This window comes from Falco biarmicus, chromosome 8 (assembly GCF_023638135.1).
Source record: "Falco biarmicus isolate bFalBia1 chromosome 8, bFalBia1.pri, whole genome shotgun sequence".
NCBI lineage: Eukaryota > Metazoa > Chordata > Aves > Falconiformes > Falconidae > Falco > Falco biarmicus.
The window spans coordinates 47,435,627-47,555,869 of NC_079295.1; the positions used below are offsets into that span (position 1 = coordinate 47,435,627).

Below are 120,243 nucleotides of genomic sequence, written 5' to 3' on the forward strand. Positions count from 1 at the left end.
AGAAATACGAAGGCCAATAGCAGGGGCTGGGCTTAGCTGCCTGGAGGTGATGCTTGGATTGGTGTACTCGGGTATTAACCTGGTTATCCGAAGGTCCAGCAAAAGGCCAGCTAAGCCCTTAGTGCTGCCATGTCTGTAGCTAAAGGTGGGAAGAGAGCTGGAAGAGGTCAAATCATTTGTATGTGACTTCTAATCTATCTGATTTTCAATTTATTTTTTTAATTAAATGGTTTTATGACACTAAAACGTTTATAAACTTGCTTAAGATTTGCCAGCTGTTTTCTGTGCTGCAGAGATGGAAAAAGCTCTGACGTTCTGAGCACTCTGCCTGCACAGTTTTGAAGCACAGTTTTCCCATTTTTATTTAACTTAGCTGCATTAATTGAAATACATGTATAAAATGTCTTCCAGGTTTGAGAATACTTTTGTTGTCAGTGTGATATGCTCTTTATGTTTTGTTTACTGGTATTTTAAAATATATTTGTTTAGTTTGGGCCAATTTAAGTAAAACTTATTTTGTAGATCTTATTCTCAGTAACACACAAAAAATCTCAGACATTTACAGTTGCGCCAGGTAATGCTTTGAGATATGGTTTATTTTGGAGGAGGGGAAGATAGCATAATACAGCTAGAGCCAAAATACATCTAATGCACATCTAGGATTCAGTTCAAGTTTTGATGGATAATTACTCTTCTCTAATCCTGCAGTAGTTTAGATGACTTTCAGTGTTACAGCGTGTGATGGAAGGAAAGACACTCCAGCATTGGTGTAATTCTTCATTTCTCCGAGCAGAGGCTGAAAAGCACGTTAATGCTGTAAATACAGCCAGGAGGTGGTTATCTGCATAAGCAGAGAGGTTATAGGTCTTGGGATTTCTGTGCCTAGGAGAGGTTTGTAGGGCAGGCCACGTGATGCTGAGGTACCCAGCCATGCCCGGTGCTCAGCTCCAACAGCATTCAAGTCAGGCTTATTACGCCTGACGTCTTCCCTCAGCACTAATCATTTTTCCATTTCAACAACGGCTGTTTACAGCAGCTGCTGCCTTATGTTTGGTTTGATCCTGGTCCAGATTTTGCAAGTGATTAAAATGCTGCTAATAAAGATATTTTAACTAGGATTTACATGTTGACTTGCCTTTTCCAGCTACAAAAGGTCTTCCCACCACTGCTTTTCCTCATCTGCCCTGGTGTGGCTGGCTGGCTTGCGATTTCAGGGGTGACCTGGTAGTCCTCCATCCCCACAAGTGGAGCTTCAGCCAGCCTTTGCTGTCCTTCCTCTGGGAGCACCAGGGAGGTGTGGGGAACGGCTGGATTTTGGAAGAAATCCCGGTGCCCTTGTATGTGCACGATAGGGAGATTATCTTACACACATTCCCTTGTATGTTCCCTTGGTTTACCACATACTCAACTGATTTCTATTGGAATATTATAATTGCATTCATATGGTCTAATAGCAATGGCAGTTACAAAAATTCCCAGATAAAGCCCATGCTGTCGCCGAGGGCTTTGATGCAGCCGGTCTCCTCAGTTACACCCAGGCACTAGAATTACAGAACAAGAAAAGTTTCCTGCCCCCTGCCCCCCCCTCCCCCCCTTTTTTTTTTCTTTAATCCTTTGGCTTAGAAACTAACAGGTTTGCAGCAGTAGTGATGGAGGTGCACGTGATTCTCGTCCTGTGCTCCCTTGCAACCCGTAAAACTGGACCACATGCTTGCAGACCCTGGTGCACAGGGTGGAAGCGAGCCTTGGCAGAGTCTGGGTGCTGGGGTACCAGGAGTATCCCTTGCATGTGTTTGGGTGGGATCTGAAAGATGCCAAGGGCGTGTTGGCAGGAGGGAGGAGAGCAGCAGAGGGTGCTCGCACTGCACCAGCCACAGTGGCCACAAGCCTGGGGAGAGGGTGTTGTGCAGGGTGAAGGAGGAGCGGGAGCTCCTCTGCATCACACCGAGCCACCTTCCCTTTCTCACTGCTTTCAACTCAACCCCTCCCTCTGCAAATGTAAACGCTCCCTTCTGGGCTGGGGGGCAGAATAGGGTTTGACCTGGTGCCAACATGCAGCAATGGTATCGTGGGTTGGCATCTGCCATGACACTCGAGCAAACTGTCTACCTTGCAGGAGGTTGTGTGTGTAGGAGTGCGGGAAGTGCACAATGTGACTCAGGCATTTTTAATTACTGATACAGAATAAAGCAAAGCTCATGGTGGGTTTTGTTCAGCTCTTCATTCATGCTTGTAACTGCAGGGTCATTCCATTGACTTGGCTTGAATGACCCTGAATATATAGCTACTGCTATAGAAATAAGAAGTGTGCTTCTGTTTGCTAAAGGCAAGGTAAAATTAATGAAAATGTAAGGAGAGAAAATTCTTTACAAGTAAAGGCTCAAAATACTGTTTAATTAACACATTGTTGATTTAACATTTATTGAAAATTCCTGCTGACATCTGCACACTTTGACAGACAAAGCACAGGATTAAGATTTGGTTTCTGTGGCAGCTTATCTGCTCTTTTTATATCACCTCACATCTCCTTCCTCTCTTTCTTTTTGTCTGTCACACCCGTTTAGATTGTAAACCCTTTAATTCTGTTCTGCATATATCTGCAGCTTGGCTTGGTGGAGACCTGACTTGAATTATGTCTTGAACTGCTTATATGGTACTAATTACATTAATAATAATTGACTTCACTGGGCTTTGGATCAACCTCTGAAGGAATACATTTGCATCTCATTACTTACCCTGATGGAGTTCTGCATGTGTTCTTTCTGCAGATGATGGGGATTCTGGTCGGGGGCTCATCCAGGGACCAGTGGAGGACCCCGTGCAGTGGCTGCGGTGGTGAGTGATGTGGTTCCAGCCTGTGGTAGAGCTGGAGCAATGAGATCCCATTTTCCAATGGATTTGTGCCGTGATGCTGATGGATGTTGCTGTCTGGAAGGTATGCTTCCAGCTGAAGGGTTTGTGGACAGTGTGAAACTTGTGAGGGATCTGTTCACCAAGGGATCTAGGCAGGTTAAATGGGTTATTTTCCCCTTTCTCACAGTAGGGGCTCCATCCCTTAAATTCTTTGAATCACAGCTAAACATACAGACTAGCTCAAACAGATGTTTTAGGTTTGCTAGAGCAGGATTTGGTAGGCTGCTGTCAGCCTGTGTTGTTGAAGAGGTTAGCTAATCCGCATGTCTCCTCTTCTTTAAAAAACAATGACTCTGTCAATCCAGGTAAGGGATTAGTTGATTCAGTGTGTATTTTGTAGACATTGAATTGTTGGTCAGGTACTTATGCCTGCATTTGTTCTGTCTCAGTGAAATACTTTGGTCTCTGTTTCACCTTGTGTGTTGCGTGAGCCCCCTCAGTTACCAGTGGAGAAAAAAAGAGAGACTTTTATTCTTAGGGGACATAGACTCTTTGGGAATCAAGGTGCTGTAAAGTACATACACAACAGATAGTTTTGCAGTCAGTAATATCATCCATTTGTGTCAAAAAAAAGGCTGAAGGTCTTTTGTGTTTGGCTTGTAGAGTACGTACAGGCTCTGCTCTTTGATATCCACATTGGTCCAGGGGGAAAACATGCTGGAAAAGAACCTTTGATTTCAACATTATGAAGGAAAATATGTATGTCTGTAGTTCCCAGGACAGAGTGAAAGCAGGGAAGTTGGGGGATATTAGGAAAAAGAGATAAACAGATATAAGAGAAGGAAGAAAGAAATGTGAAGACAGAAATATTCAAGTATTTGCAATTTTTCTTTCCCTCAATTATACCTAGAAACTACCCCAAAATCAAAGGGATGGCCTGAGACTACATAAGAGATATTTAACCCATAGCAGAAGAGAATGATGAGTGACAGTGTTTGTGGGAAACTCCTGGGTAATGTTAAGCTGCCCAGGTATGAGTGTGAAGAACAGATATGCAGATATGTAGGAAACAACAGTAAGAAACAGCCATTAGTAAGACAGAAAGTAAATGAGAGCTTAAACACACCAAATGAGACTTTTTCTTTTTTTTTTCTCATGACTAAGAGAGAATTAGTTCCTTTTTGCATTAAATATCTGAATTTTGACAAAGTTCCATTTTTTTCATTCAAATGAGGACACAGCATCAGTTAAGGTCTATTCTGGAAACAAATCAAACCCTCTGTTAAAGGCCCTCTCCTGTCCTTTCTGGGTGCTCTCTGAAGGAATAGTTTAATCAGCGCTTCATGGACCCCGGGCAGTGGAAAATTTGTGTGCTGTGTTGCCTATTGTATGCTCAATATAATGAGATACTTAACTATATTAAACCTTTGAATGTGTTTTTAGCTATTACTAATTACAGACAGGGTAACTAAGTCTATGAAAAGTGTCCCAGCACTGGTTGTGTTGGTGTCTGGAGCCGAGACGTTAAATGCACAGATTATCCCTCTTTGGTTAGTTAAAAAACATTGCTTTATCTGGCCATCAACTCTTGTATCTTGATTTTCAAATTAGAATTATTCTAATAAAGTACACTGTGGTCCTGCCTGTTCCATATCTAACAGAAGATATATTAAATCTGTATTTCATTACCTAACAATACCTTGACCTTATCATATGACAGTTGCTCGGTAATAATGTTTTGCCCCTCTTATCTCTAGTACATTCTCCAAAGGATCTTGATGTACTTTCAAATACAGTTAATTGAATCTAGCTGCCCTTTTGTGTGCTAAAATTGTATTAACAATCTTGTTACAAACATCAAAGAGCCGTAAATTAAGTAGTGTTCGCCTAACCCAAAAATTTGTTGCAAAGAATGTTACAAAATGCAGATTTTAATATCACTGTGGCAAAATTTTCTAGCATGGTGCAGAATTCCTGCTGAAGCACAGGTAATGATGTGGATTAGCAATTTTAAAGGTGATTTAGATGGCAGCAGTGGTGACCACTGCCAGGACCATAAACTGTCATGTGAAAAAATCTAATACAATGGAAAATCTGTAGCAGCGCAGGTTTAGTGTGCCAAGCTTGAGGTCTTTTGATGCAGGGAATGAACTAGACTGTATTTCTTGATTACTTCTGTCTTCCAATTTTGAGTGCTTCTTCCTCTGCCTTTTTTTTTTTTTTTTCTTCCGTGTTCATGTAGACCAAAAGTCTTGGTCAGTGGCTCTCTCTTGTGTTATGTTTCTTTAGGACTCTTGTGTTGAAACTTCTCCTGTTTGTGCTAGGTAAGGAATTTGTTTCCTTTCCCATTAAAATTTTCAGGTTTTTCAGTAAGGATATTCACTGAAATCTAAATCCTTTGAAAGCTGTTCATCAAGCAAACACTGTTCAGATGAGTTAAAATAATTCATTGGCAATTATAAGCACATGCAACATGTTTACTGATAATATTAAGCAAAAATAATGTTAACAGGCTTTTATGCTTGAAATGGTTGAAAGAGGGCAAAGTGATTTAACCTTACAGAGGTTTATGAAGGTAAAAGGTTTTATCCCTGGCCAGTTTTAGTTTCAACATTCTAGGATTTCATAGAAAAAAACCCCAAACAAACAAACAAAAAACTACCAAAACCACAAAGAAACTCACCCACCCACCCCCAGCCAGCTGTAATTAATGTACCACCTACTACCTTGGACTACTCAGAGATTGTCCTGCAATGACTTGCATGGAAAAGCCCAAATTTTCAAGTTGGTATCGTTATAAACTGGATCTTCAGCAGATTATTGCCAGCGTGGGACCTGTAACACACACTGTCTGGATCTAAATCATAGTTTGTCCACATTAATTGAGTTTCAGCTCCCAGACAGCAATGCTGGTGCTAAGCATGACAAGATGTGAAAGCCACTGACTTAATGCTACTGTATTGCCTACCGATGATGGCCCAGCACATGCAGTCCTCCTCCTGTTGTGGAATATATTTGCAGTTTGCTCCTTATCCCAAACTGCTTGTGGGCCAGGGAGATGATGGTTATACTCTGGCTCCTGCTTTGGCTGTAGTTCATGACCTCTTGTTTTCAAATTTCATAAAGTATAGCAAAGTGACAGCAAAACACAAGACGTGTATCTTGCAAGCCAATCTCCTGGTCTCTCGTTGCAAGCCTGTTTCAGCCAAGCGTGCTGCCAGTAGAGTGCCTGTAATCTATGGTGTATGTCTGGGGTTTGATGAGAAAATGTAATTCTATAGCCTCTGTGTGCTGATACGAATTCTCCTGCCTGTGTGGTATGATGTGAGACCACAGCCAATATTTTATGATGCAGTCCTCCGACAGCAAGCTAGTAAGTGAGTCATTTCCTACCGTCCTTTACAATTATACTCTGTGCATTATGGGCAACTCCTTATATATGGTCGCTAAGATATAAGGACGTAGTTCAGTAGTAAGTGCAGAAAGATTTTAATCCTCTCTCCGAGTAGATTTGGAAGGTAATATTTTGACAATGTATTTTATCTCCCTTTTATGAATCAGGCTTTATCGCTGCATTCACCTCGTCTGTGGGCATGCCTTTGAGGCCAAATTTGTCAATTGTTTGCACTGTCCTGCTGCAGGAGTGCCCTAGAGAGCATCTCCGTAGCACTCCATCTGTTACATCCTCAGGGGGAATATGAGAGCATCCTGCCCTTAAAGTGACCTCTGGACACCTCTGCGTGTGATGTGCCAGACCTGCTCTTGGGGGCACTCCAGGCAAGGAGATGGCTACCTGGCCCAAGAGGCCAACCCGCAGCACCTGAGCCGGGGAGGGTGCCTCTGCAGCCGCACTCTCACGAAGGGGTGGCTTTTCAAACTATTCCCAGCAGATTTAGCATCTGCTGCAATATCTCTCTTGCATGCTTTTGAGAGCTGCCACAAGAGCTCTGAGGAAATTATACCTCTCTTCATCTGGAGGAGGTATGGATAGTTGTGATGAGATCATGGTGAGAAGGCAGCTGCAGAGAAGAGTGACCAGGGATAGATATGGGAATGGAAACAAAGCTGTATGGTGGGGAAGGAGGCTGAGGGGGAACATGTCTTGTAGGATAGAAACACTTCTATGTAGCACTGACAAGGAAGCTGCACCCAGACAGCCTGTTGTAATGCGGAAGCATGTCATTTTTGCAGACTAGGGTTGTGCATCTCATCGTCTGGTGGAAAACACAGAGATCTTCAGCCCTGAGAGCACCCTTGGTGTCAAAGCGCACACTAGGTAGAGTGGCAGGCTGCCTAGCTGGGACCACTGCTTAGCAGCAGGACACTTCCTTTGCAGGGCCTAACACCAAGTTCTTCTGGGCCCCAGTTCACCAGCTGTCCTCTAGCTAGCTGTGGAGCTCCAGCTAGCAGGGGTGAAACTAGACATTTTTCAGGTGAGCTGGTGATCTTCTACCTGGAGCAAGCCGCTATATGACTACTTGTGTTTGCTGCTCATCTGACATAGGACCATGAGTTGTAAATGGTCCTTGATTCCTTCAATAGAGTGTCCTGCTATCACTGGCAGACTTGGGAGAGAGCACCAGTGAGTCCATTTTGGGGTTGGTGAGCTTCAGGCTCTGTGGGGGCAGGTGGGGGTCTCACATACCAGGGAGCATGGAGTGGGACAGCTGTGGGGTAGGAGCATCCCTAAGAGCATCCCGGTTCACAGGGAGCTTGGTCAGTTGTGGTGCGCTGCCGCCGTTGGAGCAGATGGGGCTGCTCTGTTCCGGCTCTGTTACCACAATAGCCCTGAGCTGCAGATCGCTTCAGCAGACCCCCTAGGCAAAACACGGTTGATTATTCAGCATGATTTACCCCCACCAGCAATCTGTGTAATAGTTCATTGGTCATCATGGAAATGTGTGATTTTAAGGTACAGAACAATGCAAAATTTGTTCTTACAGTGTAAGTCGATTTCCATGTACAAAACCTTCGCTACTAGTGCGACAATATATAAGCCTGTAGCTAGTGGAAATCACATGCTGTTATGAGACTATGATAGATTTATGCCATTTGAACAATGGAAGTCTGTTGTTTCGATGATATGATATATGCTGAAAGTTTTCAGACTATATATTTAAATAGAAAATGTTTCAAAGCTCTGATATATGCAATAGAAGACTCATTATGCTGTATAGATTTGTACTCTCAATAGTCTGATATGATTGCACCTCTACATCATCTACTGCCGTCTGTCAGTGCCTGCTAGAGTGCAAGGAGCTTGTAACTAATACAGCACGTGAAGGATAACATCTAGGAGGGGAGTATGGGATTTTATGCTGATTGACTGGAATGCAGCATGAGGCTAAGTGTGCTACAGCGAGGGGACACAATTGTAAAAGGCTTTTAACTTTGCCTGTGAGTTGGGACAGATTTGTACACCCCAGCTTTCGTACATAGAAATGTTCATTCCTATTTGGGCTTGCAACATCTCAATTTTTTATTTTTTATAATTATCATACCACATCTAACCTTTTCTTTGTGTTCTACAAAATACTGCAATGGTTAACCTTAAATAACAAATTTGCTTAATGGAAAGCCTGAGCTCTTGCTTCTAAATCCCATTCAAACTGCTGTCCCACTAAGGTAGATCAGAGGTGAGGACCTTGCAAAAAAGCTGGATTTCACTTTTTAGTGTTACTGGAAAGTCAAGAAACTCAGTCCCTGCATGAATGGAGTGGGCTGTGGGTGAGCAAGCCCCAGAGCTGGAAACCAAGCAATGGAGAAGGATTTTGCATTTCTGCAATAGATGCGGGTACCTGGCATCTGGCAGCTGATCCCACATCTTTACATCTTTACAACCTTTAGGCTTGTAAAGCAAATGCTGTTTTCTGTCACGTCCAAAATAACTGTAATGGGGTGTCTCAAAGTGCAGATTTATGCATCCTGGTGCAGACGTGAGGAGGTTGTGCATCTACCCATTGCGTGCAGGCACAACTGCCCTTGTGTGCGCACACCGAACTCCTGCCTGGGGGCTGAGCAATTGCAAGGAGAAAGTGCAAAAGAGAAAGAGAGGAGAGAAAGAGAGGAGAAGCTGCATGAGAACTTGGAGGTTGTCTGTGCAGCAGGGGTGATTCTGATGTGGGCAAAAAGTTCTGCAGTTCTAGACCTCCTTTTTAATATTCTTACATATCAAAAGATTTCAAAATGTTGACAAGAGACTGTAATTTTCTAAATCACTCCCAAACACATTACAGTATTTTCTAACCCTACCCATGGTCTAAAGTGGTCTAAAATTTGCGGGTTTTAAACACTACCTTTTTTTTGGTGTATTTAATTTACTTTATGGTTTACCATCTGAATTTGAAAACTTCCAAGCTGCAATGAGTGAAATGGCATTTTCTCTGTTCTGGATCTGTAGCAGAGAAGCTTTTATAATTTACTTTCCCCTATGTGTTTGCTTCCCTTAATACTTGATTATATGAGTTTATTTATCTGGTTGCTTATACTGCTTATACGTTGGATAAATGGAAAAAGAAAACCCCACCACCCAGCATATTTATTTAAAAACTATATGTATACATAAAGGCAATTGCCTAAGTTGGTAATAGTTTCAAGAGTCACACTTCAGCCATTCTGTGTCTCAGTTTGCTTACCTGTAAAAGAAGTAGAGCAGCTATTTACTATCTCAGGAACTGCTGCTGAGATTTAGCATACTGATTGATGGGCATAAAGTATTTCAGGATCCTTGGAGAAAGATCACTCTATTATTTTTTTTCAATAGAACAATTCTAGAGAGACTTGACAGTCTCCCAGAACAAGAAGAAATTCTTGGCAGATACCTTGGGAGCTTGGTGCAGAACTTGTTTCTTTTTACTGGTCAGTCTTAATGAGAGTCTAGATCAGGGCTGCAGGTTGTTCGCAGGCTGATCTATGGCCATGATGTCATGCTTCAGCTGGGACATATTTTACAGAGGATTGTACCTGTCACTTCCATCACGTTTCTAGGGTTCCTGTAATTATGCATGAGGGCAGTAATAAGCACGTTTAAGCAGCAGTGAGCTAAGCCTGGCGCATCAGGGCAGCCGTTCTCGTGTACCTGATGGCACGCAGGGCTGTAGCTGTAGTGGTGTTTGCCCAAACAGGCTGTGTCTTGCAGCTTGTCTCCTTGACTTGGGAGGTAGTGCTAGCTGAAAATCTGGCCTGTGACTCCGTTTTAGTGATGCAAACAATTTTCATATTCACAAGTGGCTAGACAGGCTCTGCCACCATAGCTACACATCTGGGGAAATGCAAGATATTGTGAGAATATGTAGATGAGAGACTGTTGAGCATTGCTTGGGCACTCTAAAAAGGAGTGTTATTAATAGGTTTCATCGGAAAGTACTCATCATGTTTTAAACATAATTTAAAAAAACCCCAAACATATTCCAGATTCAGTGTAATTTTTAATTGTATGTTTTCTCATTTCATTAGGAAAAAAACTCCAAAATCTAAAAATGACTTATTTCACTGTGAACACAACTCAAATATTTGTAGTGACAAAAATTACTGACCTGAAAGGTCCTGAACTCCAAAATGGTAAGCAAACCTCCCCAAAATTCATGTAAGAAAAAAGCTAGAAGGTAAGCTGACCAGTATGTATGTGTGTCTGTTTTGCTAGGGCAGTGGTAGGGACTAATGCCAGACCCCCACATCCCAGGTGAGGAGCCATCGTACTCAGGCTTTGTTTCCTCCATTTGCTGGGGTGGTGCTCGGCCGTGCAGTAGGGGTGGCTGCAGACCAGTGAGCAAAGCCACTGCTTGTGAGGGGGAGACAGACCCAGCCCTCTGTCCAACAAGAACTGACTCAAAGCAGCTAAACTATGAGCACACAAATTGGAATTTTTTAATGTTCCTGCTCTGAGCAGGGTAGAAAAGTGTCCCGAGTTTCCACATTTCATGTTGTGCATGGGCACCCTTTCACTGTCCCACAGGCAGAGGGCTGGATGGCTCCTGCACCTCTTGTGATCTTTCCCAAGGCAGTTCCCTGACACTCTTGATTTCAAGGACTGATGCTTCTTGTCCTTAAACTCAAACTAGCGAGTTTGAAACAGTCTCGGTCTTTTAGCACTGTCCTTACTTGCTCTAATGTAGGTGAGGAGGGAATCAAACCCGAAAAGAACACTTGGATTTGGGTCAGAAGTGTGGAGCTCAGGTGATGGCTCAGGTCCCTGTCTAGGTCTCGCCAAGTAAAGACAGCAGACAGGTATATATGCAATGAGTTGCATATTCATCAGTGAAATAATATGTACGGTATCTAGTGAGCTTGGGTACAATCTGACCGGGAGAGCTGCCAGCACGGATTGCCTATTTCATTGCATGACACTGTCTAATTTCATTTTATTTATTACCCCGTGTAGCACCTATAACAACAACGTCTGGGCGATGACAGAACAATCATTCTAACAAAACACACCATACAGTTTTTATATCCTTTGAGACTTGTACTGGCAACTTTGCGAGACACAACGTTGAATGAGGGAGCCCAGTGCTCTGACCCAGTCTGGCGGTCTTGGTGATGGACAAGCTGTGTGGCTGGGGCAGGGGCTCTGCTCTGCTCACCTTCATCCCATCTGCCAGAGCATTGCTTCACGTCTGCTTGGGCACTAGGTCATCCCTCTGATGCAGAGGACCAGGACGCAAAGCAGCTCAAAGAGCTGACCAGGTTTCCCTCCTCTACAAGCGATAGCAGAATTCCCAGGGGACGCACAGGAACTGTGTGATTTCCCTGAGTGTTCACCTACAGCAAGAGTATATTACACCCTAAAAAAATGCCAGCTGTCGCACAGACCTGCAGCCCTGGAGAAGCACCCAACCTTTGCTGCACTATTTCTTTTGAATGTTATAGCTGTGCTATTTCTTCTTTTGCTACACATCTGGTAGCTGCACCGATAGGCTTACCCTTCAGACCATTCATTTTTGTCAAAATCCACCTGCACTCCCTTCTTAATTTTGGTTTCGGTTCATTGCACATGAAAAGCTTCAAAAATAAAGGCTATAAAGTTTTTCAGAACCAAGGATATAATTCTTAGTTAATACCCATTTTCAGTACTTTTTTTTTCTTTCTCAAAAGTCTGCGGGGAACTAACAGTTTTAGGATCACACAGAGGAATTTTAGACTAGAAACATTCAGTCTGAATGCATCTGACTGTGACTGCCCATGCTATTCAAGACTGGGAATAGATCCGAGGACCTTTAGATCCCACTCTTTTTGCAATAATCGGAAACAGTTTTACCATAGAGTTGCTAAAAATGACCTCCTGGATTGCTCCTAGCCTGTCACTTGAAGGTCCATTACAGCTTTTCTCCTTCAATACTTTAAAATATTTTGAATTAAATTACTTAGTCATAAGCCAACATGTGAAAAAGATAGAAAAGACAATGCCTTAGTGAAACAAGGAGTATAAAAGGTGACTTGGGGGAATAGGATGTGTAGTGAGACTGGCTGACCTTGTTCTCATCTTTTAAGCGCCATTTAAACGTCTGAGATCTTTACAATTATTGCTTTCCCAAGCCTGTGTGAATCAGCAGTGTGTTGCAACCCTTCGTTTACAGAAATGAAAGCTAGATTTTTCAAGCAGCTCGTCTTTCACTTGGGAACATGAGAAAGGGGCGAGATTCCCAAAAATGCTCGGCAGCCTTCTCAGAGCCATGTGTGACGGCGAGCCTTGGACCCATCGTACTGACTTCATGCGCATGGATCCTGCTGAAGCAGGGGAAATTTGAGCTGAGCTGTGTTGAAAATCTGTCCAACTCAAGCATTTTAAAGATATTTAGGCCTTGTTCCACTCAGTATTGTGAGACTTAAGTGAGGCGGGCTGCAGGTTTAAATTCCCTTGAAACTGGTGGCAGGGAGACATTGAGGCATGTCCTAAAATATCCCTGCTCTGCATCTTTGTTATGTATCTTTAAAATCAGACTGGAGATTATTTGCCTACAATTCCACAGACTCAAGTTAGTAGTTTTAATTGCAAGACTATTTCATTTCCCCACAGCTAGCCACAAAATAAAATAATGAGATGAGAAGAAAGAAAGATTATTCTCTTTACAAATTCCTTAAAATATATGAATATGGCAATGCATTTCTGTAAGGCTGGGCTGTGACCTATTCTGCTGTGCTTCTATGAGATAAGCTGTTCTAATAACTTGTCTTAGATTTTGGTTTCTGACTGAAAGCCTAGCCTTTTTGGTTGGAAAAGATAATATCCTAAACATATGTCTGATGATTGATTCCTCTGCATGTGCGTTCAGTGTGTGCAATGCTCTCTTAAGGGAACAAACACTGCTGTGGTTGAGTCAGCAGGATGGGAACACTCATTTAATCAGTGTTTTTTAGTCAATATTTACTAGTAAGACAAAACAACTTTTTGCTCTGTGGGAAATACAACATTGTATTTTCTAATATGACAGCTTACGGAGAAAATGTTTAGTTTAACCCATTAGAGGTTCTTCTAATGCATCACTAATACAGACAAAACTTGGTTTCTTTCAATTATCATTTAAATTTGATCTACTATTAATATTTCTCTAGAATTTTTCCAGTGAGTTGTTTCTAATCATCATCAGTGAGTTTTGCTTCATCTTAATGATCTGGCTGCTTCATTAACACATGATAGTGTTTCGTTCATGTGGCCAGACAAATTCTAGTTAGAGCATGGACTGCTTGTAGAGCCGTAGGGTGTGTTTTCCAAAACATTTAATCTTGCAGAGATCATTTGAACACCTATCCTCTGTTCCTGAACGGGCAGGCAACCTCTATTGCCTTTTAGACTTATTTCTTAATTTCATCTACTGTTTTTGCAAAAAAAAAGCAATGATAGGAGAATATTCAAAATACGGTTTTTAAGCCCAAGAGCTATGCTGGTAGCTCATGGACATACACTGCCCTTGCCTGAGAATATCAGAGGCATTGGTTATCCACAACTCCCTTTTGTTTTCACAAGACTTGCAAATTTTAAGGGTCTTGGAATGTGTCAGACTGCACCGTGGTTCAGCTATAGCGTGGGGGCTGGGGAAAGGTGGAGAAAGAGTGACACAGGCCAGTTTGTGTTCAGTTCAGTCGTGTGTCTCTCCTTCGGGCATACATATGTGTGCCCTGCGCATGCTGCATCATTGTGAGGGGGATCTTTCCCCTTCCCTGGCCTTCCTTCTGATGTGAAAGCCATCCTGGTGGAGCCCTCAGGCTGTCTCTGTAGGGAAACAGAGCAGCTTAGCCCTTCTGTAGAAAAATAATAAATCTTGAAATCAAGGTTAGGCCTGGGAATTAATATTAAATGTGAAAACACACTGGGCGAGCCAACAGTTTTTTTGATTCTTCAGTCTAATCTTGGGATTTTTACAGCCGGTTACATTCTGTAAAGCATCCCCGCGATGCGTAGTGTGCAACTGCAAAGCAAGAAAAGAGGTGTTTTCAGACTAGTGGTAAGGGTACTGAAATGAACTGGGGTGCGAAAACATGAGTCCCCTGTAAGCAGTGGTGTTTGTATCTGTGAGCGTGTGTGTGTCACCCAGGGTTGCTATTGTCTTCTGGATCTGGGGAAACCTCACCCGAGTGCTGCAGAGGAGTGGGTAATTGGGCAAAACAATGGCAAGGCCACAGAAACAAGCAATTCGTGCTCTTGGGGAGCACAAGTCAAGTCATTCTTGTCATCAGACATCCCAGTCACCTGCTGGGATACCTGGGGGAAAAATTAGGGTAGCAAAACACATATTGTTTCTTTTGTTAGAAGTGCCAAGTTCGGTGGAGATGAATTGGCCATCTGTTCCACTCCCAGTGACGTTCTGGCAAGCTGTAAAGCTCATTTTTATACATTGCCACTTTCCATCAATGCTAACAAAAGTCAGAGGGAATTGTTTGGTTTTTTCCTTAGAACATTCTTTCTTTTGACAATGTGCAACCAAGAGCCTTTTCCACAAAGTTTTGTTCTCCCTCTGGCCTCTCCATGTTTGCACAAGACATTCAGGTACCTTATCTCCAAGTAAGAGAGTAATCAGACACCTATTTAAGCTTGAAACTCAAACCTCTCAATGGACTGCCCAACAAAGAGCTCTTGTCCAAGCAAACACTGTTCATCCTGGTGTCAGTTCTTTAGCTGATACAGTCCCTGGCTCTGTGCACGCTTCGTCTTGTAGGACAGTCCACATCTCTCCATTATGGTTAGGGTCACGACCTTCTCCCACTGTTTTCCTTTCATGGCACAGATGACACACTGTGGTCATTAGTTACATCCTAATTGACTGCCGTGGGCCGCAGAGGTATCCTCTAACACGCTTCTGAAGCTGCAGTCTCCCCCTGCGTCTGGATGCTCGAGCTCTTCTTGCATCTGATAAAGTGCATCTGATTCCACGTGCTAATCACCGTCACCCAGGGTGGTTTTATCAATGTGGGAATGTGGAATTCAGCCGGTGTGCAGCATATCTTATATAACATTATATATCATGTGAAGATGTGTAAATCTTACGCTGCTGAGCTCGTGCTTATGGTTTTCAAGAGAGTCAGTAACACTTGGCTCTGGCACACACAACTGTCTCACTGAGGTCCCACCTTTCCACTGGCTGCTCGAGGGTAGGGTGAGGTTGTTGGGAAGACAGAGGGGAGAGAAGTGACTCTACAGTCTCTGAAAAGATGAAGCTCCCTCCTGTCTGGAGAAATGGATTTGTATATATTCAGGTTTTCCAAATTGCTGTAAATAGTTTTAATAATAATTCTTTACAGTATTTTTCCTTTCCTGAATGACTGTTTCTGAACACAGGCCAGAATGAATTCTCCTGTGTTAGGTTTTCTGTACGTATGTACTTTGAAATTCCATTTTACTAAACAAAATTACACCTTTAAAAGATGTTTCTGAGCTGTGTAAACTTGTTAATGAAGTCTCACTTCATTCAGTTTGATATTCTTTTAATATTGCAGACAGAACGAAATCAAACACTGCTTTGGTTCCAAAGTGACTTCTTGCTGTTATGAAAAATACAGATAAAATTGCATTTGAATTTTCCCACCAGATAGTTTTCTTAGATATATTTAGCTATAAGGCTGTAGGAATTATCTTCTTTTCAAAAAAACCTGTAACAGTAGCAGGTTTGTGTTTTGTTGAAGTCTTTCCAGAGTTTCTATTCCAGCTCCCTTTCCTCAGCATGGCTATCCCATGTCCTGGCTGCGGTCTTCTGGTGGTACAGGTGGCAAGTGATGGGGACAGTCAGGTGAGCTCTGGGGAGCCAGCTCTGCCCTGATGGGTGCTTTGTGGAGCCTAAAGCCCCCCAAAAGCCTACCGTGCTCTGTCACGTTAACTGTGACAGCAGCAGCAGAGCCTGGTTTGCTGTCAAAAGACTGTTAAGTGTAGTAAGCAGCACCAAACAAATGTCCTGTGACAACTGTCAGGCCATTAAATTATAGAATAAATAACCCCAGCCTATTTAGATACCTAATTAGCTTCTGTATGATTACTGGAGTATGAAATAATACTTGGGTGCTGGAAAGGAGCCAGGGAATGTTTATTTACCCCTCCCACCGCTGCGTGGATTGCTGCTGGCAGGTAACTAAATCCAATAATTACTAGCAGGGGAAAAAAAAAAAAGGCATGTCTGCTGTTCTCGCTCCCAATTGATGACAATTCAACAGAAGAAGGGAGGTGAAAGAAAGACTTGGAAACCAGAAGAATTTGAAACTCTCAGCTTTAGACACAGCCCCCTTCTTCCTGCAGCATGTCTCCTGGAGAGGTGTGGGGGGGGAGGTGCTCTGCAGGAAGAAGGGGACCCTGCCACCTGCGGCACAGGGTGCAACGCAGAGGAGTGGAGCTGGGCATGCTTTGGGGTAATTTTATCTAAAGATAGCCTATCTATTTTGAAATGAGTTGCAGACTCCTGTGGCTTAGTTTTTCCCTTCACATGCCTGTGGCTCCATGGCTTTGATGCTCTTCACGATTGATACCAGTGAAAGAAATGTAATTGAGCCCCTTAAGCTTAGTTTTGTGGTCTGGTTTTGTGTGTATGTGAGAAAATAAGGAGACAACCTGTGATACTTACTTTGTGTCTATCCATTAGAAAAAAACTAGCTCTGGGACGCTTGAAACTCGCCTGGCATTAATGAACATCAAGAAGTCATGCCAGAGCATGGCTGGTAACACACCAAAAGTACCCAGGTTTGTGTTTCACCCTGTAAGTTTCCTAGAGCTGATCATGAGGAGCTGAGCCCGGCCAGCAGCTGCAGTGCAGATCTCGGAGCTGAAACCCAACACTGACAGCAAAATGAAGCCCAATGGGTGGTAGAGAAAATCACCGCAGAGGAGAAGGACTCCTCCAGAAAGCCTGCTGGTGTGTAATACGGACCTGCCTGCTTGCATTATTTACACTGGGGGCTTTGGCTGAGACTCGTGTTAAAGGCAGGACCATGCAGAGCTGCTGATGCTGCGGTCACTCCTGATCTTGGTGTGTCCTGTGGGAGGAAATGTCCTTTTCTAAGCTGCTGTGTAGCCAGGAGAGAAGCTGTGCTTGCCTCTCTTGCCCAAGGTAGGCTGGGGCGGTGTGACATGCCATGCTCCCTGCCCTGCTCCAGCTGAACGCGTAGTGCCCGAGGTGGTCCATCTTCCGGTGCTACTGCTGTGTAGTTTCAGAACCTGGTTTTGTCAAAATGATTTGTGTGACAGCACCTAAGGCTGCATAAGGAGGCTGGGGAAAGGGCTCCGGAGGGTGATACTGGGCTCAGGTCTGGTGCCATTGCTGTCTGCTAGTGGCTAAGGGCAGGAACGGCGGAGCTCAGAGCCTCCGCAGGATGGCACATCCCTTCAGGAGCTGTTGCCTCCCTGCCCCTTCCCACCCTGAGCAATTAGCTGTCTCTCGAGGCTTCACCCCTTGTATTTTTCTCACAACCTCCTGATAAGCAAATGCGGTGCTGGGAGTGACAAGGTGGAGACAGCTTTTAACTGTGGCGGGGGAGGGGAATTGAGGAGTGCAAAAAATTTACTGTCCTGTTCATCACTTTTTAGTGTGGTTACAGGCATACACACATGTCCGTATTTTGTAAGGAAACAAGCCCCACGTGTTAATTCTCTCCCCCAAATCTATGGAAGGCAAACTCCAACTGCGGTAGTAAATTACGTGCAGACACATGACACAGGTATATTGTTGGGCTAGGATTTTTCCACTCTGTGCATTTAATTTGACTCAACAGTGTCGCCCCAGTTTCTGCAGATTCCACACTCTCAATCATTTCTATTACTCCCATAAGGAGAGAATTTTGCTTTATTTCTTTCTTGTGTGCTTGCACCTGCTGTGTTTTATTGTCCTCTTTAACCCTTTCACAGCACAGGTATATTCTCTCAAAGTAACATGCAGTTGATGGCTGTCTTGCCGTGCTGCGGTAGGAAAGGGCCATTTGGTGGCTTAATGGGAGGATGCAGCAGGGAGGGGAGGCTCAGGAGGAAGAAGAGGGGAGGCAGAGCAATCCGTGGTGTTGTGTACATTGGTGCCCTTCTGGTGATCCAACCCTGTGGTCTAGAAACGTGGTTTCAGCTTTTGCTTTGAAATATGTCATGAGAAGTACTGCCAATACATACCGTATTCCTCTTTTGTCAAGCACTTGAGTCATTCTCCCATAGTCTAAGAGCTGTAAGAATTACATCTTTGAACAAGGGTATTTGACAGTTAGTTTGCAAATCGGATTCATATTTCAAAAACAAGAAGGAAGTAGGCTGGGGGTTGGTCGCCACACCAGTGTTTTCATATTCTTTTAGGGTTTTTGTCTGCTTTGCCATCCAGTTGGAAAATAATTTCAATAGCCCAGGTTTGACATTATTTTTTCTAACGAACCTATAAAGTTGTGCAAACAACTTTCTGAGATTTCCTTTGGGTGCTCACTGATGGCTCCAGCAAGAAGACTTTTATGTGTCTTGACTTCTTTTTAGAAGTTTTGAGATGTGTGATCTTGGCTGGGTTTGATAGTGCTGCTCTGCTGAAAGCATCCACTCTGCATGGGCTTTGAATCCTTGTAGACCACTGACTCCAGAGGTCCTTGTTTGAAATTTAGAATTATCATATCTTGTGCATTTCCTCAGAAGACTTCAACACATTTTGCAAATTTAATTAATGCTCATCCATCTCAACATAACAAATTGAGGCATGGAAAGTTAAGCTTAGCTGCTTTTGTTCAAGATGATAGAAGCTGTAACCTAGAGCAGAGCTCAGCACTTAATATGCTAAACACATTTCTTGCATTTTACTAGCAAATCACACTTATTCCCACGTTTTATCAACATCTTTGGTTGGTCCTTCCCCTTCCGTTTACATTTCTTTTCAGTGAAATGTAAGGTTTTCCAAAAGTAAAGCAAATTCCTAAGCTTTTCAGCTCACGGTGAATGCTTAATGTTTTTGAAAACAGGAAGAAATTGTAAAATGGAAATGATTTTCAGGAATTGTCATGCACCTTCAGTCACCCTTCCCAACTTTCAGTGGGTTTTGTGTTCTCTTTAAGACTTTCTAAAAAATGGTCCACACAAGTCCAGATATACCGACATACAGCGGAGTAGTTTCAATATCTGTTGGGGGTGCGTGCCACTCTCTTCTGGTTCCCTAGGACTGACAGGCATGAGGGACCTAGGGCAACCTGCCCTGGACAAGCAGAGTTTTGTAGGCTGAAGCTCTGAGGCTTTTGTGAGATGGAATGCGTGTTCAGGAGGATGAATAAAGGCAAAGGATGGGGAATGCCCATTTCTCAGTTGTGCAGAAAGGAAGGGAATTAGTGATGAACAGAAGAAATATGTAATGGGTCAGGCTGGGGAGAAGGGGAGGTCACAGTCTAGATCCAAGATCTACAGGCAGAGCCAGCAGCACCCACGAGACACTGCTCTGGTGGTGTGGAAATTCAAAATATGGCTGTGTGTGCTCCCTGTGCTTCTGGAACATTGCTTAGATCTTCCTGGGGTCCAGAATTGAATAACCTGAGAGTTTCCATCGGCTCAGCTTCCCATATCTCTATGCCCCATTAGGACTCATGACTTGTCCCTCTTCTTGCCACCTGTTCTTGGTGGCAAGTGGTTTAATTAACACCATGAATGTCCATCTTGTTACTGTAGGTCTCCAGCCTTGGCTTATGTTGTTACGGCTGCTGCAGATCAGACAGCAGAGCTTCTGTTTTCTGTAGATCTATCATGGCATCACTTAAGTCAGTCTGTGGTTTTCTTGAAAATAACTCAGCTACTCTTGTAGCTAGAAAAAAATGAGATTGTGGAAAGACAGCATGAAAGCAGGAGCCAAACCCTGCATCAGAAGATAAAACCTGTGTGATAGTGGCTGTAGAGATGTGTAAATAGTCATCTCTTTGCAGGTACAGCTTCCCTCTGCATGGTCACAGTGATGTAAACAGAAGGAAATGCAGGTTTTCTGGGCGTGCATGTAATCTCCCACTAAATCCACCTGCTTAACTTCACAGCATCTTGCCTCCAGCTTCTCCTGGGTATATATTTTGATGAAAATCCCTCAGTCCCAGTCTCATGCAACCTTTACTGCTGCTGCTGACTTCAGTGTTGTTCCTGTAGCTCATCCCAAACCTAGTCAAATATTTCCAGAGAAGGGTTTAATTATAGAGCATTCTTCCCATGTTTTATGACATTAGCTAAGAGTGAGTTCCCATCCAAGAACTGAAGAGCCCACATTTGTTTGATTATCCACTGTAATGTTTGTTTTTCTTCCCATCAAACAGAAATGGACTTGTCACAACACATGTCACTCTAGGGGCAGGGAGGTGTGGGTGAGAGGAGCGTGTTAGCACATCACTCCTTGAATGAGTTGAAGCAGTGTTAATAAACCCATGCACAATCCTGAAGACCTTCCTGGAACCTCTGTCCAAGACCCAGTTTCCTTCTGGGTATCCAATATTCCATCAGTGGTGAAGGAAAATGATGTCTGCAAAGGTGCTAATTGCTCATGTTTATCAAAAGTCCAAGAGTCTGCAAAAAGGTGGGGGAGCATTTACAGCTAGGAAACTTCTCTTTGCCCAGCCGCTCCTGAGAACTCGGCCAAGGTGATTTATGGCCCCATTCACCACTGAATGCTTCACGCGGGGCTGGATTTTTCTTTCAAGCAGTTGAATGTTTAGTATAGAAATGATTAGAAGTGACTAGACTAGTGTATGACTCAGAGGCTGTAATAACGAACAAAACACGCAAATAGCTGTTTATAAATAACAAAAGCTGCAACAAATTAATGCTCCACAGCTTGGCTCTAGAAAAGTTAGAAAGCAAAGAGCAGACCACTTAGGTAAAGGAGGTTAGCAGGGAGTGCTAATCTAGATAAAGTTTGTGTCTCGGTACTTGCAGCGTTGCAAGACGTGAGAGAAGTTTTATCCATAGTTGGGCTCTACTGAGAGAAGTCAGCGGCAGGAGGCTGATGGTTGTGACACTTCACTGTCCAAGTCTGGCATAATCAAAGTCCTCTTCCTGCCACACCACTGTTGGACTGATTCCATTTAAAGGTGATAACAGCTTTGAATTTAGTTACAAAAGGATAAGGAATACAAAAAAGTGAAATACACAAAATTTTAATCGCCAGGTTCTAAGACATTTGGCTGAAGGAACTCCTGTAGGACTAACCTCTTGGTTGAGGATACAGTCCTGGACGCAACCACTAAACTCTCCTTTGGCTACTGCTGGCTTAAAAGCGTTCCCTATGCAAATACACAGCAGGAGGAAGTCAGTGACTTCTTGCTGCAGGAAAGGTCAGGAAAACTTTCAGTTTTATGAAAATGCTTGGCCATCAAATGTTGCTGCCAAAGGCACAAAGCAGAAATACATTTGCAAGTGACTCAGACAAGAAATGTATTAATAGGTCTTTTTAATACATGGAAGTTTATTCACGTCCTATCTTATTGTCATAAAAATAACATAGCAGCTGAAATGCTGAAGGTCTTTTTGTTAGTTAGGATGTTTGGCTCCAAGGAAGGTGTTCTCGCCTGGTACTCTGGAACCAGCCTGCAGGCTGATAGACCGATGAATAGGGTGTTCAGGTTTGGGTAGTGGGGGTTCGTGTTAGAGGAGGCTGCCCCGTGCCGGACTCTCATGGTTCTGGCTTGTTCCAGCTGGCTCTGCTGGGCACAGCTGAGCCCAGCAGCAATGCTGGTGGCACCTCTGGAAAAGCATATTTAAGAAAGGGCAAAACCACCGGACGGACAGAGGAGGAGGGGAAAAGAGTGTGCCTATTTTAGCAGGCAGTAAATTAAATTAATTTTCCTCAAGTTGAGTTGGTCTTGCCTGTGACGGTAATTGGCTAGGGATCTCCCTGTCTTTACTTCAACCCCCAGGTCAGGTGATGGTAGCCAGATAGCCACTGAAGGTAATGTTTGGTGTGCAGTGGTGCAAGGTCCCCTCTACTTTGTTTTCTGCATGGCCAACATGTTATAAAAAGATCAAGTGTCCAATGGGTCATTCTAGGACTTACTCTAAATATGGAAGAAAAAAGATCATCATGCTTGATTGTGGTGCTGGAGAGCACAGGCTAACTCAGAGCTTTATGGCTTTCCTGGGTATCTTGGGAAAACCACCCCTCTCATCCTGTGCCACGTAGTTCCTTGTTAGTGCTCTGGAAAATGACATTAGTAGAAGAAAGGGCCCCAAAGGATTATTCAGAAGTTTTCCAGTGTTTCCTAGTAGCCTCCAAGCAGGAATTTGCATTAGTCAGCAAATTACTGGGTTAGTTGAATTTGAATTCCACAGTCGTGTTCTGGCTCTATTGCCCTCTTTCCCTCTGATGACAATAAAATTGTAACTGTGAGCTCCTTTAGTTGCAGAAGCAAGTGCAAACCTTTCCTAGTCATTGAGATGGGAGAGAAGATACTTCTTTTTGAAGAAAGATAGTTCTGAGCTGTTGGTAAACTTAGTTTTGAAGCATAAAAGACAACCCTGTTTTATGTTAATCTACAAATTGAGGCTTAAAAGATTCCACCGATCCTTTCAGAGCATAGCAGACAACAATGTCAAATACTCACTTGAGGAAAAAAAAACGTTAAAAGAGACAGCAAAAATAACACATAGTGAGAAAGGGTGGAATGGTATTTTGATTGTTCTTCTCCAAGGCTTTTTCCCTTCCAATTTAAGCCACGCAGCTGTTACAGATCTGCTAATAAGTTAGAATTAATTGACTTTATTTGATTTTATAAAATCATTTGGAATAAGAAATATATTTTAATGAAATGTGTAGTTGCACAGCAAAAGCTGCTATGAAATTCTTTGTACAGCCCTGTACCAAAGCCAGAATGGGCTAGAATCATTGTCTTAAACTTGGGTAACAAATTTGGGATTTTACAGATTTCTATGTATTTGATTAGTCTTCTGTATATAGAAAGTGTATTGAAACGTCAGAATATAGAATTAATGGGAACTGGGGAGAGTCGACTGGAACAGCTTGTAGTTACCTGCCAAGAAACCGTGAACTTTAGTAAAAGGTAATTCTGGCAGGGGGAGATCGCGACCACCAACTCATATACCACCTACCCAAATCGTACCCCAGACCCATTTCTGGACCTTTCTAACCTTTACTGCGCAGAATCGGATATGGGAGGAGAGTATGTTAATGATTTTGGGGAAATACTATGATTATGCATGAATACTTCATGAATATGTATGAATAAGTTCTATATATGGTGTATGATTTTGAAACTTGGTGTGCGTTGATCGTGAGGAGACTCACTCACGCACCCGGCCGTCAATAAAGAAGTGTCTGCTTATCTACATCACATTGGTGTCGATTAAGTTCTTCATTCCGAGATTTCGGTGACAGTTTTTGGCGACCCAGATGGGACCTCGCTGAAGGAGACCGGAGGAGTCAGGGATCTGATCGGTTCCAGCCGGCACCGAGGATTTCTTGGGGATACCCATCGATCCCCAATCCGTAAGGCTCTTCACGACATTCCCTGGATTTTGGTAAGACACTTATTTTTTTTGTAATTGTAGTAAGTGGGTTAGAGTCCCACTAAAGTAAGCGCACTGTAGGAAGTGGGTTAGAGTCCCACTGTATTTGTCTGCATGTCAGACGCGGCGAAAGCTGCGCAGGGTTGGACTAAAAGAATCCTAGGGGGAGTGGAAGTTTAAGCGTCTGCCCGTAAGAGATAAGCGAAAGCTATTGCGGGGTTGGACTAAAAGGATCCTTTTGGAAGTGGAAGCCTAGGCATCGGCCCACAAGACATAAGTGAAAGCTATTGCAGGGTTGGACAACAGTGGAGATAAAAGAACCTATATGCTATAGTGTTCTCTAAGGTAGCACCTTTAACAAGAAGATAGAAGTTTTCTTTGTGTGATACGGAATTGTTTACTTTGGTTGTGTATTGAGGAGAAAATTAAGAATGTATAATATGGTGTTATATACCTTTGTTTAAGGTAACAATTGTGGAAAAGTGTGAGTGTGGCTGTAAGGGTGAGACGTGCAATTGAGCACAAAAGCGAATGTGGAGTTTGGATCTGCGGATCGGAGTGACAGATTTGAGTGATTGTGTATTGTACTGTAAAGTGATTTTACCATGGCACCTAAGTTAACTCAGTTGTTTAAAAGTAAAAGTATGGGTAATCTGGCTGCAAATGACAAAATCCTGAAAAATTATCCGGGGGAGATTTACACGATGATTTATGAAAGAGCCAGATGATTGAGTATTGTAATAATTGGTGGCCTCTGTATACATTGGATGATCAGGAAAAGTGGCCCACAAATAGGACACTGAATTATAACACTGTTTTGCAGTTAATGCTGTACTGTAAAAGAGAAGGGAAATGGAGTGAAATGCCATATGTGGATTTGTTCTTTTACTTAAGACAAAGAAAGGATTAGCAGGATGAATGTAAGCTAACTATTAGAGATAATTTGGTAATGGCTATAATTTCTGATAACAAGAAAGTGAAAAAAAATGTTGCTCAACCTGTGAGATTGGGAAGGACTGTTTGAAGAAGAGAATTGCCTCTGAAGTTGATGAAGGACCAGAATCAGATATATCCCCTTCTAGGAGAGAAAGGAATCAGGGTTGAGAATTTAGGGAACAGGAGCAGGTGGAGGAACCTGGAGATTATTGGCAAGTAGATTTTTCAGAGTTACCTAGACAAAATGGGTACCGGTACATCCTGGTGGGCGTTGATACTTTTACAGGATGGCCAGAAGCCCTTCTCTGTCGCACCACACAAGCAAAAGAAGTAGTGAAGTGGTTACTACAAGAAATAATTCCAAGATTTGGAGTTCCTATTGGAATTTCTTCTGACAGAGGTCCACACTTTGTTGCAGAAGTAGTTCAAAGTATTAGCAAAGTATTGGGTATTATTTGGGATTTACATGTGTCCTGGAGGCCACAATCTAGGGAAGGTAGCAAGGATGAATCAGACTTAAAAAAGACAAATAAGTAAAATTTGTCAATAAACTAATCTAAAGTGGCCTCAGGCGCTTCCATTGACATTACTATGAATCAGGGTACAGCCAAAGAGTGGAACCTCAGTCAGTCCTTATGACACAGCCAGAAGTATTAGATCGTGTGACAGTATATGCAAGTAACGGCACAGACAGTCAGACAAGCCTGCTTATCTTTTCTGGCATAATTATACCTGGCATCACCTTCTTGCAAGCTTCTTACTTGGATTAAATAGCAAAATCTAGGAAAGAAAAATAGTCAAGTTATATTGCAGCACAGCAGCTGGAGCTCTTATATGAGCCAAATCATGCAACTTACTGAGTGCCCCTGGCTTCTTTGGGTGGCAAGAAGATGCATAATGCTCAGAACCTTTTTACATGTCAAGAGCAGCTGATTCAGCAGAATCATGCAAGGGAGAGTTGTCTTCTCCAGCCACTGAGGCTGTTGAGTCAAGACTGGAAACTGCCTGGAAGGTCTGTGGTAGCCTGTGTTCAGGGTTAGCTGAGTGATGCACAGTCAGCTGGGTGGCCAGCTGGGGCTGGCTGCGCAGTGGGACTTGAGTGCCCGAGTCCAAACTCCCTGGGCAGCCCAGGTATCTGCATCTTCTCAGCCTCTGCCCTGGGGCTGGGGCTTGCGCTGGGGCTGGGATATGCAGAGTGAGGGACTGCAGTACTGAGGTGTGGAACTCATCACTTCATCTTGCCTGAAATCCCAACGGATCCAAAACTACTTTCTGTGCAAGTGCATCCTGCCGTGTACAGTGTTCTCCCTTATACTGGGGTGGGTCTTAGACTCTGCTGGACACTGGTGGTGACTGATAACAAAGCCAAACACTTGCAGGGTGGTGTTTCCCGTTGTCCAGTGACACACTGCATTTATTATAGTCACACATAATCGTAGTGATGATGTAAGGGAGTGCAGTGCAGCACAGTCCTACCACGTGGAACATGCTGCTTGTGAGAGCTGTGGTACCCCGAGAGGCTGCATGCTCCTGCACTCTTCCAGGAAACCTGGCACAGGTGGTATTTAATGTTGAAAACCCAGTCCTGGGTTTTGTAGCTCATGTCTAAAAGGTAAAGAAGTGGGAGACGCAGCGTGGTATTAGCAACTTCTAACACAGCTCCTCTTGGATGCCTTGAGGTCATCCCTGTGGAACTACATCATGTCTGGTTCTTTCAGTCCTGGCCATGAGCTGTGCCTCACCTGTGCTTTTGCTGAGGACTGTGTGTTTTAACGCGGTCTTCATCTCTTTTGTATACAAAGCTCTAGAGAGCTCTTCCATGGATTTACTTGAGTAATTCCTCCGTTTAACCATGTGCAGAATCCTTCTTATCCCCCTGATTCCCTGGCTGTAGTGTGGTTTCTATCAAGCAGTACAAGCTAACTGAACTGGGGTAGGTCAGAGCACCAGGCAGGCTTGTGAGATTTGGTGGACACCATGCAAAGGGCAAAGTGTGGTTTGTCTGAGGCCAGCTGGGGCCAGGTTTGGGTCCCTGCACCCTCCTCCTGTATGCTTTATTCCTTGTGTGCTCCCTGCAGTTGCTGTTGGGAAGAAGCTCCTCCCCCGAGGATGGGTATGTCAGTCTGGCCAAGGGAAAGTAGTGGCCATCTATTTAGAGATTTCATCAAAACCTGAGAAACATTAATATTAGTCATGCTCAGAATTGGTTTCCAAAATTCTTGCATTGAGAAAGATTTCACTGGGGGCCAGTTGTGCTAAGCATCCGTCTGACACTTCAACAGGGGAGCAAAGGGTAATGCAAAATTTTCTTTTCTTTGATGCAAAGCTGCTGTAAATGGAGAAGAGTCACAGAATTAAGAGATGGAAGGTACCTGTTAGGTCATCTTGTCCACCCCCCTGCCAGTGAAGGACTTCTGAAGTATCTTCCTAAGAATATTAATGAGTCTAGTTATAAAACAAGTCAAGTAATAGGGCTATGCTGCTTTCCTGGGGGAGGCTATTCCCAAGTCTAATGAGTTTTGCTCTTCGGTAACTTTCCTTGTGTCATAGCTTTTTCTGTCACTTTTATTAATGAGGTTTTGCTTTAGTGCTGTGATACTTTTCTGATTTTTGCTGATTCACCGATCTGAGGGCCAGGAAGGACTACTCGGCTTGAAGCTTGACCCTTTCCTAACATTGTTGAATCAATTTCTGCACACTTAGATTTTGCATGAGAAAAAACTTTCTTTGCAGCTAAGGCAAAACATCTCTTCAATTCCCTGAATAACGATTGGGAAGAGACTTTGGCACATGACTTCAGAGCAGCTCTGACTTATCCTGGTACCCAGCTTTTAGCTCATGTGGGGACTGGCAGGTCCTGCCGGCAAGGCATTCCTGTTCAGGTGGGCATTCTGCATCACACTGCCTGGAAATCTCTCTTTCAGCCACACTTTTCTTTTTTCTCTGGCATATGAGCACAGGGCTTACATTGGTATCTGATCTCCAGCAAAACAGTCAACGCCCTCGTGCTACCTTGTGTCTGCGATGCTTGAGGAACGCAGCTTGCAGGGCATTTGGGACTTCCTCTGTTCCCACTAAAATGCCTGACTAAGCTGTGTGGAAGTAAGGTCAGGGTCAGGGTAGGTCCAGACCAATGTGCTCAAGCACCCGCTTCCCAGCCAGCCATGCATGTGAACATTAGAAATGACGTGAGGCACTGAGTGGAACCCAAATGCAGGAGTAAGGTCCAACTACAAAGTCCGAAGTGCCGTGCCAACAGACCATAGAGGCTCTGGCTGTAAGTACATATTGCTGGCAGGAGAACAGCAGTGAGAAAAACAATCCCCAAGCAGTAAATATGGGCAAAGCTCTCAACATAATGGAAAAATACAGATGCATCTGTGTTAGAGTCTAAGACCTCTCTACAAGAGTGATTTCTAACCCCCACGTTTCCTGCTAGCGTCGCTTTCCTAGAAATGGATACTGTGTCCTCTCTAAAGGACTCAACTGGGGCCTCTGGCTCTACTGCCTTCCCTCACCTGCTTGGATGCCCGCTTGTTCCTGGAACTACAGCATACGGAAAATAGCACTTTACAGAGCTCTTGCTAAATTCTGTGGTTGAAAAGGCCTGCAAAATGAGCTATGGAAGTGAGTGTACGAAGATACTGCTTTCAGTGTACATTTAATAACGGGGTCATTTGGGCTCGAGCCTTGTAGAATGATCTTCTACGTGTTGTTTGTCTGCTGTCTAGCTTTTTATGTGACATGATTTCTTAGTGTAGAGCAGAGCTGGTGGCTGTACATCTAACACAGCTCTTCTGAAAAATGCTGGTCTTTAAATACTTCTAAAATTTCATTTTGGTAAATTTTCCTATTCTAGCAAATATTTGGGATTTTTTTTATTGTTAATAGGATTAAAGTACTTCAAATCTTATGAGATTTTTTTTGAACATTTTTTCTTTCTTTCAACTGGATTTTTTTGTAAATGAAAATTACAGATTTTCAAGAGCACTCTGTTTTTAGAAATTATCAATGATTTTTAAGTATCTCCAGCCATTTTGCCCTACTTTCACTAATCTTTGAACCATCTGGCTGATTCCAGCCACGCTGGAGAGAAGAGTAGAAGTCATGCAGGTAACTTTCAGGTTCATCAAAACAGGCTCCAGCTGGAGATTAGACACCGGAGAGCCTGGAAGGAGCAGAGGGAGCAAGAGAATGAGCATGGCTGTGACTGCTGCTGGTAGCCTGGCACAGTGATGGGCTTTAGAGAAAAGTGTCTTTACCTGGGTTGCATCCCTTCCCCACTGCATTTCCCTTCTTGGCTTCCTTCTCAGGGCATGTTGAAAGAGAGGGCAAGTTTTTCTGGACAGAGACATCTTTTTCAGTGCACCATTACAGCACACAGTTTCACACGCTTCCAGTTTCGGATGACTACTACAATAAATAACAGTCATCAAGCCACTCACCTGATCCATTCTCCTATGGCAGGGATTTTCTTGGTTTGTCTTCTGGTTTTCTTTTTACCTCTGGTGATTCAAAAAGATGCTTCCCCAGAATTGCTGTAATCACTGAAAATGATGGATCTGTCCTTGTCAGTATTCCTTTCCCAGCTCCTTTCTGAACACTTCTCTCTGTTCTGCTGGTAACACTCATCTGTATGCAACTTTCCTTACATTTTGGCAGACATTGGGAATTTCAGCAGCAATAAATTTAGATGGATAGAATTAAGAAAGAAGACAGCTTTTTGGAACAGAAAGCAAGACTTTTTTTGGTGGGTTTTTTTTTTGTTTTGTTTTTTCTAGATATATCATCTATGAACTGTCACCTGGGACTGCTTTTATATAGAAAAAAAATATCATGTGCCTAAATGCCTGTCAACTGCACCTGGAATTGAAAGTAGATTTCTGCTCTAGTCATACTTCTCAGTTGTCCAAAAGGAGCTCTCAAGATCAAACTTTGACTTGTCATATTTTTATTTCCCTGGGCTTTTGTTTGCAATTAACACAATATTTAGCAATTTGTTTACAGAAAACACTTGCAATATGCATGAAATAGCCGTTTCTCACTTTTGACTGACAACCAGAAAGACATTGTTTGTGGGTACCGCTAGCACAGATCCACTTTCTTGGGGTTACACTGGTTTGTGCCGGCTGAACTTGTGACCTGAGCAATCCCTCCCATGCCCCAGGCCAGGGTGTGTGCAGCACGCTGCCTTTTGTTTCCCGACCTTCCTTCAGATGATCCTTCTTAGCAGGGAAACTGTACACGTCCCTGTGCACCAGGCAAGAAAAATGCTGTGGGCAGCTTTCTAATCCCCCAGCAAAGCTGGAGACAGCACCTACTATATCAAATAGCTCCTGCTCCTGCCATGGCTCCCTCGGGCTCTGGCCTCGTCCAGTTTACAATGACGCCAACCATGGGTCGCCTCTTGCTCCCTGGGGAGCCCCTTCCCTGCTCCAGCAGATCTTACCAGTAGGAATATTTTCCAGATGTGCAGCCTGAGCTGGCCCCCACTTTGCTCCTAGCTGTCCCCAGTTGCTTTGCGTATGGTTTTTATGTAAGATTCATTTAAGCAGAAGTGTTGCAGCCTGGTAGGACCAAAAGAATACTTTCACCAGTTCTGAAAAGAATTAATAGCTGAGGGAGACACAAAACACCCAAAACCCTTGGTAGGAATTGCTGTCCGTAAGGACTTGGAAGCACTTGGAGGCTGCCTCTTCTTCCCTTATGAAAACTCCACTCACCTGGCTCCTAAATCCAACAAGAAAGCAGAAACCTCCTGTCTGCGCTGCAGCAGTTCAGCGCATCTCCTGGGTTTTGTCCTGCCTTTTCATTCTGTGTACAACTGGATCTTCACAGTGTGAACCAGTATAAACACACTGTTGTCATCTGAGCTCTGCCAGTTTATACTGGGGTCCTTTCTTCTGTATGAAGAGTCTGTTAGGGGTCCTTCTCTGCGTATGCTAGTGAATGTTGCCTGGAAAGATCCAGGCAGTCTTTTGAGATAACAGATCAACTGCACTTTTGAATCTGATGTGGTGTTCCTATTTCGTGTCATGGTAGGACTGAAGTGTGGTCCCGAGGTGCAACACGATTGGTGTCATCTGTGTGTGAAGTTTTCTTGATGGCTGATTTTTCCTGGACAGTAGTATCCTACTGCCTGGTGGGTGGGGTGGGATGCTTTGGTGGTTAAGGCGATGGACTAGGCTGAGATCATAGGTCACTGCCCAAGAGCCTGTCTCTTTGTCTACTGGCTCCCTTAACAAGGAAATAAGAACATCACCCACCGCATTAGCAGGTGCGTGTCAATCTTCAGCCTGGTGGGGCTGGCTATACCTGTTCCTTTGTGTTTAAGGGTCAAATGCAAAATGTGATGATGATGTGATTTTGACTGGGAAATCTTCTGACCATTTCACCCTTCCAGCAGAGGGCTGTAGTGTGTCAGTGGTGACACTGGAAGTCTGTGGGCAAAAGAGCTATGAGGATGAAGGTGACAACCCTATGTTGAGAACGGGATAGAAAATACAGGACCAGTTTTATGGGCTTGTCGCAGTTGCCATGAGTGCTGAAAGGGTGGGCTGAGGAGCACCTAACTTCTTGCCTCTCAGGGAAGCATTTTGCTTTGTTTGATCTTGTTTTCACCTTGAGTAATCTTTAATCACACTAGCATATTTAATTAAGCATTATCCTAAAAGTTGCATTTATCTATTTCTTCATCTGACGATATCGAATCTGTAACTTTATGAGAAGAAAATGGTTGTTTGTTTTTTGGTATTAATCCACGTAAAAATTACCCTCTGAAGAAGAGCAAAATGTGTGCTGGAATGCGAGGAAAGAGTGAGCGAGGCTGTGATGCAATACCCAGGAGCTCTGCTTTGGGTCTGCAGGCTGCATCTGCAAACAGCAGCAGCAAAAACAACAGACCAGCTCTTTTTGTGATATGTGAACTGCAATTATGAATTGAAATATGAAGCTGGTATCTTAATATCTTAACGATACTGAATTTATTTTCAAAGTTAAGCTGTACAGAATGAATCATTTATCAGTGGGCCATATGGAAAGGCACTTATCTAAACCCCCTCCTTAGTCCCAGGTGTGCTTCTCTGGCAAGAACAAATCACACACAGCATTTGGAAGAGAACTTAAATTCCAGATGCGCAATTTTAAAAGATGCATTTGCAAAAATAAAATAAGGCCAAATTCTGCAATATGTTATTTTTCTGCAGCTTCACTGAAGTTAATGAGGTTCCATGGGGGTAACTGACACAAAATACAACTCAAGGGATCCCCTCTTTTACTGTGTTACTCCAGTTTCATGCCAGCGTTGATTTCTGAGAAGCTAGTCTGTCATGGGGAAGAGAACTCAACCAAAAGTGTCTACTGTCTAAGTTCTTTCTTTATGTCCTATTTATAAACATATACCGCCAGACAGCAGTGAGAAGGAAGTGTTCATATTGATATTGTTGCAGATTGATGCAAGGGTGGAAGCAGTAGCCCACCTTTCACCTGACTTCAAGCGTGCAGCTTCTGGGCATCCCTGACATGAGAAAGATGTAGTTACTCTCAACTGGCTGTGATGCCCAGTGTGTGCAGCAAAGCAAGCCTTGCCAATGAGGATGTTAAGAGGTCAAGTCTGTCTTCAGCTCTTCATTGTCTTGTTACCCAGGAAATTAGAGATCAGAGATGATTTAAGTAAAGTCTCGTAAAAAAAAATGTTGAGAATAATTTTTAAAATGCCAAATATTTTTTACAAGTAATTTCTCTCACCAGGAACTGCACAGAAACTGTCCCTGTGCACAGATCCATTGCAATACTGTCTTCCACTGAACATTTTGTTTTATAGCAACAAATTGATGTGGTTTTCTCAGGAAACCTGGGTGAAGCTGTTGAGCGTTTCCAAAGTGCAGTCTCTGAGCAGCATTTGGAAGAGCCAGAGGAGAGCTGAGAGCTGCAGGGTGGACTCCATCTGTGGGGGGAATATTTACACGCAGATGCTGAACAGAGCTCCCATGCTGACTGCACTCTGAGTGACTGCTGTCAGTCAGAGCCAAGGTTAAATCTCAGATCTTGGCAGCAGAAGGAATCCAAGGCCAGTAAACCAGTAAAGGCAGAGGGGGCAGCGGCTCTGTGTGCAGGTGATTTGGTGCAACAGAAGCACATCACTGGGTAAAAATGGTTGGTGTTCAGGCCCCTAAACCTCCACTAGATGTATTTGGCAGTTAATGTTAGGATTAGTCTGGCTTCCTGCAAGCCAAGCATGTGACTTGAAGCTGCCTGCAGGCCCAGGTGTTGGTTTGGTCTCTTACAGCCTGGAGCACGTTTGGTGCAAACCTGCATCAGGGCTTCCAGCTTTGCAGCCTGTGGAAGCCCCGTGGCAGCACTCACAACTAAGCTCACATGCCGTAAGCAGGAACGAGTGAGAGATTTTCTTCAAAGCTGGACTGTCGCTCTGAACAGAAACACTGTGGTTGCTGTCAATACAGAAGGACCAGGCCGTGTGGCCTTGTAGAGGAATTTCTAGGGTGGAAGCAAGAGATGCAGGTTTTTCCTCTCATGTGGATGCTGAACTGCTGTGTGACTTCAGGGTGGTTAAAAAGCTCCAGGCCTTTTTACCTTCCCTCTCACAAAGTCTTTGCTCTCACTGTTGTGCTAGAGGAACAATGGTTACATGGAGACAGGTACAGGCTATTGAAACCCTTTTGATTTATTCAGTTCTGTTCTCAAGACCAGATAGAAAAAAACTCAATTCTTGCCCTTGTTGAATGAGTTTTGATTAAAAATAGCTGAAACAGCACACATTAACATAGATTAAGTTCAGAAGTGGTACTGTGAGAAGGTGTCTTTTATATAGCTGTCTGATTTGCAGAGTTTTTACTGCCCTTCTTGTGATGCTGGTGACTTTGTGGAGTGGCATAAACCAAAATGAGAGAACAGCAGCGGAGGAGGGTGGCATCACTAATTGCCAGAGAGCGGCTGCTGGCTGGTGACTGCAGCTGTAAATGGGATATATTCTTTGCTTCCGGCCCTGGGGACAAACCTGCCTTGGTCACCATCAGAAACCACACACACAGCCAGGCTGTGCTTACTCTGCTGTTTGATTCATCTTCATCCCTGTGTCAGTTTAAGCACTGCTGAACAGTGCAGGTGACTGCAGTTCGAAAGGCATGAGCAATTTCCTGCAGAAAGGCTGAGGGGAGTAACTTGTATCTTGAGATGCTCTGAAACATCTGCCAGTCGATTCAGATGATGGAATGATGTCCAGGAGCCAAATACTAAGCTAAGTGATTCAGAGAAGCCTGATGGGCTATGTATCCTAATAACACCAAAATATAATGGACATTGAATGTCTAACTGCCTTTAAGTCATTTGAAAACTCCAGTCTCATTATATTTATGAGACTGTCTGCACCATGCTTACAGAGGCACCAAGCAGGCTCTCCATGAGTTCTCTCCCACCCAGAGTTGTCTGGTGATACTCATACAGGATTATATGCAAAAGAGCAAGCTTTGCTGTTGGCAGAGCTTATTAGTTTTGGCACTATGCAAAAGTAATTTTGCTTTAGACTCCAGCTGTTTTATCAGTGTGAAGATGCAGGTGGGTGTCTGGTAGCTTGGAAGGCTCTGCTGCATGCTGCAAGAGGTGGACATGGCCAACGTGCAGCAGAGGTAATGCTGTCAGGACTGACGGTGATCTCCTTCACAGCAATGAGATGACATCAGTATGAGCAGAAGTATGGCTTAAAGAGGAGAGTTAGCTGGGTTATAGTTAGATAATCTCTACCAAAGCAGTAGAAGCCGAATGGAGATCCCCCCACGTTGCCCACAAGTCAAGGGCTACTCGCTTTCATGGACATGTCTCAGTACCCGGATGGTCCTGATTGCTGTTGGTCTTTCACTTGCATTTTTAGTTTCCTTTCCTCGATTCTGAAAAAAAAAAATCTTTCCTGAGTCAGCTTACAAATCCTCCACTTTTTCTCTTTGTTTGGTTTTTTTGTTTCTTACACATAGTGTAGCCTGGAGACCGTGAGTGACTGATTCCCAAAGAAAAATATCTCTGTTGCCCAGGCCCATAATTTATAGAATGGCTTTTCTGACCAGTTGTGTTTTCCATTTAATATATTTTCTGTTTTTCAAATCTCCCCCTTCAAAGCGGAAATGCAGCGTTCCTCAGAGCTGTGATGGGGGAACACTGCTGAGAGCTCAATTTAAAGGTCAGGGGCCTGGGGGACGGGGCGTTCCTTTGCTTTCTGCTCTGAAATAGGCTGAAGACAAAGATGAGGAAAGAAAAGAGAGGTAAATGCCCTAAGATCATAAACAGCACTGCGCATGCAATCACAGGTCTGCATCTCACACTGTACATCACCACGGTGGGCTCATTAATGTTTGCTCAAAACGTTTGCGAACCGCCATTTCCAAAAAATCATCTGTTCTCGTGTATAAAAACAAATGAAGTCAGCCTTGCCATTTCCCTGCAGTGCTTTCCCCTGGAAGAAGCCAGCAGTGGGGCAGGTGGCCAGCTGACATCCCATGGCAAGGGTTCTTCGGGTACACTCAGCCATATATTATATGAATCATGCAGGGCTGTGAATCGGGTGCTGTGCTGTGTCGCGCCGCTCAATGCCAGCCAGGGCTGATGTGGAAGGGACAGTGGTAGGAGGGTTGTGAAGCCGTGTGTGACAGCCTGTAACCTGTGCTCCCGCTCACGTCTCCTCTCCATGCCCAAGGCATGGTGCAGACAGCTGAAAAGCAAAATAAAACTGTTGCTCTTCTAAAACTTGCCATCTTGGGTGTCATTAATGCCCAAGTCAAGGTACTGGATATTTGATTTTCTAATAAATTGAGACTGACCTAAGAAACAAGGCAAAACTCAGGGAATTCTCTTTGTTTTGATGGCCTGTGTTTTATTTATACCCCTTTTGCGTGTATTTCTGTAACAAGGCATTGCATGACTTTATGCTAATTAAAACTAAGGCCATCTGGCCCTGTTAGGATGTCCACATAGTCTTTGATACATGTCGCAGGAGAGGCCACTTACCGCTAGACTTGACTTGTGCTCTGGGGCAATGTATGTTCCCCCTTGGAGAGCTTTATGTGTGCACGGAAACGCAAGAGTCACTGAGCCTGAAGGACAGCAGCTACTGGCGACCCAACTGCCGGACAAGGTGGGTGTTGAGATGAGGTTCTCCACGTTCTGGCTTTTGCTCCTGAGGCAGTTCCTGCTTCTTTATCTGGTGGTGGTGTAACAGCCAAGCCATCACTGCTTTTAGGAGATATAGCTAGGACTCCGCTTCATTTTAGCCTTCCCTAAAAGCCTAAGCAAGGCTCAGGTCTGAGAATGAGACATACGGGTTGGCTGGGAGATGGGAAGTTTTGCTGGGAAACCATCTTTCCAGTAAAGGCAGGGAGGTTTCCTGAAGCACCCCACCACTCTGCCAGAGTTCCTCGTTAATACAGGGGCTGTTAATCGGGGTCTGCACTGAATGCTTACAATTAATAAACCTCATACATAGTTGGTACATAGAACTGATAAGGATCTCCCCCTCCCCCTTGTATGAAAAATGTAGAAGAAAGATTTTTTTCAGTCATTAAGATTATGTTTTTTTATAAAGGAAAATGTTTCATTGGAATTCAATTAACATTTTCAGAAAAAAAAATTACATTTGAATATTTAAGATAGAGTTGTATGTGCCACCTGCAAGGTATTCTTCAATATGATGCTGTTTTTCTGTTAAAAGCAACTGCTGACTCTTGAATAGCCTAGCTAATGGCCTATTGCACTAGAACATGGTTTTCTATTTTCTTTATAATAAGTTTGTTTATAGATAAATAGTCTGCCCTGCTGAATTTCAATTGTGACCCAATTCGGTCCCACTGTATTCAGTTGCAACTGCAGATGTTCTGTTCTTATTTGTGACACCAGAAAGCAAAAATGTGTTATCACACAGCAATGCAGGCAAGTCTGGGGCATGAGCCCTAAACTAGATGTTTGAAGATGCAAGCTGTATTCATACAATTGTTTTACACAAAATATGCAGGCTGCATACTACAGAACTTATTTTCCTGTAATTACATACACATGAATTTATATTGTTGAAAAAAACCCAAGCCAGAAGGGAAAAAAAATCCCAACAAAGGTTAATAGACAAATATGCCTGTAGTAGCAAATCGAATAATTCTGCTGCTTCAAATATTCTTACCAAAGTGCTCTCAGACTGGAAGAGTTTATTCATATTATTTAATCCTTTATCAGTAGAAAAATGTCAAAAAGTAGTGGCTACAGATAGTCACAGAGGCTTTTCCCAACTTCAGAAATTTTTTAGATCATGTCACAGAATTAGAGACTGGTCAGAGTTGGAAGAGACCTCTGGAGATCGCCCAGTCCAGCCCCCTGTGAAGCAGGTTCTTCTTGAGCAGGTTGCACAGAGCCATGTCCAGGCAGCTTTGAATGGCTCCAGAGGAGGCTGCACACCCGCTTTGGGCAGCTTTGCCACCCTGAAGGTGACATGCTTCTTCCTCATATTCAGTTGGAACTTCTCGTGTGGCAGTTTGTGCCCATTGCTCCTTGTCCTGTCATTGGGCACCACTGAAAAGAGTCTCCTCCTTGTCAATTGCCCTGGAGGTATTTGTAGGTGCTGATAAGATCCCCTCTCGGTCTTCTCCAGGCTGAAAGGCCCAGCTCTCTCAGCCTTTCCCCACAAGGGAGATGCTCCACTCCCCTCATCATCTTCGTAGCCTCTGCTGGACCCTCTCCAGCATCTCCCTGTGTCTCTTGAACAGGGGAGCCCAGAACTGAACACAGCACTGCAGATGTGGCCTCACCAGGGCAGAGCAGGGGGGAGGATCACCTTCCTCTACCTCCTGGCCACATTCTTCCTCATGCACCTCAGGGTGCCACTGGCCTTCTTGGCCACCAGGGCACACTGCTGGCCCATGGCAACTTGCTGCCCACCAGCACTCCCAGGTCCTTCTCCGTAGAGCTGCCCACCAGCAGGTCAGCCCCAGCCCATACTGGTGCATGGGGTTGGTCCTCCCCAGGGGTAGGACCCTGCACTTGCCCTTACTGAACATTTTTAGGTTCCTCTCTGCCCAACTCCCCAGCCTGCCCAGGTCTCACTGAACGGCAGCACAACCTCTGGGGTATCACCCACTCCTCCCAGTTTGTATCATCGGCAAACTCGCTGAGGGTATGCTCAGTCCTTTCATCCAGGTCACTGATGAATAAATTGGACAGGACTGGTCCCAGTACTGACCCCTGGGGCCTCCAGCTACAGTCATTGACAACTCTCTGAGCTCTGCCATTGAGCCACTTTCTCAATCCACCTCACTGTCCACCCATCTAGTCCACACTTCCTGAGATTATGTATGAGGATGTTGTGGGAGACAGTGTCAAAAGCCTTGCTGAGGTCAAGGTAGACAACATCCACCATTTTTCTGTCATCTACCCAGCCAGTCATTCCATCATAGAAGGCTATCAGCTTTAGTCAGTCATGATTTCCCCTTAGTGAATCCATGCTGACTGTTCCTGATGACCTTCTTTTCCTCAACATGCTTTGAGGTGACCTCCAGGATGAGCTGTTCCCTCACCTTTCCAGGGATGGAGGTGAGCTTGACTGGCCTGTAGTTTCCTGGATCCTCCTTCTTGCCCTTTTTGAAGACTGGAGTGATGTTGGCTTTCCTCCAGTTCTCAGGCACCTATCCTGTTCTTCATGACCTTTCAAAGATGATGGAGAGTGACCTAGCAGTGAGATCTGCCAGCTCCCTCAGCACTTCAGGGTGCATCCCATTGGCCTCCATGGTTTTGTGGGTGTCTATAGATTTAAGTTTGCTTAGGTGTTCTTTAACAAGATATTCCTTGAACAAAGGAAAGGCTTCCTTTCTTCAGGCTTCTTCTCTTTCCCCCAGGGTCTGGGAAGCTGGGGGGTTGGTGGTGGCAGTGAAGACTGAAGCAAAGAAAGTATTCAGTAACTCCGCCTTCTCAGTGTCCTTTGTCACAGGGCACCCACCTCAGTCAGCAGCAGGCCCACGTTTTCCCTAGTCATCCTTTTCCTGCTGATGTACTTGAAGCAGCCCAGATGTCCATAGTATAGGAACAAATATAAAGATGAAAAAGTGTGTGTGTGGGGAAGGCTTTTGTGCAGAATATAAACTGGAGAGTTTGAGCTAAGTCTCTAAGGAATGAGGCATTCAGTTACCTCGAAGGTGGAACAGTTACACATTTGTAGTAATTTTACAGCAACACAATGTTTAAATGAGTCCTCCCAATGAACAATGGTATTTTGTTCTCATTGAAGCCTTGCACTGCATGTCTCCTATTACAGTGGAATGAGGAACAAGTCTTCTGGTTAGACTCCAGTGTCCTAATGAGTCTTCAGTTCCGACTCAGCCTTGCTGGTCCCAACTGTAGGCTGCTGGCAGCCACGCTACTGCTTGCTAACCTCTGTAAGGTCACCGTGGTGGAAATCACATGGGCTTGATATAAAACACAGACCCCAGGTCATGAAGCTGTAAGAAAACTGCTGTTAGCAATGTTAGGACCAAGTATCATTATGGTATGTCTCTGAATCGAGTAGATGATGCATACATCATGCTGTCTACTGATGGTCAGGGTCACCTTTCTCGGCTGAAAGAGAAAAAATGGCTTTGGTGAAGAGTAAGAAACTGTTGTCTGCCTAGTCCTGTGAGCTACCTATTTTTCCAAAGTATTTGTGTGATGAGGATTTCCTCCAGCACCTTGAGCCTCTTGACTGGCACTTGTTATCTCTTTCACAACAAGCATGGTTATCTTCTAGTCCCTCAAGTTAGTTCATGGCAGGAAGAGATCCTTACAAGCAAGCGGCACACATCAAATCATCAACTGGAAGACACTTTCTGCATGATGATGGAGAAGTTACTTATTTTTCTGTAGTACTTCTATTTTATTTGTTTGAAACATAATTTTCTCTTGACAAATACCATCTTTTCCTTTTCTTTGCCTGATTTATGCTGCAGTTCCTTTCCCTGTGTCCTGCAGGAGCATCACCACGTTCTGGCTTGCCCTCCCTAAAGTTACCTCTGGAAAGGCGCTTATACCCTGTTAATGTGCTCTCAGTATCCATCTATTCTTCACAATATTTCGGAAGCTGAACGGAATGTATGAGAGGGGGGTGTCCTACCCCCTCTTCCAGTTTTCTCTGTCTCCTTTCAATTTTTCTTAAAGAGAGGAAAAATAATTCTGGCATTGACTTAATTGAAAAAGGAAACTGAAGCCTATTTATTTAGTAGGAGTCAGGAGCCCAGATGAGACTAACTCCCTGCCCCTTCTTTTCTGCTGTGAAGTTGTCACTAATACTGGGCTATATTCTTTTAAATTTAATTTATGAAATACCATTGAAATTTGGAAGGGCTTGCAGTGACTGGAACTCAGCAAGAAGTAGAAGTTTATGGCCCCTAACGAGAACAAACAGAACCAGAAAATCCTTCATGTTCTCCCAGCTAACCATAGAAACAGCCATTTTTTTTCTTTTAAATAATCTCAAGGAAAAGTTAGTGAAACATAAATTAGAACGACTGCTGTTGATTTATTTTTCTGAATAAAAAGGACATTCAGTAGCAGGTCATTTGTTTTTGTTTTCTTTCAGAGAGTAAATGGAAACATATTCTTACCTCACTTTTCTCACAAGTACAGTAGATTTCCTAAGCTTGTGTCAAGGTTTTATTGCCAGGAAAAAGTGGTTGAATATTCAGCATTTGTAATGAGGGCATCATCAGACATGGAATACAGCTGTCAAGGCTGGTACATTCATTTTCTAGGCGTGGGGCTGATTTGGTTAATGATCATTGAGTGTCACTTTGCTGCACCATTAATTATGAACCATTTTGCACCTATAACCTTCCTTTGCAGGTGATTTTTGGAGAAGGTGTATTTCTGAATAAGAAAGCACCAAGACTTGATGAACACGCTAAGAAACCATGTCAGTTTTGGAAAGAATAGGGAGTTTTATTTGAAGACGAGCACTGAATGAGATCCACTGTACCAGATGGGACCGTGGGTCTGCTGAGCTTCCTTTCTGGTCTGTAGTAGTATCAGCTTTTTCAAAGGAAATGTGTGTCAGAAGGTTTTTCTGAGGACTAACAGAGGCACTGAGCAGTCATCCCTCTGACAAATTACAAAGTCGGTATGATCAAGTGGATTACAAATAGGACTGGAAACTCCTGAGTTCTCGTTCTGGCTCTGTCCTTGAATTTCTTCTGTGACCTTAAGCAAATCATTTGAACTTCTCCGAGACAGATTCATTGCTCCTGTAATTCCATTTGATATAGTAAATGAGGAAGTGTATGGTCCTATATATCTTAATTTTCCTATCTGTAAACATGGGTGAATGCTTTTGGTATGTAATTATTACCCACGGGTTCTGAGATGTTTCAAATCTTTAGAGTGCTTTGATGTTAGTAAGCCTTTTTGTTGATACATGGAGTATATATGCAGTAAGAAGTCTTAGAAAAGTTTCTAAGCTTTCATCCAAGAGTGGGTGGAAAAATACTGTATGTATATTATATATGTTTAATCTTGTTTTCAGCTTCTTTTAAGTGTAAGAATTTGCCTGTCATTTTTTGTCCAACACTTACCTGTGTTAGGCTGAAAGACCTAACAATTTCTAAAACTTTGTCTGCCTTGTTAAAAAAAAAACCAAAAGGCTGGCTTCGATATTGAAAAACCCTTAAGAAAGTCAGCCGGAGGGCAATACCCTGCTTATCTACACAGGTTGATTGACGGGTGGTGACAGTGACAAGGGTAATGTCCATGATGCACTCTGGATGCGCTGAGTGATTCATAGGCGTATTGCAAGCTCGTTATAATTATTCTCAGCTCTCTTTTCCAGTGAGGAGGTAGTTGGCATTGATTGGTAGCTAGAAACATCTTGTCATCATCTGCATGCTGTTTTGGAAGCACATGTTTACTGGGCATACCTGTACCAGTAGGTTACCTCTGTGTGACGGTTGGGTGGTGGGCGCTGTTGATGCTCCCATGGTGTTGGGAAACTGAAACTAGGGGTTGTCAAGAGTATGTGTTGACAGTTGTGCTGGTACCTGGAACCTGTCTTGTTGGGACTATGTATATCCTATGCAGTCCTTATGGGAGCATAAAACACACTGTTGAGTTATCATGACTTACATTCCTGTAGGTGGAAGAAAGAGCCATTGGAAAGCTGTTCAGAAATGTCCTGAAGCCCACCGTTCAGAAAAACACTTCGGAAAAGATGTTACTAAAAAAAGGACAGTATTTACAGTGCATGTACTTGGTGGCTCAGTGTAGATGTGACTACTTCAAGCTTGTGGCATCAAAACTTGTTTCTAGGGGTCTGGAGAGCGTGGCCTGGATGCTGTTCTGGTGGTAATGGCTGGTGCAGTGAGACGTGGCTTGGTGGGGTGATAAGGAGGTAGACATGGTCTCACGAGGCATTGGCTCTCTCTCAGGTTTCTCAAGTAATACGCTGCATGACAAGTCATTTTTTCTTTCTTTTATCTCCACCATTTCCCTGGGGCGGGAAGTAGCTCAGTATGCAGTTGCGTGGTGCTTACTACAATGAGGCTTTGATCTCAATGGAACACTCTAGACAAAGAAATAATAATAACCCACAATTATGCAGTTGGCTGTAGTACTGTGGCAGTAATGGAGACCTGATTGTAAAACAGGCTACAGGGGTCTTTTTTCAGTCTTGGAGCACATGGTCACATTGCTGTGGGCTGCAGAAACCATGGTACTGCATTTAATGCACTGAAAATCAGAAGTGGAAAAGAGACCTATTAGGTCATTCATTTTGTTGGCTCTTGACAGAATTATTTCTGGTGCCATGCTCTCACCAGAGCCTGGTCCTGTCTAGTTTTGAATAATTCAAGCCCTGGTGCTTCAGCTACCTTTTACTTGGAAAAACCATTTCAGTGTCTAATAGACCTCCTGGGTAGGAAACTCAGACTCAGTAACTGCTGTATATAATTTCTTGAACCATCTGAAACAGTTCCACCTCTATCTTGGGTGGCTGTGCAACTGAAATCACTCAAGCTTGCTAAAGCAAGCTCTTCAGTCACTGTTTTGGCCCAGCTCTTTTGTTGTTTAATCTTTTCTTGTGGCTCTGCTCCTCTAGACCCAGAGATTCCCCCATAGCTGTCAGGAGTGATCAGTCAAAAACTACACAGGCAGACTGGTCTTCATTTATGCTAAGCCCTTTTTTATACTTGAATGACTGTGTAAAGGGTCCTTAAAAGTGAGTGTATTGTGCAGTTTCTCTAGTATAAATTTATAAAAGGAGTATTTTCACAAAGTACAGTACCATTTCAGTAAAATTACAGCTTAAATCCCCACTTCCTGGATTCCTGTGTTTATCAACAAATATCTCTTTCTTTTTTACCCTAACACGCATATTCCCATTCTTCATTGCTCTAAAGGAAAGTTTAAGAGAGAAGAAAAATAATAAATACTAGGTCTTGAAAACTCAGAGACTATTAGAAGAAACCATAACAAAAATGTTGGGTTTTCCTGCTTTTCCTTTCCTGTGTTTCATCAGTCACAAGCTCTTTGCAGTCTGGCTCACAAGGTCTTGAAGCTGGCGGCAGTTACTGGTTTGCTGTGATGGGGCATCACCCCAATGCGCATGTGGTGCTGCAGCTCCGTCCTCTCTAGCTGATGCCACTGTGGGAGCTTCCTGTGGTCATCTGGAGATGAGACACAGCCAAGACATTTCTCAGATAGTCCTGTGATGTGTAGGGGACTACACGATGAAAATGTCGTGGAAGTCAAGGTATAACCCAAAGAATGAATAAGGAGCAAGTTACTGGTACATGGAGGATAATAAAACACGTGTACTTGTCTCTGGTCAAAAGTTCATCTCTGTGTAGGGCCTTGGGAAGAGCGTGAAACTCCCATCAAGGCATTTTAATCTAGGGATCTCCTGCTCCCATTCCTGCTTGATGTGTTCCTGTGTAGTTACCTCCGGACTTTGCATATGGAGCCATGGCACAGAAGACCCTTCAGAAGTTCTGCTGTGGAGCCATGATGGGCTGGACCTTGGCCTGCCCATGTGCGGGTTTTTTTCTCCCTGGTAAAGCCATATACACACTGAAGGGGATGCACGCACTGCAGGAAAATCTTCCCAGCTGCTCGTTCAGGACAGGGACTAAGTGCCTATTGGCAGTGCATCTTCCACAGAAGGGAGAGAAAAATGGTACCTGGTATTTCCTAAGTAATGTGAGAGTGTCCTAATAAGGGGCAGGTCTTTATAAAGCTTTTACAATACCATTTGTGATTTTAGGTATGATACTGCGAGGTGTAATTAGGCAGAAAGCAGGACATGGTTTTGAAATGCTGTGCTCGACCCGAGGTTGCAGAGGTTCAGTCCTTTGCCTTTCCACGGGCTGTCTGGCAACACTTGAACATGATTTTTCTTTCTCAGCCTGGATTTGTAGTGGATCTTTTGACTGATGTTCCAGTGTAGTGAAATTCTCACTGTATGTTGTCCTGTGCTGGTCCAGCACACCACCTGCTAGGGGCTCCAGGCATCCCTGTGACATTTGGTTAATGCTGTACAAAGTGTTTCCCCAGAACCACCACAAAATTTTGTGAAGAGCAATACTGTCTGCAAAAAATGTTGACTTTTAGGATGGCCACTTATAGCTAAATTGTGTGAGAGTCCCCCATCCCATCAGAGCCCCAAAGCAAAGCAGCAAGGCCTGTGCAAACAACTAAGTCCACCAGGGTCGCGTTATATTTCTGTCTTGAATATTTTGAATCACTTTCTCATGAATAATATCTGCAGTGAGCCTTAAAAGTATTCAATAAAGTGTTTCTGCTATCAAATATTTTTGAAGTGTAGCCTAATCGTAGATTGCCCAGTAGAATCTGAAGAAACCACCTCTGTGCAAAAGGGCTTTACAAAGACCTTTGCAGCAATTAATCCCCAATTAAAGTTTCTAGAGCCAAGTTCTGATTTCCAACAAGGGAAGGAAATCTGTGGCTGCGATCTCAGCAGGATGTGGATGTTGCCTGCACCAGGTCTCAAGTCAGCACTTTGCCTTCTGACCCGTAAAGAAAAAGTCACCTGCTAGTCTGCAGGAGTTAAAACCCAGGCGGGATGTGCAGGCTGGTGAGGACACTAAAACCTCAGTGCCCACAGGGCTCGTGGGAGCAAAGGGGAAGGCTCACCAGGGTGTGCTTTGAGAGTGCTGGTGGAGGTAGGCAGGCAGATCGCTGGACCCTGCACCCTAACATGCACATGAACACGTGGAAAATGACGACTTGGTGATTTTAGTTCAAAACTATGTGGACTTGGAAGCAATGTGATTTTCTTTCATGCATCTTTTATCTGAGAGTTGGCACGTTGTGCTGTGCATAGAAATTAAGAAGATGACTTGGGGCTCTCTTCTGTCGTCACTTACATGGTGTGTAACTCAATATTTTGTTTATTTATGGGAAAATGCTGTTCTGCAGCTCCACAAAGATGTGCGAGAGTAAAGGAAGCATGAGGAAGGAGAGGGCCAGCCCTCTCCACCCCAAAGTGAGAGCACTGAAAAAATAAAACCTGGCACCTAGGCTGCGGCTGACTGAAAGCATCTTTCATTTGTGCATTAAAGCCAACGAATCCCTGGCCTCATCTCTCCCAGCCTACCCTCAGCATCAGCCAGCTCGCCAGAAAAGTAAGGGCCATAGGAAAATAAACTATGTGTGTATGAATGACTCTGATCTATCAGAAGCCAATAGCAATTAAAATGTCTCACCCGTATCTGATGATTGCAACACGTCTCTCCTCTGTCCTCTGTTGGCTTTAAGCAGTCCCTTGTAAAAACAAGAGAAGTCTATGTGTTTGAGTGGGTACAGGAGATAAACCCCATCATTTTTGCACTCCATTTGTACACTGAAGTGCAGCTGAGAATAGTCCCGAGCCCTGTGACTGCAATATTTTAGTGATGTTTGGATTATCTTGCTCTAACGTGTCCTTTCCTTTCTGCAGCTGAGGGCGTCTCTCTCTAAGGTACATTCCTTTCAAGAGGATGAGTTCTGCACTGAATATTTTAGGGCAGAAAAGTGTAGTTGAGGATGCCAAATTATTCCAGGTGGTTAGATTATATTTCTAGGCACAAGGCTGGGCTGGTTAATGGTCTTTGAATGTCACTTTGCCAGACTAGTAATGACAGAGGCACTCTGCAATTCCTGCCTTCTTTCTGTCAATGCTTAGAATGTTTGAGGATTTGGATATAACCTTAGGGGGATAAAATGCTTTGGCTTGGTTAAAAAGGCTAAAATGGACAAGTCAAAAACTCTCAGGCTGAGAAAGGAGCATTGAGTCAACAAAGAAAGAAAAATATTTATTTAAGAAAGACGCTGCCTAGAATTTTCTTGTCTGAAAGAAGCTTAGGGAATTTGATGTGAGGGGCTCAAAACCATCAAAAAAAATCAGGACATGGCCAGAACAAGGACAAAGGAGTCCCTAACGTCAGTCCCAGTCTACCTGCCCATGCTGCTGCCTTCACTCATAGAGGACTATGGCAAGTCATCAGACATCAGCAAAACGTCGTCAGACCCATTTCAATGTTTTATGAGAAACAAGTTTTGATTTCTGACTAGCCCAATCCTATAAACCTTGAGGGGAGAGGTTCTTTTTTTTAATAAAATAACTAGATTAACCAGCTGACAGAAGTCCCCTGACAGCCTGAGTGTAAACATCAGCCGACGCTAATTGCAGGACACCTGAAACTACCAAATTACTGATACATTTACCCATAACTGTGTGTTGCTGGCTGTTCCCAGTGCAGTGGCCGTGTCTCCATTAGAACAGTACTTGGATCATCTCATGTGTTCAGATCATGAGTATGTGTTACTTCAGTGCTGGCAGTGTGTTAGTCATGAATAGGTACCAAAGTATCTAATTCCTTGAAAATATTTGGCTTTTATTCTGTTTACCAGTTATTTGTCCTGATGAGTCCTAATACTAGGTAGGCTCAAAACCCCTAAAAGACAAATCCTTCCGAATACTTTTGTGCCATCTCTAGTCTAAACAAAGTTCAGCCATTGTTTTCTTGAGTATATCCCCATCACCACCTCCAATTCAGGGATCAGCAACAAAAATCAAATGCAGCTATTAGCAGGACAGTACTGTGACAAAATAAATGAAGATAGATGACACCAGCCTGTATTTCCTTGGTTTCTTGCCCTAAGAGTCACCCACCCTCCTTATTGTTCTCATTATTCCTCCCCATATTTGACAGAGAAGAGTCAAACTCTGCAGGATGTTTGAAGAGTCAGTAGCATATCTGAAAGGACATTGAGGTCATGTCTGCTCATCAATGTCTGTGTTTTTCTTGATATTTAGTACATTAACATTCTGACTGACGTTTCCAGCAGCGAAGACAGAATGGCAAGTCCTGGATGTTGAGTTTATCCTTTTGGGGAAGCAGAAACTCTCAATACCCTCTCTCTGGATGAGCAGTGGAAACAATATTGATATTGGCTGAAGTGGACACAATGTTTTAATTAAAGAAAAAAATTCAACTTTATTACAATAAAGGATGCCTGATTTAGGGGGTTCTTACTCAACATCAAGCCAGGGATTCATGGTGCTGACTCTATGTCTCTTCAATTGCCACTGAGACACAGGAAACATTCACAGTGCTATTGCCTGACTTTTTCCACCTGTGCATTGAGATTACTGCTGCTTATCGAGCCCCCAATAACTATGAACCATCAACAAAAAACTTTGAACATGTAAGAAAAAGATAGAGGGAATCTAGGCAAGAATCTTAAGAAAAAAATTATTACCAAGCACAGGGCAAAAAAAAAAAAGGATTTCCAAGTTGTGATTTAAAAATCTAAAATATTTTTATACAATTTTATTGTAGTATTTCTGCTGAATGTACCTAGTTTAAAATGTTGCATGGGGTGCTCATCAGTGTAGCTGCTTGAAAGGATGGAGTGACTGTGGGGCAGCTGTTCATTGACTTGGAACATCCTGAAGCCCTCTTGTTTTATTTTCTATTTCTTCAACATTCTTGAAATATGAAAATATTTTTTTTAAATTGCAGTTGAAATGTAAACCTCTTTCTTCTTTCTTTTAAGCTTTAAAACTGTAAATCTTAGAAACTAGAATATTGGTTTCTGTGTACCCTCTTCAGGAAATGATGCATTATACAGTGATACCACATGGGTACCTGGCTGAAGCGCGGTGGTCCTTCAGGACACCACGCTGGTGTCCCCAGGCTGGCCTTGCTGTGTGCAAATGCTGTGAAAAGGCACAAGGTTTACAAGGAACTGAAAGTGCATCATCAGAGGCTCTGGCTGCATTGGTACTGAATGTGACACCTGAACTGAAGTTATAATCCTTGTTTACGACCAGGAGCAATGTCGGGAGAACAGATCTGTTGTGTGCTTCATCCAGGTTGACGCAAAGCATAGGTAAATGAGGGAAAAGATACTGTGGGATGGTCTGTGGACCATAGCATCCCTGTGCTGGTGCCAGCCAGGACCAGCACCCCTGTGGAGCAGCGCACTGTGCGGATGCAGTGGCTCAAATGTACAAATAGCCGCAGTAAAGTGCGAGTAAGCGCGAGTAGTTTTGGAGCAGGTTTTCTCTCTGTGGGCCATACTGTTGGCTCGCAACATCATGGAAGCTTCCAACTTTCATATCCCTATGACCCGTCTCTCATTGAGGCAAATGACAAAACCAGATTCTTGGTTTTACTGGGAGGTTATTTTGAGTTATTGCTGCACGGAGGTAGGGGAAGTGGTAATAATTTACATGATACAGATATCTCTATATTTCTTCACTACCATTCAAAGCATGAAAGGATTTATAAGGAAGATGTGCCATTTGTCAAAGGTGTTTTTAAAATACAGTTGATCTAAGCATGCAGATAGCTCCGACTGTGTGGTGTTGTCAGGGACTAAACACTAACCTATGGCCTATGTCATCTGCTAACTTATAAATAAGGTGCTTACATCTCTATGTTTCCAGTCTCGTTCTTCACTGTCTTCACTTGGGGTCTGTTTTATCCAGGCAGATAGTGCCTGGCTTGAACACAGGAACCCTCTTGAAGGGCTTGAACAAATGCCCCCTGCCAGAAAGTGTAAGCATATTATTTCTGAATCAGTATCTACATTGTCTATAGTCTTTACTCCACTTGTTGCAGAAATCCATCTAGAAATTGTGTTTCTCTCCACCTGTTTTGTTTTCCCACAGGTACAGCTTGTGCAGGGGAGGCAGAACAGCCCCTCTTCTCAGAGCCTTCATTCTCTTTTGATCCTGCAGCCCTTGGGTGCCTGATGGAGAGGTTGGACACTTGGGCATGGGGAGAAGTCCACTCAACAGCAGAAGCATTTCTGTCTCTAAGAGTGGAAGTAATTTTGCATTTTTATTTTTGCAAATTTATTTCCCTAAGGAAATAACTCAGCAGAAAATATGCTCCTCTGAGCCCCTGGGAAGCCTTGGTGCCAGGGCTGTAAAGCTCACAGCCCCGTTTCTTTAGAGAGTGTCTTCTTGGGACACTGTCCCAACAGCTGCCTGGTTTCTGGTACAGAAGGTGACATCCTGGCAGAACTGATGGCCATGGCAAAACACTGGTCTATCAGCTGGTATGTACACACAGGCAGGCATAGCGGGGAGGATGGGGCTCTATCCATGTCAGCCCCATTCCCGTTTGTGCTGTCTCATTTAATCTGGGCTGTTCAGGATTACGTGGGAGCTGGACTTAAGGCCGTGAGAGAGAAGAAAGCTTTGGCGTCCTGATTTGTAGAGCAGGCTTGAATGGGACATCAGATGGGAGAGTCTGGGAAACCTCTCTATACCCAGAGGGGTAGTGTCTTCTGAAGTTATTTCTGAGTGGTTACTGTAACCTGATTTGCATACAGGGGAAATAATGGTCATTACTTTTCGGGGCCAATATTTGTCAGTATTTTTAGATGTGTTCACTGGGTTAGGGAGTATCAGTCCTGGAATATCAGCAGAGCTATTTCATCCTGGTTATTGGATGCACAGCAGTGAATAAATTTGCAGTTGGGTCTCCTGTCTCTCAGGTGACAACTGCGACCACTGAGCAGCTGGTTATTCCAGAAATTGTCTTTATTTTCTCAATAATGAGAAATCCCACAGTGAATCTTAAAAAAACCCAAACATTAAAAGTTACATTAAAACTGGTGATCATATGATTTTGTTTCAATTAACCCATCTTTTCCAGTGAAAATGATTTAATGAAAACTGATCACAGCATCACTTTCACTAGCACAACAATACAAGTAAAATAGCCCTATAGGTTTCATTTACTTCAGTTTATGGCAGGTATTTTAAAAGCCCAGTCTTGCCCTTCACAGGGAAATAAAAATGAAGAGTTGCGATTTCCAAAGTTAATGATGCACCAGCCTGGTGTGTCAGGGCTTAACCATGTAAGCCCTGTAGGGCTGGAGCAGGGAGCTAACTGCCTGACTGCTCTGAGGAGGTAACTTTGCTTCCTGGAATGGTTTTATTTCACATGAATTCAAACGATAAGCAGTCCGTTGAGGAAGCTGTTGGGCCAAACTCTGCAAAACGTGCTTGTGCAATTAATTCTGCTGTCTCCAAATGATCGGGGAGCAGAGCCATACGCAGCAATCCTTTCTGTTGAAGTAGCATCTGCACATGTACACAGAGCCGTCATGTGCTGGGCAGGCAGCCAGCGTGTCCTGCCGGTGCTGAGGCTGTATGCCTGATGGCGTCAGGACTTGGATCTAGATTCGTATAATTATGGCTCACCAAAGGGCAGTGCCTTCTTGAATAATAATGAAATTAAGCACAGGGTTAAAGCTAGAAGCATGCACCAGCACTTCCCTGCTTCATAAATAAAATCTACTGAATGAGATGTTAAAAGGTTTTCTTAATAAGGATGAGATGTTAACTCCCACAAGGAACAAGAAAAATATGGGAAAAAAACAAAACGAAAAAAAACCCCACCCCAAAACCACTCAAAAACTCAGGGTAGATTCCATCATTTGAACCATGTGTTGAAACAGTTCCCCAGAGCACCGGATGAAATAATACCTGTCAGACCTGGTACCTGGGGAGGCAGTGATGCACACTACAAGGTGTCAGAGTGTCGGGGGCTGTATGTACAGTGCCCCGTGTAAGTCACTCTTATGTGTGCCCCACGGGAATATGTGTTGGGTGTGCTGGTTTGCCTGGCTTCACTTTACAGCTCTTATCACAGAGATTAGCTCCTGAGCTTAAACAGTGGGCTTTGCAGCCCTAGCAAAAGCTTCGGGAGAAGCAGCAGCTCCCAGGTAGACCTTGATTCATAAACAGATTTAATAATATGGAATAGCATGGAGAATGTTTCATTTAGCATGCCTGCCTTCTACAGTTTCCTTTTTTCCTACACAAACCCCTGGAAACCCAAATTTCTCATATTTTTTTTTCAAGTGCAAACTAGAATATTTAAGTGCAAACCCCAAATGCTTTTATCTGGAAGTGCCGCTAATATGTTAGCTCTGGATGAGCTGCCTCATGCGTGCTTTTATTTCTTTACAGACAGGACTTGTGAGTGCAAGTTGCTTGTCCCACGAAGCACCCATAGCCAAGACAGGGCAAGGGGTTGCACCATGGGAGGTGGAGCTATCTGAACCCCAAAAGGATGTGGATGCTCAAGACTTGGAGGCAATGGGCTGGCACACCTCCAGGTGCCCAGGCTCTCTTTCTTGGCAGCCCTGGGGATAAACAAAAAGCAGCTGAGATCCCTCCCTTAGTCTGCATTCCTTGTCTTATCCCTAGTCCTGGCTTGTTCACGCTACTGAACCTGCATGGGGCAAGACCACGCAGGATAAGCATCCTAATTACAGCAGAGAGAAAGTTCTTCAAACAAAGTGAATTACAGTAACGAGACCATTTCTCTTTCTGGAAGCGCTCCTTTGCAGAGAGCCAGGTGGGGAGCCTCGGTGGTATGGACACAAGGGCTTCTTTGGGGGGCAAAGCTAGTGAGACCTCTTGGGGCTTTGCATAAGCTCCTCCAGTGCCAAAGGACATTTTTATACAAGCTGACAGTTGTGTTTCTCTCCTTTCCCCTCACTCTCCAGTTTTCACAGGGGAAAAAATAATATCCGTATTTATTTATTTGGGGGTTTCTGCAGCTGTGAACATATTGAGAATAGTTGCAAAAATATCCTCTCCAGGATCTGCACATGCAAAGCAGTGTGCACCAGAGGGAAGCAGGGGGCTTGTCTATTATTAATCGTAATACCCATCAAAACTTGTGCGATAAGGAGCATTGCTTGGGTTTTTCAACTAATTTGTCTGCTGTTCGCTGTTTACTCAGGAATCTGGTTTAAAACCCTATGCGGTAATATAATTGACTGAAGAACCATAATGTAACCAGAAAATGAATCAGAAGGAATTATTTTACAAACCCACCACTTAACTGCAAGTCAGTGGCAACCCGCAGTGGCCCTTCTCATCTGCTTATCTTCATTATGGCATTAGAGATACTGTCTGCTCTGCCAGGCTTTTCCTAACCCCACATTCACAAACATCCTCTTTCTTTTTTTCCTTTTTCCTTGAGATAAATGTAGCATTCTGCTAATATCTGAACCTTTTATTAGAGAAAGGGAATAATAAATTGATGCCAGTGAATAAATAGAAGTTTTGATAATCCTTGTGCTGTTCACCTGTTGAAATGGACCTCAGGAGAACAAGGGGCATAGCAGGAGAAGGTTGCAATTTTAGTTGATCTGAGGGTCAGCTTAACACAGCATCACTTGTACAAATGAAATTGTGCTGATCTCTTCTATCTGAAAATCTTTCTCTTGGCTCCGCTGTCCCAAGACACTAAGAACCTTCTCTGCAGTGAAAACTGCTGGGAGCTGCCCATGCCGGCCAGTCTTATAATTCTCAAGTACTGAGGCATCACTGGTAACAGACTGTGTTTGGGAAATTTGGACTCTATTGAAAAAGAACAGAATGTTCATGTTTCAGAAATATTTTTTCCAACTCTTGACATTATTTGTGGTAGCCGGAAGAATATGAAAATACTGGGAAAGGATCTTTAGTACAGGCAAAGGTATTCAATGTAGATGCTATTTTTTTCTCTTCAATGGAAAATGTGTGCAGATTGTACATTTTAAATCACAGATTACTGTGAAAATGGATATGTTGACTTAATTTAATTTAAGACAGGCAGGTTCAACTTAACTCTGTACCTAAGTTGAGAGAGTTTTGAATTAACTTCACATGCTGCCTATCACTGGTGGTGTCTTGGGTATATTATTCTGGGTGACTCACCAACACCACGGACAGTGTTAAAGCCAAATATACTTTCTTTTTAAATCGCTAATCCATTTTCTTTACCATTAATTGCCACAGTGTTTTAATATGTGTTGTTCTTCTGGCCTGCTCCCCGAACGTTTCAGGGGCCAGCTGCATGTGTGTCGATTACCAGCTATCTTCTCTCCTCTGCAGCCATCCTGACAAGAAACCACATCTGAATTTGTTCCCTTTTCACACCACCACTTGAATTCTGCTGTGACTCCATTCCAGTTACAGCTAAATCCGTGCAAGAATTGTGAAAAATTCAGATTTTTTGAATCCAGAATTAATGCTAAATGTCCAACTCCACTGTTGATGTCAGATTCAGAACAACTGTAAATACATTGTGAAACAAGTCATTTTTCAAGGCTCAATTAGTGTGATTCATCAGTTTCTGTAGGCTTAGGGTCTGACTGAGTTTTTAACCATAGTTCAGAGTAAGTGTTGCACTATGAATGTGTCCCCTCCCCTGACAGTACAATATTCTTGTCAGCAAAGGGAATGAGAGAAAGAAAATGATGCAAAACTGAAAAAACGTTGGGTTTTCTTGAGCTGGTCAGAGAAGTACCATTTGCTAAGTAGTAAAGACCGTTTGCTAATCCGTTGCCATCTGCCTTTATTACTTCAGCCCACTCAGCCAGGCACTGCAACAGCCACTTTATTGCATGTATTATACCAACTTTAAATCCTGCACTGAAAAATTGTGTGTTTTATTTAATCTTTATTTTTAATAGAGACTGAGGACATGCAGCTTTGCTGTACTGGAAAGGCTATGGGTCCTGTGGATTTAGCATTTTTCTGCAAATTTTGCTCTATTTTCCAGATTTATAACTTTTTTTTTTTAGGTTCCATAGCTCATTTGGTTGCCAGCATTACTGGAAGCTTCTTGATGTAAATCAACCCCATTGCTGTCTCCCTGAGTCTGGAGACCAACTAAAACAATAGCACCAAGAGGTGTGAGTTTCCCCCCTTCATCTTAATAGACTGTTAACTTCAAAGTCTACTTGTGACCACTTAAAGGCTTAGTGTTAACCTCTCCTGCTACAGGATGTCCAACAAATGCACTTGTTGTCCAGCCCCATATGGACATACCAGATGTTCCTTCCACTACAGTGGACATTCCAGAGGAAATTGCTGCTGGCGGTGTGGTCCAGCAGCAGGACAGGGGTAAGAGGCTGGGCCAGTCCAGCCGAGGCCAGTAGTGGTATTCTTTTTGAACTGCAGATGCTGGCTTTATAAGCTGTCTCCAGCAATTCCTCTTGTGAACTACCACTTCTAACCATTTTTCCAGATTCCATAGGGTTGTTGCTGAAATTGCTGAGCAATTTTTGTTCATCTGCATCCAATATTGAGAACTTTTAACAAGTCGTGGAATATTTTTTTTTCCCCCTGGGCAGAGAGAGGGGACGATTTTCAGACATATTTTCCTCTCTTTTTCTGTAGAAATAAAGACAGGCATTGACTTATGTTTGTGCAAGGCCATCTATTTAAAACAGATCCAAAAGGACTTTGACATATGTAGGTAAGAACAAACTTTTCTAAACGATAGCAAAAGTACAAATCACATGCTCTTCTTTCTGTTACACTCCCATTTGGCCCTGTCTTGCTATATAAAGCATGCTTGTTTTGCTTCCTCCTGAGGTGCCAAAAGAGAAAGTTACTTTACCCACCTACATATGCCTTAGAACTACTTTTTATTTATCAAGAATAATTCTAATTATCATACTGAAAATCACTGTAGATTTTCCCCCAAAGCATGTCTTTCCACAGCTTCCATCTGCATAATTTCAGGCACTTCTTAGGTATTTCCGACTTGCTCCTTTTGCTCTCCCCTTCTCAAAACCAGAGAATCACAGAATCATGTAGGTTGGAAAAGACCTTTAAGATCATCAGGTCCAACCATCACCCCAGCTCTGCCAAGCCCACCACTAAACCATGTCCCTAAGTGCCACATCTACATGTCTTATGCATGATCTTACTGATAAAGTCAAAGACTGAAAACTTACAGTATGATCTCTCCTTCTCTTTGGGGTATCTGTCTTTCTCCTACTTTGAGTCTCTTCTGCTTCTTTCCTGTCTCAGAAATAGCAGCTGCATTTTGTCGCCCTCTTCTAAGCCTTCCTTTCAGCTCCATGATACAGTTTTATTCCTCACTGTCCTGTGGGTAAAGGGATTACTGTGTCCCATGCTTTTTTTCCTCAAGTTCTCAGTTTTTCTCTGGATATTTACGTTCAAGGCTCCTTATATATTTTGTGTCCCTTTTCATCCTGGGTACTGTCTAGTCAGTTCCAGCTTCTTGCTGTACAGTCTCATATCCTTAAAAGTCACTTTCTAGCTGAAACTCAGAATCAGAGATTCATCATCACCCTTCATGACCTACCACTGGATTTGGTCCTTGATCTCTCACTATTCTCACTCTAGTTCTCCATTCTTACATTTGTCAAAAAGTAATGCAGTTTCTCTCTGCAGAACATCTCCATGGTAGAAATACTGCCTGGCATCTACTCAACTGAACTTTGATCCATCCAGAGGGTGATTGCTGTACAGATCTTCCCCGCTTGGCTCTCGAGGACACTGTGGCCTCTCACACCTACTCTGACTGCAGAAAGTAGCTTTTCTTTGGTGCTTACAAAAATCCTAAAAACGTTTATCAATGCACCGTGCAACAGCTTGCAGCAGTGAGTAGTATTACTCATGTTGTTCCCTTTTTGTCTGTGCTCACTTTTTGCCGGTGGTCTTACATGTAGTCCTTCGTAAAATAAGTCAAACCAAGACTTGGAAGCCCTTCTTTCATTTAGTGTTGGCAAAGTACAGTGTAGCTGTTGCCCATGATGAGGACAGCCCTGGGATAGAGGACTGCAGATGGTATGGTGGACTCTGCGTTGTTCCCTCAGACATGTTTGTACTCAGTGCTTCACGTGGCCCCACACGCGTGGAGAGAAAGGAGGTGATCTTGCAGGAGAGGGTTGTGATGGGGGCAGCTGTGGTGGCCATGCTCCTGCTTCTGGCTGCCCAGAGCTCCCTCTTGCAGCGGTGTCATCAGGGAGGGGAGGTAGGAGAGCACACCAGCATCAGGAATGTGTGGGTTTAGCCTCTGTAAATTTTTGGGGAGCTCACTGGAGTCCTGAACTGAAATCCCATTCTGCAGGAAGCATCAGACTCTCTCACATGCTTGGATAACGAAGAGGTTCTGGTCCCCTGTGTGGATGGATCCCACAGAAGCACTGTCTTATTGTAATTCTCTTAACACATCTTGTTATTATTTGTGATAGTTAAAAGGCAGAAAGATCATAGCCTGATTCTCGTAAACCTGATTGTATCTGTCAGTCTGGCAGTTAAGAAATTGTCTCTTGATCTGGAGTCATTCTCAGAGAATACAGAAACCCACCAGGTCCTTTTCACAGCTTCTTTTCTGGCTTCACACATAGTGTCAGAGCTCAGAGAGGGGTGGCAGAAAGCATCAGGTGCAGGGTACCACAGTGACATTTCCAGCTAGAACTGCCTCATATTCCTGAAATTGTTTTCTTAGGAGTCAGTTGGTTGTGTAATTTCTTCCTTCTTTTTTCTTGATGGTTATGATGATCTCTGTTCTGTGTTTATAATAACGTGTGTTTACTAATAGTGTGGTGGCATGCCACTGCCAAGCTTCTTCTGCTAACAATAAAAAAAGGGAAAATTGATATTTATGGAGACTTGGGGGCTGGCCGGGCTGTAGCTCTTGATTTTTATTGTAGCTGACTGCAAACTTCTCAGACGCAAGAATCTGTATCTCATTGTGGAGAGCTGGTTTCCATTTCAATCTGGGTCCCATTATTAGGGTTTGGTTTACATTCTGTAAGGTTAGCCATGTGCGGATTCACACAAACAAATATGTAATTTATGTCTGTAGCTTTCACTTGTGGTATTTAAACCTCCACCTATTTGAAATGTCTCTGGAAGGGGATAAGAGAAACTACAATGTTCCTCATTCTAATGGATGGATATGTTGTATAGCAACAAGCAGTCTAATAAAAATAGTTTGAATTAATTTCCACCCTCTACTGAGCCACCAGGGCAAGAGCGAGTCGTGTTAGGGAAGAGCTTTACAGAAGATGTGAATCGCCGCTGCTCGTGCTGCATATCTCTTGTGGCTACACACAGGACCCTGTCTCCAAGATTGTCACCACCCAGCGTGCTTCCCCAACATCAGCTACTGCTTGGGGATATCTTCATGCCATCCAGTGAGGTTTTCAGGTTCAGGGTTTTTCATATTTGGACAGCCTTTGCAGTGGTTCCTGGTCAATGTAAGAGAAAACATTAATTCACAGAAAAGCTCTTGGTCTCTGGGAGCAAGCCAGTTCCATTTAAGCCAAGATTTCACCCTCGATGATCAAATCCACATTGGTAGAGGTGGGATACTGGACTCCTAACCATGCACAGTTATCAGGTGTTGGGATGGGGCTTCTTTTAAAAAGTACCTCTAAGCAGAGCTACATGTCTGTGGACAATTGACTTCCTTTGGAGGAATGCCTTATGCCAAGGAGGTGACTTGGCAAGAGATTTAAGCATTTCTAGGCGAGATGCCTGGAGGAAGGCAGTTGGCACTGTCTGCCCTGGAGCTAGGGCTTTCCTTGACGCTGCAGACAAGGACAAGGGGAGTTGTGCTAAAGCAAAAGACATCCTTCTGTTTTTCCCTTGTACGAGTAGGGTCTGCTTGTCCTCAGGAGACTCCGGGTCTGTTTCTTCAGCTCCAATGGAGAACTTGGTTCACTGCCAAGCTGAATCCTACAGCTTCCGTTCACCTCTTAGGTATTGCTAATGATGTCTCCTTCCTTTGTTGTTGTTTGTTGTTTGTTTGTTGGTTTTTTTTTTAATTCCATGCAAGCAGGAGTTGTATAACTCCCATCTTTAGGTTTTTGGTTTCCCCTGTGACTGCTAACCCAAAATACTCAGAGAAGAAATGGTGACTTGACCTTTATACTGAGCACTCAGGGTTGTGACAATGTCTGAGTAAAGGGGACTAGTTAGAAAAGGACTTTTTTCTCTGAAGTAAAACTATTTCCTTGAACTTTGTGGTAATAGGGTATTTGATTGTCCTCCCCTGAGTCTCACACCAGTACCAGCCCAGCATTACTGCCAGTCATGCTGCCAACAAAGAAACAGGCTGGTGAGAGCAGACGCTTTCTGTGCAAACTCTCCTGCTTCAATGTATATTGTGCCGTGTCAGACACAAGATACATTTATATCTTCTCCTACCAGTTAGTCTGCATAATTCAAGTGATAGAAACCGATTCTTTTAATGCTAAAAGTTATGCCAGTTACATATTATTTGATTATGAGTTTGAGTCTCTCACCATTAGGGGGAAAAGGAGAACAGTATTTTAGAAGTAGTGGGTTGCCCTGCAATACAGCTGTGTTATTGTGCATCTTACACACATGAAAGTTTTAACAAGCTTAATGAATTTAAGCTGACTTCTTGAGAACTTAACTGTGCAACTCTATAGTCTCTAGACAAAGTTGTATTACAAGAACATGTAAACATCATATGTCTGATTTGTCCTTTTCCAGTCCTACGTTTTCTCAATTACACGGGTGCAGAATATGCACTCCACTTTCAGTTCCCATACAGTTTCCATTGAATCCCACTTCATAACCACATTGAATAAATGAAATATAAAGTATGTCTGTGTTTGGAAAGTATGCTGGTTTTCTTACCTGGATTCATAGTTTATATACACATATGATACTAACCATATTAAAGTAATAAAAAATGAATATGAAAACCTTTTTTACTTAGGGAAGAAAATCATGACTCAGCTACAGAACAAATGAAACTTACATTTTACAAAAGCCTGGAAAATGAGCTTCAAAACAAGTTCAGAGGTGGCAGTAGCCTTGAATTTTGAACATTGTGTGGTGAAGCGTTCTTCCTGTGGGCATGCTGAACCAAACAATATTAGCTTTTGCTGTCATCTTGGGCTAAGACTTCAGTGAGAACTTTGCTTGAGAAGTGCGGCTGCTTTTGCAGTGTTAAATGCACTACTGTTTATGGCTCTGAAATTTGTTTTGCTTCTCAAACAAAAGCTTCATATTTGCATTGTTTTTAATAATAACATGGGGTTTGAAATGCTATCCAGACCCTCAGTGAACATGAGCTGGCATAACTACTTCAGTGACAGTGGAGAGAAGAGTTAGCACATATGGATCCTGGCACTTGGCTTGTTCCTATTGTATAAACTGATGACAGTATGAGCTGCTTTTAAGGAACTCAACTTTTTCAGCAGCTAGACTCGCCATGCCCACCAAAATCTGTTCCATAGATGTGTTTGTTACCTCTGGATTTTGCCTACATGTCAGATTCAGAGAGGTAGTGAGCCATCATATGAGAAAATTTTTCCAGGTGGGGATAGTATCTCCCCTCCTTCCTATTGCCTGCTCCCTTGCTGCTTTGTGACCCCTCTTGCTATGAAGCCAATTTCATAATATCCTTACAAGAGGTGCTCCCCTGAGACTGTGACTCATCTCTTCACAGCTGTTGGCATCTTCTGCTGGCAGCCAGGGCAGGCTGAGGGAGGGAGATGCTCCCAGAGACAGCCTCTCCGACAAAGCTGTAGAGAAGAGAGAGTTAATAGAAGGGAGTGGATTCTGTGTTTGGAAAAAAATTTAAAACATTAGGTTGCTGCTAGTAATTTATTACACCCGGACTGTGTTCTTACTGCAGAACCTCATAAATAATATTTCATGTAAGATTTCCAAGGATGAAGTGGGGAATTTTAAGGACCAGACTGAAGGAAGCATATTTGTATCATCACCGTCTTTAATTCACTGCTTTTTGTAAACTAGTAGAAGATTGTGGGTTCAGGGACTACTAATAAATCCATATTCTAATACCTTGGGACGCTCTGAGGGTTCACTTTTCAGTAACATAAGTAACACTTATGCATGAGAGTTGTAAATTAAAGGCAAACCAATTTTTGCTGATAGAAATTCTTGTAGTGGAAGAGTGAATTACATCAGCTAACTGTCTGGTTTTTGGAGAGTAAGTGACACCAGCTTGGACCCCTGTGCTTTCCTAAAGTGACAGGGTGAATCTTCAGCTGGAAGAGGGGATGCAATTCAGGTGGAGTCAGGAGAGCCATGGGCACTGGCACGAGCTGAGGATTTGTCTCAAGCTCATCTTCCGTGTTCAACGTAAACTACACTGCGCAGCATCTTTTAACTTCAGGGACTGTTAGTATTCCAGCTCCAGCTGGTGGGATATACAAGTTATATCAGCCACCCCATAAAAAACAAACTTCATGTTGTGGTAGGGAGCTGTCCCGTTGAAACCCAAAGGGATGCTCCAGTGCAGAACTGTGAATGGTTAGGACTGAGGTACTGTAGTGGGTTTGCGTGGCAATTTTTTTGTAGTGGGGGGTGGGGGTATGGGGGTGGCTTCTGTAAGAAGCTGCTAGAGGCTTCCCCTACATCTGATGGAGCCAATGCCACCAGTTCCAAGATGGACCCACTGCTGGCCAAGGCCAATAGCGACAGTGGTGTAGTGCCTTTGGGATAACATATTTAAGAAGGGGGAAACCCCCAAACCTGTGTAACACCAGCAGCAGTCAGAAGAGAGGAGTGAGAATATGTGATAGCAACCATTCTGCAGACACCCAGGTCAGTAAAGGAGGGGGAAGGGGAGGGGGAGGCTGCACTCCAGGCACCATGAAAGGGACCCCCGGTGGAGCAGTTCATGGAGGACTGTCTCCTGGGGGAAGGACCCCACACTGGAGCAGGGGCAGAGGGTGAGAACCCTCCCCTGAGGGGGAAGGAGCAGCAGAGACAGTGTGTGAGGGACTGACCCCAGCCCCGTTCCCTGTCCCCCTGTGCTGCTGGCAGTGGGGGAAGAAGAGAAAATAAGGAGTGAAGTTGAGCCTGGGAAGAACAGAGGGGTGAGGGGAAGGTGTTTTATGGATTTGGGTTTATTTCTCATTACCCTACTCTGATTGTGGCTGGTAATAAATTAAATTGACTTTCCCTAGCAGAGTCTGTTTTGCCTGTGATGGTACTTGTTCAGTGGTCTCCCTGTCCTTACCCCAACCCACAAGCCTTTCGCTATACAGGCCCATAGGATATGAGGGAGTTGACACTATCCTCCTTTATGGGATTTTGGTTCTCTTTCTAGAGAGAGCACAGCCATGAACTCACTCAATGTACCTCCAAAGGAGGGCTTTTTTGTCTCACTATTTTTCTTAAACCTTTTACAAGTATCCTCGTCTCAGTGTGAGTTTTCAATGGGTATTTATACATAGCAGTCGACAGCAGTGTCAAACTACATTATGCTTTTAAACACAGTTCCCACAATAGGATAATGTTGTCTTGGTTTAAAAATAGGACAATTAATTGCTAAGGTGATCAGATTTCTAAAGGATTGTTGTGGCTGAACTTTGGAGTGTTGAGCACATCGCAGGGTGTGCTGTTGGACCCAGGCTGTGTTCTGTGAAGCACTGGATATGCTGAGTCACCAAAAGCATATGGAGAATATATTTTGAGTGTCTCAATCTCCTAGCAGCAATGGTCAAGAAGTTACTGAAGTTAAAGAAATGAGATGGGGGCAAATGGAAGCACAAGAGGAGGAAGGGAGTATTTTCTGTTTCCCTTTATTGTTAAGCAGGAATGGCATTGGCAAGCATGACTTTTACTAATGCAAATCCTTTCAGCCTAAAGTAAATCCAAGCACTTTGCAAACTACAGTCTGTCTCAAGATTACTCTTCAGTGGAGGACACTGCCATGCAAAAGTGTAGGTGCAGTGTTATGGGAACTGTCTGTACTAAAATTATTTTGCATATCTCTGGAATCACATCTACAACACAGACTGAGGCACTGGGTCCTACCTGGTGATTGTGTATCTTGCACCGAAGCCTGTGTTGTGTTTGCTGCACTGCAGTTGCTCTCTAGCCAGCTGGAGAAGAAATGGTCTTCTCCATTCTCTTTCTTGAAAAAATATGTGTCTACCTGAACAGCAGGTCATGTTAGATTGTAAAAAAATAAAAGCAGGAATGCCACCTTTTAGCTTGACACAGAAGTGGTTCCCAGCAGCTTGGGATGGGAAGGATTACATCTGGAAGGGGACCTGCCGTGAGGATACAGCTGAACGTTGCACAGTTGCCCAAGGTACTGAAGGCAAAACTTCAGCCAAGATACTCAGTAAAACTCTTTGGGTTTTGTTGTCACAGATGTTCTTTGTTACCACAACTGATCAGGTGCTGACTTTTTTCCCCAAACCATCATCAGGATCATGGGCTCCCCCCCTTGCCAGACTGGGAAGAATTGCTCGGTCCCTCTTCAGGAGGGCAGGGTCATCTATAGAGTCTATACTGGCTCTGTTGGCCTCACTGGCAAACCCTGGTGCAAAGACTGCCCCAGTATTTGACTGATCAGATCCCTTTTATAACCCAGTGGAGCCTGTTCTGCTAATGCCATACAAGCATGTGGTGAATAAAAGCACGTTTTATATGTCTCATTGGGAAATATTTTTTGGAGAGGATAGCTGCCTGGATTCATACTGCATTTGAAACTTCACATATGTTGGGTTAGTTGTCATTAATGCAAATGAGAGGTCATTGCTCCCAGGCTGGATAAAACATAATCGTTACAACCAAGAGAACTGAAAGAAGTAGGCTGTCTTCCCCAGAGGGATCCAGGAAGATTAGGTTAATAACATAAGGTGTGTTGGCTGGAGCAAAGCTTAAAATAAATTTTGTGAGTTTTGCTTTCACACAATGTAATTGCATGCATGTACACGGTTCTTGTTGGGAGAACTCTGGATAAATCCCTGTCTGGATTGTTTGTCTCTGTGTCAGAGTCTGGCAGTAGGTTTTATGAAATCTGGTGTTGCATCTCATGCGCCGTTCTTCATATGGATATTAGTGCATGAAACTAAAATACACTTTTAATGAGCATTTGAGTGAATATAAAAGTAAACCCAATAGACGCATAAGCACAATTAAAATGAATTTGTAAATTGGGGAAAAGGAGGGGGAAGGGGGGAATAACTAATATTTGCAGTTCTTGCCATGATTGTCAGATGTTCATTTTGATGACATATGTGAAATGTAGTGGCAACCTGCATCTAAATGCATCAAAATTAGTTGGAGAGACATGGCTAAATGCCATGCACTGCTCGATTGCAAAAACACCAATCTGCACATCTGCCTTGCAGCGTGCCGTGAGGGGGAGTGGAGGGAGGCTGCCAGCACTGCAGATGAGTAGCTGGCTTTCCTTTCCCACGTTGTGACATACCTGGGGCATGGTCACTGGAGCACTACATTTTTTTCTTCTAATAATATGCCTGCTTACATGGTGCTTCAGCATGTGTCAGCACGTATGATGGTTTGCTTGACTCTGTGCAAGCTGGCATTTTTAAGAGTATCATCTATTCTCAGCAGTTTTTAAAATATCTTTTCACTCTGTTATATGCATGTCATTACCAAGAAGCTAACTGAATCCCCTGGGCAGAGCATCCCTGCAATTGCTGGGACCTGATATTATTCTGTAGTGTAGTCTTGGTGCGGTTCCACAGAGTTTGTCCTAATAGATAGGATAAATGTTTGGCAGCACCATCTGGAACTTTCTGGAGGCAGGTCACACTGGCTTTGCAGACAGTCCACAGTGCAGATAGTTACCACCTAGCGTCTCCTCTGCCAAACTCCCATGTCCCTCTTGTGTTGTTCCTCTCCATCACTATTACCCTGAGAACAGTAACAAAAATAGCATTTGTTTTTATAGCAGAGCCTCCCACCCAAACCAAAATGAGGATTCCCTTCTGCAAGTCCTGTAGCCTAGGGACACTTCTCAGATGGGCTGTGTTGTGCTGGGACAGAGTTCCCACACCCACCACTGACCCTTCAAGAAGTTACAGGTGTAAAGAGTCCCCGAGTTACCTCCAAAACACATTGAAACTTCTGTAATTCTGCCCTGGATGAGGTCATTCTTGTTTATGGATTTCTCTTAAATTAAATTTCCATTGCCATTTTCACAGGTACATGTTACCATGATAGGCACAAACATGCAAAAAGATGGCATGCTCTTGTCTTCAAAGATTCTGGTGTGTGTGTTCATGGAAAGAGGTCAGGTCATCCTAGAAGCATGCTTCCTATTTGCCTACATCAAAAATATTCCTGGATGAGAGAGTCATCACTGCTTCACAGAGACCTTGTGTCTAAAGAGATGGCATTCCTCGTGGCTGTGAAATGTCCTTTCAGGACACGGATGACTTCCACAGAAACCTGATGAGGAAGAGCCTATAGATAGTGGGCAAAAGACTCCTGGGATAATGGAAAAGAGCTCTGTCACTTTGCAGGCTTACCAGAACCAAAAGAGTTCCTTGGGATATTGCATCTTTTAGCATAGGTGAGTGCCTTCCTCTTCCACCCAGTAACAGGACTGTAGGTGATGTGTTGTCACAACGTTGTAGACTAGGTAAGTCAGGGCTTTTTTTTTGTTTGGTTTGGTTTTTTGGAGAGCAAGGGAGGAACTGGAAGGAGCAAGGATGAAGGAGATGGGAAATCATTTTGCCTTTCTCGTAGCATTGGCTAGGAACAGGTAATGTGCCTCAGGGCTGGAGATGTAAATTCTTAGTACTTTCCTGAAAGTTTGTGACATCCCGCAACTATGGCAGGTAAAGCCCAGCAGCACAAGTTAAAAGAATCAAGAAGAAATTGACTTCACAAGATGTACTATCACCTGTGGCCAAAGGAAAACCAAAGCTTTCAACAAATATTTGTTCGCTATTTTCTGTCTTCTTCAATAGGAAACAAGCAGAACCTTTAAAAGCAAGCTGAACCCTGTGGTAATTGAAATGAGACCTAATCCATGCCTTGTGTCCTTGACAGGAGCATTATAACCCTTCCAAATGATCTGCTATTAAATGCAAAAGAAATGTGGACCCTGTTGCTTTGTACCCACCCTTTATCTGTCTTTAGTCATCTGTGTCTACATCAGTGCCAAAAGGCAATAGCATGAAAACAGAACTATGCTTTTCTTAATGCAAGTGCTCCCTGAAACTCATGGAAGAGACACATTGATGTATAGAAAACTTAGGAACCCAGGAGCATGAAAATCCTATCCTGGATCAGTCCAAGGGTCTACCTAGTCCCCACTCTAACAGAGGGGGAGTCTGATGAAGAAGAACATTTGAAGCTTCATTTATTTTCACAAATAGGACATTCAGCCAATTTTTTATTTATTTATTTATTTATTTTAGTTCTTGAAGGATAACTTCTAAACTATTGTCCAGTGCCAAAGAAAGCAGAGCAGTGTTTTCCATCAATCTGCAAGAGGTCTGATTGAATTCAGTAGTACTATCTAACTGTCCAAATGAACAGGCATAACAGTTTCCAGTATTGGAGCCTCCAGAAAAGTTCATGCTCCACAACTATGGAGATAATATGATGGCTGGAAGGGAATTTTGACTTCTTTAATGTTACTATTTTAGAAGCACCTTGGAGAATAGATTTAATAAATGTGAAATGGCCCAAAACTTGCCTCTTCCCCCAGACAAAGGGAACTTTTTTCTGCAGTGAGGTGAAGTTATTGCTAACAGGAATATATCCTCTTCTAGACATGCGTCTCCACAAGGCAGTGATGGACACATTTGAATAATTTATTTGTAAGAGATTGTCTTCTGCTGCCAGATTCTTAACCCTCAGGCATATAATTATACTTCCCTAATTAGCACAGAGGGTGGGGGGAGTTGATTTTGCATGTGCTTGGAAACATAGGGGCACCAGATGATGAAAATCCAAGTAACTCATTGAGGGCTCCAAGTTAGGCGGTGAAGGAACCTGGCTTAGAGTAGTGCTTGCTGCTTCTGCTGGTTCTCTAGAGTATGTACTTAATAACTTCATGGGCTCACTCGAGGCTGACACTCATGGGACCAAGAACCAAACTGCTTTCTAGGTCAGCTTCCCTGGTCCCTCATCTCCTGCAAGCTATCTTTAAATCATGCAGCTTCGGGCATCCTGAAATAACATTAGACATATCCAAGGAGCCTTCAGGCCTCCTAGACGTCTCAGTGAGCGACAGCAGAGGTTATACTTTTTGGAGGGATGACTCACATGCTTGCCATGGGCAGAGAACCAACTATTCCGTGGACTAAGATCCCCTGCAAGCTTGCCAAGCAGAAAAATTGGCTTTAACTATAAAGGTAGCTGGTAGCCTGCCCTTCAGTTGGAGGTAAGAGGAGTTGGAGAGCTGCCACTGTAGGAGCATACTTCAGAAATAGGGACAGAAATGAGGAAAATGTTATAATGGAGAGAAAATGCCAGTTAAGGAGCCTGTTATAAACACCTCAGAAGGCTCAGCAATGTAAGGCTCAAGCACTAATAGCGAGCAGCAGATCTCATGGCTAGCTAACAAAAGGAGGGAGGCTTGGCAGCAGGTTCTGGATAAAAGTTTATTAAGAAACATACTTTTTAACATCCAATTACATCATGTTATTTCCAAAACATAGAAATCTATCTCTGGGTTTAACGAGCAATTTAGTAGCATGGATGTATCTGCAGTTTTGCTTCTGAGGGAATTGGGAATTGCTTCCTCGGTCTAATCCCAGGGATTGCTTCTTTTCATGCAGCTTCCTGGAACACTGTGAGGCTCCAGTCGCTGCGTCATTAGATCTGCTTCTTACAGAACACTTTAATCAGTAGATCCCACAGCATCAGCGTGTGGTCAGTGTCTTCTGCTGAGTTTCACAAGTGGAAGAACTGAGGCACACAGTAGGAGGGTAGAAGAACAGGTGAAATGCTCTTCAGTACCAGCTCCTTAGAAGTTGGGGGGTTGTCAGCTCCCTAGCAAAGCTTTGTAATTTTGGTTTCTGAGGTTGTATTTATTCTGCCAGCTTACACTACCACACAGATCCACAGAAAGTCAAATACTTCGATCCTTCGCATTACCTACATGTTGATTCTCCCTTGGCTTCCCCGTGTGCCATGCCATGGCCAGTACCCGGGGACAAGGAGCATGCCAGAAAGCCCAAGTGCTGCATGGTTTGGACGTGGCTACTGCCACTGTGGCCAGGACTGGCTCATGAGGCAGGAAAACTTGGATACGTGGAGTCTGGTCTTCCTCTGACACTACAGGCAGCATGGGCACAGATAGCTTCAGCCATCTGCTTCCAGCATCTTCAGCTTGACACTGTTGAGGTGAAGTCTGGTGTAGGCTGGACAGCACAAGATTTCGGCACTGATTTAGTAGAAAACACGTTACCAGTGGGATTCCCCTGGGCTGTGTTTTTATGACATGGGACTTGGTGGGACCAGATATGCTGCCATTTGCTGCGGGCAGGGTCCTTGCTGGCACCAGACATGCATGAACTTGGTTCATTCCTTCAAACAATGCCTTTTTCAAAAGCACGTGACCTGTCCTTTTGCATAATAAATACCATTTGGGAGTTGTTTCCATCGTGATTGGCTTCTAGAACCAATTATCTTACAAATCCTTTTTTTAAAGGTCATGGTAACTTTTCTGCCTTTTCTTTATATATAGTTGTGTGTGAGCCTTGGGTTTTTCTCAGCTTTTAGTCATTTTTGTAACTTTAACCTTCCACCTGCCTATTTTACTTCAAGACATGCTTCAGATGTCCCAGACATAATGACTTTAACAGTATGTCCTTCCTGTAAGTAGCAGTTCGCAACGGTAAGACACCCAGAGACCAGGTTTTAATCAGCCTTGACTGAAGTCTAAAAATGATTCACTCCTGTCAGCGCTGGGCAACACAACAAACAGCTCTCCAGCAAATCACTTAAGCAGAAATATGTTGGCATGTTTCTATAGCAACTAAGGAAAAATATTTCACACAAAAGTCCATCTGCTGCAACATAGAGGGAGATCTGGCCAAGGATCCCGTTATAAATTAATCTTAATTTGCAAATTTTATTTTTGCAAACCTCATGCAGCCACTTGCACAAAAAGGCAGAACGTTAAGTGAAAGACAATTGATTTTTAGATAGAGGCTGTCAATTAATCAACAAACTCGTCATTATTTTGGGAAGCAGCAATTGTCTGAGGATGAAAAATCACAGTGCATTTCAGAGGTATTCATCTTCACTGCTGTTTACCAATCAGGCTGCATCACACCATCTTGTACGCAGTGTATTTGGAAACACACTTTATTTTTTCAAAGGAGGCTAGTAGCAAGCATCCAATTTTTTTTTTTTAAAAAACCATTTCGGTTTGATTTACTTGTAAAGAGTTACTCAAATTTATTCAACCATATAAAATGCTTTGTAGAAGCCATCAAAGTGAGGAGAGGGGGAAAAACCAATGTGATAATTTGGACTGCGATGCATTTTATTTTATGTGATGTCAACACTTCAAAGCCTATTGGAGCTGTGCTCGGGAGATCTGAAACATTTTACGGGGTGCTTGGTGTCTGTGCTACAAACCATCTCCAACTATAGATTCTCTTGCACAACATTTGCATGCTGCTGCCAGTGTTTCTTTCTTCCTCACTAGCTGCTTTCTATGTCTCCGCTGGCAGTTTTACATAGTCCCCAAAAATAAATCTAAAAAAATAAAGAAACAAGAACTTTCGTCCAGTTAGGGAGCGTGTAGACCAGTGTCCCAGAAGGTGTGCCAGGTCTTCAGGGGCTGTCTCCAGGGGAAGGGAGTTACAGCTGGAGCAGGCTTTCTCACCTGGAGCTTTTTATGAAAGGCTAGACCTTAAGATACTTCAGGAAAAGGTGAGATTCTTGTGTCTTATGTCATACGTCATTACTAATATGCAATGGTATATAAACATAGATTGATAGAGCTGGTAAGCACTGTGATGGTAGAAACATAGAGTTTCCAGCACCACAGTCGTAATCACTTGCTTTGTTACCACCATTTTCCCAGGCTGCTAGCATCCTTGATGAGGAGGAAACACAGCCCGTTTCTTTTCAAGTGAATAAAGGCACTATCTGAGTAGTGGCACGTTAAGTAAACAAGTGAACATGGGAGTAGAGCTGCATATGAAGAGGAGAGGGAACATGAGAGAATGAAATGTGAGAATTGGAGGACTTCAGATGTCTTGGAAAGATTTCTTTTCTCTGTTTTATTTCTTCTATGCCTTTACCCCCTCTCTCCCTTATCACTGTTCTTACTAAGTGCCATCTTCTGCACAGGGTGGGATTGGAGGGGGAAAAAACTTCTCCAAATAAGTTCAGAATACATTTGTATTTTAAGCAGCAAACAAACACTTATTTCTAAATGAAAATTACAACATTTTTTGGGGGGGTCCTTAATAGACAGAAAAAAAATGTTCCATCTCATCCTCAATGTGTTTTGAGATACCTTGCACTGATCAGTTGGAAAACAAGAAAAAAACTTCCTTAGCAGCAAGAAATGTCCGACCAAAAAAATGAAAAGCAACCAAATTACTAACATTTTTCATAATCTATTTAAACAAATTATTTTATCTGAGATTTTTGTGTTGCATAATGGTTACTACTACTGTTTATTAAGTTGTTGGAAAAGAAGAAAATTGGGCCCTTTTGCCATGAAAATTACACGTCTCCCCCCCCCATCCCCCCCCTCGGTTTCTGTCTCCTGTTTTGCTCTCAGGTGCTGGTAGAATATCTGAGCTCTACCTGATACACTGACTTGATCTGGAATTCTGATCCACAAATGTTGGACCTGTTGAGTTTCAACACTGAAGTAAAAAAGATTTGCAGCTTTAGAGTACAAAGTATGAAAGAGTCTGCTCAGCACATTTGCTTATGAAAATGCTACGGTCTACTTTACTATGGAGCCATCAGAATAATTAGGGGTGAGTGGGTCAGGAAATTTGAACTGGGCCCAGGTCTGGCCAGGTTTGAACTCTAGAAGAAGGAAAATGTCTTTCAAAAGCAAACACATTACAGCATTTTGTATGGATGAAGTTCCAGAGTTCCAGGTATTATTTAAGAGTCTTTGTACATTGGTCTGTGGACAGTGAATCAAAGTATTTCAATTTGGTTTGACACTGTAATAGCTTGCATGAAGCTCAGCTATATCCATAGCTACACCCATAGCAATGTCCATGTCCATCCACATACAGTTATTTAAATGCCGTGAACCTCTTGCTGCATTCCCAAGTGATGAACCATTTTGCAAAATTCATACTGGGAAGGAATTGAGGAAACTGGTTTAAGTTTAAAATAGTCTTCCATCTTCCTTAATTCTTTTTAATTCAGTTTAAGCCTAGAAAATATGACTGGACTGACCTTACAGTCAGGTTTGGAAAAGTTTTATTACATTCTTTCATCCTAAAAGTTGTTTTAGCCAAGCTTTATTCAATAAATACTATGATGGTCTGATTCTAAATACTTTCTACAAAATGTTTATTATCATTGTTCTATAGTATTATCAGTAGTGGTATTCTATTGTTTAAATATATTGGGGTTTATTATCACTGAGTAATTTTTGCTGGACACAGTGAGCCTTAAACACAGTTCCCCTTGGCTGAAAAGTGTTGAACCAGGGCTCACAGGGTGAGCTCCTCAGTGTATTTTCGTGTCTCTCTGCTGGGACCTCTATGCCATGCTAAGCTCAAATGAGAAAGTGCAGCTGAGCGGGAGCAGTACTGATGTGTAGAACTTCTTGTTTTATTCCTGTGCCCATACTAATTTGTGCTGTAGCAAGTCCATGATGTATCAGCAATGATCGAAGATTTACTGTTCAAGTAATGGTTAGAACTTGCAGTTTGATACTAAGGCTTAGGTTGTTGTTGGAAATACTAAGATCACTTTCTTTTGTTTTTGCATCCTATATATTTTGTCAGAGCTCTCTGAATTGTTTAAAGTATTCTGTAGGTGATTTTCCTTGCACTGCTCTTGTGGGTTGCAAGGGGGCTTGACCAAATCATCTGTCCAAGCTTTTGGTGTCGGTTGGCAAGGTACCATGGTATAAACCTGCATCTGAGATCCATCTTTTGGCATCATTCACAAAACTGAGACTAGAGGTCCCAAGAAGGGCTGTACCCCCACAGAAGCAGGAAGTGCCAGAAATCTCATTAATCTGACAGCCCCATGGTTTTAGCCTTATTTCTGGAGTAAAAAGCATCAGATAAGCTTCAGTCTTCTGCAGCTCACCCATCACTAGCTCAAGTATCCAGCGTACAATGTATTGTAATGACATGTGTCAAGTTTTCCAGAGGTTTAAAGTTTAAAGCAGATTTTCTTCCAGCGTAAAATAATATTACAAGACTTTTTTAGGTGAATAGGACATTTTACAGCATGATGTTATGTAAGCTTAGTCAACTTTTAAAAACTCTTTTCTGAAAACCAGCAGTTTTAAAAAGAAAATCGGAGTCCTGGAGTAGAGGCAATATAATCTGACACGCTTTATTGCAGCAGCTGCTTGCTTTGTGGATAGCTGTATTTGACAGGTTTTTTTCTATTTTCCTTTGCCATTCTATTTTTACATCATTACCACTTTGCTTCAGTTGGATGGATCTGTCAGCTCAAGCTGTGCAGATAGCCTGGCCACAGCCCAGCGTCCAGCTGTGGGCAAGGTGGGCTCCAGCACCAGCACTGTCTGCTGACCATCGCTGGTTGGCACCTAGGGGCTGGTGTAGCTCCATGCTCTCCTGCCCTGTATCTCTCAACAACTCCCCGTACTCTCTTCTGGAAGCCTCTTGGTAGCATTTATTGATGGCTTGATGGCTGCTGTACCTCATCCATCAAACCACACGGCTGGCAGGTTGACGACAGCTGCCTGTGCATAGCCAAGCGATCTTCAGCAGCACAGGAAGAAGCCTTGCTACTTAAGAACATATTCTTTCTGCCCATTTTACATCAGACCAAAGGTCCCTTCTCCAAAGCTGGCTGTTAGAAAGGCCTGAAGAGGAGTGTCAAGACAGGGTGAGTGTACACATGGCTGCTTCTTCCAGCCTCCAGCTGCACTCTCTTCCTGGACTGCACGTGGTTTCTGCGTATGCACTGGCCCTCCGTGGGTTTCTCTTCTGTAAAGATGTCCAGAGTCTTCTTGAAAAGCAAACTGTTAGCACCCTTCTTTTCTGAAGGGCTCTGAGAGAGAAGGGAAGTGCTCAGCTAACCACAAATTCCTGTTGTCTCACAGGAGACACACTCAGATCTGGGAAAGTGAGGACACTGACGTTGAAGGACATGCTGTAGAGATATCAAGACTGATGAATAAGTAATGAGCATGAAGCAGTCGGTGTGAAAAGAGGCTTAATAAAATTTTTGTTGTGGGATCTGGCTAGGAAGTAGCAAAACTTTCAAAGAAAATAGAAAGTTTTATAAATAAAATGAGGCTTGGGTAGGGTCAGGTAGGGGAACCAGGGTCGGCGAGGTTCAGTAACTCCTGCCATGAGCCTGGTGCATTTACCTACAGAGCAGGAGAGAAGGTTGTGCTAATCCAACTAACCCAGAGTTGGCATCACCAGCATGGCAAAATATCTGCTTTGATGCCTGCCTGCCTCGCTGACCTCTTGAGATACTGTTCTGGTCTTGCATGACTGCTGTCTGATTGGAGTTCTGATCCCTTTGCCTTACTGTTGGCTAATGTATTTTTGCTATTCACAGCTTTTCTTCCCTCACAGAGATTTTCAAACCAGTGGGTTGCAGTTGTTATACCTCTCATTTCCCATTACTGCTTTCCCCACCCATGGTCATACATCACCTTTGCAGTGGTTGACGTGCTGGGTGGAAATCCTGAGGGGGCAACTGCTCAAAAGCCTTCCTGCCCCAGGGGGCTTGGTCAAAACACATCTTAATTTGGAAGATGACTTGCGCCATGGGTTTAATATTTGTACATAAGACATGTTTGTGAATTTAGTCTCTTGTTAGTCATGATTTTGGCTTCTAGAATATAATTTTTATTGGCTGGATACCAGAGCCGCTGTTGAAGGATAGTTCTGGTTCTTTAACTATTGGGAGCAGCCATAGAATTTCTTTATTATAACTATAGGTTTCTCAAAATATTTCAGGACTAACATTTTCCATGTTCAGTCTAAGATAAATTCAACATCAAAACAAAAAGCCAAACAATCTGGCTTATCTGTCATTTTGGAGATGTCTGAGCTAAATCCTCCTTTAGTAAAAATGGACATTGTTCCTTTCAGGTGACAAACCAGCCGGAGTGGAGTTACTTAAGACACCGAAAGCTCCAGTTACCTGTTTGCTGGGCTCCCAGTGGAAAGGCAGTATTTGTCTGGCTTGGGAGTTACACAGTCAACTTTGTTCAAATCTGTTGGGTGTTGTACCTCTCGGTGGAAATTAGAAAACAAGGATGAAAAGGAATTTTTTCACTAGATCTGAATTACAAACCCTCAAAAATTTTTCTGGCACGTTTATCAGTTTATTTCCCTTTAGTTTCTCTGCTTCATCAGCGTCTAAGAATGCTGGAGATGGAGAGAGAGTGGATTTGGTAGCTGGTTTATCACATCCTTGTAAATTGGCTTTGAGTGCTGTGAGACACTTGCATATAATCCTAACACAGAGGATTGGACTTGAAAGACTGGAAAAATTTCCAGATATTTTTGTACATCTAACACATCTTTGCCAATCTCTGTACCCCGAGTGTGTCATGGCATGGAAGCACTCCAGCTATTTCTGTCTGCCCTTAATATTTTGTGCTTCATGAACCCTTATTAATTAGGATATTAATTTCCATATGTAGTTTTGGAACAATGCCATGCTGTGAAGGAGCTTTTTCTCACATGCCATTATTCTGTGGCTTTATTCGTGTTCACTTAACCCACACTCTGATGCTGTTTATTACAGTACATGTCAGGTAGGGCTTGGGAAATTCAAGTTTTGGCAAAGAGAACAGGGTCTTTGTGAGGTTTTGGATAGCATCAGGTTATTTCTTAAAATGCTACAGATGCAAAATTAGCAATTTTGGTTTCTGTGTAGAGAGTAATTTATGAACAGATTTTCATTTTTACTGCTGTGGTGACATTTATCAAGAGAGTGTATGCAAATGCACTCTGTGCTAGCAGTTGTTCATCAAGGGTGCACTCTGGCATTTGTTATTTGTTATCTAGTGCATGTGACCGATTTCTTAAACAATACTGGATTTGTTTCTTCTACCTGACTAGAGAAATGAGCTACTTCAGTACTAGAGTAACAAAAGGGAATCAAAATATAACCACCTATTTTATGCAGAGACAATAACCAAATTCATAAAGAAATGTCCCTAGATGGCTGCACTCATTGGTATCGGCAACCTTTCCTCAAAAATGTCCGTGAACAATAACACATTTTTCTGCAGGGCACGGATTATGATGTGAAAATCACTGCTTTTGTCTGTCTCACTGCTGGCTGCTGATTAAAGGCACCAATTAAAAGCAAAACTCTGTTCTTTATGTCAGGATTACATTCAGAAGTAAATTACCGTCTGAAGACCAGGGGTGCTGTAGGGTAGGCTGCTCAGTTTTGGGATCTAAAGTTGTCACATGTTTGTTACTTTGATATAAAGACCACTTTGACTCTGGGGCAAACAAGGGTGACATCCTCTGCAGTCACTGGAGTCTCAGCTCATGTACGTCATGATGGAGCTCGGTCATTGCTGAGCAGCTACAACCAGAACTTCTGGAGAACATAAAATTTGTTAAATTTTAATCTCAGTTTGGCATGTTGGAGGGGGAATTAGGTGCCTCTTTGACTTTTAAATGATCTGAAGAGGAACGTAGTTGGTACAGGTGGTAAGAATTATTCTTGGAGTCCTCAGATATTCCAGGCACACATCTATTTTTATTCCTTACAAACATATCCCTGGTGAGAGGGATGGGGACATCAATTAACAGGAAAGCCATTTTCCACAGTAGTGAAGGATCTGAAATGAGCTTTCTGCAGATTAAGCAGAACAATCTCCAGAGGTTTTGCCAAACAAATTTTTCAGATTTCTTCAGGATTCTAGTCATGGCCTGTGATCTGAAACATTTGCCAAGAATTCAGCAGAAAGAGAAAAAATACCCCAACTCTAAAGTTTTGAACAGGGAGGTGGTTTGTGGGTTTCATGGGATTGCATCAGAAGTCTGATCTTCCCGGCAAAAGATATTCTCTTTGCAAACAATGAATCCCCTAAAACCACAAATGCCATGAAGTCAAGCAGCATGTGGTTTGGATATGAGCAGGCCAATTTGTCAACTCTCTTTCATTCAAAGAGAAGGAAATAATGAGTGGAAAAACATTGAGATAAAAAAGAAAAACCTCAGGATATTTGCTCCAGATTGATCCTCCCAAAGTAGAACATAACCTTGTTTTTACTCAATGGAACTCCCCTGTATTTGTACTTTAAACGGTACTGCTAGGTGATCTGAATAATACATATTTATAATGTATGGTTATTTTTGACTGGCACAAGGAGTGTTATTCTAGGTAATACAGTATTTTGTGGGAATTTCAATTTTGTTTTAGAATCCAGTCTAAATATTGTGATGAATTTCTAGCAGATAGCCTCAATAGACACATACTGTCTACGAGGTGAAACTGCCGTTGTGCAGCCAGGAGTGACGGCGCTCGGCTGCTGCCGTTTAGATCCCGTAGCCGGGACCCAGGACTTTGAGGCATCTGTCCCAATATTACTGTGTCATTCTAATTGGTCACAGTATATAAAATTATTCTTTGAGGCAAAGATTTGGTTTTTTCTTACTATTGCTAAACATGCCCGACACCCTCCCTTTCTCAACAGAAGTTTTAAAAGGATTTACAAAAGTATTTAACAGTTTTATATACTTAATTTTTGGCTTCTTTGTTCTTCAGAAGATAAAAGATGGGACTTCTAAAATATTTCAGTCTATGGAAAAGAGCATTGCCCCACCTAGACAGTACTTTCTGAAGAGCTGATGGGTAAAATCTTGGCTTAATGAAGTTATGGCAATAACAATAATATTTAGGTATATGATAAGGATTTCACGAAAGGTGCACTCCACAGGAAAAAGCAGAATTTCTTAGTGGTTTTGCTAAGATGGAGCCAGGAAAGCAGCTTTTCATTCTAAAAATAAACTGAGTAATGCAAGTCACGTTATTCTCTGTGTGCAACAGTGGTGATTTCAGTCTGAAAGGTCTTTTTGCTGTCTCTGAAACCGAAATCTTCAAAGTCCTTCTTGCTGAAAGTCAAACTTTTCATAAATAAGCAAAGCCATTGCAAAGGTGAGCATCACACTGCAGTTTATGCTCACAGTTGCTTTAACTCAGGGAATTCCTCATCTTGTTGTTATGGGTTTGCTCACACTGACTCTCTTCTTGGTACACCAGGGGTACTTTGGGGTCCCAGCAAACATCTCAACAGCACGGGCTCTGTCCTAGCACTGCCAGTTCACCAGTAGAAACGTCACCTTTGAAAGACATAACCTGTGTTAAAGACATTGGGTTTAGCTCCAGGTTTGTTAAAGATAAATCGAAACAGAAACTCCATCTCTAACAAGCCAATATTTCAAAGATATCAGGTATACGGTTCCTGGATTTAATTTTCCCTGGAAAGAAGCAAACTAAGATGTCAGCTTATGAGTGAAGGTAGACCTACAAACCATTCTCCTTCACTGTTTCAAAATTGCAACAGCCTGGAAAAAGGGATCGGAGACAAGAGAATAGTAAGTATCGCTGACTAACACAAAATCACACCCGAAATGTTTTTCCTCTCGAATAAAATAACTAAAGAAAACAAATATGTAATCCATCAAGTAACAGGCTAGCTGGCGACTTTTGTGCCAGCACTGGCTTGTTCCCACTGGGTTACTCCAAGCATCTGAGGCCCCCACATTTTGAATCCAGTGCAAACTCCCACGCAGGTTGGCTTTTTGACTGGTTTACTGAAGAGCAGACCTGGGAAGTTAAGAGCTAGAAGGTTAGGTTCTCCAACAATGGGCTGTAATGAATCTTTGTGCTCTATGTATTGGACATGGAGAGAGAACATGTAACCATCAGTCCTGGGTCTTGGAAACCAAGGACAGAATTCATGCTAGCTATAACAATTAACTGTTGAACTCCTGTGAAAATCCAGTAAAGAGGCAGAAATGGATGTAGCCCAATTTCTCTATACATAATGTTTGTGTTATTTAGTTCCAACCTAAACAATATCCCACCCAGTTTCTGAGCAGCCCAGAGAACATGGTGATGACTCAGTGGAGGGTAACAAGAGGTCATCAGACATTGATTCAGTAGCAATGTGGGGATGAAGACGAGTAAAATGCGGGAAGTACAGTGGTTTATACATGAATATGGGTGTAGCAAAGGTACAGTAGAAAAGTGGAAAGTTGCATTATCTTTGGGTTGCCCCCCTAAAAGTTTGTGTGTAGTTGCGATCAACAAAACAACAATGGAGAACAGGAGGTTCCTCAGCGTGCATCGTGGTTCTGTGCCATGCTTTTCCTGTCAGTGAGGCTGTTGACAGAAGTGGGCATTTGGTGGTTTTCCTTTTATCCCTTCAGATGCAATAAAATTCCAAAATCAAAATCCTGCTCCCATCTGTGCAGTACCAGAATCCCTAGCTGAAGGTATGAGTAGGGGGTCACGTGGCAATAGAGGAGAATAACAAACAAACAAACAGACAGCCTGGCCTTGAGATCCCAGGCCGTGTTGGGAGCACAAGTAGTTAGCAAAACTGCGTACATCATTATCAACTGGACAATTTGGTCTGCAGCAGTTGAGACAATAACAGATAGAAAGCTTTTGGTGCTGCTGGCTGTCTCTGAGAGGAGTCGCACCGCAGTCACCACCACCCATTTGACTGGTGTTGAAAAAAGGCCTGTGTTTTCTGAATGTGGAAAATCTGTTTGGGAAACACTGATCCCAAGAAAATGGCCAAATATGACTATGTTACTGAAGTCTGAGGTTACCTACCACATCAGGTTTCTTTTCAGGGAATGTGTGTGTCCTCCCTTTCTCCATTCCATGATTCATGGAGGCTGAACTTCTGCCTTGAATCCTCCTCTCTCTCCATATTTCCAATCCCCTTTTTTACTCATACTCCTTCCATTCCACACCTGTTTCCAGAACCAGGCTCTAACCCAGCAGGGCCGGAGGCGTCCGGTTGACTAAAATTCAGGTTATGAGCAAGCTCCAGTGGAACAGACAGGATCTGTCCTTTTTTCCACAGGGTGTAAGTCATGTCTAGTAAGGAATGAAACCCCAAGCTAGAGTGTGTTCAGGAGATAAAAGGGATGGGCCCAGCCCAGTTAAACTTGAGATGGCTCAAGAAGTGTCTGAGCCACATCCCTGTAATTCATGCGGTATGATAAGTCAGCACAGTACATAATATCCTTCACTCAGGCACCTGCAAGTGCTTTGTTTTGAGTCCAGTAATCCCAAATGCTGCTCTCAGATAGCTGGGTTTCATCCCTTTCCTTTTTCTCAAAGAGAAATTTGGATTGGCTCGCTCTTTAATTTAAACCATTTGCCCGTTACGACTGCTTTTACAGGCACAAGTCTCTGGTTTCACAAGACTTTTTAAATCACAGATACCTGGTGGAAGTACATGTGCCGCAGACATATGGTCCTTTGCTCTGTGTAGCACATCTATTGGTCAGCTGGTTGTCCCAGTTCTTCCAGTGTCAGGTGTCTTATTCATACTCCTCTCACACTTACTGTCCTGACTTAGTTTTCGCTCATAATTTCTTACCCGAAACTGAGAAGCCCAAGACAACCAAGATCTTAATGAAAACCAAATTATTAGCTACAAATGAAATTGTGGACTTGAAAGAACTGGGTGCGGGTTACCCTGCAGGTAGCAAATGTTGAGCTGCGTACAGAGCCTACATGGGTGAACAGTGGGACGGTGACAGGCTGCATTTCTTTTCCTTTTGCCAGCTGTTCGTGAACTGCTGGTTTAGGACAAGGCGTAGCCATTTTTCATTAAGCGCCTTTTGTTCCTTATCTGTTCTATCCTTCTGATTCCCACAGTCATGAAATTGTTTTCTTAAGTGTGTTTGTCTTAAAGTAAGACTCAGGACGTGCAAGGTGGTGTGCATACCCTTAGCAGTGAAGACCTTATAATCCAAACAGACAGGACAATTCTCTTTACTCCATTTACATAATGTTTAGGCACCATGAGAGTGCAGCTTGTTGAAAGGAGGCTGTGGCAGAGCCAGAAACAAAACCCAGGTGGTGTGCCGTCCCAGCCAGCTCTTCACTCACACGCCTCCCTCCCAGAGCATGTTTTGTTTGTATCCCTTTCCAGTTTTCAGTGCAGAAAGATAAAAAGGGTGGGATTCACCTCCCCTCACTTTAGAAATCTGAAAGTTAGGAACTAGTCTGAACTAGTTGTTTGGTTTCCCTCCAGAGCTGGCACCTCCAGGAGGTAATTCAGCCTGCCTTGGAGCATGTGGGTTAAATCACCTTCTGCAGGGCACTTGATGTCTGTGACTGCTGGCAGAACTGAAGAGACTAGGTACAGCCACACGTCTGACTCCTGGGTCGTGAGGCTGGCGATGTAACCGCCACAGAGAAAACAGGCAAGTGGGAATGGTCCGTCTGTTCCCATAGGAGCTGCTGGGCTGTGGCTGTCTGGTAGATGCTATGCAGAGGGATGCCTTCTGCCAGCGGAGCTGGTGAGCTCTCATCAACACCCCAGGACCACCCCAGGCTTTGCAGTGATTGTCAGTTCATCAGAAGTAATGTTTCACCTAGTAGTTTTCTCTCACTTGTTTTCCGAGTGAAGGGAGTTTTAAGTGAAACCAGATATGTATGCTTTATCTGCATAGCCAAAGCTCCATAATTTATAGCCCAGCACCTTTCATGTACTTTAACATTTGGGTGGGTGGGTTTGTGGTGTGTGAGAAGAGAGCAAAAATAAACATAAAAACTTTCCTACATCCATAGCTATTTTATAGTGAAGTGGTGGTTGCCACTAGATTTAGTTGGGGTTTTTTTGTTGATTGTTTTTTTTTTTTTAATTGTGGAACCAGGGAGTGTGTTTAGCATGAAACAGGGAGAAGGCAGACATTTTTCAACAGTCTCAGAATGCAGCCAGGAAAGCTCTAACACAAACCAGAAAAAGTAAAAACTTCCCCAAACTGGGTACATTGTAAGATGCCATCTGATTGCACGGCTGGCACATCAGCAGCAAATCATCCCATTTTCACTGACTTTGGAACCAACTTGGGGCAATTTGTGTGAAAGGATAAGAGGTTGTTGAACAGTTTCTTAAATTATCAAATGTCTTATATATATTCTGTTTCAGTATCAGGCATTGATACAGGGTTGTACACTAGGAAAAGCTCATTCTACATGCCCCCCCTTTTTTATACTTTCCTATCTGTACCTGCTGTTGGCTGGGCTGCCTCCCAGACTTGAACCAGGATGGCTCTTCTTATTGTCTACAGTTTTTTTCTTCCAGTCTCTTTTTTTTTTTTTTTTTGTGACAGCTAATAATAGAAAAAACAAAACCCCAACACTTCCTATTTCAACCCTTGACAACCGTTCAAGGAGTCTCTTATTTTAAACTCTGAGTGTAATGTTTGTAATGCAGCTTCACCAGTGCAGTGTCATGGGTGGATGACACTATTTACAGTTTATTTCCTTTACCAGTATTTCAGGGCAGTTTCTCAATGATCTACTTTGAAAGAACAAGACTCCTTAGGAACATAACATTTGAGAGTTTGTAGGTGTCAGTAAGTGTCTTTCTGTTGATTTAGCTCAGGTTTGGTGAAAACCCAAGGTTTGAAATTTTGGGTGGCAATTGGGACTAAGAAGACTGAGACAGTGAAAGCTGTAAAAGTACAGAAAGGTGGCGGTCAGCCTAACCCCATACTCTGTCTTACAAGAGTGCTAAATGTGCTAATTGTTGAAGGATGTGTTTTCCAACATACAAATTTTCTGTAATTTGCTGTGGGGTTGGGGGGGGGGGGGGATGACGATGACAGTAGGTATTTTAGCTTTTTAGTACAGTTAGAATGCAAATATTTCTGAATACCTACTGCTATGCAATTACTGTCACCAAAACCTGGTACTCGAGCAAACCAGAAGAATTTAATGTGGAGAAAAAAAGCTCATTGTAATTAATCATTCCATAAAACATGTTAAAATATCGTTCTTATTTTTTATTGACAAGAACAGGAATACTGAGATACATTTATTTTATGATGCAAGACTGATATGGATGTTGTTTTGTCTGCAATGTCAGTTTTGAGTAATTCATCCTATTTCATCTGATGCGTTATCTGTATAGAAGGTAGGAGGATGGGACACACAAGCTCCAAATTACACATAGAGTTGTAATGCTTCTGCTACAGCTTCCAGTGCTTTTACAAGGAGGCACATGCTAGGTCTTCGATTGATTTCACTTAATCAGTTCTACATGAGTTCAAGTGACTGATTGCAGCAATTAGAAGCAGACCAGCTCTGGCAATCCCACCTGAACAACCTCATGGTGAAGGTCAATCTTGCCATCTTCTCATTTACGTAATTAGTTGCTTTGGCACAGTGTTCGCTGGAAGGACGCTGCATGAGTTCTTTGGACAGAGGCTCTAACATCCAGTGGGCAGCACATGCTGGTAGGAAGAGGGTTCCCTTTAGCAGTGGAGTCATGCCACGTGTCCGAGAGGAGAGCGCAGTGATGGCCACTTGATGGAGTCATACCAGAGAAGAGAGAATGGATTTACACATAGAAAAGTTGCTGAAGATGTGAGTGGGTGACAGAAACAGTAAGGAAAGGAGCTAAAGGCAGTGGAGAAACCAGCTTGTGTTATGAGGGAAGGTAACAATTTACAGCCATTGGGTAAGTTACTGAAAGGAGAGAAGAGTGGTTGAAAAAGATGCAGTGAGCTTGTGGTGTTGGCAAATACCCAGCAAAATACACGGCAGGGTGGAGGAGAGAGATAGATGTAGAAATATGAGATTGGACAGGTGATGCAAGTCCACCGAAGAAGAGGAAGATGGGAAATCAGCAACACCAAAGTAATAGCTGAATCTCCAAGATTTATCAATGATAAGCACCTGATTTGCAAATTGCATCCATTTAGTTGCTTGCACATTATTAATCCCATGAAGCATAAGGTCAAGTAGCTCCCCTATAAATTGTTGCCTGTTTTCTGGGTATCATGTTTTTCTACTGTACTTCCTTGCTAGGTAGTATACCTTTGAAATCAGCCATACAATTCAAGTTACAAGTGCTCTGAAAGAACTAAGAGACGATTTGTGGAAGTTGCAAGAAAGGGTTCGAGCATTTTAAATCCTGACTTTTCTGTGATTAATCTCTGACTTAAGTGCATAAATTTGCTCTAGTTTCTGGCATTGAAATATCAGAAGAAAAAGTACCTGGAAATACTACCAAGAGAGTAAAAACTCCTCATGCAAATTATTTATATACATACAGGAGACTGCTATCAAGCAGTGAATGCATTCTTATGTGAAAAGCTTTTTCTTGTGTCTTCACATCTTAGTTGGGAATAAACTAACTCAGAGGGCAACAAAAATTGTTTAACAAAACTAGCAAGTAAATTATGTACATTTGAACAATTCTTCACAAACAGACAGTCAGATCTCTGTTCTTAAGCTTATGCACACTGTGAAGGGAGATTATAAAGACTAAGGAAAAAAACCAACTGATCTGATCACATTCAAAGGCATAATTCCCCTGAAGCCAGGATTTTACCCTTTGTTTATTGACTGGAAGATTATTTAATGCTAAGTTTCTAATAAAAATGATCCATCTTCTTTTTTTCCACTCTCAAAAATAAACTAGAAAAGCAACAGAAAAGGAAGACACGTTTTGGGCATTCTTTTTATGGAATTCTGCTAGGCAGCTGTATGAAGGTTGGGTTTATCAAAGTCCCATAGTCAGATGAAGACTTAGGGGAAAGGTAAAGACCAAGGATTTGAAAATGGATTCACTGACATTCATGATCATCTGTTGGATGGTGAAGTTTGTGTCATGAGTACTTTTGAACACAGTCTGGATGCAGTTAAATTTTTGGTCACAGGAGGAAGAAAATGTACGCCAGCAAAAATTACTTAGTGTTGTTTTCAACTGGTTGATTCGATGAGTAAACAAAAAAGTGAATCTAGTGCTGGATAAGCAGTCAGGATCTTGAATACGATCTAAATATCTATGAAAATATTCTAGAGGTGCTTCTGTTACCTCCTAAAGAGATTCAGCTCACAGTGAGCAATAGTGCTTTTATTTCATAACAATATATCTGTATCTCCTCTCAGTTCACAATTTCAGTCCATCAGTTAACAGTTGCAATAAGGTAGTCAGTTGACAATTGCTAAATATTTTCTGTCTCATCTTCCCCCAGAACATCCTGCTTTACTTTCATGTCCAAACCTACTGAGATGCTTTGCCAACTCTGAGCTCAGTAGTAAAATAAAAAAAAAAAGATATTTGATGCACTTGACATTCACCAGTGACTTGTTTTTTTCCCTTCATTATTTTCCCATTAGAATACGAAGAGATAATTGGTTTTATATTTGTATATTTGAGAATACGGCTGGTGCTGCCTTGTCTTAAGTATTCCTCCCAGGAGCACAGAAGACAACAGTCGTCTGCACGAGCTGTGGAGAGTGAGCTACAAACGGAAAATGAAATAAACTATTTTGTCCAACTACAAGTGCCAGCTGATATGGATAAAACCAAGAAAGACCACACACACACACAGAGTTGGGGCTTAGTCTTGCAATCAATAGAAGCTGCACATGCTGCACATCTTTTGAATTGTTGCCTGTAGATGGGACAAGGGAGATTTTTTTTGAGAGTGCCTAACATTTTGGATCGTAAGCTGAGCTGATGTTTGGCACTTGCAGCCTTCCCTGCTCATAGCTGTATGGATCATTAATCAGAAGTTGAAATGTTTGCTGCCAATTTTCAGCCTACAAAAGGATGTTAAAAAGGTTGAATTGCAGTGGTCCTTGGAAAAATCTTTGCTCATCCTTGTGATTTTGTTTTATTGACATTTCTGTGATTTTTGTCAGAAGGAAGGTATGAGGAATGTACAGCCCGTGTCCATGAGCATCCTTACCTTTCTCTAAATAAAAGCTGAAAGATGTTTCAAGCTAGAGATGCTGTTAGGCACTCTTAAGTATGATTTTCTTTTACTTTTGGTTGAAGCTCTGATTATTTCCTTTTCCCAAGCATAAGGTCAAAGTAAAGCAGGCAGACGTTCATATTAATACATTAATACAGCTATAGTATTTCATTGTTGCCATGGTTTTGTGTGTGTAAATGATGATAAAGCAACCACTTACATTGAAAAAAAGCAGTTAATCACTAGGCAGGAGGCAGGCACCACTAAAGAAGTTTCCCTAGTGTAGGTAGTATTTCTTACTTAAAAGCAAGTTTTATTTGGCTTGTGTGCAGAGCTCTGTCTTTATAAACTTTTAATCTCAGAGCTGTCAAACCTTCTTTCACCTGGAGTTTTACAGTAAATGGAGAGGGGGAAAAAAAAAAAAAAAAAAAGAGAAAGATGCTTCTTTGTAGAAAAGCAAGCTTAGGGGACATGGGACATAGTTCAAGGTGAAAATCTAGCAGTGTTGTTTTAGTAACATTGACAGAAACTGATTAACGTGAACTTTTCTGGGATGGTCCTGAACAGCTGCAGCCAAAGACTTGAGAAGATAACTAGTATAAATCCAGGATCTTCTAGGAAACTCCTAAGGTGGCCTCTGTAGCGCAGAGAGAAAGGACAAGACAAGCAAAGCGAAGTTGTGTGGAGACACAGCACTGCCTCATTGCACTGGTGAGCAATTTATGTCACGTTCTGCACAGAACAGTTCTTTAAGTAAACCAGTTCATTGCAACATTTTTTTCTTAACCTCTTCACATACTTTGCACATGATTGTAATGTAAGGGGGTGGTGAAACAGTTCTGGCTTGGTATTCCTATCTTGTCCTGCAATTGTATTTCCCAGACCATGCCTCTGTTTACGCAGACTTGCTGTGATCCCAGGCTCACTTCTGGATCTCAAGCACCTTGAGTTTCCATCCACCACCTTAGTGCTCATTAGCGTACATTACAAATGAAGTGATTTTTCTAGCATTAACAGCAACTTTGCATGTGTTCAACATGTACATAGCCTCATTAAGCTCTGCTAACCACTGTCATCTCTGCTAAGAAGCAAGAGAAAGCTCACTGGTAATTTTGCTCCTGTCTGTGACCCTGCTCAATCATTTAGCTCTAAACTTCTGTGTAAATGTACACAAATGCAACTCTATGATGCATATGTGAATCATTTCCTATACTGTACCTTTGAAGTGGTTGAAGGAGTGCAGATGTCAGGTACCCAGCAGAGGCATTAGCAGATATTATGAGGCTTTGAGGGCACTTTGTGTTTCCTTCTGAGAATGAAAAGCAACTTACTGATAGTCCTTATAGGTCTCTGAGCCTGTCTCTGGTTCGGGTGATGACTAGCCTTTGCATTTTAAAGGTTTATTTTGCATGAGTGGATGAGGGGGAGAATAATTGTCAGTGGACGTTAAGCAGCCATAGGCGGAAATAATCAATGGCATGATATGTATGCCAGGACTCCAGGCTTGACCATTCTCCCAGTGTTACAGAGGTTGAGATCCAAGGTTTAAGGAATGGGAAATCTTTTATGTGACCATGCAAGGCGCTTAAGGCATTTCTTTTAATTCAAGAGGTTGACTTAGAAGCGTTAGCCATACTCTATATGTCTAGTAGTGCCCAAAGCCTTAATCCTTAGGAACTATGTTACTATGTCCTTTCTGAATCTGTTTATAATTTTTGGCCTCCATACAACTCTCTGGAAGGTCCAAAGTTTAATTACATTTGCAGACAAACAGTCGAATATACCTCCCTTTTGTTTCTTTTAAATATGGCAGCTTATGCAGTCTCACCTTACAGAGAAAATAATCTCACATGGATCCTCACTTCACACAAGAAGCTAAAATCCCTGGAGACAGCAGAGGCTGGTCGCTGGTGAGACCCATTAGCAGAAGCCATTTTTAAAAAAAGAAAATAACAAACAAAAAAACCCCCTCATTTGCTTATTTTCATTTCTAAGACACAGAGTTCAGATTTTTGCTCAGGAAAGCATTCAGTGATTCTGCTCTTGCTGTGTCTTCCACTTTTGCTGACTGTCACAGAGTAGATGGTAAAAAATGTTACCATAAGTGTTCCTGAAAGTTCCTGAAACAGGGACCAGTCCTTGAACTTCTCTGAATGGTGATTAGGGAACTTCTGACATGTGTAACACAGGGGGATGCCACCAAATCACAGAAGAGAGGGAATAACGTGCAGCAGTAGTCTATTTAGAGAAGGTGGTCGCTTTTTTGCATTCATGAAATGTTTGCAGGTACCTTTTGATTTCCATAAGCTATTTAGCAGATACATTCCTGAATCAATCCAGGTGGATTATTCATGAGTGTCTTTGCTATGTTGTTTTGCGGTGATTGACCAAATTACTCACAAGATGTCCTTTCTTTGGCTTGGTTAGAGGAGTGTACTACTTATAAGATGAATCTGGTGTACACAACTTAAAATTCATTTTCCATGAATACTCCTGTGTATGATTTTGAAATAAGATTTTTATATGCATTTTTGCCAGTAAAACTCACTCGCTTGAATGTTAACTGAAAACAAATGCAGAAAGGTTTAAACAACTTCATTTGCCATGTAAAATCACTATTTGTGGATATGTACTTCAGCGTTATTAGCCCAACTTTACTTCATCCTTACTTCATTCTGAACAACAAACAGAGTTCATACACGTAGCTATGATCAGGTTTTTCAGTATTTTTTTCTATTATGGACAAAACATGGAAAAGATCTGGACTGTTTTTGAGACACCCTACTACTGCTGTTCCCCTTGTAGAGAAGATGCCAACACAGTGTCAATAGCAGCATGGGCAGCCTGACGGACAGAGACATGGACAGACTGATAACGAGCTCCTGATTGTCTGGCAAGCAGCCGGGAAGGAATCATTTCTCAGCAGATGCTCCAGGGAAGGTCAGGAAGGCAGGGAGGGTTTTACTTTATGACTCCAGCACCACTTAGATGTTACTGAAAACACACTCTGCCACTTCTTACTTGGAACATCAGATTTCACAGCTGCAGTATTTCCCAGGTTCAATTTAGTCATTTTAGATAAGCGGTTAAGATGCAGAAAACATATCTGTGAAAAGAAGCAAATGCAGAAAGTGATAATGCTACAGCTGTTCTGTCTAGGTAGGAACATACTCATCATCCCATGTTTTTGTGTAACAGCTGATGTGCTTAATCTGCTTCTGGATTTATAATCAATAATTGAAAGCCAGAATATGTTTTATTTTTTCCTTTTGGGTGCCTGTGAAAAATGTACTCATACTTACCAGCTCAGCCCGGTCCCAAGACTGTAAAGTATTCAGATAGAGGTATATTTACTAATTTTATTTTTATGCATATATTTAATTTCAACCTTGAGGAAGTGAATACATCTGGTAGCTAGAAAAGAGGTATGAAGGGTGGTAAGGAGAAGAGTAGCTTAGGTTGTGGGAAACACAGGGTCACTACACAACATTTTTGGAGCAGGCAGGAACACAGATAACCAGCATTTGAACAATTTTGAAAACCAATTCCAGCATATTTCAGGGCTTCAGAGCTAGGTAATGGACAAAGACCATAAAGCTAATAAAAGGTGGTAAGGAGGGACAAAGAGCAAGAGATTTAGGTAAAGCACTCCTGGGTATCAGATCTCTTGTCTAGATGAATAATGCATTCTGTGTGGTCTCTGGGATGGGCTAAAGGCAAATTAGAGATTGTGGGTTAGATAAGACATATATAGAAGGATTGTTTGTTAGGACATATGATTTTTAAAGTCTTGAAAATGCTGTATTGAAAAAGATGGTTTAGGCTAGAAGGGATGTGCTAAGAAATGAAAATTCATGGTGACCCCCAGAGAAGAGGAAAGAGGAAGCCCATGCATGGCAGCATGAGTTAAATGAATGTGAAAAGAGGAAAGGGAAGGGGAACAGTGTTGAACAAAACATGCAAGAAGGAGCTCAAAAATGCTCTGTACTGGGGGTGTGAGGGTCAACAAGGGGAGAAGTTGAGCAGGGAAACATGTCTGAAGAGTAAGTCTTGAGGTACAAGCTGAACGGCCACGTTCAGGATGTCAGGAGCTGAGCCTACCCTTGGCTGCTGTCACTGAGTGATGTCTAAAAGATCCCAAGCGATAGTGAGAAAAGAGTTCAGTGCAGCCATTGAGGCAGTGTTATTTAGTTAATCTCTGCTTTTGCAGAGGTATTTTCAAGTTTTTGACCAAGAATGCAATCTTTGCTCTTGCAAGGATAAACTCCTTGTTTTTCACCCTAAACTAGTTTAATATTTGAAATGATACTTGGTTGAAGTTACCTAAGTAATACTAAAACTGCCATGCTAGTGTTTCCCTAAAAGCACAGGACAAGGCAATGCAGATCCCAGGCAGGAGCTGTGCTGGGTTTCCTGCAAAGCTGCTTGTTTGAGGCGTGATATCCCACAGGATCCTTTGGTCAAGGACCGAGTGTCATAGAGGCCACATTTTCACATATCTCAAATTGTTTAAGGATAGAGCTTGAGTGGCTGGCAACTTTTGGAAATTTAGTTGCAAGTGGCTTTTTGGGAAAGCTGCTGATTGTTTCCTGTATATGAAACCATAGACACCTCCACTCCGTCCTGCTGGAACCTGTCTGGATATTGGGGTGTTTCACAGAACCGCAAAACTAGGAGAGCAGTGGTCCTTGTTGCTGCTGGAGAAATCTCCTTAGCATGAAGTATGAGACCACAGATCTTGCGCTGCAATGTAGACCAAGGTCCTTTGCGTCTTCCTGTTTCCTTGATCCCACTTTGTATCACTTTCTTGCAAAAAGTAAACTACTACCGTGTGTTCATCCACTTCACACAGGGGTGCTACTAAATATGCCATCCTTTCTGCAGTCTAGATGAGGCAGTAAGAGGTACCATCCTTCCCAGTTGCCTCTCCACAAACAGACCTGAGCAGACAAATTTAAAAAGAGAAGAAAGTGGAGTGGCTCAGATGGGACACCTGCCTGCCAAGGTTGGTGCTGGAGCAGAAGAGTTGGGGAGGTGTGAGAGAGGGCAAAGCTTCCCAGGGGAGCGCCATCCATGCCTAATTTAGTAATAATGAAATAGATGATTCCTAGGGAGATCAAACTTACTTGGAATGCCTGGAAAGGACCCCACTATGCATTTAACATGGGAGGACTAGAACCTCAGTTGAATTCTCTCTTTTTCTGAAAAAAAAAAAAAAAAAAGAAGAAGAAGAAAAAAAAAAAAGATTTTGACAGACCAGTGGCAGATTTCAAGTTTCCTGCTCAGGAATAAACTGAGGCAACTGTTTCTTAGCATACCGTATTTTCAGTTATTAAAATGTATATGGTCTGTACCAGTCCCAAAGATTCATCACCACTGCAGAGCCTCTGATTTCAGTTTTCAGTGTTGGGCTGGGGGCACCCGCAGTGCATGCCGCTCGCCTGGGAGATGCTGGAGGCCAGGGGAAGCCTTTGATAGGGCTGGGGGGGACCCTCACAGGCTCCGTGAGCCGCGTCCTCTGGGTCGGTTCACAGGCATGAGGGATGGGCTGGGTTTGCTTGGAAGTTCAAGCTCAATGAACTGAGACCTTGGAGAACAATTCCTCTGGCTGCCACCACCGTCCTGGGAAGCCCACTAAAGCCCTCCTTCCTAAGAAACCCCCCACCCTCTCCCCTGCCTCCTTCCCTTAATACGTTCACAAGTTTTGCTGACAAAAGAGCAATTACAACCTGACAGAGACAACTCACAAAGAGAGTGGGGATGACCCCTAGGAGAGGTTTATACGACTCAACACATGGCCAGTCACCGACAAAGCCAGCCCCGCTCACATTTGATCACAGAAGAGCCTCCCAGGCTGGCATGCTTGACCAAAAACTGGCTGGGTGACTCATTCGTCTGGCGGCTCTGTGATTCATGAGCCTCCAGGAGGAAGGGAGGAGGGAGGCGAATGCTTTTCAGATCTGAAGTTAAATGGGAGAGAAACACATTCCCCCAAAAGCAGACACTTGACTGTGTCCAATTGGTGCCTGAATACCCACACAAAGCCAGGGCAGGAGTCCTGGTGTGACGCACGGCAAGGCTCCTGAGGCCAGCCACACCGCAGGCTGCACCTTTCCCAAGTCTGTGGTTTGGAAGATCCCAAGTGTATGAGCAGGAATAATGCCTTATGTCTTATCCTTGTGTGCTCTGTCCGGTCTGGCTTTGGGATTTCCCCAGGAACATCCCATTCCGGTGTGCTTTGGAGCTGATATTGAGGGCTTTGACCTAAGATTCAAGTCAAAAACCTCAAATGACTTTTGATCAGCTAAACTTTTAAGCTTCTGATCTGCACTAATAATTTTGGCTCCCTCTCTTATCTGTTAAGGGAGCGGATCCACAGACAAGTCTCCCATCCTCAGAGGTGTGCACAGCAGGTAGCATGAACCCTCCACTGGAAGCACCTCTGTCTCCACATCCTCTGGACAAGCCTCACCAGCTGGCTTGACTACTTGCCTCACTTTTAGGTGACAGGGGTCAGGTGAGGGGAATCCAGCCCTGGATGCCCAGGGGGACCTTTCCCTCTGTGCGGTCTCCACCCTGCAGGGAGCTCGGGGAGGCTGTGGCGTACTCGCTGAAAAGCTTGTGCTTCCCACCACCATACCTCTCGGAGTCAGCCATTGCAAGGGATTATGTTACTTATTGCTTCAGACATATGGGTCAAAATGCTAAATTATTCAGCAGCTGTTGCCAGATGGATTTTAAAACAATTAACAAGTGCTAAAAATAGGCAGCTTGCTCGCTTTCTTGGATTTTGCCAAAAAACATCTGTTTGCTGTTCTCTTGCCAGCAGTTTGTGCCTTGTGCTCCTGGCGGCCGTCAGGGTCTTTAGCGGTGTCTGGACCTTGGAGTGTGTTTCTCCCTCAGTGAGCTTTGGCTGCGTGTGTCAGGGCACAGCTCTCCTGGGCAGGGGATTGAAACACCTTGGTGTTATCTTTTTGCATTACTGGTGATGTTACTGAGATTCTGAGCGATAGGCATTCTGTATCACCTGCCTTCGGTGGCTGGGTTTCACTGACCCACGTTCACGCTAGGGTGATAACAGCAGGAGCCTTTAAAGCCCCAGCATTAAAGGGGCTTGGGGGCTTAGCTCTCTGGGGGCACCAACATAGCTTTGAAGGACCCAGGTTTTAGCTCTTCCTTTCCGTGGTGTGGCAGGCAGGAAGACACTGCCTGGGATGAGGAAATCCACATCCAGAACTGCACTGAGCTCTCCAGTTCACACGAGGCCACCCACAGCTACTGGGCTTACCCATACCAGCCTGCCTTACTGCGGGAAGAGGAACGTGTCCAGAGGACGTTGCCACTCACACCCATGTGATAGACTCTGAAAGAAAAATCACCTGCAAGCTTGAAGGCCGTGAATTAAGTTAATGAGCTGGGATCAAAATAAAAACAAGCTGCTGTGCAGTTCGTTGGTGAGGCCCTTCCCTCTAAGGGATTTTGCTGTTTGCTTCAACTGGCAAACCAGATAATCCACAGCAAGACGTTTGGGGACATGTAAATTCAGTGCTTCCTGAAGCTCACAGCTCCATGTTGTGAAGGCAAGAGCATCCTCTGGCCATGTTTCAGCGTGCCACTGTCAGAGCCTGGCGCCCAGGCAAGACTTTGGCCACTAAACATTTGTTTGTCTCTGTGGCACAGGATGTGCTTTGTCCAGAGGCAAAGGAAGTGTTTGTTTCTTTTCGGAGTTTGCAATCATCCATAAAAACAGGTACTTTGCATTTAGCCACAGGTTTACGAGCCTCTGCTGCCAGCCTAGCCCTCGTGCTTCGCTTGGTGGGACTTGCAGCCCTCAGCCAGCTCATGGGAATAGTGCAGATGATAGAGCAGATTTAACTGAGTTTCAGTTTCTAAAAAATGTTACGCTAGGCAAACGCTTTGGACCTGAATGAAAGTGGTGGATCTAATTTTAGACGGTACCTATGAACGAAACTTGAAACGATCTGTTCAGGAAATACCTTCCTCTGCACCAGTGCCAGGGGAGAGTATGTGATTTAATGCTAAATTAGCCAGTGCCTATGAACAGGTTACCGCGAGAATATTTTTTCCCTACTTTCAACTAAACTATTTTTTAAAAAAGAAGTCTTAATTTCTACACATATGCCCATGTTCTTCTGCAGATCTTTCATCTCCAGGGAGTGAGAGACTTCTCTGCTTCAGTGCCATATGTTAACTTGTGATGCATGTTTGTCACTGTGGCTCCACACTGCAGAGCTGTTTCCTTCGATCTGGTGGCCAAAAGTGAAGGGCACGTAGGCGAGGATTTTGTGCAAACTAAAAGTCTGTCCCAGGGCTCTTGCCCAGATAAGCAGCCACGGTGGCTTTCAAGAGGCCGGATCTTTTTCAGTTATGCTTTATTATATATTGTCCAAACATTCCTCTTTTCATAACAAAGACAGAAGAGAAAATTGCCCCTCCAGATATCAAGCAAGCATCCTGTCCCTGTCTCTCAAGCCTTTTTCACACAGCTTTTCATGTCCATAATATGAGACCCTGGACACCTAAGGGTTCAGCTGAGAGAGAAATCAGCAAAACAGCTCTGTACCTTCCTGCACAGTCTTTCCAGACAAGCACCGAGTGATAGGTGCCTTTCTGAATAAATGGACTATGCATAGTAATAGGTGGAGTAAAAATGGGAAAAAATAATTGCTAACAAGGGGGCATCAGAAGGTCTAAACCATACTGCTTTATCAAAGAATAATTTGCAGGTATTGTAAGCCAACTGCTCCCTATCTAAGCCTTAATGAGATTCTCAGCCATCAGCAATGGAAGCTTTAGTTAGCAAAACACAGAAACATTTTGTAATGCATTTTTGTCCTTTATCTGAATAATCTGTCTTGCTGTTCTGGTTGTGGGGCTGTTGGTCTCTGTGTTCAATGGTGTGAACTTTGGTTGGCTGATGGTTCACACCAGATAAACTTTGTTTACAAAAGGTTAGATTAATACTTAAAGAAATCTCAGCTGAGATGTTCATAGCCTATAATATAGCAGGTAAAGGACACTTTAGTGAAAAGATAACAGGTTGCCTCCTAATTTCCTCATTACCTTCTGTGGAAACTACTTGAGTAATCTATTTGAACTAGTTTTGGTAGGATCTCCTGATTTCCAAGGGCTCCAGGACAGGCAGCCCAGACTGGGGAGGGAAAGTAGCGTGAGGTGAGTGGGAATGTAGTTCTGGGTTGGCCTTCAAGAAGTATCTTTTGCTTCATGTCTCATGATAGCATGGGTTGCAGGCAGGACACATCAAAATTCTTGTTAATTAGCTGCTATACAATCACAATCTCTCCCAGTGACCAGAGACTTTAATTTAGGCTCTCCATTTTCATGCTGTCTGTCTGAGGCAAGCTCGCAGCGCTGTGCAGGGAGCTCACTGTTTTCTGGAAAACTCCGGGGATGATACTCTCAGCTCATCATGGGCTGGATGCACACCCCAACGTGTGGGACAGGTACTAAGTACCTTCACACCTTGCCTCCTGGGAAGCGCTGGCCTGGGCTTTGTTGCCTGAAAGTATTCCTGCTAACCAGGGGTAGCCTGGGGATGTTTGTGAATACCTAAAAAGCACTTGTCCCTGCCTGCTTTTGCTCTTTCGGAGCTGTAGCTGCAGTCACTGTGCAGGGCAGGGCAGGGCAGGGCTGGCTGTCACGGGCACATGCTCGGGGCTGCTGGTGGGGGCTGACACTGCATCTGGGACAGTCTCCAGGGGGGAGTCACAGCCACCCCCTGCTCTGCCCTGTTGATGGACATGGCCATGCCAGGGCTTTGGGCAGATGTTCAGCTAGAGAAATGTTTTCAGCTGTGGTGACAGTCTTGGATACTTCTGTTTCTGGAGGTAGGACAGAGCCAAAACTGGGGACTGGTAGAGCAGAGGAAAATGACATGGGTCAGGTCTCTGAGCTGAGTCGGTGTGAATTCCATGAAGCTGTGTTGATTTGTACCACGAGGGGATCTAATGCCCTCAGGGATCATCACATGAAAAGCACGATATAAAAAATGTGTGTGATGATAGTGATTACATTTCCAAAGGGGTCTGTTTGTCTGCTTGTGCCTTTTTGGTTTCCAGCATCCTTTTGTCCTTGTGTTCCATCCCTCAGTCATGACCTATTTTATATTTTATATCTCGGTAAAACTTCACAGTAAAGCTATAATACCAGCTGATTACAGTACAGATAGGAAAGAGAGAGATCAGATACATTGTTTGTATTTATGGGTAATAACTGCCTGCCTGTCCTATATTTGTGTTTCATTTATTGCTCTGAGCCATTTCTGAACATACATACGGAAAGCTGCATTGCCAGAATAATTCAGTCTTGCTTAAAAAGATGCTGGGATTCTTAGAAGTATCCAGAAAGACTTTTCCCTCAATTTGCCAGGAATATATGGTGACCCAAAGAACTGACTGAGGGGGAAGGAGTGAACCCACCCGGCTAAGTAAGAAAACTTCAACCTTGAATCTGTGTCAACTGCATGAAAGGAGCTCAGGCAGTTTCTGAGGTTATGAAATATGTAGATATTTGCACAAAACCTTGGTCCTGTTGAAGGCACAGGAGGTTACTGATTAATGTCAATGGAGTGAAGATTTCACCTAGGTTCTTTCCCCTTCTCCTCTCCAGGCGAGACCTGAATTGCAAAGCCATTTCTTGTCCAAACACGTAATCCTGCCAGTGGTTAAGCAGCAATTGGGAAGGGTTGACCTTGCTTCGCTCCCAAATGAAAAAAGGCAGTTGAAAGCATTCAGTCCTTTATAGCTCTTCGCAACTTTATCAGACTAGACCCAGTTGCTTCATGGAAGGCATTTTGAAGACTGAGTTTTAAACTGGAATTTTCAAAAGACATTTGGAGAGGCCTGTGTCAGTAATGTCCAGGCTCAATGGGAATCCCTCGAGTTCCTTTTAGAACCTTATCTCTGCACTTTTCTGTTGTTAAGTAAAAACAAACTGTATGTCTTGGGATTTGCTTATAACTCTGGCTATCTATAAAATCCACAACTGCCATGAGCCATTACTTTTCCATCCCTTCCATAATAAAATTCCGGGAAGTAACACCTTTTACCAACAAGCAAACCTGCCTTAATAAGACAAAAGTCTAATGCTGGAAGTCCAACTTTCCACTGGCAGCACTTCTGGTTAATACTGGAAATTCTAAATATCTGATTAAACATTTCTGGAATTTCTGGGAATACGTTGAGATGTTGCATGGGCTAGTTCTTCATAAAGTTTTCAACAAAATAGCTTGTGTTGGGGCTTAAAGGAACCCTTCCAAATAATCCATCTCCCTAATTTCTTAAAGTGGTTCCTTACATTTCCTAAGCTGACTCCTTAAATGACTTATATTCTCCTTTGCAAAATGCATAGACACAAATAAACCGCATATATGAGGAAGGAATGTTCCGCCGTCCCACAAAACAAATTAAATACATTGATCCAAAATCACCCCTGGGGTAACTCCTGTGAATTCAGACGAAACGCTTGAATTGAGTTTATTAAAGCAGCATTTCTGATACGTATTGGAAATAGCAGTCAAATGAAGTTTTGCAATAGTAAAATGATTGTTTATTAGTGATGAGTGAATCACAAAACGTCTGGCATGTATGCCGATCTTAGAAAAAGAACTGGAAAAGTTTGAAACCTGATCAGGTCTCTGAATCCGTATGTCAGCAAAACTGCCTGGAAGTAAGTGTGAGTCAGGGTTCTCTTTCAGACATATTTCTGAAATGTCCAGATTTATAATTTTGGATATAGTCATATCTCAGCAAGTGCTAAAAAATTAGGGATGGTGAATTGAACTGGTAAATAAACAAGAACAAACTTGTTCCTAAATTTTATGTGATTCTGATCTTTTGGAGATAGTCACACAAATCCCTTAACCACGCCAAAGCTGCAGAATGGAATATAAAAGCAGGGGAAACAAAATTAGTTCCCAATTCAGACTTAATAAATAAACAATGCAAGTCCTTTCCAAACTCTTGTTTTGTTTTCTTCTTAAACACTCTGTCAAACCTCAAGTAGCTTTTCAAATGTCTCTGTATAGAAATCAGTTTTGGGCTTGGAGTAGCATGAGTTTTGTAGGGAATTTTGGAGACAGATACTCTCACCACGTGCTGGGCCACAGTATTTCTCCTGAGGAGCATCAAGGCAGAGATCCCCCTGATACGATCCTTGACCAGACAGTGCTCTCACACCCCTGACCTCTTAATTTCAGCTTCTCAGTTGACCGTTAACATCAAAGGGCTTGCAGACACATCTTAGAGAGGAGATGACTACACATGGCCCTCCCCTGTCAGGCCCAGGTTGGCCAGGGAGGTGCAGGCAGGAGAGGCAGCCCAGGCAAGGACATGTAACTGCATGGTTGGATCCTGGGCAGAGAGGGCTGGTTACTCAGAGGCTGTTACATCATGCCAACAGGGACTTGCGGGAAGAGTCCCTTTCCCTTCAAGCATCCGAGAGACTGCTCTTTGCTAATACCATTGAATCCATCAGGTCTGTTGCTGGAACAGCAAACAGCTCACGGGTCCTCGCCTGCCCACTTCACACAGGGACTGGGGGTGGTTCGAGCCTCTGACTTGCAGTGCTGCCCCCTCACCACCATCCCGGTGGCAGCAGGTTTGTAGGGTGGCTTACACATGTAACCAAAACAAAATTATTGCACAATCTGGCAAGTCGTTGGTTCCAGCAACCGAGAGCTATGTCCAGTGTAGTTAAACCCCATTACAAAAATAAATCTTTGGGATACCCCACCATGACCTGCAGTAATAATCCTCTGTACAGCTAGGTCTCAGCTTAATTCCTGTAGGGATCATTTTATAGCAGTGTAGGAGAACAGACTGCTTGATTTGCTGAAGCTGACTTTCATCTCTGTGATCCTGTGGTTCCAGAGCGGCTGTGGCTCAGCGTCCCCAGGTACAGCAGGATCTGTCTTTGTGCTGCTTTCAGCAAGTGTCTGAAAGGATCTTTATTTCAAATTATTTGAGGCTATGAAACCTTGAAGTGCTAACTCATCTTTATTCAGTAATTTCTCCAGCAGACGTCCATGTGGTCACTATGGTACTTGCAGAAGTGTTGTAATGGGAGCAGGAAGAAGGGAGAAGCCCTCAATAGATGAGTGCTGTGTGTGCTGCAGCGGTACAGGAGGGATGGCTCAGTGGTGAAGGCCCTCATTGAAGCATCAGGGGACCTGTCGTGTGTCTTTTTGCTGCCACAGATACCCTGTGAATCCTAAGTCAAGTGTGCTGCCATTTTACATGTCTCCTGTTTGTACCTCCCAAGGATGCTGTGAGGTCCTTGGAAATACAGGGAAGAGGGGTTTGGATATGCTTGGATGTTTGGTGATTCTGGCCCTTACTCCTGCAGACAGCTGTAGGAGAAGCTGTGAGTCTGCTAGGTGTAACTGAAGACTGCAGTGGCTGCTCTAACACATTCCATTAAGGGGAGAATCTTCAGGGGACACCCAGCTCTCAGAAAAGCTACTTTCAACTTAAAACCAAATTTCTCTTAGATCAATGAAAGATTCTAAATTCTAAAGATTTCAGGTACTTAATTAGAGATCTTGGATAAATAATAACATTAAGGGAAAATGTCTAAATTACAACTTCCAGTTGCATGTCAACTGCATGTCCTATCCTAACATCCTACAGTGGGGGTCATGGAGTGTTGTTACTCCTTAGAGCTGAAGCCTCAGGTCATCAAGCCAGACACACTAGGTCCTCTGAGATCAGGACTCACCAGATCCTTCTATAGTCTTGTCCAAGACCTGGCATAATGAATGACCCAGATTATTATTATTATTTTCATATGTTTGGGTAAAACAGAGCCCCACCTTTCTGATTTGGAGTGGCCTTCTCCATGCTGGGAAGGTGTTAGCAGGTTCTATTTGTGCTCTGGCCATGCAGAGAGACATCTGGGTTCCTAGAGCTAAGCAAGGATGGCTAGTAATCTTTTGGAATAAATGTTAAAATGTATTACCTCAACAAAATACTGATCTTTTGAATCAAAGCAATTTTGAGCCTCAGGGACATTTTGAGCCTCAGGAAGAGAAGTGCATATCTAAAGAAAAATGTCTCCTAAAACAGTGATTTCCAGCAATGGGAATGGGAGGGCAAAGTCTTGCACTGAATCACAGCCCAGAGAGCTGTATGAGCACCCTGGTGGGTTTTCCAGTAGATGAAATCAAGAAAGAAATTCAAGTTTAACAAGGGAATATACAGCTAAGCAGAGTTTTCTTTTTTTCATATGCAACTTTCCCCAGAGCCAGGAATTATGTTTAAGTATTTGCATTGTAGGAAATAAATCCATTCCTTACTGCTATCTTCATTTAGCCTGAAAGGAAGTCAAGTTCAAAGTTATTCCACTGCCAGTCTGTAAAGCAGAAGTGGCAGATCCCTCCTGGTGTGCCTTCACCAGAATACAGAATTTAAGGTACTCAGGAGGCAAAAGGGGGCTCCTCTAATGAGCTCTGTGAGTCAGTTTGCAGGCTGGAGACTTGGTCTTCCCGTGACAAGCATTAGTCAGAGTGTTCCTGGCATGTGGCAGGACAGTGGAGAGAGCGCCTGGACCTCGAGGGTCTCCTGCGACTTCAGTGGCTCCCGTGATCCCTTCTAGAGGTGGCTGCAGTTCAGCGGTGTGCAAAATGATCCCTCTGCAGAGGTCACGGAGTAGTTTTTGTCTGCTGAGCAGGAGCTGGGGTCTGGTGGGCTGAAAAGCGCTCCACAAACATCCGTTATTATTCTTGATTAGAGAAACTATATATAGATCCTTTCGGGATCGACAGAGCTTCGTTACCAGGCGGACAACAGAAAGTACAAATTTATCAAAATTAAATGGAAGTCAAGAGAACATACTGTCTAAGGCAACAAGGCGGTTCAGACAGCTCTGCAGCAGCCTAAACACATGACAGACTCAAGCAGCTCCCACTGCTGCCAACACAACTGCTCGCGGGGTCTGCCAAGAAGCCAGATGCTGCTGCTGGAAAAAATATCTTCCAGAATTTGGCATCAAGATCCTGTGATTACCATCCAAATGGGAGGAGATGGAGTGGTAGAATGTGAGTTTAGTATTTAGCACCCCAGAACTGTGCAGCAGCCTTTGAAGGCAGAGGAAAAAAGTTCAAGCAAAATATTTTTGCTAAAAATATGTTCAGAGAAATGAACTTTTTTTTTAAATAGCAGAAACCCAAACTATTATTAAAACAACGCAAAATATTTTATGTCCGTATCAATTAAATGAGTAAAACCAAAGAGGGTTGTGGATTCTTTACTTGAGCAAATTTTGTTAAGGAATAGTTTTATAAAGGTCAGAACATGAGCTCTTTGTCTCTCATGTTGTTGCTAATGGAAAGTTCCACTGCAGATAGCATCAGAGTGACTCCCCTACCCAAGACAAATAGAGATGGGTCGAAGCATTCCCTGGTAAGTTTGGAAAGGGTTGAATTTAGATCCAAGGTCTGCAGCTAGCCCTTCTTGCATTGACAAACAGAGGCCAAATCCCTAAATACAAACTGACCCAGGGTTTGGGGGAAGGTTGAACCCCAAACCATCTGATCCTGGTTCCAAATCTTGCAGCTTAAACCCATGTTTGAAGGCAAAGCAATAGAGAGATAGGCTGTTTCTTAAAGAGATTTAAGGCTGCTCCTGAGCCTCCTCCCCCTCCTCCTTTCTAACAACTGTGGCTGATAGTTTCATAATCTGTGACTATAAAAGGATTTGGAGTCCCTTCTGTTAGGTGAGGTCTCTCGCCAACTTGCCTGTCTTGCTGGGCTCCCCCGTGGACATGGTGGTTACAAGTGCTCAGCACACTGAAAAAAGCAGTCGAGACAACATCTGCTCCCCTGGCTGGCTGCACACACCTCTTGTCTCCAGTCTTAACATTTCTATACGTGTGCTGGTTCTGCTCCATGACTGGGAATCCTATTATTATAGTAATAGTAGTAATAATAATAATAACAACCCAAGTGGGAACTCAGAAACGTACATCTGGAAAGTTAAGACGTGAAGACTGTTTTGTTTTACTTGCATTTTTTTTTGCTTATTTTTATGACAGATCTGTATTTCAACAACGTTATCTCCTTGCCTGTTATAACATCTCACAAAAGAGTAAACAAAGCCATTAATCATAATCTCCCATATTCCACTTTCTGGGCATGTCAGATTATTTTGGAGGGGAGGTGGGCAGAGAAGCAGAGAGCGTCTGTTCCCTCACTCAGGAACTCCCCCAGGGATACTGCCTATCAGTGCCTTTTCCTTCAGGGAGGTTTGTAAAAGGGAGGAGGACCCCATGGCAAACCTCTGTGTGTCCTGGAGGGCTCAGACTGCGTCATTCCTGGCCAGTGCCATGCCTCTTCTTGGCACAGCCTGAGTCCCAGCTGGCCTGGCTGGTGGCGGTTGTCTCCTTGAAAGCCACAAAGATTCCCAGTAACTGCTTACCTAGTATGATTTTCCAGTAGCTTTTGACACAGCTGACCACGTGAGCTCATAATATCAGCTGTTAATTCTACAGCAACTGGATGAGATAGTCCAAAAATGCCCCACTTATCCTTTAAGGTCACTAATTACTCATGGAAATGTGGTGGGATGACTCGCACAAGTGGAGGGCTGCAATGGATGGCTACAAACTCTTTGGAAGGGATAGACAAGGAAGGAGAGGCGGTGGGTAGCCCTGTATCTTAGAGAGCCTTTTGATTGCCTAGAGCTTAATGATGGTGACTACAGGGTTGAGTGATTATGGGTAAGAATTGGTGGGAAGGCAAACAAGGCAGATAGCATGGTGGGAGTCTGTTGTAGACCACCCAACGAGGATGAAGAGGCAGATGAAACACTCCATAAGCAGCCGGGAGAAGACTCACAGTTGCTAGCCCTTGTTCTCGGGGGGCACCCAACTTACCAGATGTCTGCTGGAAATACAGCACAGCAGAGAGGGGACAGTCTGGGAGGTTCCTGCAGTGTGTGGAAGAGAACTGCCCAACACGGCTGGTGAATGAGCTGGCTGGGGAAGACGCCCACTGGACCCGTTGTTTGTGAACAGAGAAGGACTTGGGGGTGATGTGAAGGCTGGAGGCCAGGATCACAAAACAGTAAAAGTTTTTGCTTCTTGGAGAAGGAGGGGGGTCAGTAGAACTTCTGCCTTGGCCTCCCTGAGGGCAGACTTTGGCCTGTTTAGGTGTCTGGTGGACAGAGTCCCTTGGGAGACAGTCCTGAGGGGCCAAGGTGTTCAGGAAGGCTGGACATTCTTCAAGAAGGGAAACTTCAAGGCTCAGGAGCGGGCTGTGCCCATGAGCTGAAAGCCCAGCAGCGGGGCAGATGGCCTGGATGAACAGAGAGCTTTGGCTGGAACTGGGGGACAAAAGGAGAGTTCATGATCTTTGGAAGAAGGGGCAGGCAGCTCGGGAGGGCTGCAAGGGTGTCACGAGGTTATGCAGGGAGAAAATTAGAAGGGCCAAAGCCCAGCTAGAGCTTAACCTGGCTACTGCTGTAAAAGACATTAAAATTTTTTTTCTAAATACATTAGAAACAAAAGGAGGGCTAAGGAGAATCTCCATCCTTTATTGGATGTGGAGGGAAACATAGGCACAAAGGATGAGGAAAAGGTTGAGGTGCTTAATGACTTATTTGCCTCAGCCTTTGACAGCCTAAGACCAGTTGTTCTCAAGGTCTCAGCCCCCTGAGCTGGGTGACAGGGATGGGGAGTGGAACAAAGCCCCCATAATCCAAGGAGAAATGGTCAGCGACCTGCTACGCCACTTAGACACACAGCAGTCTCTGGGGATGGCTGGGATCCACACGTCTGGCTGGGCGGCCGGGCCGGAGAGCGGTGGGGAATGGAGTCACATCCCGCTGGCGCCGGGCACTCGGGGGGTTCCCAGGGCTCAGGGCCGGGCCCGTCCCTTTAACATCTTTACCGAGGGGCTGGGCAAGGGGACGGGGCGCTCCCCCAGGCGGGTTGCAGGGACACCAGGCTGGGGGACAGCTGATGTGCCGGGGGCAGCAGGCTCTGCAGAGGGACCTGGGCAGGCCGGGCCGAGGGGCCCAGCCCAGCTGGAGGAGGTTCAACAAGGCCGAGTGCTGGGTCCTGCCCCGGGGGCACGACAGCCCCCCCAGCGCTGCGGGCTGGGGCAGGGGGCTGGGAGCTGCCCGGCGCGGAAGGGGCTGGGGGGGCTGGTGGCCAGCTGGGCAGGAGCCAGCAGCGTGCCCGGGTGGCCAAGGAGGCCAGCAGCACCCTGGCTCGTAGCCGGGACAGCGTGGCCAGCAGGGCCAGGGCAGTGCCCGTCCCCCTGTGCTCGGCACTGGTGAGGCCGCCCCTCGAACCCTGGCTTCGGGTTTGGGCCCCTCACGGCCAGAGGGACATTGAGGGGCTGGAGCGTGTCCAGGGCCGGGCACGGGGCTGGGGAAGGGGCTGGGGCACAAGTCCTGGGAGGGGCGGCGGGGGGAACTGGGGGGGTTAGTCTGGAGAAGGCTCCGGGGGGACCTTATCGCTCCCCGCAGCTGCCTGACAGGGGCTGTAGGCAGGGGGGGTCGGTCTCTTCTCCAGGTAACAAGTGACAGGACAAGAGGAAACGGCCTCAAGTTGCACCAGGGGAGGTTTAGGTTGGCTATAGGAAAAATTTCTTCACCAAAAGGGTGGTCAAGCCCTGGAACAGGCTGCCCAGGGTGGTGGTGGAATCACCATCCCTGCAGGTGTTTAAACAAACACACAGATGTGGTGCTTAGGGACATGGTTTAGTGGTGGACTTGACTGTGCTGCGTTAATGGATTGGACTCTGTGATCTTAAAGGGCTTTTCCCACCTAAATGATTCTACTCACCCACGTGGCTGATGTATCAGTCCTCACCAGATTCTGTTTGGACATTGCTGTTCCATAAGGCTGTTTGACTTGAGAAGGGGGGATGTGGGGGTGTTTTCAGGTGAAATGTCAGCAGGATGCTGACATACAGCTCTAGCTTCCCATAGTCCATCCTGGAGACCAGGACAGATCTGCTTCCCCAGCCCTCGGCCAGGCCAGGAGCTTTGATGAGAATGAGCTCTGAGAGTTTGAGCAATCTAAAATCATGGAGGTCTCTAGTTTTTTTTAAAGAAGTGAATGTGGATGGCACCTTATCTGACAGAGTCCCCTGCACTTGCTCGCACGTGCTCTAGGTCAGGTATGGTGTTGGCCCTGGCATATATATTTATATATATAAAGCGCCTATCACCATATTAATAAACATTCTTTGGAACCATTCTTGATGGCAGAGGTCCCAGGTGAACGGGGTATCTGCATGTGCCTTCTTACTTCACACAAGAAAGAAATTTTATCTGCTCCAATTAAGAGATAGGAATCTTCCCTGTCACACAGCATTGCAAACTATAATTTATTATCTGTTTCTGCATTAGCACTTGTGTAGATTTCCCCTGTCATTCGACTGTGTGTGTTCAGAGGCACATGTGCCCTCCCAAGCTCAGGCTCAGGTTTCTGGCTTTAACTCCTGCCTTCCATAAATGTTATTTCTGTATCATCAGTAGTACCTCTGTTTCTGCTATTCCAGAATCCATAATGAATTAAAATAATTTGTTCTTCAGATCATCTTTTAAGTCCTTGATGGTGATGTTATTCAATTGATCAGCTTAAGTAAGGCTCCTGGAGCTCCCTATGTTATGAAGCCTGTCCTCAATCGCTAATTTTGATCTGGGCTTCAGGTAGAATGCTATATAATGGTATTTTGGCTTGGCATCCAATTTGTATACCAGCCACTGGAAATGTAATTTGCATGTGTTTCACAAGGAAGGCTTAAACTGTTAGAATACTTTAAAGAAACGGCCAGGTTTTCTAATGCTTTGAATAGGTTTTCAGTTGGACTTTGGGAAAGAAAAGATGGGGGACTGAGCCTTTGCAATGATTAACTGGCCACCTGCCTCTCTAAGGAGCACCCTCCATGGTGACTTCTGGAGGATGCTGTGTGCTCTGTGCCTTTTCCAGCCGTGCAGGACATCTGGATACCGTATGTGAGACTTGCTCTTGGTGCCTGCAGGTGCTGAAGAATCTTAGCTGTAAATGTACTTGTCTGCAGCCTCTTGCATTAAGAGGCAAGTTGTCACTCGAAATAATTCCTGAAATTATGATGCTGTAAGATTTTAATAGTTTAAGTGTTAGCATTTCTGGCCACTTTGAAGAGGTCCCATAGACAAACTCTTTCCTGGTCAGTGTTTTAACATCAGTCCGTAGATGTTGAGTGTCCTAGAGACCTAGGTTTTGGGCTGTCTTTGCACACTCACATGTGTCACCTTCTAAGAGACACTATGAATCTGTGGATGTGGTTGAGCTACTGTGTGATTAGCTTTAGGTGTTAACCATCAGCATCTCATCTACTCCTCAGTGTTTGTCCATGCTTGCTTTTCCCCTGGAGTAAAAGTACATTGACTTTTCTTCTTAGGGCAACAGACAGCTATGAAGTGCTGTAAATTGAATTTACACAATGGTGTAAATTGTGTTTATCTCTCTATAACTTCTCTGTGTACCCACACCCCTTGAAAGATTTCATACCGAGATGGATCCAGCAGACTATACAGGGGACTTGAAGGGGAAAGCTATGTATGATTCATGATACAGGACTTTTATCCTCAGAGTTGGATGATTTTACCTCTTCCCATCAGTTTACATGGAGCAGCTAGCCTATTGCACAATAAGCCAAGCCAGCACTAGTTTCAAAACACGTGAGATCTAGCATACCTTGAATCAGGAACCACAGGTTTAAATCTTGTATCTCAATTTCAGACAACATGCAGCAAGTCAAAGTTTGTCCTTCTGAACAGAAAGGTAATACAACACGTATCTGAAAAAATGTGCAAAAACCAAACCAAGCAACAGTTATAGCTAAACTGAGATATTCTCTTTGCCAGCTGAGAGAAATGCCTTTTCAAGGGGGCAGTGCTAAGATGTTGGGTGGCTGTCTGCCTCATCTGCTGAGGGATGGAAGGGACATTTGTTGAGGAGTTGGCCAGTTCCCTCGGGAGTCTAACTGCATGCAACTTTATGTCTCTCCTCCAAGGATGGCTCAGGAATGATGCCCTCCCTAAGTCTGTGCCAGCCTTTGAAAACTTACGTGGCTTCACGTCTAACTCAAGTAGTTTAATTCATAGTAAAATAACCCATTTTCAGTCATTGCAACCATGTTTTATTATCTATTGTGTTACAGAAAAGACTGATTTCAGGAACTGTTGGTTACCTCGTGTTAATGTGTTGACATTTGCTTGTCTAAAGAAATACCTGAAGCTCCCCTTCCCAGCACGACCCATTAATCATATTTCTATCTGAAGAAAATACCTTTATTTTAGCTGTATATGGAACTTAGTTTGGTTTCTGAATGTCATACAGAGACATAATTCGCTTGGACTGCAAAACGTAAGCCTTTAAAGTACACATACCGAGTACTTAAGGCAGTTATAGTGTCCTCGTTTCCTGGGAAGCACGACTCTACTCATTAGGTGCAAGTCACCTAGACTGAAAAGCCACTGGTCATTCCCTCAGGTCATCAGCTTCACTCCGGCAGCTCCAATTACCTTAGCAGAATAGTATCACCCATAACAACCTAAGTAAATCAGGAAGTCACCGAACAAGGGAAGTAATTACAGCTTCTTTCAGTACTGAGAAAGCAACCTGTTCTTTTACGATCCATCAAAACCATGTGTTTGCCTTTAGTGGTTAAAATAAAGGGTGTGCAATTTGGGAATAATCCAGCTATGAAGTTTCCCTAGTAATTGGCAAGTCCTGAAAGTTATTCACTTTTGCAATTTAAAGGTGGTGAGCACGAGATTAATTTAATTTTCTTTTAGATTAGTCTTTAAGGGACACTACAAAACCAAAGAATGACATTTTCAAATGGTGAACCCACATTTCACCCATTTAACATCAAGATTTATTTTGTTAACTACCTTTAAATTTTATTTATGATGTGATTTACTCATGCTGTAAACCAGAATGTCAGTCACTGTAGCTGTATCAAATATTCAGAATTCGAAAAATATTTACAACTTTCAGAAAAAGGTCTAGCATGTTACTCAACCCTAATAGTAGTATTATCAGTTTACGCAACTCACTCTTGTTTTTCAGTCTTCATTTCAACACACCCATTTGATTCAGATTCAACTGATTCTAGGCGAAAAAGTATTTGTTTGTAATAAGTCTACATGCAATTTTATAAAACACTTTTCAAATGGTCAGGGCACAGGCATATGTCATTGGTTTAATGGGGGGAGCTTCTGTAAACCTCAGCATGAACCATCTATTCTTCTTTGAAATAAAAAGTCTGATCACACATTGTACTTAGCGCTGTGCTTAGACTGAGCATATGACTAATCTGGCTGAAATCAGTGGGATGACTCAAAATGTTTAAAATTATGTGCATCCCTGCCCCAGGGCCAAGACACAGGACTTAATGCTTGGGGGGAATTTTTTTCACCTAAATTACAGTTCATTCACTCTTTTCTCTAGAAGACACTTTAAACAGAAGAATAACAAATAGAATATTGCTCTTGACCTTTAGTAAGGAGAGTATCTAAAGGTTACAACTCAATGTTAATTTGAAAATCCAATTAGATCATGATGTTACATTGTTCTGCATTTATTCAATATTTGTGTGACAAATTTTCAATGTCCTTTATATCATATAATTTACTTGACAGAAGTGGCCTCTTTTTTCTGTTAAGGAACTATCTACAGATCTCTGCCTCTTTCTCAGGTGTGTTTGTTGCTGTTGAAGCAAATGGCCGTATCTCCAGTAGGCTGTGACCAAGCACTGAACCGTGGAGACACAACCCTGAGATGAGGCAGTTGCTGTTCCTGAGAATGAATTAAACCCTAAGTAAGCGCTTTCATGCTCAGACCTCTGTGAGGGTAGGTCTGCACCTTCCCAACAAATCATCCTTCAGTTTCCAATATGCCAAGATCTTCCTACTGCTGGAAAATTTGTGCTATGTTATGTATTTTTCAGTTGTCGGTAAAATGTTTTGAGTTTTTTGCTCTAAACCAGGCACAAAGGTCTTACTGAACTAAGAGCAAGGGCAGTATCTGCTTGGGGCAGCACTACTGGCTGCTAATAAAATTTTAGAGAGAAAAGGAAAATGATAGCATCCTTTGTTGCTGAGCTGTTTCCAAAGGCTCTGCAATCCTCTCTGCTCCCCACACGCTCCTCTGTGCCGGGGTTTTCCCAGACCCGCTGTATGTTCACTGATTCATCCTCTCCATTGCCGAGACACCTAAACATTTCCAAAGGAAGGCAAAAAAACAGGTCAGCAGAGTGGAAGTAACCAAGGAAAAAAACACATACGCTTGTATTGGGAGAAAAGTCAGAAGAAAAAAAAATACAGTAAAGTGGGATTTAAAAAAAAAAAAAGAAAAAGAAAAAAGAAAACATCCCCAGAGTGGATTTGAAAACCAGTGTCTGACAGCTATAGTATATTCGGTGTCTAACATCCCAGTGGCTCAATGAGAAAAGCAAAGCTAATGGTACAGAATCTGAAAATCCCATGTCTGAGCTATTTTGGGTTTACTCAACAGACCTACTAAAATATAGCTGCACTCTAATTATGTTTGTCCCTTAAACCATTGGGGAGCAGTCTAACTTGAGACACAAGCTAAGGTGTCACGGAAAAGATGTCAAAATACTCTCTGGTAGAAAGCAAGGGCTCCCTGTTGTGTGCTTGTCCCTCTACAGCCTGAACAAAGGCCACCACTCCAGCCGTGCATCCCTAGGCAGGTCTGCAGGACTTCCAAGGGAATATCTGGAGTTCTGCATAGACCAGCCTGACTAGCAGAAACCTACTGAACTGATGAGGGAGAATATCCTTTTTGTTGCCTCCTATTAGCTCATACCTTTGACCCTTTCCCTGTTCTTTTCCAGATTTTGTTTTTCAAAGTAGCTGCCCATACAGCTGGTGGTATGTGGCTCACATGCTCACAGCGGTGGGTTCCTGATATCAAAATGTGGACATTCCAGGCCAAAAACATTTCAGACCTAACTCCACAAGCATTTATTGGCTCCTTCAGGACAGGTGTTACAGCCTGCACCAAGTACCCATGAACACACAGCTAGCTGATCCTGCCACCAGCATCCCATCGAACTGGAGTGATCACAGCCATGGCAAACAAACTGCATGCAGATTGATTTCACTCTCATTTTTGCAGCTCAAGCCAACTGGGAATGTAAACCGCACTGACCAAGGAAAGTTGGGGAAATTGCCAGTGAATGCAGAAAAAAGAAAAGGAAGGAAGATGTGGAAAGCAGGAGGTAAGAAAATGAAAGCTGTTTATTTAATACTCAACATGCTGATTTGGGTCAGGCCTTGCAAAGCAAGGCTACATGAATGTCTACAGAAGTGACATTCCCTTTAGTAGAGGATAAGACCTCAGATCAGTCTTTCAGTCTCTGGGTGGGGATTAGCTGAATTAATCGTTTGGCAGAGACACCAGGTGGGTACAGAAGTTAAAACTCACCTATCGGTGCCATTTTGGGGGGTTGGTTCAACCCACTGTACAGTATGGTGCCGGCAAGGAAATCACAACTCACATCTAGATTCAGATGGGAAGGAAAATACAAACCTCCAGAACACCTTTCCCCCACATTTTCCGTGTTCAGACCAAAGGGCTGGTTTTGACTCTATGAAGGTAAACTTAGTCCTCTAGAGGGCATGGTTACACTGATTATATATTTAATAATTAACTAGTACTACCTTGGCTATCTGTTCACTTTTCCTGGTGTAAATCAGGAGTCAATGAACTGACACAGGTAGAGTTTCATTGTCTTTAAACCTTGTTGTAAGGTTTTCCATATAATCTGTCGTCTTGAGGGGGCTGATCCTTGTATGGGCCAGAAGGTTTGGGTTTGATCGTTGGGGAAACTTTCCAAAAGGTAGCTGTAATTCTTTCCTTGCTACCAAACTCCAGTGTGAAAATCAGTGAATCTATTCTTCACATGTGTTTTTGCTCCTGCTTTGGTTAATCCCAGCATCCCTCGGTAGTAGCCTCGTCTGAGTCATCTGATTAGTAGCACAGTATGGGTTTACTGTCCATCTTCTCAGAAAGCATGGCAGCTCCAGACACTAGATGGCAATTATTTGTGTTTGGGCAATCTGCTGGTTGATCTTATTCAGCCAAATTTCAGAGTTAACAAAATCGTGCAGATGTAAATATGGCCACCATCTGTCTTACTGCGTGTGTTTCCCTGGTGTGTGAACAGAGCAGAGGTTTGAATCGGGGGCCTCATAATGCAAAGGAAGATGCTACACTAGCTGATCCAAAACCCACCTCCTCCACTGAGGCAGCACAAACTGTGCAAAGCCCTTTTAATCTGGAAGTCACATCTTTGTAGAGTTTACACTAGGTTCACTTGTCTGTATTGCAAACACCTGCATTTTATTCAGTTTTACAATATTTAAATCCCCTTATAAAATAAACGGCTACTTGCTGGAACGTTATCCATGCTGTATGTCCAAGATCTGATGAATTTAAAAGCTATTTTCTAAGATGCATTGGAGAAAGAGAAGGACTGGAAATAGCCATCAGCTAGTGTTACAGATAGAGAAGTATGTCTATTTTTTGTGGCTTCCTTCAGATTCTGAGTACATTCCACACGCATAACATGTTAAGATTTCTTTCTTGGGTCATTCATAGTGCCAAACCAACACCTAGGAGCTCAGAAGCACGTTAATCTGTGCTAATCTGTTATCATCACTGAGCTGTGCCACACAGTATCCCTTTACTTCTTTAGTTACACTTGGAAGTCATCCTCAGCCATCACATCCTCCTTGTACTGGACCATGATGATTATGGTCTTACACTTTCTCAATTTGCTCATGAGAAAAAAATCCATGTTGCTTTTTTTAGATTTCTTTCTCACGGCTGAGGAAATTATGTTCTTAGCTGGTTTAAAAGATATCTGCTGGCCTGTGGATGAACCAGATTCCTTGGGTTGAATCTACACTTCCCATTTTAACATGAAGCTTACAAGGGCTGGGCTGCCCTTCACTTGGGCTGACCCTGCTCACAAACATTGGCCAGTGCCAATACGCTTTTTTTGCCTCCCACAGCTTTGTTGTTAGCAGGTTTGTAGGAAGAATATGGTCTAGAAGAGAGTCTAGTCCCAGAAATTTTACGCTAACCTGATGATTGACCTTTCTCTGAAAATGGATTAAGGTGTTCTGAGTGGTATTGTAGATCTCTCTTTTACTGCCAGAAGCTATACACTGTAGGTCAGGTTTGTGAAACAGCTAAAATAGCATTGCTCCTGGAAAATTCAGGCTGGATTTTTACGCACAAGAAAACACCTCTTCATAGCTTAGTTTTTAATACAGATTAGAATTTACTGGATGCAACCAGTGAAACTTTCATTCTCTGTTTTAGGATGGCAGCCAGGCAAAACTCTCCTTCAATATAGAAAAAATGATGTAATTTTCTTTTCTCCCTTTTGTCTTCATTTTCAGCTAATATTTGGGTTTAACGGCAGCAAGGATTTCCTGTGAGAACTAAGCTAGTGCAGATCTTCAGCTGATTTCTTTGTGCTCAGCCTGCTCACCTCTCCATATCCACTTGCTGTGTCTGATCTTACTTCAGAAGTTTTGGGGGTGGATGTGATCTGTGTTTAGATCGGTAGGTCCCTGGCCTTAGACACTTCCACTCTGTTACAGTGCTAATGCTATTATGAGCGTTAAAAATAACAATAGAAACTAGTTATGCAAAGCACATTCTGAAGCTGCAGTTACATGGCCAGAGGTACTCCGATTAGCTCATTTACAGCTGATCCAGATACCTCAGCATTATGCTGTAGTCTGCGGTGTAGACATCCCTTGACACTGCTGTGGGCTGGATGTACTTACATAATTTTTTGCAGCATACATGAAAATGCAGCATGAAGGCCATTAAAGAGGAAGGAGGGGGTTGGAACAGGGCAGTGTTGGCTTCAGTGCTGGACATGCCGTCTCAGATCATTGTTACTGCAGCCATTTTACTCTAATTCATCCATATCAACCAGTTTTAGGTCTTTTTAGCATTTCACTCTTGCCATCACGCTGAAGAAGGCTTTGGCCACGCTTCATTATGCTTGGCTGGTGTCAGCGAAGGAGTGAGTGACACTGTTATCCAAGTCTATCTCTCTACCACAACGCAGACAGCCAAGTGCTGTTGGCCCCAATGGATATTGCTCAGCAGATCTTTGTCAGGCTTGTTCAAACAAGATACGTTACCACTGACCTACCAGCTAAAAGTTCATGCCTCTGACTCCAGGATACTTCTTGTCTTGGTGTCATTTGTTCATTGAAATAATTAGTTATTGTACGATTATCACATTAAGAGGGATTTTTGTTTTGTTTTTTTTTACGAAGAATGGCATTCTTCTTGCTATCAGATGCTGGGTAGGTAGTTTATTCTTTTGCTTTCTATTCCAGTGTGGGTTTGGGTTCATGAAAATGAGAGAATCTAAGCCTTGAATAGAGCCAGCTGCTTACAAACCTCCCCAAGCCTTTGCCAATTTAATTCATTGCTGGCTAATGCAGCTCAGGATTCTTTTAAGTGAAAGGTGCCAATCACGCAGAATTACACAGTGGTTTTAAACAAAGCCAACTCACCTGTTTGCTGGAGTCTTGAATCAGACCACCAAATGCATTTTCACTTATGCCTAGAAATGAGCCAAACCCACAGAGTCCAGATCCAAATCTGGCTTCAGGCTCTCACGGTTGGATTCTGATGGACTCTACAGCTTCTTTACTTAGATCTCCATGAGGACACCAAAGAGTAACTTCAGATTAGATCTCTGAGGCATGACAGAACATCCAGTCCTGGTTCAGAACCACCACAGAGCATGGCCTAACCCACTTTTCACTCTCTAGAAAAAAGAGTTTACAGATTTCGTTCTGATCTACTTTTGACGACTTTGGGGCTTTTACTTTTCATGTCCTTAGTTCCCAGATCTATACAGGATCCTAGATCAATTCAAGCATTTCACATCAAAACTGATGGTGGTCCATCTAATTTTCACAATTCTTTCTTTACACATAGAACAGCATGCATTTTGGATCTGACATCTGAAATAGCTCATTTTCTTCATATTTCTTGACTGAATTCAGGGGAGCTGGCTGTGCTGGGACTGCAAGGAGGAAGGTTAAATTTCATCAAGCCTTTTTTCAAAGAAAATTTAAGAACTAGCATTTGCTAGTGCATGTCATTTGCATCTGTTGGATCTCAGATTCAAATCTGACAGGATGAACAAAACTCTTCATCTTTCCAAGACAAAGGCACTACCTACTGTCCAGTCCACTGCACTGAATTATTTCATGGGACATCTTCAAAGTCCAAGTCTTGTCATCTTTGTAGAAACACCGTAAGAGAACATAAAACTTTTCACAAGGGTGTTTGTCCTAAAATCTGCATTCTAAACATTTCAGTGATCCATCAGAAAGTATTGGCAAGCAGACACCTAGCATAGTGTTGAGGGGTGGTAGCTATCCTGTAAAAAAATTAGAAGTGGAGTGTGACTTCTTCAAGCCCAGCAGCTCTGCAGAGGGGTGCGTGTGGAGGTTCCCTGGGAACAGAGGTCAGGCATGTGGCTATAGGTCTGTGGAACTCTAGCATTTCCGAGTCGAAATTGTTATTACTATGTTTTTAAATTTCCTTTCAAGTTCCTAATTACCAACAGCCAAACCAAACTAGCTTGAAGCCCTAAGTCTCTCTGTCCATCTGCAGCCTAACAGCATTGCCAAGTAATACTCTGTTACACTACTTAGTACAAATTATTTTCTATCCCTTCAATGTATTTCTAGTCTGAAATAATACTTTTGATTCTGTTTTTGCTTCTTTCTCCTTCAGTGACTTTGCCTCTGTGGAGGATGTCCTTTGACATCACAGATCAAGGACTAATTTTTTCAGGTCAGTTTGTGGGAATTTAGGTAAATAAGTGGGTATTCCCATAAATCATGTATTTTCAGAGGTCAGTGAAAGTGCATATATTTCCATTGCCTCTGGAGAGATTTTTAGCCTTAGCTTCTTGATAAATCAATTAAATTTCCTTTTGCTGACAAAGGTGAGAATAGCACTGTTTGCCAAATCATTGCATGCACATTTTGTGTGGGACTTTGAGAATGTGGCTGCCTTAATTGCATTCCCCAAAGAGGCCATCCTGAATGCCTTGCCTGGACCAAATTCCCACTGATTTCAGCAGCAGCTTGAGGTGTGGAAGGTAAGCACCAGCATGAGGGAAGTTAGCTGGCATGGAGTGCGCTCAGGGCAGCAGCAGGAGGATAGATGCTTCCCAGGATAGATGCTTCTCTGCTGCTCCAGTTCCCCGGTGCTTACCCAGACAGATGTGTCCCCAAGTCTCCTTGTCATGGTTTAACCCCAGCCAGCAACCCAGCCGCATGCAGCCGCTCGCTCACTCCCCCCTCACCCGGAGGGATGGGGAGGAGAATTGGAAAGGAATGTAAAACTCAAGGGTTGAGATAAGAACAATTTAATAGGTAAAGCGAAAGCCACGCACGCAAGCAAAGCAAAGCAAGGAATTCATTCATTGCTTCCCATGGGCAGGCAGGTGTTCAGCCACCTCCATGAAAGCAGGGCTCCATCATGTGTAACGGTTGCTTGGGAAGACAAACACCATAATGCTGGATGTCCCCACTCTCCTCCTTCTTCCCCCAGTTTATATACTCAGCATGACGTCATATGGCATGGAATACCTCTCTGGCTAGTTTGGGTCACCTGTCCCGGCTGTGTCCCCTCCCAATTTCCCATGACCCCCAGCCCTCTGGCTGGCAGGGCCCAAGGAACTGAAAAGTCCTTGATTTACTATAAACATCACCCAGCAACAAGTAAAGCCATCAGCATGTTATCGGCATTGTTCTCACACCAAACCCAAACCACAGCACTGCACCAGCTGCTAAGAAGAAAATTAACTCTACCCCAGCTGAAGCCAGGACAGTCCTTCAGCCCTAATGCGTGCATATGGGCACCACTCCCCTCGCAGCCTTCCCCCGGCTGGAAACACAACTGACTTTCATAAGAGAAGAAATTATTTCTGCATGAAATGGAAAGGACCTGAGTGCAGAATAAGGATAGTGAAGTAAGGCATGCTGTCTCCAAAACGAGTTAAAAAAATACAGATGTAGAAACAGGTGTTCAGGATATGTCTTTCCCACCTTACATCCTTGTCCAAGCTAATCCACATTTGAGGACACAAAATAGTGTAAGCATTCCTCCTTCTCCCAATACAACTGCATTCATTCTTCCATCCCACAGCTTTCAGCACCAGGCATATTCCATCCACACAGAGCATAGCTTGCATACCTCCTCAACCACAAACACACATCCTACTCATAGTCTTCCATGTTTGCAAGTGCAGAGCGAGTAGAGAATATTATACTTCATTTAGATATTGACTGTTGCTCCAAGGTATGCGTATTAAGCAGAAGAACCTCTTCATCTTGCATGTTCTTCTCGGTCACAGAAGTCCAGACTGTACTGAATTGCTTCCTCTTCTTTAAAAATAATCTGTGAAATCAAGGGAGAAACTGGGATTAGACACTTGTTTCAGTTGCATAAAAATGAGTGTTACCTTCAGGTGGAAAAGACGTGTCTGACCGCATGTAGATCTAGCCCACAAGTGCTGTACTCACCAAATTAAAAGTTCTTCTGAGACAAAAGACAAGTCACAGTGTTTTCTGTAGCCCATCTGATATGCTTGGGCTCCTAATCCTGATCAGAGTGTTTTGAATGAAAATGATGAACAATTCAAACTAGTAATAGTAAGGCATAACTATACTTTGGTTTCTTGCTTGGTTCCTGGGAGACAGACACTCAGGTGTGTATTGCAGCATAAATATGTATGGTTTATTCTTTGTGGTTTCAAGATATTGCAAAGGAGTCATCAAAAGGATGACATGTCAGGTAAGGAACTGTAGCCTTCACAGTGTTGACAGAGGCAGAAGGTTCACTAGAGCCCTAGGAATATCCCTTTCTCGTCATGGTATCATTAGTATCTATACTAAAGCCTCCAGGATGAGGTTTATGAGATGGCTAATGCCTCTTCTAATACTGTACCTCTGCACTGCAGCAGCAGTATTGCCTCTGACCTTCAAAATGGCCAAGGCTCTTCTTGTTTACTTGCTCCTGGCTGCAGCACTAGTAGGATTTTCTTGTGTTTATGGCTATAGTGTATCCCAGAAAAGCCATTTGGGTGCCCAGGTCCCATGGGAATGCTGTCTGCCAGTTAGGTTGGGACTTTTTGCTTGTTTATGGGATGCAGCATTCGCTGTCAGCCTCTTTCAGTTCCTAGTTAATCAAGCAAATGAGGAGGAGAGCCAACATTTTGCCTGTTGCCTCAGGCCTTTTTACCTCTCTCTGCCCACCAAGGTAGCTTTTCTTTAGCTCACACTTGAGGATCCGTATAACTGTCAGATTATTTCAAGTAATGTTGCTGATGTAATGATGAGATAAACAATAAATTCAGGAAACGTAAATTTAAAGGTTACAAACTAATGGAAAGCCAGGAAATCAGAAAATTGCACTGATGGTACAAAGCCTTCAATGCCTGCAAGTCTGGAACTACCTTGCTGGATGGCACAGTGAAGAGAATGATAACAGAAGCCCTTTGGCACAGGGATGGGAGAGTTCTGTTGCAATCCCACACCTCCATCATCCTCTTCAAGAGGCGCATCTGAAGCTCTCACTTCAGTCTGCACCAGGTATGAGAGGGTAGAAAGGGAAAAGGTGGAAAAAGAATTAACTTGGTGTCTGTGGAAATACTACTCGTGAGTTTGCCCCAGCTGCCAGGCGTGGAAGTGGCTGACGGTGGCAGAAGGGCTGCAAGTTTTGTGCTTCAGCAGATTTTTAATTCTCATCGACTGATATTTTGCAGGAAGCTCTGAAGCGGTTCACAAGTCATCCAAACCTCCTTGCCCGTTCTCTTGGCATCCAGCACAGCTGCTGAGGGGTCTAAAGCTGGGCTGGAAATGTGCAGCCAGGGAGTCTCACCATTAATTCTACCATTTCACCCTCCAGATCTGACCTCTTTAAGCGTGATTTGATGTTTCTTTAAGCAACACCCCGTCTCTATGAAGAAATGCCAACAGAGGAGAAGTTTCAAGCTTGCTATTTTTATTTAAGCTGTTGGAACAGTATGGACATAATGTAAGTAACTGGACCAGCCAACGGGGTGTCTGTCAGTCAGTGACTCAGTCTTCAGATCAGACAGATGCAAGCCCATATAAACAGGTTCAGCCCAAAAGTCATGATAATAAATAATTTATTTTCGTACATTTCAAAACACCAGATACAGTAAAGTGAGTGTTTTCTTTGGAAGCAGGCATTACTGGTCGGCTGTATTTGCTTCCCGCACCAGCAATAACATGTTCTGAATGAGTGGAGGAAGACTCCGACCACCGTTCTGCCAGAGCGTACTTGGTTCTTGGTTGAAGGCTGCTGAGTCTTATGAAATCACTCCGAAATAAATTAATGCACTGTTTTGAGGTGCATGGCATCGTCAGGTTTGCACTCCATCACTCAGAGCACTGGAGAAATGGAGTCAGCCAGGTGGGCATCTGGGGAAAGCTAACTTTTAAGGTGTTTTTTTTCTCATTATTGTGGGATTGCTGAGTCACTAAATGGAAAATGTCCCGGGACATTTAAAGATTATTTTAGGTCATGTGAACTGCCACATAAAACTGGGAAAAGGAATGTGGCCAGACACTCAGGTGAGGTGCAGAAACATGGAAGCTTGACAGGGAGTACTCTTATGGACGCTGTCCTTCATCCAGACTCCTGTGCTGGATGCAGGTGCCATTCTTCTTGCAAAGCAGATCAGGGAGACTAACCAGGGGTCACCCTATAATACAATCCCCTGCAGTTTGGAAGCATGATGCCTTGAGATCTTTTATGTCCTATCAGAGGGTACTTAGAGGGACCTAAATAGATCACATGGTGATATTAAAGATGACCTCTTACGCAGGGCTGCTTTGGGCAGACCTGTGGTGCAAGCCCTCTGTTCCCTGGGACCCTGCTCCCTAAGCCAGAATGGAAGGTGCAAGCTGCAGAATTCAGGGCTTGGGACTGCCTTGAGGAACATGCCAGAAGGAAACTCCTTGAGCAAAGATGAGACTGTTGACCCCAGTCATCTTGTGAATCAGGGCTGAGCAGGATGGGAATACCGAAATACTCAAGACGAGGAGGACAGCAGCTTGCTCCAAGGAGCCCACTGGGGCTCCAAGAGCAGTCAGTTACTGCAAGGCCAAACAGGCTGAAAAGAGCCTGACCGAATCTGCAGACACAGGAGTTTCATGTGAATGGAGCAGACTGATCTGCAATGTTTTAGGGTTCATATCAGGTGGTCATGGAGTGTTTGAGAACCCCAGTGGTCTGACTCAAAACATTTTATTATCTCACTTGTTCACAGTGTTGCTGCCTACGGACTAGGTAAAATCCAGTATAGGAGCAAAAATATATGCGCAAAAATGTAGATAAGATTTCCAAATATTTCAAATGCTCTGTGTAGAACAGAATGCATCAGTGAGCTGGATATGATCTTGCTAGAAGAAAGGAAGAATAAAGCATGCAGTATCATAAGCAGCATATTCCAACATAAGTGGTCTCTCAGTCTTCTTACCCATGCACCTAACTTTGAGGACAAAATCTTTAGCAAATCTTTAGCCAAGATCTCTGTTTAATGTGGTCATTTGGGAAGACTTACAAATATATATTTATTTTTAATATCCTCTAGCTGTGCATGTGTTGTATTTGCCTGATCAAGGAGAAAATACAAACTGCTTTTCTCATGCAACTCCTGGGGTGACTTGGCAGATGTCTGCTGCACCTTTGGATGTAAACCTGGGGTGATGCATACCCCCATTTGCAGCAGCCCCATTCACATATTTGCATTTATAAATTGAGACATTGATCTGTCTCCATTTACAGATCAAATGCTCTAAGTTTACTAGTAAGAAGTGAAAAGCTTTTTGTAGCTGCTAACTCTGCAAACTCAGAGTGGGCTCTGCAAGTCAAAGCTGCTCATGTGTTTATTAGTAGTAGCAATGAAGGTCCATCGGGTTGATAAGCATAGAGATGACTTGTTTTCCCTGTATAGCCTACAATTACTTGTGAAAGTAGCCTTACAGAGCTGATGGGTAAGAAGGAGCGCTTTTTAATAGTCATCACTCCCTCGGGTACAACCACACTTCCAACACCTGCAATGGCCAGTGAGCACCTCTGCCAACTAAAACACCTCTCTTCAGAAGAATAACTAATACGTTAGAATAACTATTAGAATAACTAATGCTTCTTTGAGAAGCAGAGGATTAGTTTCATGTATCCTAGAATAAAGCACCCAAAACGGTTTTGTTTGAGGCTTTTGGAAGAGGTGGAAGGAAGAGAGTTTGGAGCAGATTGCTTTCGCTTAAGGTCCTTCATCGATGGGACAGGAGGGCACTTGCAGGATGGGGCACTGAAAAATAAATAGCAAAGCAGGTACAATCACTGACAAATACTCTTACAAGCCAGGCTGTCAGGCAGGAGGCTCCAAGCTATCAAATACTTTGTTAGTCTCAGCAAGTTGGTAAATAAAGAAAAGGTTCTTCCACATAAATCTTGGGAGCTGATCCTCACAAAGAGTGCTTTCAGCCTGAGCTCCGACTTCAATACTCTACGGCTGGGGGAGAGCACAGTGAGTCTTATTTACGCGTCCAGCAGCAGTTTATGACAGGCACCATCTCATCTCAAGGGTCTGACATATACATGCATCGTTGTCCAATTCGCAAATTCTTGCATCTAAAAGTTTAATAAGCTCTTCATTTGATTTCTTAATGTTTTTCAGAGAAAGTGAACGTTTTTCCTGGCAGAGCAGGGACTGTGAGCTCTTTTATCTGCACCCCATAAAGGGCTGGGATGTCTCTTTGAGCTTGGCCAATAATTTGAAAGTAATCCAGATTTTGTTTTTCCTGCAGGTTTAAATGAAAAGTGAATGTTTTAAGTATAGGAGTAAGAGTTTCATTGAATTTGGGAATACAACCCCAGCAGCAGCAGAGCTGTGGAAAAATTCAAGAAGTTATTAAAATGTTTAAAACTCGATTGTTTAGAAATTAGGCGCATAGCTTAAAAATGATGTTTTAGCAAAACCGGGTGAGTTACCTTTCCCATCATATATTACATTAAACGTCTGCCATATGTCCAGTCTTAGCTGGCCAGGAGCATTGCCAGGAGTATCCCCTGGTTGCCTCAAAACCCAGTAAATGACCACAGCACAACATTTCTAGCCACTGCTCATCAGCAGTTGAAGAAGACTTTATGCTTGATTCTGAATTACTGGAGGCAAAGATGAATTTCTGCCATTTACATTGTTTGGGAGTGGGTCTGAGTCCTTGAAAAGGGAGGCCACTGGAGGAGATGATCTTTCTCTCCCATGATACTGAAAGTATCCTAAGCTAAGGAGCTTTATGTTTCATAAGGCTGAGCTGCTTCTCTCACGCTGGAGGAACAGAAGAACATCTGGTCTTAGCTACTGTTTTTCAACTGGATCATCTTGTGCCTCACTAAAATGAATGAGAAACACATGCAAGCTATATTTTCAAAAAGTTGTATTTCATTGATGCAACTAAAGTAGTGATTTTCACATGCAATTAGATACACAGATGTAGACAAGCAACAATTTACACACACACTACATTTCCAACGAGGCCCTACATACATTCCCATATGCTTTACACATGCGAAATATGCACATGGTGAGGAGGCATGGGAAAGTATTTACATGTGCAATTGTATCTTCCCACAGCAATGCCTGGGAATTAGAAAGGACTAACTTAGACGGTATTTTGGATGTAAAATCTGATGACACTTTCAATTCTCTTCTGCGGGCCCCACTATAAATAATGCTAATTATTAATTATGATCTGCCTACAACAGCACTTCCCTAGGCACTTTGCAGATAGACCAGAGACTAGGAGCTCAAATCACTCTCATGTTACTCTGTTCTTGAGAAGTCTTTTGGAATAGACAGACATCAGTGTCCAAAGCCCTTTAGAAACAGGCTGTACGCAGATGTATCTGAGACACTGATGAAGAGTGAAAAATTGAAGAGGAACATCGTACAACAAAACCAAAACGTTCAGGAGATACAGGTCAAGATCACCAAAAATATAAGATTCTTCTTTAATTTTCTTTTTTGATAATATCACATCTTGAGTCCTTTTTGAAAAACTATGGGAATGTTTTATTTACTAAAAAGGTAAAAACCAAGGTACTGTTTTCCAAAAAGCTCTGCTTCCTAGGAAGCAGAGTGAGACTTCAGGAGAAGGTGAGTGGCTGGGGACTTGGCTTGGCCCTTAGCAGCACATGCATCCTGC

The 120,243-nt window shown here is 43.3% G+C and overlaps 1 long non-coding RNA gene across 1 annotated transcript; it reads left to right on the forward strand.

The window, feature by feature from the left end:
- The first annotated feature begins 2,772 nt into the window (after nucleotides 1–2,772).
- LOC130153997 (uncharacterized) lies at nucleotides 2,773–108,159 on the forward strand. Its single transcript, XR_008823557.1, has 3 exons — nucleotides 2,773–2,835; nucleotides 106,614–106,736; nucleotides 108,059–108,159. It is a non-coding gene; the product is annotated as an uncharacterized LOC130153997 (long non-coding RNA).
- Nucleotides 108,160–120,243: the final 12,084 nt, after the last annotated feature.